This window comes from Syzygium oleosum, unplaced genomic scaffold (assembly GCF_021117445.2).
Source record: "Syzygium oleosum isolate NSW1041296 unplaced genomic scaffold, Sole_v2.1 Sole_v2.05, whole genome shotgun sequence".
Taxonomy (NCBI): Eukaryota; Viridiplantae; Streptophyta; class Magnoliopsida; order Myrtales; family Myrtaceae; genus Syzygium; species Syzygium oleosum.
This window is the reverse complement of record NW_026607489.1, coordinates 11054873-11158674: the sequence shown is the minus strand read 5'-3', so window position 1 is coordinate 11158674 and position 103802 is coordinate 11054873. Positions and strand designations below refer to the sequence as shown.

The window sequence follows — 103802 nt, the reverse complement described above, 5'->3', positions numbered from 1 at the left end:
GTAAACGCGATAGATTAAAGGCTATCCAGCAGTGGAAGCGAGGAAAATTGATTGTTCGTTCCCCACAGAACATGCCCCCAACAACCCTTTTCTGCTTTTTTGGCCATCTTTAGTTGATTAACAACCTATCGATGCGCCGTGGAATAGTGATGTCGATGTACGTTTTCTTCCTTTCCCTTTTTTTCACGTAAGAAACGGTATTATGAAGTACATATTGAAATATCCCACGTCACTTGACTATGGAGTTAATATACCCTTTATGTAAATGTAGTCTCCCTTCACTGACATCAATACGAGGTGATCCGCGAAATATTTTGCGAAATCATTTTCTAGTGGCTATGTGTCTTTTTCTCGAGGATCGCTTTGAATGGTAAGCGAAGGTCTGGGTTTAGAGCCATTAATGCAAGAAACATCCTCCATGCGCTCATCGATGTAATGTCAGTGTCGCTTCTCTTCCATTCAGAAGAACCCTATTTTTTCCCATTCGTTAGACTTGCGATTACGACGTTTGGCATGGCCCTTATTCTCCTCTCATCACTTGGCGACTCTTCTATTATCTCTCTACTTTCTCTTTTCAGTGACTATGGTGAAAGTGAAAGAGTAGCCCCTCAACTACTTCTGCAAGATGGGTTAGAGTAAAGCATGGATGGAGAGCAAGTGTTTGGTCGCATAGCTGTACTTCGGTTTTTTCTGCTATGAATACACACCGACACTGATGACAGCGAGAGAGTGACTAGAGCACACAAGAAGTCGATTCCAAAGTCCAGACAACTTTCAGAAATCGCAAAAACTCGAACAGTGGTTCGCTCGATCGCCTTATATGCGGTTTGATTCGAGGCTCATGCTGGGGAGGGAGAGCGGGCTGTCGAACCCGTAACGCATTTCGTTCTTTTCAGGCCGACAATATGACGAGAGTGAGAGCGCGCTTATAGTTATAGAGCCTGACCCGTAATCGGTTCCAAAAGCATAAGTGATGTTAATGACTGTAAAACCTAGGTGAAGAAGAGGACCTTGAATTCAATCACTTCTCCACTGCATTATTGATTTCTAATGTTACAACCGTAATGAGCATCTCTTCGTCCGATAAATTCAACATCGGTTTCTATTATAACCCTTCGTGTCCTGCCTGGCCTATACCGTATGGTTAGATGACCGCGTCGGTTGCCTCGGTATTCGATCCGGGGATGCGCCAATCACACGGGCGAGCGCGACCCCACTTGGCCTTACACAACTTCATTCGGCGAATACGCCATTCGTTTTCCTAGGTCTAGAGGGACTCCCGATTGTAATTATCTAACGCAATTCCTCGTGCGCGGCCGGAGGGAGCGCGAGAAATGTTTTGTTCGTAATAAGACAATTACATGGAGAGAACCGCAAAGACAAAATCTTCATGTGCCATTTCCAAGCTGACCCTTTCTTGATCTATTTTATTGCAAAACATTTCGAGTCAATCGATCCCAAGTCGAATGCATGTGAAAACGGGGCTAACGAATACAAGCGCTAATCACCAGGGAAGTGTGACAAAGTGCAGGATTCAGTGATGGACTCCAGCTCCTCAAGATTCTCTCTGCAATTTTGCTCTCCAAATCAACGGTCCGGCCCCCGTATATACCATCTAGAGGAAAATTCAAGATCCCAATATGCGATAAAACAAAAGGCATTTGGCTAGCTACATCGACCGGCCACGTGTCGGTCGCTCATTGGCAGCCAGCCCCTCTGGTTTTTTGTCCCCATGCACGGGCAGGCTCGTTTGCGCTCCCCAGTCCCCCCTCTCTTATAATTAGCTCATCACAGGTCTCCCATTTTGAGAGAGAGAGAGAAGAGAAGAGGAAGAGAGAGAGAGAGAGGGGTGGGGGGTCAGGGTCATTTAGCAAGAAGGAGAGGTCAGGAATGCTCACAAATCCACAAGAGGGTGAAAAAACCAACCCAAGGCCCCTTATCCTATCTTCTTCCAAAACCAGAAAGACTTTCACTAGATTTCCTTCCCTTTCTAGCTCCCTCTTAAAGCTCTCTTTTCTCTCTCCCCATCTCTCTCTCTCTCTCTCTCTCTTCACAGCTCGCTCCTCCTCCACTACTTTCTCATTGCTCCTCACAATCTTCTTCTCCTCCTCCTCGTTCTTCTTCCCGTTGGATTGATTTAAGTCATAAGTGGTCACCAATGAATCAATGATGCTCCCCCACATGGTCCACCATTTGAGCGCGGGCATCGGCAGTTCAATCTCGACATAACCGACGATACGGTAACCGGGTCATTAGTGTTTTTCTGAGAATTCGAGCTCTTTTCTTGTCGCCGGGGCGGACTTCTTGCAGCGAGAGAAATGGCTCCTAGATCAGGCAGAGGCAAGTCTGGCAAAGCCAAAGCAGAGAAGAAGAGGAAGGAAGAGAAAGGTTGGAATAGCAGTCCTAACTTTGAAAGAATCTGTAACTCTTGATTCCATATTCCCTTCTTGCAACTTTGGACTCTCTTGAAAAGTTGAGAACTTTGAGGAGGCACTGATGTTCTTGTTTTTTGACAGTTGTGCCTAGCGTTCTCGACATAGCCGTCATCACCCCATACGATACGCAAGTGACACTCAAGGTAAAGAAAATTGGATTTTTCCTCCTCTTTCTTCTTCCCAATAGCCAACTTTTGATTAAACAAATCCCAGTCCTTCCCTAGATTAATCACAATTCACATTGGTTGACATGATTTTTGCCTTTTGACTGTCTGAAGGGCATCTCCACCGACAAGCTACTCGATGTCCGAAGATTGCTGGCCAACCATGTCGAGACATGCCACCTTACGAACTACTCTCTGTCTCACGAGGCAAGGCCCTTCTTCTCAGGCTCCACAGCCTTCTCCCCAATCAATATTCACCCAACATATTTTGCCATTGAATTCGATCACATGCACAAATGCACAGCTTCTCGCCTCATCTTTTTGTCAACTCTTCTTAACCAAACTCTTCCCCACTTAATCTTCCTTTTTTCTTGGGGGGGAGCAGATCAAGGGGCTGCGATTGAATGACAAAGTCGAGGTTGCCACTTTGAAACCGTGCCTTCTGAAGATGGTTGAAGGTAGGTGAAGATCTTCTACCTGTCGTTCAGCCAATTTACAACCTCAACTAGCTCACATTTTCGTTTGCACGGCATTTATAATTCATACGTGAGGTCTTGGGATTTTTCACTTTTGATCAAATTTGGCGGAACCATTTTGCCTATTTTGGAGTTTCGATCTGCTCTCCGTGCCAACCACGAGCACTAGGGGACGACATTGCACATGGACAAATGCCTAAATCCGGCACAAAGGACATTGAACTTAGAGGAAACACTTTTGTTTTCGTCTTGGCATTACATTTCGATATGATGCTCTCGAGGGAAAAAAATTTGACAAATGAGAATTTGGGTGGGAGAAGAGCAAGTACATTGGTGCTGTGTGCATACCGGCCTTTCAAATCAATTTTGATTTGGATACATGTGAAAGTTCTAGACATGTCCGTTTGTTACTTTGTTAGATGAACCTTCCTCAATGTTTTTTTTAATGTTTTGGCCTTCAATTTTGTTCCTAATTGCAACTAACTTGTCCTGGCTCTTGGTGACAAACCTTTTCATGTCATTTGAAAATTTCTTACCCACCCTTCTTGTCCTCTTGCTTTGTGCGAAGTGATGGAATCTTGGTGCTAGGGTTCCCGGCATGGCGGCGAATGTTCAATAGCACCAAAAAAAATAATAATAAAACAAATAATTAAAGACTGTTTATTTAACTTACATTACAATGTTTAGCATCATCTATTTTTGTCCGAGTGTTGCATGTTGGGGAGTCAATAAATTTCATTAGGACATGCTACGTAGATGTAGGTCCCATGTCCTGCTAGAGGAGGATGCAATAAATAATCACCAGTCCTAAGTCCTAATCTATCGGGCGTGCTAAAGTTCAATTTGATGACCTCTTTTGCATGAACGGTCTAGAAAAGGAAAACGTACCCATCAATAAGTTATATTAAATAGTGAACGCAATAACTGAAAACGAAAATATCACGCGTGCCTGCTGACATATCCAGTTTAGTGAGAAAAATCAATTTTTGCCACGTTCGTACAATGTAAAATTAGATAAAAAATTTCAGTGGCATTATCATCGCTCAAGCTAAGAAAGATTAATGCAAAGTTCTTTTTTTTTATTATTTAATGTAATTTCTTATGTGAGGAATCTTTTGTGATCCTATGTAATGTTTTTGCGCAGAGGATTACGCGGAGGAAGACCAGGCCGTATCGCACGTGCGGAGGCTCCTGGACATCGTGGCGTGCACAGCAAGGTTCGCTAAGCCCAAGAGCACCCGATCCCCGCCCCCGCCTTCCCCGGACGCACGTGCCAGGAAGACCAGGGCCCACCAGGCGCGCCAGCCGCCGTCGCCGCCGTCGCCGTCGCCGTCGCCGTCCGATGGGAAGGCCGGAGGGAGCGAGAGCCCGTCGGAGCCGCCCGTGTCGGCGATCTCGCAGAGCCTCGACATGGCGGCGATCCACCCGACGCCGAAGCTCTCCGAGTTCTACGACTTCTTCTCTCTCTCCCACCTCACACCACCCATTCACAGTGAGTCCCACATTTTCTTTTGCTTCCGTATAAAGTGCACAGAAAAGGAAGGGACTTGAACAATACATCAAAGAATTCACCTTGTTTTCCATGATTCAATTGGGTTGTGGAGTTCATGATCCACTTGGAACCTGTCTGGTTGATGGGAAAATGCCGGTTCATCCTCAACTACTAATTTTGGACAGAAATAGAAGTTACGGTGACCGTAGGAATGATTCAGAGGCATTACTGGGAAATCCGGTGTCCCTTCCCCTGGAAAACTGTGGGTAACGATTGGAGCTTGTCAAATTGTAGTTTAAAATGGGTGATCCTAACTTCTATAACCATTGAAAAGAGGGGGTGAATGTTGGACTTGATGGGTACTACTTGTTTACTGTAAAATGGGAGAGATCATTCTTACAAAAAGATGGGGGAGATAGATTGCTGCAATTAAGATTTCAATGACATGTATTTGGAGCTCTTGAGATTGAATATCGAGGTAAAAGGTTCAGTTTTTATGTATAGTGAAGTGATTCTGCATAATTATAGTATGACAAAAGTGTCATAAGTGAAGTCACGTCAAACAAACTTCTTGGTGCCGAATATATACAAATACGGACGATAAGCTTTTATTAAATTCTCGAGGCTATAGACTCGGCGACCGAGTTTTAATTATTTCTGGGCCTGTTTCAGGTTTGAAGAGGTGCCCAAAAGATGATACGGGAGAGAGGTGTGATGGGGACTATTTTGAAATTCAGGTGCAAATATAGTACACTTCTTTTGCATTTTTATCCCTGTTCATGTCACAATGTAGTTGTTGGGCATTTGAACTCCTGATAATTGGCTGACTGGAGCTGGACAATTTGGTGGATTGCTGCAGATCAAGATATGCAATGGGAAGTTGGTAAATGTAGTTGCATCGGTAAAAGGATTCTACACTCAAGGCAAAGTGTTTCACCAAAGCCACTCTCTTGTGGATCTCCTGCAACAGCTCAGTCGAGGTTTTGCCAATGTCAGTAATTCGCTCTAATAGATTCATCTCACCTTTTAGTTAATCTTTTCTGTTTCCCCATTTCAGCTTGAGCTGCCAGATGAAGTTTATGGCCATTTCTCGCGTGTCCAATTTGGGGAGTCTTTAGTTGTGTCAAAGAAATTCTTTCAAAAGTCTTTCCTTGTCCTGGTTATCTACCATTAGAGTAGCGTTAATGATTACTTAGGGGCACACTTAAATAAAGAATTGTTCCATTACCAAAGCACCAATTGTACATATCTTGAGGAAAGTCAATGTCCTGTGAATGATAATTTTTTTCTTGGTTGGTTGGTTCACAAATGTCAAAGAGGCACTCTTCAATAAAGTCACAGAGTTGGTGACTCTACACAAATTACCCCCAGTGCATTTTGCTAGAACAGCTCTTGAGTCTTGTAGCATTAATGTCGCGGTTTAGAATGTTTCTGAAAGGAGAAGAGGGTAAAAAAACTGTTTCTGAGTGCAACTCAAAAATCAAATCTTGCTGATGGTTCTTATCTGGCAATTTTGAAATCGTTTCCAATGTATTTGCACTTGCAAAGAATGAAATAGTTTGGCTTCTCTTGTTTTTGACTGATAAACTTGGCTTAATTTTTCAGGGCTATGAGTCGTTGATGAAAGCATTCATAGAGCACAACAAGGTGACTCTTTTTGACTTGATAATGACGAATGCTTGTTTCTCAACATGATTTTTGTGCCGGGCATCTGATCTCTTTGTTTAATTTCCAGTTTGGTAATCTTCCTTACGGATTTCGAGCAAATTCATGGCTGGTTCCACCATCTGTTATGGAGTCTCCCACCAACTTCCCATCCCTGCCAGCTGAAGATGAGAACTGGGGAGGTAATGGCGGTGGTCAAGGAAGACATGGCGAGCATGATCTTCGCCCATGGGCCACGGATTTTGCAATACTGGCTAGTCTGCCATGCAAAACAGAAGAGGAGAGAGTAGTTCGTGACCGGAAGGCTTTTGTGCTTCATAGTCTCTTTGTTGATGTCTCGATCTTTAGAGTTGTTGAAGCAATACGCCGGCTGATAAATTCTGATTCGAATGCTAAGGATGCAAAACATCATGTGCCAGGATCAGTTGTGCTAGAGGATCGAGTGGGAGACTTGTACATTTCAGTAAAACGAGATGCAGCCGATGCAAACTCTAAGTATAAAGGAACCTTGAATGGAGACCAACATGCAGAGGAGATCGCACAGAGAAATCTGCTTAAAGGGATCACTGCAGATGAAAATGTTGTTATCCATGTAAGTTCTTGCTATCTCAATGATACCCTTTTGTAATTTCATCGGTTCCCTAGCGACTTGATCTTCAAAATTGTTTCAATGAGGTGAAAATTCAGAGCAGTGATATCAGACAATCAAAAGCATCTTCCACTTTGGTCTAGTAGTTCCCTTTTAATGTAGATGATATTCTGCAGGATACTATCTCATTGGGCAATGTCATTGTAAAACACTGTGGATACACTGCACAAGTAAGAGTTGTTGCCAAGAAGAAGATAGGGAAGATCGAGGCTCGTGATCTTGAAATTGATGATCAACCAAATGGAGGAGCTAATTCCCTCAACCTTAACAGGTAAAAAGAGTTAGCCAAATCTCTAACTCATACAAGTTAAGAGCTTCTGTGGATACCTGAACATGGGAAAAAGTGCATATGCATATATGATGTTTCGTTATCTCTCCTCCATGAGCCTTGGCTTTCATGAACGTTCAGAGCCAATCTTATTGGCAGGCAATTTAAAATAGACTATGTATTTGGTCTTTTCCTTTTCTTTTTTTTCCAAGAGCATGGCATCTAAAATGTGTATTCTTTTATCCCAAAGATTTATTCACCAAAGAGATTGATGCCTCATTGCAGTTTAAGAGTTTTACTACGGAACTCTGGTGATAGTGAATCACATGGAGGAGGGCAGTCGACCAAGCCTGCAGCTGATACGTTAGAAATTTCTGACCATCTAGTTCGAAAAATAACTGAACAAAGTTTGACCGAGTTAGAGGAGCCGATTCATTCTGAAAGATCTATTAGATGGGAACTTGGTTCTTGCTGGATACAGCATCTACAAAAGAAAGAAGCTCCTTCAGAAAACCTTTCTAAAAACCCTGACAATAATAATGAGGATGAGGAAGCAGTTAAAGGTCTTGGGAAGCAATTCAAACTGTTAAAGAAGAGGGAGAGAAAGCAGACCATAACGACTACTTCATCTGGTCTTGGAGAAAATGATTCCTCTCCATCGGCAGATTCCAGTTTGGTAGCACAAACCCATGATGAATCCACGAGCGAAGCTGAACTGAGGAAGTTAATAACTGAAGAAGCATTTGTGCGTCTTGAAGAAACGGGAACTGGTCTTCATTTAAAGGTCTCTAAAGTACCATGATATAAATTCTTACCAATTATTCACTCAGTTATCTGACGTGTTTGTTTTGATGCCGCCTGATCCTCCAACTTACATGGTGGCAGCTAATTAAATTGGTAGCAGAAGTATCTGTGCTATAGCTATAGTTGTGTCAGCGATTTTACAATTTAACATGTTTTCCAAATGCTAAAATTTGTTGGTTCACCTCCTACTACAGTCAGCAGAAGAGCTTCTCCAGATGGCACACAGATACTATGATGAAATTGCTTTACCAAAGCTGGTAATTTTCTCATGCTCATGTATCAATTTCCTCTAGCAAGAGAACTACAAGGGTTTTCTTTTAACGCAGTATTAACATTATCACTTAATTAGGTAACAGACTTTGGATCACTCGAACTTTCCCCGGTTGATGGCCACACACTGACCGACTTTATGCATTTGAGGGGACTAAAGATGTGTTCCCTAGGTCGTGTGGTAAGGATGCTCCCGCACTCCTCTCTCTCTCTCTCTCTCTCTCTCTCTCAGTGAGTGGATGTGATACAAGCAGATATATATTCGAAAAAAATGCTACGTGGAGTTATGTATCACCCCTTTAATATGATTCTATTTTTCATAAAGTTCGTCTTTTCTGAAGTACTTTTTGCCAATATCTCATTCTGCTACTGTAAGAATGTAGTTTTTGACAGGACCTGTTTTTATAAAATACCGTTCAGGTTGAACTGGCAGAGAAGCTCCCTCACATACAATCACTTTGTATTCATGAGATGGTCACTCGAGCTTTCAAGCACGTCCTCAAAGCAGTTGTTGCCTCGGTCGAAAATATTGAAGATTTATCTCTGGCAGTTGCATCAACTCTTAATTTCTTACTTGGAAATGGTGGGTTGGAAGACGATGAAACCTTGAATGAAGATCGTCTTCTCAGATTGCAGTGGCTAAGAACATTTTTATCTAGAAGGTTTGGTTGGACATTGAACGACGAGTTTCAACATATCAGAAAATTGTCCATTCTCCGAGGACTTTGCCATAAAGTAAATTTCCAGTCAACTGTACTTAATATGTTGACATCTTCATAAATAAGATACTAATGAGCTTTTTTCTTTTTTCGTGTCTTCAGGTTGGGCTGGAGTTGGTTCCTAGAGACTATGATATGGATAGTCGAAACCCCTTTATGAAATCTGACATCGTCAGCATGGTCCCTGTGTGCAAGGTAGATGTCTCTCTCTCTCTCTCTCTCGATGGTATATCACCAGTGACTTGACTTCCATGATAATCTGCAGCATGTAGTTTGCTCCTCAGCTGATGGACGGACATTGTTGGAGTCATCTAAAGTTGCTCTTGATAAAGGAAAACTGGAGGAAGCAGTTACCTATGGGACAAAGGTACATTCTGCTAATTTTTCAGATCGTGTGCAAGGGTCAACAGTTAACTTAACTCCATTATTTCCATTATGGGACAAAAAAAAATGTGTTATTACTTGAATGTGAAGGCACTAGCGAAGATGATTGCTGTTTGTGGTCCCTGTCATCGAACAACAGCAAGTGCATACAGTCTTCTAGCAGTTGTTCTTTACCATACTGGAGATTTTAACCAGGTACCATTACCTTCCACTTCGTATTCTAGGTTTAATTCTAAGAATACAATGGGAACTTAGATCCTGATAGATATAGGTGATGTTTATATTCTTTGTCAGAAACATTATTCCGACTAGTGTAAAATGGTCTGCGTGGCAATAAGCATGCATGAGAACTCACTTCATGGTCCAAGCACTAAAATAAGAGAATACAAACAATCAGAATACCAGGGGATGTATCTTTATTCTTCGATCAACCTTCCTAAATTAGATAGGAGTTGCTGGAAAGATCAGTACAGTTGCAGTTAGGGCAGAAAGTTTCTTCTCCGGCTTTTCCTTCCAATGTTTGAGTAATCATTTTAAGATGGTTTGGTGATCATGCTAATGATTGGAATATTTGATTTCCTTTTCTAGGCAACCATATATCAGCAAAAGGCTTTGGATATCAACGAAAGGGAGCTTGGGCTTGACCATCCGGATACGATGAAAAGCTATGGAGACCTTTCTGTGTTTTATTATCGCCTGCAGCACATTGAATTGGCTTTGAAGTGAGTGAGCGACTAGCTTCTGTTTATTTTCAGAATTCTCTTTCTTTTGATGATTTTCTAAATATCAACAAGTAGTTAATAGTTGTTTCTTGTCAAATGTGTATTTTTCCCTCTTTGATGTATTTTAATATACAGGTTCGTTATATTTGACTTGTGTTATTTTCTAAATTTTTTGTCAACATTATTATCCGCAGGTACGTCAACCGTGCTTTGTTTCTTCTTCATTTTACATGTGGGCTTTCTCATCCTAACACTGCTGCAACCTACATTAATGTGGCTATGATGGAAGAGGGCATGGGAAATGTCCATGTTGCTCTTAGATACCTGCATGAAGCTCTAAAGTGCAACCAAAGATTATTAGGAGCTGATCATATACAGGTCCCTTCTTTGAACCTGTTATGTCAATGTGTTGTTTTTTCCCCTTAACTGGACATCTGACGTGACTTTTTAATCTGGCAGACGGCAGCAAGCTTTCACGCAATAGCCATAGCACTTTCATTGATGGAAGCGTTTTCATTAAGTGTGCAGCATGAGCGAACCACACTTAAAATACTTGAAGCCAAGCTCGGGACCGAAGACCTTCGCACTCAGGTGAGAATTCTTGTTGAAAGTTGGGAGTCATTGAAACATGTGTTGACCTTTTTTGGCTAGTTGTGACGGTGTATCTCAAGAACTTGATCCTTCTGTAATAATGCTCGGTGGCAGCTGAAAACTTTTAGGAAGCATTAATGAGAAAATTCTCTGTAATTATAGTTGCAGAGGGATTTTGAACTATGAATCAATTTGAGAAAATAATGCAGCTAAATCCCTGTATCAGATCCTTGGCCTATGATTTCAAAAATTGTTCACCTGTCATATTCTTATAGGATGCTGCTGCATGGCTTGACTATTTTGAATCAAAGGCCCTAGAGCAGCAAGAAGCTGCCAGAAATGGAACTCCAAAACCAGATGCATCAATTGCAAGCAAAGGCCACCTTAGGTAGTGTTATGGTATCCCCAGATTACTTTGGTTTCACTTGCATGATTGTATCTCAGGAAACCAACTCTTTTGCCATTTTCTGCAGTGTATCTGATCTCTTGGATTATATTAGTTCCGATCAAGATTTCAAAAGGAGTGACGTGCACAAAAAGCAACGCCGTGCCAAGGTAAATTAAGTAGATTAATAATGGCTGTTTTGAACCTTCAGATATTTAATCAGCTAATTTTGGTATATATTATTTGCAGCTGATTCTGTCCCTTTTCACCTCATATTTTTCTCCTGTTTCCAGTCATAACAGTATTCATACTTCGATTTCTATTTTGGTTTTCTTTATTCTTGTTTATGAGGAATTATTTGGCCTTATATGTTCGGAATAGTTTTAGATAATCAAATTAGTCGGCAATATCTTGTCAAGATTATGTGGATGTGATCTAAGCAGCATGCCACTACTTTGAGTCCGTTAGTTATGCTACATGATTTGGCAAAAGATATTGAGGAAAGTCAGGTCATTGAGGTTTATACGTGACAGTCTGTCAACTTCCTTTCTCTGGTTGTCATTTACTTTTTCTACTGCTATTAGGCATCCAACTCCGTGCAAGCCCCTTGACATGATTCTTTCCTTTCGTCTGTACTTTATCAGGTGCTGCAGACTGGAGATAAGCCCACTCAAGCGCTTTCTGAGGCTACAGCTGATAATGCCTTGCTTCAAGATAGCGCAGAAAGCACCAAGGCTGCAGAAGACAGCATTACAGCTGAAGCAGGACCCGGCACGGTTGATATGGATGAACAAGATCAGGAAGGTGATGATGCAGTTAGACACGAAGCAGTGGTGTTGACTTTGAGCATGGAAGAAACAACTTCAGATGAAGGGTGGCAAGAAGCCAATCCAAAAGGGCGATCAGGCAATACCATCGGGCGGAAGTTCAACCAGAGGCGGCCAGTCCTTGCAAAACTAAACATAAGCAGTTCAGAATATACAAATGTTAGTACAAGTAGCTCGAGGAGAGAAATCATCTCGCCTGTCAAAAAGGTTGCTCCAAGGGCCCATGCAACAGAGATATCCCCGCTCAAGCAGTTGAAAGGTTCTAGCTTGAGCGCCGGAGAAGATTCAGTAAAAACGCAGGATAAAGCGCCTCTACCTAAAGTTTCTCCCTCCCCACCAAATCTTGCAACTATGGCTTCGAAATCTTTATCTTACAAGCAAGTTGCTTTGGCACCACCAGGTACAGTTCTGAAGCCATTACTGGAGAAGGTTGAGGAAAATAACGAGGGAAAACTTGAACCACAGGTACACGAAATGCCACCCGAGAAACCGGAGGAAGAAATCAAGAATAACTCTGCTGCTGAGGCAGCTCAAGATGATGGCGCGAAAAAAGATGAAGAACAGCATGGAAGCGAAGATAAACATGACGACGCTTCCCGTGAAGGAGAAGAGATGACATCTCCTAAGGAAAAGTCAATGGAAACAAATGGAAGTAAGCTTTCAGCTGCAGCCAAGCCATTCAATCCGGGAGTGCTCGCGATGGCTCATCCTATGAATGCCGTTGCCATCACCGGTGTTTATGATGTAAGAGCTACTCAAGGATTGTTGGTTGAATCAGTTGGAGTCCCTCCAGCTGCTGTAGGAGTTCCTTGTGGGCAGAGATCACCACTATACTACAGCACAAACCACTCTTTACGTGTGAAACACGGTTTTTGGAAATATCAAGCCCCCGTGACAGAAACAACTGGACTCGGTCCTCCCAGAATCATGAATCCACATGCCCCAGAATTCATCCCCAGGAAAAACTCTCCTACTGAGGCAGGCGATTCAAAAGTTTCATTGGCGTCACTTTCTTTGGATGAAATGTCTACAGAAGAGCATCAAAAGGTTGAAAAAGGAGCTGATGCTGAACTTGAAGACGATACTGCAAGAAAGACCAGTTCAAAGGCAGAGAAGTCAAAGCTCGCTGCCAGGCAGATCTTGCTCAGCCTCTTTGTAAAGTCGGTGCAGAATGGCATTGAACCGCCGAGTGACTCAGCAGTCAGTGAAAAGAAGATAAATCACACTGATAGTCCTTCGGAAGCGATAGCCAACGACAGTGCAATAATAAAAATTTTCTACGGAAATGGAGGGAAGACAGAGTTGGCTACTAATAAGGCACGGTCAAATAAAGTCGATGTAAATAATACAAATGGCGATGGCGAAGGTTTTATAGTCGTCACCAAACGGAGAAGAAACAGGCAGCAGCTATCGAACGGCGTAGCCGGGTTGCATAACCAGCAATCAATATGCGCTTCAGTTCGTTGAAGTGATGAAGCAAAAGATAGAGGCCACACATGAGCAAGAGGCTCTCTTTTGAATCTCTTCTGATAAAAGCACTTGAATCAGGCAGCATCTTATAATAAGAAAGTAGAGATGGTTGAAGAAAAAAGGGAACTTTTTTTGTTTTGATTATCATTTCCATTTCATTGATTTCTGGGTTATTGGACTTACCAGTTTGGGATTTTCTAATAATAAGGCTCTGTTTGGTTCACGAAAAATGAATGATTCGAAAAAATACATTCCTTAAAATAATCGTTTATATTGCTCGATATAATTAGTCACTATCGACAACCATCTATATCTTTAAACATCTATATGAACGATGAAAATATTTTTTATTTATTCATTTTTGTAAGTGATATAAGCAATCATTTATAGGAAATGTTTTTCAAATTATTTATTCTCCACGAAACAATCAAGATGCATTATTATTTAATCTCATTCCATAACATGTCGTATGGATAAAGCTATCAGGTCCATTGTTTCAGTTTAACGCCACAAATTTAGAAATTGATGGACTTTGATAGATCGGGGCTTGGGTGGAGATATTGCCCCATCTAAATTGTTATGGACCAACCTAAATGGACTTGGACAATAGTTGAATAACTCCCTAGAAATGGCTCGATCCTAGGAAGGCCCTCCATCAAGAATTTCTAAATATTGCATAGGAACAGGTTAGTATCCGAAGTATTTTTCCTTGCCAACATCTTGCCATCGGAGCATCTCTCGCATAATGATGCGAGAGCTCGTGCCGGACGCCAAATCACATGCTCGAGCACCTTATAGAATGACCCTGGCAAGGCCTCTTTCCTTCCTTATCTTTACCCTTTTCAATCTATTTCGGGCCTTCAATTGGTAATGCTTCAAAGCTATACTTTTCCTTTTTGTTCATCAAAGATGTTTCCAAGCTAATCTGTGCACATCAAGCTAGCTTTCATTCTTCAAAACTTTAGAACGCGGAGATTGGCGAAGAAGTTCATGTTCATGATTTGACTCTATACCGCGAGCAATGTTTAACTCAGTTGGTGATTGCTAGAGCATATTGTCCTTAAAAGTGTTCAATTCCTCCATTATCGGTGCTGTAGTGTTTAGAGGAACACACTTGCAGGATTTACAGAAGTACAGCCAGTTTAAGACAGCAACTTCTTATACTTCTTCTGGCCTCTCTAAAGGAAAAAAGATGAAGTGAAAGAGAACGTAGATTCTTAACAGGAAGAACAGAAGTGTTTCAGATGGTCACTTGTACAAAATAAATAGCAATTCTGAAAAACAGCGATACCAACGACAAGTCCATATGTTTTCTACTCAACCATAACTGACAAACTTAACTTTTCAGAATTTATTAGTTAACCGCGGATCGCCAAAAGTCACAAACCGATATCGAACATATCTCCTCGAAATTGTTTCTAGAAATTAACATAAATTATAGTAAACCCAAAAAAATATCTTCAGAATTTTGATCTCCAGAAATAAAAGAGAAATAAATATAAACCTGAAGATAAAATTCATTCTCTGAATTTGGTTTTCAATTTGCCTAATGTCAAGTGTTAATCGTTGACTTTCAATAATATAGTACTTTTCCTTCTTCCTCCATTCTTTTCCTAATCTACATTCATCAAATTAGGCCGTCTGTTTTGCCGTAAGAGTTGTTAGACCAGATACATATGTTTTGCAGTGCAACTAGAGAAGTGACCATGATGGCTCATCAGTGTAAGAGAACAAGCACTGTACAGCATGTCAACATCACGTCTTAATCTGCATGATTAGTGATGATATTATTAATTAATCTGCGGACCGAGGGAAGAATAATAAGGTAATGTTTCGCCAGCATGCATGTTTAGTTGTTCAACTTCGAGTAATAATGCTTCTCCAATAGTTGTTATGCATTCACAATCGTGAGTGATTACCCACAACTCAAAAGGGGAAATCTCAGCAAGAACTTGGACATAAGAAGTAGCAATATCAACGGAGACATGTCACATCTCTGTGGTTGTTAACACATGAAAATGGTGGAACTGCACAATTTTACTTAAAAAAATGAAAACCCACGTAGCAATCATTATGATAATAATTCTTCATCATTTGAACTTGGATTCTGGGCTAATTTGTTATCTGCCCAAGAAGATTGTTAGGGCAAAAGCTATGGTGGGAGATTGTCCACGACTGCATGCATTGATAGAAGGAGGATAAAGTTATGTCCTCTACATTATCAAGATTCATGCAAGGTTTTAAGTTTCAACCATCTTTCGAAAGCGAAAAGGGGGAGAGAAGTGTATAAGAAGCTAAAGGGAAAGTGCAACCAAGAGAATGTCAGCTTCATGATTGGGAGATGCAACACTGGGTGAAATGCAAGAATAGCTAATCAATTCGAAGAACATATATTTAATTATCATCTTAATGACTTTGCAGATGCTGAGCATCGTTCTTTTTTCCTGATTAAGTGCTTTATCAACATCAGATTAGAGATTCCATAAAAAAAGTCAACTGTACACAAAAAGAATGAGGGGGATTCTGCAAAGAAGACCGAGAAGACCGATATATATATATATATATATATATATATATATATATCTCTTGGCAAATTGATATCTAGGAATTGAACAAGTACTAAAATGTCGCTGTGAGGATGAAACATGAGAAAATTCAGCTCTATTCTTGCTAATTGTTATGTAGATCAATATTCATTCAATTGGAGAGCTGATTCTATCAAGGAATTCATTGATTTAATTCGGCAAGCGAGGAAAGCATAGATTTTGCGTCTAAACCAAAGGGATTGAGTTAAGACCTAAAGGCATATAACATGGTGAGTGATCTTATTGAAGGATTCATCCAAGTAAGGTTGCTTCAAATTGCAATATGTAATGCAATTCTAGAAACATATGGAGTTTTATTTTATTTTTTTTCTTTTTAATAGTTGAAGAGAGTTTGGAAATCGTTCTTGATCTTTCAGTAATCCTTTCGCCTCATTTACTCGCAATTTTGGTGATCAAGCTGATCCATCATAAAAATGAGTGTAGATCCATAATGCGTTCATTTTATATTATGAAAAATGAATACATTATTTCTTGGGAGAAAAGAGCACTTATAAGTGCCATAACTTTTGTATGGTATTTACTTTGGTATCAAAACTTTTATCCGGATCACTTAAGTGCTACTTTTGAAATAAAAAACGATCACTTAAGTGCCAATTCTGATTTGGGACGCTGGAAATCCGACGTGACAATATTTTATCATTTTTCCTATCCAACGTGGCCCCCCGACACTCTGACTCGAAATACTTAGCATAAACGACACCATTAAACACGTTGCAAAGCTTCGATAATGCTTGCAACAGAACGGGACATGAGTAGCGTTCAGAACAGAAAGAAAAGGATGATTATAGAAGAGAGGCTTGGGAAGAGAACAGGGAGTTCAGTGGCAAGTGAACTGAGCTAGAGAGAGGTTGTGCGAAGATAAAGCCACCATTGCCTAACACTCTCGAAGGAGAAACTTATCAATCGCAATTGCATTTTCCACAAAGCAGTGGGAGCGTCGGAAACTGAGACCAGAAGAAGAGGACGATGACGAAGAAGAGAGCGAATTAATGTATTTAGCGACCACTCACAGTCTATCTTGCAGTGGCAAGAGAAAATTACCCATACAAATCTAGCCAAGCTTCCAGATTTGGAGCCATGGCCATGAGTGACGATGGCTCCGGATTTGGAATTTGGATGGGCCTAATTTGGAGGCATCGGTCATGGACAACAAGGACAACGGAGGGGCGGCTCAACTTGGACCTACGGCAGTGTCGGCCAACGACTTCACCAATATAATGCGGCGACGGCTGGAGGAGGCGTGAAGGTTGGTGATGATGGCTACAAATGGAAGAGGAGAGAGAAAATAGGTTGAAAAAAGAGAGACCATCAATTCCACGTTAGAAATTCTTTTTATAGAAAAGCCACGTCAGAATAAAAATTTTATAAAAATAGCCACGTAATTTATAAAAGAATCCACATGGATATTAATATCTAATTATAAATACCACATATGCTTTTGGCTGTAATTTATCGTCGAATGTAATTAAATGATCGTTTTTTTTAATTTGGCACTTAAGTAACCAAGATAAAGTGAGCGCCGCACAAAAGTTATGGTATTTCTAATGTCATTTTTCCTTATTTCTTGATATAATTTCTTGAATTTACTAACAAATGTCTGTTGCTTAGGGACTCATTGCAAACTTGCTTTACAGAGCATTGCTCTATGCAATTAGTATTTGGGGTGGGATCCTAGGTTATTGTTGTTTGACTTTTGGAGAGCTTTGATTTGGTGAGTTTGAAGCAAGCTCGTCAAGGATGATCTGGCCAATTCGCTAACAATTTCTAGTGGATTTAGTTCTAGCCTGTGTCCTTCGAACACTCGGCAAGCTGTCATTGGCACATGACCTCCTTACGCATGGCAAATGGCCATTGATTCATTTCCTTGTCATGTGTTCTCATGACACGTGACAACTAGGAGTGAACAGTTTCAAATTTCATATAGGTTTCTTCTAAAACTTGGAACCTATATGTTGGAATAGGTTTTTAATTTTTTAGAACCCGGAACCTACCATGTATACCTTGAAACCTAGAACCTACCATGTCACAAGTTCTAGAGTCGGTTCTAAAGTTTACCTAAGTTCTACTTATATTATTAATTGAATGATTATAGTTTAAAATCACCATTTATGACCAATACTTGCTACTACAATCCACTGTCTACAATTTATATTTAAACACACGAAAAATATGAAATATTAATAAAGTAAAAGTCTCCATCATAAAATGGAAGCTCAGACTAGTAGTTCCAAATTATACACTCACTGTTGGACGCTATGTCATACTGTAGGATCACGCAAAGATATAGATCAAGAAAAACACAAAAACTTATTCCAGGTTCTAGGTTTTACTTACCTAAAACTTGGAACCTATCAATTAAAATATGTTTTTTAATTTTTGGAACCTGGAACTTACCCTGCATACCTTAAAACTTGGAATCGAACAAATTCTCATATGTCCGGTTCTCAGATTTCAAGTTCTACCTTGGAATCATCTTCATTCCTAGTGACAACCCATCAATTGCTAATTTCCCTACGCATGGCACCATCCTGTCTGCGAAGCATCCTAGTCCTCTATCTACAATACCCTATTAGTTCAATCATTTGGAGACTTTTGGCTGTTGGCTCTTCAATACTTTCTAAACTTTAGGATTCCTCAACTTTGGTATTTTCGGAATTCGGGAACTCGGTGCACAGACCAATTCATTACGATATGCTTTTCTTGACTTCAAGCGATTCCAAGTAACTCGACATTCTTCACCTACGACATGGCATTCGAATTCACGACAATCACCCACTCCCCCTCTAGTGCCCTATCTATTTCATGTCGCTTTTGGTATTACTTATGCCGCGACACTTACCCTTCCTCAACAATGAAAATTACTGCCTTTCCACTCTATCACGAAATCATATGAGTTTTTTGATATTTTGGGATTCTTTAGACATGTCGATTGTCATCTACTCAATTCGAAGGAAGAAAAGAAAGAAAAGCATACGACTTGTGACTCGTGACGTGTATAAAGCATCATATATTCTTCCATCTTCCATCCTCGTCAGCTTCTAGCTTTGATGCCCTTACTGTGCACCTATAACAAAATGCTCCTAGTCCCAAGTTTCTTGATTGCTAATAATATTTGAGCGACCAGATGCTCAAATCATGATCCTCCAGTGAGCTCAAAAGTGCAAAAGAGAACCAAACTCGCATTCGTCTCTTGCCATTTCGACATCACTTTATTGAAAAGTCTCTAACACGAAGTGGGATTTCATGTTCTTAAAGACCTGCAAATCATTGGGTTCAAATTGCATAAACGATGCCACGATTGGTAAAGAGAACATTGAAGTGCCAATTGCTGTTTGGACCTGGAAAATTGCCAACGAGATTCAAAATGAAAAGACAAGCATCAATACTTTTGGTTTCTAAAAACGTTGAAAAGGAATATAAGCATAAGGAACCGAAACTCTCAATAAGTGTCAATATTTTTTTGCAAAAAAAGAAGAAGAGAAAATTCCTAATATATGGCGATATTTTATTTAATGAAAAAAAAACGCAATTTTGCCATAATAATAAGAGAAAAGAGTGGATTTGCGTTATTAAAAGTTATTAAAAGCTGGATTTTGCATTCGTTATCTTTTTTTTAAAATTAAGTTGTCAAGGGAAAAAGCAAGTCATATTTTTCTAGGTTTCAGCACTGTCCATCTCGTGAAGGCTAATAAAACGATTGGAGTATGCAGCGTGTGAAATTCGTAAACAAGTGTTAGGAGTATCGAATTCGAGATCCTCGGAGTACAAGGCAAAAATGTCCCTTTCTTGCCTCATAAGATTGCGCACCATCTCTCTTGCCGCGCTACTTCAAGGCTACAAGCTTTCTACATGTCCTTTCCGGCAAAGCAAATCCTCCATCTCTCCTCCTTCAACAATCGAAAGTCAACAATACCCACTGTCTGAAAACACCATCGTCAGTACATCTTGCATCAGCAGACCACCCTCTTTTCTACTGTAGCGTGGATGCTTCCCTCGTTCAGATTAAGAAACATCCTGTATGTCGAAGGTCCATTCGAAGAGAAAGCTCCCTTCTTGTTCTTTTCGGTAATTGACAAAGGAAGGCTCGATCATATGTTAAAGCATCTTGGCTTGAACTTGCAAACCCCACAAATTCCACAAGTCACTGGAAGAGACGTAGCTGGATAACCAAGGTCTCTCTGTCAACTCAGCAATTCGGCCTAACAAATTGTGTCCCTTCATGTGATAACGTTTCAATCGAACGGGAGTTTTGTTGTAGGGTTCGTGAGTCGAACTCCAGTATTACCCCTCTCATATCCCATGTCCAAGGCCATTTGTAAACCAATGTAAGTTTGCCCTCTAGTTTTAACTTTTAGGGCTTTTCAGATTTCGCGACTTCTGTAATTTAATTTTTATGGGATTTGATCCATCGTGATTCGATTCCTTGGGTGTGGAGAGATTTCCGCCATAAAATAGAAAGCCTCGTAGACCTTATTCTGCATGTCAAAGAACTCATTCATTTGAAACAACATATTGTCACTATGACCCTCTTTGTGAGAAGGCACCCTTCTTCCAAAACTTCGAAAGAGTTGTCTCGCGCCTATATGTATTCTCTATCTACCAACTTGAAATCAAAATTTAAAACTAATATGATTTTGTCATAATTTCTCAAGTCTCAGAATATTACTTTTATTTTCAGTAATTGAAAGAAATAATTGAGAAACGAAATATACAACTTTCAAATATGATGTAGAGCAAAGATAAAAATTGACATTATCCATTCATGATTCAGCTGGAAATTAAAATTTTCAAAATTCGACATTACTCATTCCCAAAACCCTCCTTTAAAATGCTGTACAAATATTAATTTATTCATCTAAGAAGAAGTAAGTTTGCTACAATTAACCAAATATAAAGTCATCGAATATTAACTTTTTTTACACACACATTTGCCGGTCTTGCCGCTTGCCACTCGCGTCATTTTGCGGGCAAGAATGAAAAGTAAAAGCCATTCCAAACATCACAATCGCCTTGTAACGAATGTTCTTCAGCCTTTTTTTTCTGCTAAGCAATATTTAACTATCGCAGTATTTTCCGACTAGGAATGGGTAAGTATCAAGTTAAACAATTGAAGAAAGTAAATTTTTGACATTTTTGAACAAGAGATACAGCTACTTCCCATCACGCAGCCTGCTAAATTCCTGGCACACACTACCGAATTGACTCCCATAAATTTTCATAGTCCAGGCCAGTATGTCTAAAATCTAATACAGGAGGACAAAAACCCTAGGCGTTGTCTGGGCGCCAAGATTACTCAGTCCCGTTATTAATGGCCATTGAATCCAACAGCAACTCAGCCTCACTGTGTCCACATCCGCGACAACAGTATATCTCATGTTGAAGAAGCAATACATACGGAAATGCAACTTATGCATCATCATCACAGGCAATTTCAAAACGAAACTAAGCCCTCAAGTCAACTTGCTAGCTTCCCTTTAGTTGCGCTGTCTTAGCTGATTCAACCCGATTCTTGAGCCGGGAAGATTCAGTATATGTTTGCCCTTTTCTTTTTTTGTGCATGTTAATATATATTATAATCTCCACGTCCAGAAAATAACAAGAGGACGAAAGAGAAAAAGAATATGGTGCGCAGACGTCACGCCAAAAGGCACTGCGAGGGCGGAGAAAGAGATCGAGTTGTCACTTCCTCACTTTGATGGTGCTCAAGAAAATTCTGACGCCATTTGCTGCTGCAAAAGTCGCAGTTTCAGTTCTTCAATAATCTAAAACAATGAGCAAGAATTCGGAAAATGGGAAAATACGCAAAGTGGAGGAAAAGAACAAAGTACACAATCAATCAATAGCAACCAGTACAGTACAAATTAGTCACGCGACCGACGAAGCCAACCAACATCGGTCCTCATGAAACTCGCAAAACCAGATCAAAATTAATAAGCACCAGACGCATCAAGAACCAAAAGAGGACAAAAAAGAAGAAGAAGAAGAAGAAGAAGAAGAAAATATAAAAGATCTTGTTTCTTGTTAGCTAACTAAGATTTAAAATTATCAGGGACGCTCTTGACGATCTTGGTCTCTAGGAGAGTGCAGAGGGAAGAGGGGCAGCAGCTCGGGCTCGGCTTTTCTCGGAGTGCTCGGGTGCAGGTAAAACCCTTTCTCTGCAATCGCTCTCTCCTCGGCTTTTTCTTCTTCACGGGGCGACAACAATGCCGGGGTCGTCGGCGTTCTCGGGCTCGCCCTCCCGAACAGATCCAGCGGCGACACCGGCGACACCATCACCGCCTCGCCGCAGCCGCCGAATCCCACCAGCCCGCCTCTCTTCCCGTACTGCCTCAGCCACGTCGGGGAGAGCGAGGAGGAAGAAGGAAGTGGCGGAGAGGTGAGGACGTGCTTGTCCGCGTAGAACCCGACGTCCTTGTGGCTGAGCTGGATCATGTCAAGCTTCCTCTGCCTCCGCTCGTGGAGCTTGAAGGCGGGCCGCCGGAGCCCCACGTCGGAGCTGGACGTCGCGGCGGCCGCGGCCGGCGGCGGTTTGGGGGTGAGCCTCGAAGGGAGGGTGAGGGGGAGCTTGTGGGCGGAGGGGTCCTCGGGAGCGCCGGTCAGCTTCTGGACTATGGCCCGGAAGTTCGACGGGTCGGCCTGGACGAAGGTCGTGTGGGGCGACGCCGGGTCGGATCCGTAGCTCTGCATGTTGGTGTTCGAAGCCATGGGTGGAAGAGAGAGAGAGAGAAAGAGACCGGGAGGCAGATGTCGTCCTCTTTCTTGCGTTGAACTGTGGATGCCTTTTATTCTTGGGTTGAGAGAGAGAGAGAGAGAATTTCACACACTTAACAATAAGCCAAGGAGGTTGAAAAGAGCGAGGTCTGAAAAAGGGGGAGGTTTAAGGTATAAATAGTTTGGCTACTACCATGCTGTGTTGTTGTCTTTGGGCTACAAAATTATTTAAAATGTGTAGGGTTGGAGACGCCATGGAAGAAAATGAGCTGATCTTCTTGAGCTTGAAGCTTTTCCATGCCAACCCCTTTTTAGCTTTTGTCCTTCCATGATTGTGTAGTTAACCTATCAACACGACACTCATCTCCCTCACCTTTCGTGATGGATGATAGGGAGGGGGGGGCCCTCAATTTTCTATTATTTTTCTGTTAACTAAACCAAGCTTTTTTGGGATAAATCTTGTAGCTTTGGGGATGGCCAAGTTAGCTTAAGCTTGACAAGCCCCCCGCAACTTAACTAGAAGGATAATGGGAAGGACAGGAAGTTAATGATGATAAATAATATAATCTCAAAAAAGAAATGACAAGAAATATGGGGGAAGAGATGAGAGGATAGAGAGAACATCATGCGACAATGACATTAGAGTTGTATTCAATAAATTAATGTTAGCAAATATACCCTTTTTATTTTTTAATTTTATGGAGCTGAGCTTTTTTGCAGGCAGCGAAATTGAATGTTTGAATTTGAATGACAGGAAAGGGGTCTGATAAATGAAGGGATGAGCAAGCAATGAATGAAGGACGAGGGAGTTGCCGGGTCAGCGGGGCATCGAAATTGGAACAGAACCTGCAAGAAGACATCGTAGAGCATACAATGTTATTTCCTGTCGCGATCAATACATTAAAACCTCGAAAAACATGGTTTGTTTCTTGCATCTGCAGTATTTGCAATCGAATATAAAGTATAGTACGACGTGATTTTTTCAGTGATGATGACACTCGACTGTAAATTTCAAAGTATGGTATTGTTGAAAAATTGCACGGTATGTTCTTGGTTTTTTCTTTAGCGCTTTGTGTGCGACTCGTGTGGGAAAAGGGAGTAATGCGGTTGCCAGAGTTCTCTGGCCGGTCAGACACAGAGGGTCAGACTGTGCGCAGGTGGCTTTTACCTTGCGATTCCGTGTCTGCCTCCGCCTTTCTCCTGTACATGTGTTTGTAAGCCTGTTTGTAGCTTTTATTTCAGTCCCTACGTCTCTTCCAATTTCACATTTCACCCTTAAGACGACTGATCGGCTTCTTTCAAATGCACCCATTGCAAGAGTACTCTTTGGTGTGCCCTAGGAGTGTACTGAACAAGCAATACATGCCTCTAAAATCGACCCTTGATATCCTTATCGTCATGCAGTCGGATGACTAATCGGTTAGTCGGTGCCATTTTGCCTAGGAGATGACACGTGGCATTGATGTTGCGACAATCAAACCAAAATAGATAAGTATTGAGATCTTATACATATGACACGGATTGAGATATAATTAAAAAACGAAAGATTTCATTCCATAGATGATGGATAAAAAAATATTTTATTATTAAATGATATCTCTATTATTATCTCAACAAAAGCTGCAAGTATACATAATATGATGATGATAACGCTTATCAAAATAAGCCGCGTTCATATGGATGCACCATTAAGATGATGGAGACATAAACGGGAATAGAGAAGTTCCGTCCATGGATTCACGACTTTCTCGCATGGAAATTGAGGTTGGAATGTGGGGGCGAAATCGTTGTGCATGCGCCTTTTTCCCCCCTAAGTGTTTGCGTGCGGGATTGCACTTTGACTCGAGGGAGAAAGGTGTCTCAAGTCAAGACCTCTTTTAGGTCTTTCCTTTGGCACAGTTCGTTTACAGTTTCTTTTCTTCACTCTTCCTTTCCTTTTCCTGAGATTGCTTTGCTTGAAATGCTTCGGTTTCATTAGCCCTGTGTGAAGCTTATGGATTCTCTCCGTCTCTCGCTTGCTGGTTTCTTCCATATCTTCCATGTCATTGCTTGTTGTTTTCTTCCTCACAGACACGGTGTGGAGGGTCAAGCAAAAGGAATTTAATGTGATGGACCATGCGTGACGCTATCCCATCAATCATGGAGTGTGCAAAGCCGCCTTGCTTGCATCCATTAACTTGAAAACAACAGCTTTGTGTCTTTTACTCAAGAACATGATGAGTCAAATCCCTCGGGGCATGGCGGGGGATCATCTGAAGGAAATGCAGACAAAAGAGAGATCATTAAAGTCTTGTTTTTGTGCTCATTAAGTCAATGCGGTGATCATGGTCTCTCAGCTTTCATTATTGCCCTCTTTTACTATGGTCAAATTCAGCGTCATTTCCACCACAGGAGTCTTACACGGCAAACAAAAAAAAGAAAAAGAAAGAAAAAACTCGTCTTCTTCGAAGCCCTACTTAGAATGTTATATGTAAATTTTCGAACATGTTGATGAAAATTTGCTGCATCCAATAGTCATCATCAATCGAGGATGTGTTCACTTAGACTTATCCCAAGCATCTTTTTGTCATTTTCCGTCAAAATAAGAATATCTCGAAAATGAAGAAAGAATATCCCATGACTTTTCATCTTTAAACATTAAAAAATCATATGTCATGAGAGATTGGGATAAAACAACTTACAAATTGGATAGTATGTCTTGGCTGCAAATATGGAATTTTCTTGAGTACATAAACTTGCAGCGACATGCAAGTCTGTTTAGTTTTGATAACTTTGAAACGTTATTGGATGATGAGCAAATGATTGAGGCCATGTGATGGCAACTTTGCGAGAGAAAATTGGGGGGTAAGTTTAGTCGCTCTTACTTTATTGGGATGTCTATTTGTATTTGATAGGCCATCCCTTTGACTCTTCATACATAAAACATCAGGAGATAAATATCAATTTTCTCATTTCCTAATTCCAGATCAAGCTTCGGTGCCGTGTACCAGCGTTTAAATCACCTCTTTGATTAAGTTTTAGTCAAGGCATCAACATAGAGTCGTTGACATGTTATATTTTTCAAGATGCGAGATCAAATTGTCTCCAACTATTCTTCAGGATGATTGGGAGATACGCGTGACACTCGATTGACCTGCGAGACTTTTGAGAAAGACACTTATAGTTCTTGACCATAATTTCTCTTTCTATTTAGTCCCCCGCATCTTGGATTACTGATATGATAGTACAGTTTGCATAAAGCTATCAAGATATGAAAACTATGCAGACAAGAGCACTTTTACATCATACTTACCAATCCTATTTTCCAAGTACAAAAGGCATCAGATTAAATCAATGGCTAACACGATTCACGGCCTTATAATTAATCACTAAGTTTGCCCGCACTTGGAAGGAAAGTTACTTTCATATAATCTCTCTCTCTCTCTCTCTCTCTCTCTCTCTCAAGAGCAGGACAAATACCAAGAACGATCAAGTACCTTTCAGACATTGAAAGAACAAGGCAGGTCGAATATTAAAATGGGAACCGTTGATCTATGTTGCACCAAACATTACGGAACCAAAAGCGACCCAATCAAAGAAACATTATTTAGGCATTAATCTACACGACCCTCGTTGTAACGCACGGATCGCACGACAACATCGAGAGCCATTTGCTGCGTAGCTGAATCGCATGGTTCTCTCTCCTCTCCAAGAGTCAAAAGCGTGCGCAAGAACGTGTTCGCCAACTTTGTGATTCCGTGAGAACGAGGGGGGAAAGAAGGGCCAAAGGGAAACCACTCGATCGCGAGCGGTGTGTGGTGGAGGACAACATGATTGCGGATTGGACTGGTGCTTAGTGATGAGAATAGAAGAACTTTGGAGTGGGGGTTTAACTGACAAAGAGGCCTGATTAGTGCACTAATCTTTGATTAAAGAACTAGGCTAAGTATTGTTAAGCCCAATACATTTATGTATGACTAGACGTGCCTCGAATTCCGCCACGTTCTTTTTGATTTGTGGGTGACTTTTGCTACGAGACAATGGAAAGATACGTTTGATAGAATTTTGCACAAAAGGGTTTGATTCCCGAGTGGACTTGTAGAATTTTGTACAAAAGAGTTTGATTCCCGAGTGGACTTATACCTAAAAAGTGATGATTTTGCCTTTAAGATAAGGCAAAAAGAGAAAAGGAGCGGAAGAACTATTGCGATATACTTAATCCTTTTTCTTTGCCCCTTGAGAAAAGTGGGATGAAAAAGTAATGATTTCTTAGGAAATGCTCAGAGGAAATTGGGCACTTGCTTAGGATTCCGTGACGAGCATCGTCTCGTCACCTTCGTCACCTTCGGCGGCATTTCTCTTTTTCTATTCTTTATAATGCATTACTTTTCCTTTTACAATCAAGAGATATATAACGACGAGAATGGAGATATGATTACTTGGAGAATCATGTAGCATTCTACAAGTCTCGTAGAATCGATTAAACTCGGGCTTTTGACATGTGTAAATGGCTTAATCGTAAACAATTGACAACTAATTGGAGAGATTCAAATGAGTGATTTTTAATTCCTTAATTGTAAAGTTATCTTGAACTTTTGAGGTCCTCAATAATCATCGCTCGTATGATTTATTCTACACACGCTAGGTGGAGCATACAAGCCATGCTCGTCTTGGAGTGTCCTTTGATAAAACATGCAAATCTAATGATTCAAATCCACGCTTTCAACGAGGAAAGAGAACAGGGAATTTTATAGTACACAACCTTTTTTTTTTAAATTTTTTTAACGCAAGCCACCTTATATTTAAATATTTAATTAAATATCTACGAAATATAACTATTTGTATCCACGGTGAGATGTGACTTGTGTAAAACTAAAGTCACATAATTTGTTTACCAAAGATTAATCTAAATACGTTTACTTCTCCTTTATGTTAATGTGACAGAGGTTGCGACTTATCATGTGACAAAGATGTGACTTACTTTATGCTTCAAAGTAAGGTAACATGTGAGAATGAGACCTTAGAGGACACAGCCGCATGCATTGCTTTTACCTGAGACTTATCATGACCAGCTTGCAGAAACAAGAAAAAATTCACAGGCTTTGTTTAGGCCCTGCTGAATTTTGACCCCTAGAACCTCAGGCCCAGTCAAAATTGGTCATGGTCGGGTCAGGGAAATCTCCATGGAATGTCATCATCTTGTATCCCACCTTAATCGCAGTTCATTAATAATTTGGATCAGATGATTTCTGTTATCGATTTAATATACTAAGATTTTGATCGATTCATATCCTATTTGGAACAGGTTTTCTCTTCACGCGCAAAACCTATATTGCGTAATTAAAAGGAGAAAGAAATGGATCTTCCAACCATTAAGCACGTCGTAATAAGTCTTGATCACAACACACTGTATAGGAAAAGCCCAAATAATGCATAGGTGTGATGCCAATTATTCCCTCAAATTATGACTTCATAGCTTTTTGGTCCCTGAGCCTCATTTTCAGCATGTCTTGGACCAAGTCTTCCGTGGAGAAAGAAACGAATATTTACAAAGGTCAAAATTCATATTATTAAGTGCAGAGGAAACAAGAGAGCCCTTTGACTAGTAATAGATCAGGAAAAGAGAAGGATAAACACACAGTACACTTGGAAACAACTTCGCTCATAAGAGACACAGATCAGCCAAGTCAAATGTCCTAGAAACAGCCTTGCACCAAGAATCCACCTTCTTCTTCCTCAGGCCTTCATCCCACTTGGGGCGAAAGATCGTCACGTTCTCCGCCCTTTCTCCGGAGTCGAAGATGTCATTCTCTGTCCATATTCCGACTGCCAATCCGGCGGCATAAGCTGCTCCAAGCGCTGTTGTCTCTATGTCCGCAGGTCTCACCACCGGGTTTCCCAGCAGGTCCGCCTTCATAACAAGAACAGCTATTGATTACATCGTTATGTTTTAAAATAGCAACGAAAATTTTTACGTAATCAGGAAATTAACATTGTTTTCTTCTTTACTGAGGGTCTTGCCCTAAGTATTGTGTCAAGCACCTACAGCTTCCAATTATATATTAGCATATCATAACATCACTGTAGGTGGATTGCAGACTTCAGATGTTATCCTGTAAAAAACACCAGCCAAAACGATAAAAATTATGATCCTACACCTAACTAGTAATTGGTTGACATAGTTCAGTGCAGGGGAAGCTCCAAAACTTTCTTATGCAGTTTCTGGTTGAATAAAACATAAAGCATGGGATTGGGTATTAAATCTTGACAAAGAATGATTTCGATGTTTCTGACTTGATTCAGCACCAAATGAAGACATATAAGCACAATATGATATATTTCTTCCTGTATCTGACTGGTTTTTACCAAGACATTAGAGGGTAAAAAGAAACATTTGCACTTGGTTGTCTCCAGAGAAAGATGCATCCTCAGTCGGACAAGAAAAGGCAATACCAATAGTGGGTACGAAAATATCACCGCTTAAGGATTGCAAGCATAATGTATGCAGAAACAAATAGCGCACTATGAGGTCATTATAGTGTAAGAATGAACCTTAACATCAGTCAATAGTGGTATTACTTCAAAAAGTAATAAAAACTGAGGATGAGAGAAGCTCGTACCTGAATTTGCATCAAAAGGTTGTTGACAGTTGCACCCCCATCCACTCTAAGCAAAAACTCCCCCTTCTCATTCTTAGCCTCGCCCTTTTCTCCGGCATCTTTGTGCATTGAATCCAGCACGTCTTTGACTTGAAAGCACATGCTCTCAAGCACGGCTCGAGCAATATGAGACTTGTTTGTGAACCTCGTGATTCCAATACAAACCCCCCGTGCATCATCGCGCCACCACGGAGCAAATAGGCCATTAAAAGCAGGCACAAAGTAGACGCCGCCAGTGGACTCAACACTCGATGCCAAATCCTCGATCTCACTGGCACTACTGATTATACCAAGGCTGTCTCTGAGCCACTGAACAGCAGCTCCGGCAATAGCAATTGAACCCTCCAAGGCATAGTTTGTCGGAGCATCTGGCCCAAGCTTAAATGCCAGAGTACTTAACAGTCCATGTTTTGATTGAATCACCTCCTCACCCGTGTTCAGAAGTATGAAAGCACCAGTTCCATAAGTGCTTTTGGCCTCACCTTTCCGACAGGCTTGTCCAAGCATTGCAGCATGTTGGTCACCGAGACATCCAGAGATAGGAACTCCAGGAATTGGCCACCCTTTGGCAATTTCTCCTATCACCTCAGAATTGCTTATGATTTTAGGAAGACTTTCAGCAGGAATCCCCAATGTATCCAGCGTAGGCTGATCCCAGTCTAGTGTTTTAAGATTCATGAGCATTGTTCTCGATGCGTTTGAGACATCAGTGACGTGTAAGCCACCCCCATCTACGCCTCCAGTCAGATTCCATATTAACCAAGTGTCCACAGTTCCAAACAAAGCATCGCCTTTCTGCAACGCCTCTTTAACAGCATCAACATTTTCCTTCAACCACAGCAGCTTCACTGCACTGAAGTATGTGCTTATTGGTAAACCACAAGTCTCCACAAAATGGGTTCTTCCCCCTGGTAATTCTTGCTCCAATTTCCTGTCATTAATTTACAGTTCATACCAAACCCCAGATTTTCGACATGAATGTTATTGATCACCAAACAAAAAATGGATCAGACTATGAAGTAATTTCAATGAGGTCTACAACGGAAAAGACAGGTTAGCGACGTTACAACACGATGCCAAATCACTCAACAATAGAAGCCTCAAACTCCAAATTTGAAACATGTAAACATGAAGATCACAAGCAGCCCAACCTGCAGATGGAGCTGGTACGAGCATCCATCCAAACAATGGCATTATAGAGAGGACAACCGGTGGATTTGCTCCAAACAAGAGTGGTCTCTCTCTGATTGGTCAATCCGATGGCCTTCAATCCTCCATCCACGTTGTAGCCACTGGCTGTTGCCTTGTCGATCGCTTTGGCTATACACACTTTGACACTCTCCAGCATCTCCATCGGATCATGCTCCACCCATCTACCAACAGAAAAAACATTCAAACTAACACTTCCTCAATATTAAAAACACCACCTTGTAAAAGAAACCGTTGCTTCACTATTAAACTGGACGGAAAAAAAGACCATCTTGTTCTTTATCCGGTCATATCTCAAATCAGAGCCTAGACTTGTCGCGTGAGACCAAACCGATTACGTTCCAGAAACGGTGAGATCAAGCAACTTCGTACTAAGCGACCAGAAATCTCGCACATGGACAAGCCCAGAATTAGAAAGTGCCAAAAGCAATTAAAAAACACGTTCATGTGAACAAAGGACACTGCTTTATCATTGAACTCAACATGATCAAAGAACGAATTTTTATGGGATGACAGAGATTACCCGGCTTCTGGGTAGAACTGAGTGAACTCAACCTGGTGAGACGCGATCGCCCGAGCGCTGCGATCGTAGATGATAAACCTCGTACTGGTAGTCCCTTGGTCGACCGAACCGATGTACACCTCCTCGTCCGACATGTTCTCCGTTCTCTCCCGTTCTCCTTCTTCACCGAATCGTTGCGTTCGAGGGCGTTGATCGGAGATAGGACGAAACGGAGCAAGAGGCAGCGTATGAGTGAGACAGCGAAGGTGGGGACTCGCAGGAAGAGTCACGGGAAAATGGGTGACATCGCGCGGAAAGACCGAAGGAAATCTTATCGGGAGTTTGACAAGCGAAGGCGTTTCCTCGGCGGCCTGGTTCCGCCATACGGCTGGCCAACCACGAGGAACGACATTTATTGTTTTCTTTTCATGAAGGCGACGACGACGACGTTATATTATTTGGTGATTACTTGACAGGACATTCATTGACTAAGCATGATTCGAGCATCATATTCCGGATAAAAAAAAGTCTTGAATTGGATTTCACTTTTCCCTTTTCAAAACTCGATGCCAATTGCTAATGTAGGCAGACTAATATATGTTCGTTTCCCCTTTTCGAAAGGAAGAATAGGGAGGAGATATTATAGATTTGCTTGTTCTTGAAACCCATGTCAAATGTTTGATTGGAGATGGCAGAAGTACTTTATCGTCGCACGATAAATGGCATCCGGCCAATTCATGCTGAAGTCTCCTCTGTTATTAAAGGTTGGTTCTTGGTGTTGGCCTCACATGTTCCTGTTCTGGGGTGCTTCTTACCCATTTCGAGAGCTCGAAATCGGTCAGCTGTTGAACCCAAATGTGCCAAAGTTGTGGATGGCCATAACAAATTATTAACCTTTGGTAGGTTGAGTAAAAATGGGAATGTCTTGTGTTTTGTGCGGTTCTTCTCGAGAATCAGGACAACATTTGTTGTTTGAGTGCCCTTTCTCTAAGGAGATTTGGAGTCAGCTGTTGAACGTAAGTGGAATCAGAAATGCTGAACCACGTAAATTCTTGTATTGTGCGAATTTTCATTACTTTTCTTGCATCGTTGATAGGATCGAATTAGATATTCGACAATTGGTATCAGAGCTTGGTTCGGCAAGCTATCAAGATGGCAGGAAAGGGTTCGAGTGTCAAATACGACATCGAGAGGTTTAATGGAAAGAACAACTTCACTCTCTGGCGACGAAGAATGATGGATCTTCTGATTCAGCAGGGCCTGTCGAAAGTGCTGCTGGGGAAAGGGAAGAAACCAGAAACGAGTGATGAAGATTGGGGGGAGATGGAGGAAAGGGCGGTAAGCACCATTCGATTGAACCTATCTGATGAGGTTCTGCAGTATGTGGTGGATCTCAAGTCGGCTTCGCAGGTGTGATCGAAACTTGAGAGCATCTATATGACCAAGTCCCTAACGAACAAACTGTTTTTGAAAAAACAGTTATACTCTCTACAGATGGAGGAAGGCTCAGACCTGTTAGAACACATCAACACGTTCAATCAGATTCTGAGTAAACTTGCAAGTCTGGAGGTTTCAATGGAAGATGAAGACAAAGCCCTATTACTGCTATCGTCGCTACCAGCATCTTATGATCATCTGGTGACGACACTCTTGTATGGAAATGAGACGCTTGAGACAGATGAGGTCACTGCTGCCCTATTATCTAATGATACGAGAAAGAGGGTTAACAGTGCTACGGCACAGGGTGAGGGTCTCATCGGAAAAGTCAAGGAGCAGGAACGGGGAAGAACAATCCAGCGGGGATTCGGGAATAAGGGTCGATCGAAATCAAGAGGGGGTAAAACGAAACTCTCTTGTTATTATTGCAAGAAGGAAGGCCATCTGAAAAGAAATTGTTTTAAGAGAAAGGAAGACTTAAAGAAGCACGAGAAAACTTCTAATCAAGCAAGTGTGGCCGATAGCTCAGACGGTGATGATGGAGATCTTCTCTCTATATCATCAGGTAGGAATCAGTTCGTTGATTCATGGATTTTAGACTCTGGATGCTCTTATCACAGGTGCCCGAATAGGGATTGGTTTGATTCATACCGGTCATACAGTGGCGGATCTGTTCTAATGGGGAATAATGCGGTTTGCAAAACCATTGGAATAGGGACTATTAAAATCAGAATGTTTGATGGTATAGTCAGAACTTTGGTGGATGTAAGACACGTTCCAGATCTAAAGAAAAATTTGATATCTTTGGATGCGCTTGATGTGAATGGGTGCAAGTACGCAGCAGCAGGTGGAGTTCTCAAAGTCATCAAGGGAGCTATGGTTGTCATGAAAGGAGAGTTGACTGGAAGTTTATACAGGCTCATAGGGAGTATGAGTAACAGGTGGAGCATCTGTGACTACAGCTGCAGAGTCCGATACAGATGACACTCATCTGTGGCATATGCGGTTACGGCATATGGGTGAAAGGGGTATGATGGAGCTTCATAAAAGGAGGCTGTTAAAAGGTGTCAAAAGCTGCAAATTGAACTTCTGCAAATACTGCGTTTTCGAGAAACAGAGCAGGGTTAGTTTCAGAACTGCGAAGCATACGAGCAAGGATGTACTTGATTATGTACACAGCGATGTATGGGGTCCTGCACCGATCAAATCAAAAGGTGGAGCCGAATATTTTGTGACCTTCATTGATGATTACTCAAGGAAAGTCGGGGTCTACTTCATGAAGCAGAAGAACGAAGTCTTCTCCAAATTCAAAGAGTGGAAGGCTGAAGTAGAAAGGCAGACAGGAAAGAAGCTAAAGTGCTTGAGAACAGACAATAGAGGGGAATACAGGTACACACCATTCCTGGAACTATGTAAAGCTGAAGGGATCACACGTCACTTCACAACATCAGATACACCACAGCAAAACGGTGTAGCTGAGAGGATGAAGAGGACACTTTTGGAAAGGGCTCGGAGTATGAGGCTGAATGCAGGGCTGAGTAAAAGTTTCTGGGCAGAAGCAGTTAATATGGCATGCTATCTCATTAACAGGTCTCCATCTATAGCCATTGAATGCAGAGTTCCTGAGGAGGTATGGACAGGTAATCCAATTGACTATTCTAGTTTGAGAGTGTTTGGTTGTCCAGCCTATGTTCATGTACAAAGTGGACATCGTTCCAAGTTAGACTCAAAGTCTAAACAGTGTATCTTTCTTGGCTATGAGAAAGATGTGAAAGGATTCAAGCTATGGGATCCTAATGCACGGAAGACCGTGGTTAGCAGGGACGTTGTCTTTGATGAATCTGACATGGTGAAGGCAAATAACAGTTCACATGCAGATGGCAGAAGTGAAGAAGGATCTACTGTGCAGGTGGAGTCAGGTGAACCAGAAATAGCGGGAGGAAGGGAATCATCCAGTAACTCACCAGAATCACAGGAGACAGTAGAATATACCTACACCATTGCAGAAGGTAGTGGAAAACGTACTCACAAAGCACCTGTGAGATACGGGTTTGAGGATATGGTTGCTTATGCCCTCACAGTAGGTACAGGCGATCCATCTTCCTATCAGGATGTGATATCTGATGCTGATAGTGATAAATGGATGTCAGCTATGATGGAAGAAATGGAATCCTTACAGAAAAACAGGACTTGGAAGATTGTGGAGAAACCTAAAGGGCGAAAGATCATTGGGAGTAAATGGATCTTTCGCAAGAAAGAGGCAGTGTCTGAGAATGAGCAGGTAAGGTACAAGGCTAGACTTGTAGCTAAAGGGTATGCACATAAGGAAGGGGTGGATTATAATGAAATATTCTCTCCAGTAGTAGAGCACACTTCCATTCGGGTTCTACTTGCCTTGGTAGCCATGTTTGATTTTGAGCTGGAGCAACTTGATGTGAAGACGGCGTTTCTTCATGGAGACTTGGAGGAACAGATTTTCATGGAGCAACCTGACGGGTTCAAAGTGCCAGGAAAGGAAGACCACGTTTGTCTGCTTAAGAAATCACTTTATGGCCTTAAGCAATCTCCAAGACAGTGGTACAAGCGTTTTGACTCTTTTATGGTGCAAATTGGCTATTCGAGAAGTGGGTATGATTGCTGTGTTTATTTTAAAGTGTCAGATGATAATTCGATTATTCTTTTGATGCTTTATGTTGATGACATGCTCATTGCTGCTAAGGATATGCATAATATTGTCTCTTTAAAGTCCTTGTTGAATAATGAGTTTGAGATGAAGGATCTTGATGCTGCTAAGAGGATCCTTGGTATGGAAATTCATAGAGATAGAAGTGCAGGTAAATTCGGGGTATCTCAAAAGAGGTATGTTGAAAAGGTGCTTGAGCGTTTCAACATGAATAAGGCTAAACCAGTGAGGACACCATTAGCTAGCCACTTCAGGTTATCTGAACAGCAATGCCCCACAAAACATGAGGAGATTGAGGAGATGACTCGAGTTCCTTATGCTAGTGCAGTTGGGAGTCTCATGTATACTATGGTGTGTAGCAGGCCAGATTTATCTCATGCAGTCAGTGTTGTTAGTAGATACATGAGTAATCCAGGGAAGGAGCATTGGAATGCAGTCAAGTGGATCTTTAGATATCTGAGCGGGACTGCAGACTTGGGTATTATGTTCAGTCGCGACGGAGGTTCGAAGGAGTTAGCGGGATATGTTGATTCAGACTTTGCTGGTGACCTAGACAGGAGGAGGTCTACTACAGGATATGTCTTCACATTAGCTGGTGGACCTATCTCATGGAGGGCGATGCTCCAGTCCACAATTGCATTGTCTACTACAGAAGCAGAGTACATGGCAGTTATAGAAGCTGCTAAGGAAGGGCTCTGGTTGACTAGGTTGGTTCGTGAGTTGGGTTTAGAGCAAGGAGGTGCGGTGTTACATTGTGACAGTCAGAGTGCCATACATCTCGCCAAGAATCAAGTATTTCATGCAAGAACAAAGCATATAGATGTGAAGTTTCACAAAATCAGGGAGCTTGTGTCAGATGGCAGCATTCACTTGCGGAAGATTCACATGAATAGCAATCCTGCAGATTGTTTTACCAAGCCAGTCACTATTGAGAAGTTTGGGTCCTGTTTGGGCTCAATTAATATAACTCGCTGTTGAAGGTGAGGGACGCACTCAATAAGTGCGGGAGTGTACCTCTTATGGAGGTACGGGGATGAAGACATCTATATTTCATATTCTTTCACAGGTGGCTTTACAGAATCCAAGCCAAGGTGGAGATTGTTGAGGATGATGTCTTGTATTCTGTTATATGGAAAAGCTAAATATTTTAGGCTATGTGGGCAATTTTGTAATTTGTGCCATGTAGAGTTTCGCTATATATGTTTAGGGCGAACCACGTAAATTCTTGTGTTGTGCAAATTTCCATTACTTTTCTTGCATCGTTGATAGGATCGAATTAGATATTCGACAAGAAAGTATCTGTTGGTGACTGGCAAACAAATGGTTTGCTTGGGTTACTCCGTACTTAAAGAGTGGTTCTTTCTCCATATCTCTAGAATCATTGTTATTTTCATAATATAAGTCTTTTACGAATCAAAGCAATCATCTATGAGTTGAATGTACTTAGACGTGTATTCTAACCTGGCTTTAAGCAAATTTCACAGGACATGAAGACTACAATAACATAAAGATGGAAGAAAGTATGACCCTATTACAATAACATCACCACTGCTTAAAGCATATGGAGTGTGTAAACATCCTTCACTTGAACGAGATAAGAAAGCCACAGGAATGTTTAACTGATGAGCATGACACATATTGGAATACAGATTCACAAGCTATATACGAGCAAATTTGAACTGCGTGAATCAATTCAATGACAATTTTTCCTTGATCTCTGCTAAAAACTTGCAAAGAGAGAAGAGAACATAAGGGAGAAAAACAGTCTAATTTACCAAAGAACACAAGTTGCTTCTGTTAAGTCTCTCTTCCCCCCCTCTTTTCTGGGTTCGCCAGCTGGTCAAGAAGCCTGAGCTATTTAGAAGCAAGATGGGCAATGCGATATTGCAAAAGCCGAGTCTGCCCTCTTCATACTAGTGAAGCTGATAAGGGCCATCGAAATCACGTAGCATCCCGCAGGAATGAATAGTCACACGGCATGCTTCCTCATTTGCCACGGGAGGCAAATTCGCCAAAGATTTGCAACCAGAGAAATCCAATGTCATCAGGTTTGGTAAGTTCGACAGATCTGGTAACTCCCTTAAGGAGACACAACCATCTATATGCAAATCCTCCAGTGATCCCGACTGGCCAAGGCCTCGAATCTCAACTAACCGCGGGCAATTTGTAATCCACAAACGCCGGAGCTTTCTCAAGCTCGATATATTGGACAAGCTCTCGAGAAGTCGACAGTCCGTCACGTACAATTCAGTAAGGTTCTCAAATTGTCCAAGCCTATTCAGCGGGATGTCAGTTAAACTAGATCTGCAGAACTCGAAGCTGGACAAATTCTTGAAGTTGTGATCCCGTGACCATTCCACCGTGGACTCAAAACCGATGAGATTCAACCTCTGAAGATTGGATGGATACTGCGTGTGAGATAGAAAGGTGGACCAAGGTAAGTCGAGTCGTTGGAGCCCAGTAAGGGAATTAACCTCAGCAGGCAACATGGTCACATCAGAAAGTTCCAATTTCAACCTCTTTAACTTGCGTAGCCTCCCAATCCACCGCAAATCTGGTGTTTGACTAGCATCCGGTTCGTGATGTGGGCCGAACTCTTTTGAAGGTGCAACAAATCTAGGACGGCCATAATCAGATAAACTTAGAGCGACTAAATTGGTCAGGTTCGAGACGTTCGGAATCGTTCCCAGTGTTGCGGACTTAAAGTTTAATGTGTTCAAATTTGCAGGAAGCTCTGGCAGCTTTGGAAGCTCATGGCAAGGAAACAGATGCAGACTCTCAAGTTGATGAAGCTGATTGATAGATGTTGGCAATTTGCAAATACGAGTCCCTCCCAAGTCTAGGATTCTCAAAGATGACACTGCCCCGATTTCGCTCGGGACTTCTCCCTCCAAAAGTTCACAATCATAAGCGACCAACTCTTTAAGCTTCTCCAACATACCTATTGCCTTAGGAAGCTTCCTTAACTTACAACCTGGCATCAATAGTACCTCCAGTCTCTTGAGCTCTCCGATCGACTCGGGTAATTCTGTAACTTTCGTGTGAGACAAAGTCAACTCAACTAGAGACCTTAGTTTCCCAATTGAGCTTGGAAGATCAATAACAGAAGAGTGACTCAGAGACAAACATTGCAGACCTGTTAGATCTCCTATAGATTCTGGAAGCTCAAGAAGTTCCATATTTTCCATTCTTAGGGTCGATAGGTACTTCAGATTACCCAGTGAGTTTGGCAAAAATTGGGGTAACGAGCATAGATTTTGCTCGGTTGAAGCTCTTTCAAGCATCCTCAAACCGTTACACCCATTAATTTCCAAGTGTTTCAAGTTCTGCAGCATACCAATGGATGGGTCGATTTCTACCAAGCTTTCACAATCCTTCAAAATCAGTCTCTCCAAAGTCAGGCAAGTAGAGAAATCCGGGGTCTTGGTCAAGCTCCTGCAACATCTGAGATTCAGAACTTTTAACCTACTTTTTTCCTGTAGAAATACTTAATGTCAGAATGAGCAGAAACTAACAAATCACAAAACTAAAGAAACGAAGTAAATTTAATTAAGTCATGCTTGTTTTATGATCTTATGTACCATGATTTGGCTCCAACCACCCCAATCATTTGTGACGTCACTTCTTGAAATTTTGAGGACGACTAGATTGCTCGGAGAGAAGTTAGTTCCTTGAAACTCCAAAGGACAATGATGCCAAGAAAGCCATCTTATCTCCGAGAGGAGATCCTGGAAGTCCCCAACAAAGTTTCCTCCATCCAATTCGAGGAACCTTAACTTGACCAGCCTTAAAAGTTCTCCGCGTGTGATACAATGCAATTTTGAATCTCCTCCAAGTTTGAGTGCTACAATGTTTTCTGTTCCCTAACAATGGAAATCAAAGAGCAATCAGCGTAAAACTTTGAGGAGGATAAGAAAATGGCTCATGAAATGAGAGGGCTTTACTTGCAATTTACCTCGTTTCTTCGCATGACACTCGTAGCTACAGTGGGACACCACAACCTACTACGCTTTCCAGGATGTTGGATGCTCTCCCTCCGAACAATCTCCCTCCCTAAATCTCTGAGCTGATCATGCATCCATATTTTCTGATCATTTGTAATTTTTATCAATGACATTTCAACGAGGACAGGAATGGCGCTGTTGGGAAAAAACTCACAAGTTTTCCACATACAAACTGCGTCACTTCTTTCTTCACCGGCCATGTGACATGCGATATCCAGAAAAATTTCTCTCTGCTCATATTCTAACATGTCATAACTTATCATCAGTATGTCCTGAACTTCTTTGTGAGGCATTTTCTCTAGCTTTTCCAATGCATCGTCCCATACTTCTTCGCCTCTGCAGTAAAGAGAGGACCCAATAACCACAAGAGCCAAAGGAAGCCCGCCGGTGGTCTTCACAATATCTCTGGCTATTCGATCGTAGTCGCGTGGAGGAGCATCTCTTCTGAACGCATGCTTACTGAATAGCTGAACAGCATAATGAAACGGCATTTCCTCCATTTCATAGAGTTGAAACTCTTTGGGATGCATTGGGTCATTACCTTTCAGCCCTTCCCCATTATTTTGGAAAAAACTGATGTCCCTAGTTGTCACGATGATTCTACTTCCCGGGCCAAACCAATCTCGCTTTTCGGCTAATTTCAAGAGTTGGTCTCTCTTATCCACATCATCAAGAACAACCAAAACTTTTCTGCAGCAGAATTTTTCTCTAATCATGTTGATCCCGGTGTCGGTATCATTAATTTTCACAGCTTTAGACTTGAGAACGTCGGACAATAATCGTTTTTGCAATTTCACCATTTTACCACATCGCGAAAACTCTCGGATATCAGATAGAAAGCTGCAACTGTGAAATTGAGAAGAGATTTGGTTGAAAACTACTTTGGCAAGAGTTGTCTTGCCGATTCCACCCATTCCGTGGATTATGACAAACCGCACATCCAGAGAGTCTTCACCTAACAAGTCCATCACAGCTTCCACATGATTATCTATTCCCACCAGATGATTAGGCACAATTCGATCTCTTCCCAGTAGCTTGCTTGAAACCTCACTAGTAAAATGCTTTATGAGTTCACCTTGACTGCCACATTTCAAACAAAGAAAAGCTTAAATGTTGTGGCCAGGCATATACAATATATTAGTGCTTCCTGAAAATTGTAGATCATTCTTTTACAATTTCGTACACTAGTGGCCATTAAAATTTGATATGTCGAGATGTTTACTAGGCACAAATGATAACTGTTATCCACAAAAAAGTTCGTCAATACTGGAAAGTTACCAATTTGATGAAGCTTGTAAAAGTCACTAACTACAGTGGAATGTTGCTTATAGTGATTGATGATCTATTAGATAGAGAGTTAATTGTATGATAATTCGTGGGAAGTTATTTTTCTTACGAAAAGTTAGTAACCACGATATTGGAAGAGATACTTGTTCTAATTACTTGATAGATGATCTTTACTTTAATATCTAGAAGTGTCTGGCTATGTGAAGAGGATACTCACTGCTAATAAGTTGGAAGTCAATTTTGTTATGAAAAATTACTAATAATATAGAGACTACATTATGGAAATAGAAAAAAAAACCATAATTTAAATTAAATATACGGTTTCCTACATTTGTGGACCATATGGTGGATAATACTTATAGAGATCAGTTTCTTTTTTACCTTCTCATTCGATTACAAAAACAAAGGCAACATTTAGCTAAAAGTATTTAATTGAATATTTGGTTTTCTACTTTTTTGGGTCATACGATTGATGGATAGTACTTATAAAGATAGATTACTCTTGTGGCTAATGAAATAAGTTCATGCATGTAGAAATTGAATCTGAAATATCCTCTGATTCAGTAGCATAGCACTCTATGCGTTGTGCATATCGATTGTAAAAATGGCTTAGCACAATATTAAGAATCTTAGCATGAGTTCATATATAATAAATTAAACGACTAATGCTCAAACAAGTTTCCTTAATAGAAAGGAAGAACCTTAATGCAGCGCAATATAACGATCAATGGGATAGATAAAAACAGCATGTAGGTAATTTATCAAACTATATGGATTTGAATTACTACATCCCTTTCGACAAAAAAAAATTACTACATCCCTAAAATGGCTTGACATAATTGAAAAGTTAGTGATAATTTATTCTAAAACTAATATTAAAATTGACATAACCCATTATACCATTCATTCTATTTCATTAGTATGTAAGGAAAAAAATAAAATAAAATAAATTCTTTCGTACTCTTATGAATGAAAACAATATGGTACTATTATGTATAGCCTAATGAAATTCACTTTAAGTATGATATGAAATAAGGAATTTACATATATTTAAAAATATATTTTTTTGATCACATATCTATTGTTCATAGGTCATTTATACAAAAATTTATGATAAAATAAAAAGTCGGTACGGGGGAGAAGTTATTTGTGAAGTAGTTACTAATTATTGATCTTACTATGCCGTATGAAAATTTAGTAGCTACGGGGGAGAAAAGTTAGTTATCAAAAAAATATACTGAGAGTTGCAATTAAAAGAACTACCAATATATTGAAAGTTATTTATTCTTAGAAGACTTAATAACCAGATGGGAAAATTATTAATTACTTATGTATTGATTTATATATTTGTAACAATACGAAAGTTGCTAAAAAAATTACCAATTACTGATATCTAGGGTAAAAATTATATTCCTTATAACAATTACCAATCAATCACACAAAAAAAGTAACTTAGAAAGCAACTTAATATCAGCAACTTTCCGCGGGATTAGTACTTTTCCATACGAAGAGCAACTATTAATCTTAGTAATGATTACGGGTGTCCTCTTGATGTGATTAGATCGTATCCACAATTGAATAGCATCATATAAAGGAGTGGAATTGTTATTAATTTTGCATAAGGAAATAACTTCCGATTAGTAGATAATCAATAATGTCTACATGTGTGGATAATGATTTCCCTTGGAAAATCGACTTTCAAATATACGAGTGACCACCATAAGCAGCTATATTTTGGAAAAGTTATGAGCAGCCCCAGTGTCCTTTACAAGAAGAACGAAATTGGACATTTAAGAAAATTACTGTTAGAACTGTATGTGCATAATTAACAAGCTATCTTTTGGTAAACATGATGTTATTAAAAATAATTTTTTTGGTCGAAATTATTAAAAATAATTGGACAGTGGGGAATCACCATAAGATGGGTCCAATTATTCATGCCACAGTAGCAAAAGAAAAGGCCGCAATCATTATAAATATAGCGCGGCTCGGTTTAGGAATGAAAAAAAGAGATTGGAAGAAAACAAGTAGTTGTATAATTTCTTTTTACTAGTCGTAGCGATGACCCTAGAAACTGGAATCTTCAAAAGTTGCCGCATGGTCTACATATAATATGGACAAAGACCATTCGAATCATAAATCATGTGAGTCTAGTCAAAGGATTTAGATATCAACCGTTAAATAAACCTTGATCTATATGGTCTAAAGATCATGCAATATGTTTTCATGGATCGTACCCGCTATCTCTCAAGTCCCAACCATTAATGTTGGCGACCTCCGTTAGAGCCTCCTTCCAGCGTTGCACTTCGTCGTAGCCGAAACTAGCCTCGTGCCTTGTTAGGGCATCGATGTAGAGTCCAGTTCGGAGCTTGACATCAGAAGGTTCCACGTCATAGAAAATGGGCAAAATCACTTTGCCACTCGATTCCCTCTGGCACTTTACAATGCTTGCGAGTTCGCGGAGACACCATGCACTGGACGCATAGCTTCTAGAGAAGATGGGCACGTAAATCTTGGAGGTTTCAATTGCGCGTAGAAGCTCACCTCCAATTACTTCGCCCTTTCGGATCTCCTCGTTGTCCCTAAAGACACGAATCCCGGCTCCATCTAGGGAGTGATAGAGGCAATCGGTGAAATTGAGGCGAGTGTCAGGGCCTCTAAAATTCAAGAACACCTCGAATTCAGAACCCGACGACTCACCAACATTTGCAAGGAACGTCATTGTGGTGTCTGACGAGTCCCTTTTTCTCTTCATTGTCAGGAGCTCCATTTGCCAATGTTTAACTACGTGAGGTATGCAATTCTTCTGTCTTATTACTTAATCAGTGAAACCTCGCTAGGATTTATATAGAGAAGAGCCAAGAGAGCGTGGCGAGTTGCTTCCGCTTGACTTTAAGTCAAAGTATGTCGAGCAATTCATATTATGCTCCATCCGTGGTTGGGGCATCCCTCCTCCTCTAATTAATGGGTTATAGATTATGCGCATCCCATGCATGAAATTTTAACTAAACATAAATGCAGGTGGGGAGCATGATTGTAACCCATCAATTAAAAGAGTGATTTGAGCAATTTTCCTCCAACAAAAGATGGAGAAATATAGCTTATTCTATTGAGAACATGTCCCGAGTTTGAACCTGTAAAAGAAATCCGATTAAAGTAGGTTACCTAATATATGTAGTTATACTCGGTAATTTATATACTAAACCAAACAAGAGAAGTGTGAGGTTTTTTTTTTTTTCTATGGATTTTCTAAGTGAGTTGTTTTTAAGACATTATGACTTGTGGATTTGTTTTGGGTGTAATCTAGTGCTATAAAACGCTTGAGTGAATGAGCTATTATAAAGTCCGTATTCTCCACATTTATAGTGGGTTTCTTGATAACTGACTCTTGCCCAGGGTAGGTACTGATAATAAGATTAAACAACAAAAATCTCCAAAGTCATTATCATTGGTCGTTAATTTCTTTGGTGATCCCTTCTTCTCGCATTAGACTTGAATTGCAACATCAGCTAATCTTCCGCATTATTTTCACGACACACTCAATATAGCCCTGGAAAGTGGTAGACCAGTCATTCCAAGCTCTCCCACTTGTTCATGCTGAGGTAGAAGTCGACAGATTTGGACTTTTCTTCAGCAAACATATGATGGGCCATTATCATTCACGAGAAAAACGAATGGGAGTGGCGTGTCGTGGGGAGAAAGCTGGGAATATGCTTTTGAGGTCATCGTTCTTCTGGTTTGTCCCTTCCCCTTCCCCTAGTGTGTATGACCACGTCACCTCTCAACGTTTCCAAAACGTCTCTGCACGACAAACTGGGATTCTCCCTGGCAAAATAGTCTTGGCTTGAAACTGACGGAACAACAACGACTCTGTTGATGCAAACGCGGAAAAGCAAACATAGAACACGAGGATTTACGTGGTTCGATCACAACGTGATCTACGCCCACGGGCGAGGCAAGACAAGATTCCACTATAATCAAAGAGAGTACAGTTTTCAGAAGTTGAAACAACGACAAAAGCTCACGGCTTACAAAACTTTCTGAAAATAAAATTCTCTCTCTACATCAATGAGAAAACCTAGCCGCAGTATAAATAGTGCTCCCGAAATTTTTCCTCGGGGGCGTAGCCCCCGAACCCCCCAAGACATTGGTTCGCTTGCTCCAGCTCGGGCGGACCGCCATAGAGATTTGTTCACTTGCTACGAGTTGGGCCTATCGGCCCAACTCTCCGCGTCGCGAACTAAATCTCAATTTTCGGGTCGCACAAAAAATATGTCGGGTCGGGTGTTGAACCGGACCGAGAACATAAAATTCAAGACATATTTAACAGACTCCAAGTCGACAGCTCGTAAGCTACGTATAGAGGAAATTATCTCGTAAGATCAATATTAGGAATGATTATTTAAAAAAAGTCATAAATTTATTGTACTACTGTTAATTCAGTAATAAAATTTTTAATTATGTCAAATAGTTTTAAATCTTTTGACATTTTGCCAATGTAGTCCTTCTGACTAAAATTAATGACGTGAATAATTTTTTTCAAAATTTCTTATTTTTTCCTTTTTCTTTTTTTTTTCTCCTTCGGATTTTTGGGCAGCAGGGTCGTCGAAGCCCCAACGACAGCTGGTGACCCTTGTGCGGCCATGGGCGGGGGCGTTGCCGGCCATCGCCGGGGCCCCGCCGGTGGAAAATCCAATGAAGGAAAATAAAAAAAAGAAAAGAAAGAAAAAAAGGGAAAAATAGGAAAAAAGAAAATTCAGATTTTTTTTAATTTGAAAAAATTGTCTACGTCAGCATCAGCCATACCAAGTCGTCCATGCCAAGTAGGACAGCCAGCGTCCACATTAACGATTTTTTGTCAATTTTGGCCAAAAGAACTATATTGACAAATCGTTAAAAGGTTTAGAATTATATTGACAAAATTGAAAAATTTAGAAAATTTAAATGGTCATCGTACAATAGGTTTATGACTAAATTGGTTGCTTGTACATATATGACCACATCAAATCTCAAAGTTTCTAGAACGTTAGTGTGCAACAAACTGGGATTCTCTTCGGCTAAAAGGTCTCGACACGTCATTGACGGAACAACAATGACTCCAAGTCGATCGCGCATTAGCTACGTTTTGAGGAAACTATCTCGTAAGAGCCAATATTAAGGATAACTACTAAAAAAGTCCTAAATTTATTATACGGTAGCTAATTCAGTCATAAAACTTTTAATTTTGTCAATTTATTTTAAACCTTTTGATATTTTGCCAATGTAATTTTTCCAATCAAAATTACTGACGTGAACAATTTTGGAAAAATTGTCAACATCAGCGTCGGCCATACCAAGCCGGCCATGTCATGTAGGACAACCAGCATTCACATCAGCGATAATGAGCTAATTTTGGCTGGAAGAACTATATTGATAAATCGTCAAAGATTTATAATTATATTAGCAAAATTGAGAATTTGAGAGCTGAATTGTTCACTGTACAATAGATTTAGGACTGAATTGACAGCTTTTATATATATATATATATATATATATATATATATATATATATGATCACATCAAATTTTAAAGTTTCAAGGATGTTTATACACAACAAACTGGGATTCTCTCAGGCTAAAAGGTCTCGGCGCGTAATTGACGGAACAACAACGACTCCGTGTCGATGGCGCATTAGCCACGTTTTGGAGGGAGCTATCTCGGCCGATCAAAATCGGGCAGCGTGATAGGAAAGGCATCGGTTGCTACCAAGAGAAGTTTCCAAGTCAGATTCATGGGTTGTTGGGGTAGGGAAGCTAGTAAAGATAGGATCTTTTGACTAGCAAAACTAATGTATGGACTTAGTTTTTGCGTAACGTGATGGATACAAATAATCACGGTGCAAAATTGGTATGCGAGCTTGTGTTTATTTTTATGGGTCCATGCATTTTTTTTTTAAATGTGATTGGCTGGATCTCGTAGACTTAAAACTATGGAATACTTACTTTTTACCAACGTGTGCGTGGATTTGCTTCAAAGAGGATTTTGAAAAAAAATATTGCGTGGTCTACACACCATAAAGACCAAGCTCATCTTAATTATTAGGGATATGTTCACTACAAGTCCTATAACTTGTCACGAAAGTGTAATTGAGTTCTACAACTTGCAAAAAATGCAATCAAGTCATAAAACTTATTAAAATTGGTTCAATTGAGTTCTAAAGTTAACACTGTCAAACTTACTAATAGAAAACGCTGACGTGGTTTATTTTAATATTTTTTCTTAGTTATGTGGCTTATTTTAATTTTCAAATTTTATTTAAATTAAATTTTAAAAATAAACTAAATAATAATAAATTAAAAAAGAAGAAAAAGAAGGAGAAGACCCACGGTAGCTGTGGCCAAGCCCTCGCCGTCGCTGGTGGCCGCCACCATAACCGCTGGGAAGTGCCGGCGGAGGTCGCCTGGGCCTTCCTGAAGCCCGACGACCCTCGCCGGCCCCGGGCGAGGCCCCGGCAAGGGCCTGCAAGCCCCAATCTGGGGGAGGGCGTGACCCTCACGTTAGGCCGGCGAGGCCTCGCCCAGCATCACCCAACCCAAGCTAGGGCCGGCGACCCTCGCTCAAATATGGGGCGAGGGTCGCACCCTCCCCCATATCGGGGCTTGCAGGCCCTTACCAGGGCCTGGCCCGGGGCCAGCAAGGGTCGCCAGGCTTTGGGAAGGCCCAGGCGACCTTCGCTAGCCCTTCCTGGCTGTTGTGGCGGGGGCCACCGGCGACGGCGAGGGCTTGGCCATAGTCGCCAGTTGTGCCTCTTCAACTTTTTTTTTTGAACTTTTAGCTTTTTTATCTAATTTAATTTTTAGTTTTTAATTTTTTTCTGATGTGGCACTTGTTGGACACCACATCATTGCCACGTGTCTAAAAAAAAAATACACGTCAGCATTTTCCGATAGCCTAGTTTAACGGTGTTAACTTTAAGACTCGATCGAATCAACTTGACAAGTTTTAGGACTTGATTACACTTTTTGTAAGTTTTAGAACTCAATTGCACTTTCATGATAAGTTTTAGGACTTTTAGTGAACATATTTCTAATCATTATAAGCCTTACAGTGAGACCCACGTCATTAATACATTAGATGGTATGGGTCCGCATAAGCTATAGACCTACAATAATTTCTGGAAGACATTTAAAAAATTGGTATGAAATGTGTTCCATTAATTTATTGACATGTCCGCTTACGTATTTTTTTTTTTTTAATCTTGCCCTTTTCTCTTTCATTTCATTCCTTTTTCTTTGGAAAAAATATTCACACTTTGCTCTTCATTCTTGACGAATGTAAAGTGTCAATTTTCAATTAATTTCTCCAAAAAAACTTAAACGTAATTAAATTTAATATGAACTTTTTGGTTGTACAAAGTCTTTAGAAACTTTCAACCATAATTTCCTTTTTTCTTCATTATTCACTCCATATGAAGAAAAATTAATTTCTTAAATAATTTACGATTGAATTTTCTATACCCAAACTTTTAGTAGTTTATTTTGTTCTGTTAGTGCATGGCGAAGAAAGATTTATTATTTTCTTTCCTAACACCAATATGTTGGGATCAATGAAAAGCCTTGCACAATTTAAAAACATTCACGATTTATTTTCCTCTTTCCACATTACATCAAATATTAGAAGTAAAGCCCGAGGAAACTTGTTATTAACTAAAACTAAGCCAATATTTTAATAACCAACCCTTCCACAAATTGATAGTTTTGTTTTAATTTTTCATCTCTAGGAATTCTGAAATCGGTATTGCAATATTATATTTAAAACAGAGGAAATCTCATAAATTAATTGAAAAATAAAAAAAATTGACCGAACAAATTAAACTTAAGGAAAGCTCTGCGTTATAGACATTGATCTTTAGAAGATAATTTCATTTCGGTGATATTTCCAAAAGCAATAAAATACGTTGAATATTCAGCTATCGATTTTTTCGGTCAAATTTCATCGTTGGCATCATTCGCACCATCATCGAGAAATGGAAGTTCTCCTCGTTATCATCGTCGGCATTGTCCTCGTCAAAAAAGACAGAGAAAAGGAAGTCTTCATCATCTTCGTCGTCTTCGTTATTGTGATAATTGAAAAAAAAAGAAAGAAAAAAAACACAGAGAAGAGAGAATTGAGGCGATGCTAACCTGGTGGACATGTGGCTTCAGAAAAGAAAAATGAAAAGAGGGAACGATTGGATTAAAACATAAAGTTGAAGGAGAGAAAGAGAAAGAGAACGTAAGACAACAAAAAGAAGAAACGAAGAAGAAGAAAGGGGAAAAAAAAGATCATAGCAACTACACGCGTGTTCGGAATTCCTTGCCATATCCGATTAATTCTGTTTCGCAACGCCCAATAAAGATTCAAGCCTTTTGTTCATTTAATCGGAGTAATTTTCGAAATTAGCTTATAAATTCGGAAATATATGAATTTTGAATTGTGCGATCCGATTTAGGAGTTGTCAAGTTGTGAAATTTAATGGAAATAATAATTTAGGGCATTGGGGAGCTTGGTGGAAATCAATTTGGAATTACGGTTTAGTTAGAGCGAATTTTATAAAGTTTCGCGCTCAAATTTTGTGTAGCAGACAACTTTCAGTTAGCGTTTTGTTAATGCATAGTTTCGTTAGTGATTAAACTTAGTTTAATCAATTCATAGTTAAGATAGCAGTTTACTTGATTATGATATTTTTCTCGGTTATTTTAATAAGAGTGCAAGTTGATAGTTTGCTTCAAAGAGGATTTTGAAAAAATTATTGTTTGATCTATATACCATAAAAACCAAGTTCATCTTAATCATTATTTATATGGGCCTTATAGTGAGACCCACATAATTAATACATTAAATGGTCTTGGTCCACGTAATATATTGACGAAACAATATTTTCGGAAAGACATAAAAAAAGGCGGCATGGATATGTGTTCCATTGGTTTATTGACACGTCCACTTACCTATTTTTTTCCTGCCTTTTCCTCTTTCATTTCTTTCCTTTTCCTTTGGAAAAAAATTCACACTTTGCTCTTTATTCTTGACTTACTTAAGGTGTAAATTTTCAATTAATTTCTTAGAGAAAACTTAAATGTAATTGAATTTTTGCTTATAAGAATCTTTTGAAACTTTCAACCATAACTTCTTTTTTCTCTTTATTATTCACTCTATATGAAAATAAAATTTAATTTCTCAAAAAATTTGTGATTTTTTTTCTATATCCAAACTTTTAGTAGTTTATTTTATTCTGTTAGTGCATGACGAAGAAAGATTTAGGATTTGCTTTCCTAACAACGATATGTTGGGATCAACGAAAAACTATTTTAAAAACTTGCACGATTTGAAAACATTCACAATTTATTTTCCTTTTTCCAAGTCACACCAAATATTATAAGTAAAGCCCCATAAGACTCTTTATTTTTGTCAGAAAAGAGGTAGAGCTTGAAAATTACATCGTTACTCTAAATAAACATAATCCAATATGATTTCCTAACAATAAAGGAAGCAAACCTATTGGTAGCCTATCTAATACATGATTATCACCCGCATTGTTAAGTTAGATAACCCAAATTTTTTTTGGTCGAAAACAAATTTATTGAATGAAAAGTATTCAAACATGAGAGCTCACAAAGGGAGCATGCACGCAAAGCAAATCCCAAAGTGGTTCTATTAATTTATCCAAAATTAATGTTGTCGGCCTGGTACGGCAATTCAGCTGGAACAACATTTATTATTTCTTTTCATGAAGGTGACGGTTCTATGATTTGGTTATATATTGACAGGTTATTCATTGAATAAGCATGATTCGGGTATCATATTCCGGATAAAAAGTCTTGAATTGGATTTCATTTTTCCCTTTTTGAAACTCGATGCCAATTGCCAATGTATGCAGACTAAATGTGTTCTTTTTCCCTTTTCGAAAGGAAGAATATGAAGGAGATATTACAGATTTGCTTATTCTTAAAACCCACGTCAGATGTTCGATTGGGGATGGCAAAAGTGCGTCATTGCGGCACGATAACTGGCGTCCCGCCAATTCATGCTGAAGTCTCCTCTACCATCAAGGTTGACTCTTGGTCTTGGCCCCTGCTTTTAGGCTACTTTATGTGGTGGTTTAGTGCCATGTTCTTCATCTGCAGATTGTGTAATAGCAAATCACATAATGAGATTCCAGCTTTTAGGGAAAAGCGTAGAACATATGTTGTCTAGAAAAATGCATTATTGCATGCCTTAATACCCATTGCTATATGTCGTTAAGCGCACACACATGAAGATGGGATCTTGTATCACATAAAGAAAGAGTATGTCAGGCTGAGCATAAGATTGGCTTCTCATACAAGCGATCGCCTCTGGCACTTGGGTTGCGCGCAAAAATGAGACGTTTATTCTTAAACTTCTTCTATGATCATGGAGAGAGATTGAGTTTAGAGTCAACGTCACCTTGAGAAAAGATCAAGATCGGGTCATTCGCAATTTTCATGTAAAGTGACCAATATGGATTGACCACGATCCATATAGCAAGCCTGTTAGAAGCCATATTTGAGCTTTGGGAGAGACTGATAAAACATGAAGGGAGCCATAGTCTAAAAACTCAAGCTGAGGCATTTGATAGAGATTAGACTAATATTAGTATGGTGCTGAAATAATATTTGACATATGCCTTCTTGTATGAGTGTACTTTGATTGTCAACTCACTATGCATGAAAAAAAAGTAAATGTAAATTACTTATATTACATGATATCGTACCATAATTTGGCTCTACCCATCCCAATTATTTGTAAGGTCTGATTTTGAAATTTTGATGATAGCTAGATAACTTGGAGAGAAGTTAGTAGCTTGAAACTCAGAAGGGCAATTTTGTCAAGAGAGCTATCTTAGCTCCAAGAGAAGATTTTGGAAGTCCCCCAACAAAGTTTCTCCATCCAACTCAAAATACCTTCAAGTGTCTGCACGTGCAATGTTGCACACTTGACATTGTTTACTCGGTTTGAGTGCCACTATATTTTTTGGTTCCTTGATAAACAAGATCATAATTCAATATGCCTAAGCTTTGGTCACGACATGACTTGAACTTATTACCTTATAAAAGATAGTGTGACCTTTTCATCATTGAGTTACCACGCTCCTTGATAATTTAATACAGTACCGGCCTATTCTATTTTCTACACAAAGTGGAAAGTAGAACTTTAGTCAATATGTACCTCTTTTTTTTATAACATCCGTGGCTACTGTGGAACACCATATTCTACTTTGCTCTCCAGGATGTTTCATGCTCTCCTCGTGAACAAGTTTCCTTTCTGAATTTATGAGTTGGTCATGCTTCAAATGTTGTTATTCATAACTTTATTAGAAACATGCTTAATATCTTACCATGGTCACGACAACGCTTGGTGACAAGGCAACCCATATTCCTCCTTAACAAGGTCTCCATCTACAAAACTGGTGGCTCAACCTAGAAGGATATCTTAACTGGTATGCATACTTCAAAACCCCTACCCAAGTTCACAGCCATATTGAGTATTAAATAATCGTTCTTCAATACCAGAAATCCAATTCAAAATTAATCTCGTAAACCACAATATATTTTATAAACCGATATAGATAACCTTTTTGCAACACAGTCCATCCTCTAAAATACTTTTTGTAAAGCACTTATCATATCGATTCAGAACTTATTACATAAATCAATTTCACAAATCGATATGTATAACATTTTGTAACGTTTTTCATTAAACGTTTATTGATTCATTTTAGAATTCATTCCGTAAACTAGTTTATAACGTAACACATATATATCCGTTCGTAATATCTTTCTTAAAATCATTCTCAAATCGTTTTCAAATATTAAAGGTAATAATAGACCGATGTAAACTTTTATGCAACAAACATGTTTTAATAACTCAATACTCAAACCTAACACTTTCAAGACATGAGTTTACAAATCCATAGAAGAGATAGCACCACTTAGCTCGGAATGCCTACGATCAAACAACAACGATTATTCGAACCGTTGAACTCGCGATCCTATCAAATGAGTGAGAGACGTCTAAATTAAGTAAAACGCTACTTCAACTACGAATCGGCTAAATTAAGCTTAATCGCTAACAAACCGACTTCTATGCGAGAACAAAATGCTCATCCAAATTGATTATTTAAACATAAACACAACACGGAATTCGCACGCGAAACTCTAAAATTCTCGCTCAACCAAACCATTACTCCAAGTCGACTCCCATCAAACACACAACTCTCCAACGCCATAATACACAATTTTCAGGAAATCTCATAACTCAACAACTCAAAACTCGTCTACACGGCTCAAATTTCACAAAATTTCGAAAACTTCACCAATTGGAAGAACGAGGGTGCGAGCACTTACTGACGTTGTGATACGTAGTAAATTTGGCTTGATGAGGTGTCCGCAATGTGCATGCAAAACTCCTCTTTCTTTTCCCTCTCTTCTTCTCCTTCTTCTTTCTTTTTCTCCTTCTCTTTCCCTTTTTGCTCTTCTCCGCACATGCTCTCGATTTAAAATGAGCTGAAACATTCCTTTTTCTTTCTTTTGTTCACCATTTTCCTTTTTTAATGTGGGTCCCACCACCTTTTTGACTTGGTAAAAAATCCCAAATATTACAACAATCACCTATAAATATTATGTTTTAACTACATGCAAGTTTTAGAAGTATCCTTGAAACTATGACCTCCAACACTTATCTTGATCGAGGCAACAACATTCTAATTCCCAAAATTTCTATCAACTAGGCATAAAAAAAGACTTATTTCCAGATCTAAGCACCGTAATTACATTTTGAGAAGAGATGTGCTCAAGAATCCTTTCTTAGACCGCATAAGAGAAATAATGGCAATGCACAAGCTGAACTCATCCTATCAAGAGTTGACAGCCTATTTAAAATGACTAACTAAGATATAAAACCAAAACTAGGATCATTGGGAGAGAACCAAATCAATTTATGCCAATCGACTTTTGGTCCTCTATTCCTAACAATTTTCTCAATACAATAGCAGAAGAAATAGTGCAAAAAACTTGATCATCTACTGGAAAGTTTGGGAGAATAGTTTCACAAAGGTAGCTTAAATAGTCGCAGACTTATCTGATCTGTCAGGTAAATACATACATACATACTTTCTCTAAATCTAAGATGCAAATATAATTTTAAATTCAAATTTTTTTTTCGCCCCTTCCTCCGTATCCTCTTCAGTATCATCTATTCCAATCATTGCCTCTTCGTTGTTATACAACTCCATACTACGACACCATCGCCATTACCACCATCAACACCATCCCAACCACATAACATATTAAGGTAGGCAGCTCGTCGTCATCGTCGTCATCATTATTATCATTAGCAATATCTTTTTCAGCATCCTCACCCTTAACTTCATCAATATCGGCTTCTTCCTCCTCCTCTTCCTCAGCATTCTTACCATCAATTTCGTTGTGGTTCAAAAAACTCATTATACCTAGATATTCTTCATAAACATAACATCATCATTCTCACCATCGGTTTCATCATGATGAGGAGAATTCACAGTGCACAACATTTTTCATAAATAGTGACCTCTTCCTCCTCCTCTTCCTCAACAATATTACCAGTAGCTTCATCAACAGTGGTTTCTTCTTTTTTCCCTTCCTCAACATTCTCACCATCAGCTTCATCAACAGTGACATCTTCCTCATCATCCTCTTCCTCGGCATTCTCACCATTGGTCTCATCAACAACGGCCTCAACATTCTCACTATCAGCTTCATAAACCGATGTTTTTCTTTTTCTCTTTCTCAGTATATTCACTACCACTGTCAGCTCCATCAACATGGCTTCTTCCTCCCCCTCTTCATTAGCTTTATATCTATCAACTTTATTAACAGTGACTTCAGTATTATTTTCCTCATCATCCACAATATTCTTACTATAAGCTCCATCAATAGTGGTCTCATCATTCTTATTATTAACTTTATAAATAGTTGCTTTTTTTTCTTCCTCAACATTTTCATTATTGATTTCATCAATAGTGGATTTTCTTCCTCCTTTTCCTTAACATTCTCAGCATCATATTCATTATTTTCCTCATCTGGCCAACAAAAAAACTCATAATACCCATACCTTATATCATAATGAGGAAAACTCATAATGTTCAATATCTTAAAAAACAGTGGCTTCTTCCTTTTCCTCTTCCTCGACATTATTACTATTAGTTTCATCAACAGTAGCCTCTTCTTTTTTCTCTTTCTTGGCATTCTCACCATCAACTTCATTAATAGTGGCATCTTTCTCCTCTTTCTCGGCATTCTCACCATCAGTCTTATCAACAGTGACCTCAGCATTTTCACCATCAGCTTCATAAACAAATACGTCTTCCTTTTTCTCTTTCTCAACATTCTCACTATCACATAAACTTCATCAACATGGCTTCTTCCTTTTCCTCCTTCTCCTCACTATCAGCTTCATCAACAGTAACTTCAGCATTATTTTCCTCCTCTTCATCAACATTCTTACTATCAGTTTCATCAACAGTGACTTCAGTATTCTCACCATCAACTTCATAAATAGTGCCATATTCTTCCTCTTCTTACTTAACATTCTTAGCATCAGCTTCATCCTCCTCTTCTTCCTCGGCATTCTTACCATCAGCCTTATCAACAGTGATCTCAGCATTCTCATAATCAGCCTCAATAAAGGTGGCCTTAGCATTCTCCCCATCAGTTTTATCAACAGTGGCTTTAGCATTATTTTCCTCCTCTTCCTCAACATTCTTACTATCAGCTTGATTGCCTCAACATTTTCACCATCAATTTCATAAATAGCAGCATCTTCCTCTTCTTCAACATTTTCATTATTATCTTCATCAATAGTAACATTTTCTTCTTCCTTTTCCTTAACATTCTCAGCATCAGCTTCCTCCTCCTCCTTAGCATTATAGCCAACTTCAATACTCCTCCACATATGAAACACTGCTATCAAGCCAAGAGCAAGTGCAGTAACACCATCATCAGTGATAGCCACAACATCTCAACAAGACTCCCTACTTGAGCCGCTCCACCACCCTCTTCTTCATCCTTATCGCTGGTATTGTAATCGTCGTAATCGCCAGCATCACCCTCAGCAAGTTCTCCGGGATTCTTTTGTTCGTCGACATGTTCTTCATTCATCTCTGCATCATATTCATCTGGAAAAAAAAAGAAGAAACCATACAACACAACTCTATGACGTTACACCAAAACAGAGGAAATCACACATCACAACGCTAGGATTTTATACCAAAACAAATTAAACCACACATCACAATTCTATTACACCAAACTAGAATAAACCACAGAATTCTAAGATTTTACACAAGATAGACTAAACCACATAACACAATGCTAGGATTTTACACCATAACAGAGTAAATGAAGAATGGTTAACATTCGACCAAAGCAAAAGAAAGGGTTAACAGAGGTGAACCCCAAATGACTTATCGCAACAAGTCATCTTTAAGAAATCTTCTTCATCAAACAAAAAAGAAGAAGAAAATAAGTCCGATAACTCTAAGATTTTATGTCGGGTTTTAGAGTAAGCACATATACAACATACAACATAGAGTAAATGAAGAAGAGTTAACCATAGATGAAAATAAAATGAAAAGAAGCACGATAACTCTAGGAAAACTTGAGTTAACCATGGATGAAAATGAAATGAAAAGAAGCAGGAAAACTTGTTTTCATAAGATTTGTAATTGAGATCTATATATTTCTACTGATATAAAGACCATCGAATTTGAAGTTCATTTTTTTTGTCAAAAGTTCATCCAAAGTACCAAAAAAAAATTGTGACAGATATGTGCAAATTATTCCCTCGTTGACCAAACTTGTTTTTTAATTTAAAAATACTTTGAGGTATTTTTTGTAAAAACTTAGAAAGTGAAAGTTGTTGAGGTGGTCCTCAATTGCAAATCTACGAAATTTCATAATTTTTTAGTTAGTTTTATGTGAATTCAATGAGATTTGGATAACGTAAGAATTTGCCTTTAAAATCGTTTTAGATTGAGTCTTGGTGTTTAATGCAAGTTTTTTTAGTATTTGGATGGCTCTTTTGTGAAAACGTAAAACATGAAAGTTGAAGAGTGCATCCTAAGACATGTCCATAAAATTTTGCACCATTTTCAATTTGTTTGATATTTCTTCAGAATTTACAAATGTTGGGTCCAAATACAATCAAATCCTGAGTGAGCGGGTTAAATTGATTAAAAAGTGAGGGATTGAGAGAAAAAAATAAGGGTGTCCGAAGAGTGTATAACTGCTGGTATTCTGTTAAATCTCCAAATTTCTTACATGTGTAACGAACATCATTCGGATATTCTCCCCATTAACTTTTAAATAGTGGCATCTTCTTCCTCCTCCTCCTCAACATCACCTTCACCATCAACTTTCTCCTCCTCTACAGCATCAGCTTCAGCATCGGGTTCGTCCTCCTCAGCATCAGCTTTACCATCAGCTTTACCATCAGCTTTACCATCAACTTTCCCCTTCACCACAACATCAGCTTCGTCTTCCTAAACATCAGATTCAGCATCGGCTTCCTCCTCCTTAGCATCAGCTTTACTATCAACTTTCTCCTCCACCACAGCATCAACTTCAGCATCGGCTTCCTTCTCCTCAGCATCAACTTGACCATCAACTTTCTCCTCCACCACAACATCAGCTTCCTCCTCCTCAGCATCAACTTCACCATCAGCTTTCTCCTCTTCCACAGATGAAACACCGCTATCATTGCCAATAGTAGGTGCATCAGCATCATCAGCGATAATAGCAACAACATCTCAACAAGACTCCCTACATGAGCTCACTATCACCCTCCTCTTTATTTTCATTGCCGGAATCGCCATCGCCATCTTTGGTATTGTAATCGTCGTAATCACTAGCATTACCGTTATCGCCAGCATCAACGTCATCGTCAGCAAGTTCTCTAGGATTGTCTTGTTTGCCGACGTGTTCTTTGTTCATATATGCATCATATTCAATTGAAAAAAAAAGTAAACCATACAACACAATTCTAGGATTTTTACACCAAAACAAAGTAAACCACATAGACACCAAAACAGAGTAATCCACACATCATAATGCTAGAATTTTACACCAACACAGAGTAAATCACACATCACAATTCTATAATTTTATACCGAAACAGATTAAACCACACAACACAACGCTAGGATTTTACACCAAAACGGAATAAATGAAGAATGGTTAATCATTTGACCAAAAGAAAAAAAGGAAGGGTTAACCAGAGGTAATCCCAAATGACTTATGGCTACACAAAAAAAAGAAGAAAATAAGCACGATAACTCTAGAAATTTACGTCAAGTTTTAGAGTCAGCACACATACCACACACAACATAGGGTAAATGGAGAAGAGTTAACCATAGACAAAAATGAAAAGAAAATAAGAACGATAACATTAGGAAAATTTTTCAATTTTTTTGGAAAAATCCAAAATGAATTAGGAAAACTTGTCTCAATAAGATTTGTAGTTGAGACCTGTATCTTTCTACTGATATAAAGACCATCGAATTTGAAGTTAATTTTATTTCTCAAAAGTTCATCGAAATTACCGAACAAAAACTTTGACAGACCCGTGAAAACTGTTCCTGCTGACCAAACTTGTTTTACAATTTAAAAATACTTGGAGATATTTTTTGTAAAAACTTAGAGAATGAGAGTTGTTAAGGTGGTCCTAAATTGAAAATCTACAAATTTTCATAATTTTTTACTTAGTTTTAGGTGGTCATTTCAATTTTTTTCAGATAACGTAAAAATCGGCCTTCAATATTATTTTAGATTGAGTCTTGGGTGTTTAATGCAAGTTTTCTAGTATTTGGAGGGCTCTTTTATGAAAATGCAAAACATGAAAGTTGAAGAGTGCGTCCTAAGCCAGCTGTCCATAAAATTTGGCGCCATTTTCAATTAGTTTGATATTTTTCCAGAATTTACAAATATCGGGTCCAAACACGATCGGATCCTGAGTAGGCGAGTTAAATTGATTAAAAAGTGACAGATTGAGAGAAAAAAGTGAGAGTGTTTAAAGAGAAAAGAGACCGAGTGAATTGGATTGAAGCAGAGATTGAGAGAAAAATGTGAGGGTGTTCTTAAAGAAGAGTGAGTGAGTGATCTTTGTTAAAGTAGGGTTAATACTATGAAAAACCCCAAACTGGTATACTTGTGACAATTTTACCCCGAATTAATTTTTTGACTACAAAAAATCCTAAACTGGTACACCCGTAACAAATTTATCCCAAATTAATTTTTTGACCATAAAAACCCCAAATTAGTACACCTATGACAATTTTACCCCGAATTAATTTTTTGGCCGCCAAAAATCCAAAACTGGTACACTTGTGACAAATTTACCCCGAACTAATTTTTTTACCATAAAAAACCCCAAACTGGTACACTTGTGACAAATTTACCCTCCATTAAATTGGATTAATATCACAAAAAATCACAAATTCATAAATTTGTGACAAACAGATGGGTAAAACCCCAAACTGGTACACCGTTTAACTACCATGTATCATCAAACTCAACAATTTGATAGTAAAATTTAACAGAAACTAACAAAGGGTAAATTTGTCACATGTGTACCAGTTTGGGGTTTTTGATGGTCAAAAAATTAGTTCGGGGTAAAATTGTCACAGATATATCAGATTGGGGTTTTTCGTGATAAAAAAATTAGTTCGTGGTAAAATTGTCTTAAGTGTACCAATTTGGGATTTTCGTGGTAAAAAAATTAGTTGAGGGTAAAATTATCACAGGTGTACCAGTTTGGGGTTTTTCGTGGTATTAACCCTTAAAGTAGAGAGTGAAAATGTGTCTTGGAAAGAAAAAGGCGAGACTGTTTGCGGCGAGAGAGAGGGATATGGTACTAATGGACAGTGAAAAACTGTGTGCGAAAGAGAGGATTCTATATGAAGAGAAACAATGCGAAAAAAGTCGTTCCATATCACGGTGAAGCGAAAGTTATTCCATATTTGAGAAAATTGAGTATAAAATTTTACAAGCTGTCTGAATATTTTCTCCCTCTGCCCTCAAATGAAATTGCCTCGACATAGTCAAACGTGTTTATATACTACTTGCTCATGCATGCATTATTTACTACATTTTCGCGAAATGACATTCATACATTCTATTATATAATATGTATATGATGACTTAGGTAATTCTATTTTAGGTTAATACTACAGAAAACCTCAAACTGATATACTTGTGATAAATTTATCCCAAACTAATTTTTTGACCACCAAAAACCTCAAACCGGTACACATATGACAAATTTACCCCAAACTAATTTTGCAACCACCAAAAACCTCCAACTGGTACATTTGTGACAAATTTATCCTCCATTAATTTTCGTTATTTAGATTAGTACCATGAAAACCTCAAACTGGCATACTTGTGACAAAGGGATGGTAAAACTCTAATGGTATACCCATCAACTGCCATATGTCATCCAAATTAGCAATTTAACGATAAAATTTAATGGAAACTAACATAAGGTAAATTTGTCACAGGTGTACCAGTTTAGGTTTTTGGTGGTTAAAAAATTAGTCATGGATAAATTTGTCGCATATGTACTAATTTGGAGTTTTTCGCGGTATTAACCCTTCTATTTTTTTAAAGTTCATGCATAATTTCTTAAAGGGAAAGGTTTATTGTCATCCGAACATGTGGGGAAGCATTTATGATATTCTAGGATCTACGAGTGAAATTATACAACATGAATGATAAACTTCAACATCACACATGGACGTCGACGTACAATGGATTGACTCTAAAATTTCACGCTTTACTCTAAAATCACAAAATGAATATCTTATGCGTCAATCCCCCTCCCTCATTATGCCAAAGACTATTCCATGTTAATAAACACGCAATTAGACTTCATTGATGTAAATAAAATGGCTGGTTAAACAATCAAATTTCGAATATGTTTGATAGATAATACAACGATCATGTTAAAGGGATTTTAGGAGCTGCAATTGAGATGTTGTGGGTAAATCCTTATTCAGATTTCGTGGGCACTACGATTTATATCCATAAGTGGGGTTTATTTCAAGTTAAAGGTCGAGATAAATGTTGTAAATAACATGCCAAGCTTCAAAGTTAGGTACGTAATCTTATATTAGAATTTACAAACTAGAGACCATAAGAAACAGAAAAGGAAAAAAAAAGTGCAAGGAACTGAAATTGAAATCAAGAAAAACGCAAGAGTCATCTCGAAAGTCCGAAGTCTAAAAAAAAGAAAAAGAAAAGAGTAGAAAAGAAAAATAGCGAAATATAATTCCACGCCTATCATTCATTTTAATGAATGCGGAACTGAAATTGCAATGGTGAGGATCAAGGCTGTGTCATGTAACTCCGTCTTGAAATTCACAAACTCACATTGGCCATGTCACCTCATCCCTATAGCAAAATCAATTTATTTTATATATGTACAAAAGAAATATAGCATGCAAAGGCAGAAATCAACATCTAAAGTATAAAAGCAAATTTAGTCCTAAGGATACGTGGAGATGAATTTTCACTTCATAGCTGTGGACACCCGAATCAAAAACTTTGTGCCATTAGTTCAACCAAATATTTCCGAACGTAAAACTAGCAGACGATGAAATAGTTAAGAAGGTCCACGGCATATGAGAGGAGCTTTTGAACTCGCTTTTGAGACGTCCACCCAGTCTCGTCACATCCCTTAAGGGTAATACATCCCAAATCTTCAGGATGCTCTTCTTGGGTCTCCAGCCACCAGCAAGTTTTTCGACATCGGATGTCAGCCTCCGAAACCCAAAGATGTCGCCCAAGAAACCTGCGAAAGTCCAATGTTCTTTTGCAGCCGACAAGTATAGCGAAGAAAACCATCGCCTCGAGTTCCATACCCTCCGCCGAGCATTTCTAAATAGGAAATTATTTCCATCAAGCGGATCATCGAGCCAAACATTGTCCTTCTTCCATCCCAAAATCGCTTTAACTTCACCAGTATTGGAGGAACATTCCCGGCTTTCAGCATCATGAAAAGCACTTTGCCCTCCACCTTTTGCGCCGAAATGCACAAATGTATAATTATTTGGGCCCCTCTACATACTTCAGAACAAATGGAAAGCAAATTTTGAGAGGGTTCATATGATGTTTGCACACCTGTGGGAATATATGGTAATTTTAGCCAGAAGATTTTACTTTAAAAATTTCGAGGGATACATGGGGTCATCATCTCCGCCAAGTGAAAAAGGAGACCGAGGGGATTGAGGCACGAGCCCGGGTGGAGGGCGCGTATGTGGGGACTCTCCTGAATAAGTATGGTAGCTTCCCAATCCACACAAGAACAGAACCAATAATATGAGTCCGACATAGGAAAAACATTGCCCAATTAAGTTTACATAAAATGAAGAAATGGTAAGAATATATTAATCAAAATCCTATAACAAAGAAGACGAAACATTGTGATTGATTGGAGTGAGGACAATTTCAATGCCTATCTAGAATAATGCACGTGATTAAACGAACTGCGCTGACGACAATATCGAGTTAATGACAATGAGTCATGCAAGGAAATTTGGGAAGTGCAATCGCTTATGGGATGAGCAAAACAGACCCCAATCAAGTAGAAAATGATTTGATCATGTTGACAGCTGCAATGAAACCAATCTCCTCACCCTTTTGATCGGTTCTAAAACCCCTTGGTTTCCCAAAATATATTCCAGTTCATTCAAAGGAAATAACACACAATCATCGACCTCGTACTGAAAAAAATTCAAGCACGAAAGAACAAATATATGTTGGAAACTAACCGCCTGTGAGCTCCCTCACAACCTTTAGGTCAACCTCTTTCTCCAAAGTAGAAGCGTCAACTAACTGAGAAGGTAGATCCGTATAAAAGAGGGAGACGATCTCTTCAGCGATTATGGTAATTCTAGAACATATGCATTCATAGATATACGAAGAAATCAAATGTAGTTAAGGAAGATTTACCCCTAAAAGAAGAAGCATAGGAAACTGACCAATTACAAGCTATCTACTGCCCCATAAAAGAAAAACAGGCAGCTTGTCACGTGATATCTAGTCCATAAAACATAAAAAGAATCATGAAATCGGGCAATTTAGAAAGTGTTTTAAAAACAACCTGAGGTAATCCAGTTGTTGGCCGTAAGTTTGCAAACATGTTAAGACCTTCTCTTAATTGCAGTGGCCCAGTTTCTGGCTTCGAATGTTTTTCATTATCGTCCCACTTAGAGCTTAGTAAAGAAAAGGCAGGAATAGTAGTTATGAGGGAAAGATTGCAGGGAAGAAAATTACCCTCCAATTGCTCCAAGAAGAACTGCATCAGATTGTGCGACTTGGGAAAAACTCACAAGACTTCCACGTAGTGATGATTTTGATCTGTTTCTATTGACTTTGTCTTTTGGTAGTTTTGTTCTATAAATATTGTTGTATGATGTAGGATTGGGCTTGGGTTCGTGGCTGTCAAATTAGGCCAGGGACATGATTTGTAGAGCTTTTGGGCTTGTGAGGCATTTCGGTCTACCCTCTCTCTTTGGCAGCCATAATGGTCGCCGAATCACCAGATAAAAACAAAGTATTGCTCGCGGAGGTATCTCTCCCACATCAGAAATACGGCAAAAACACTATAAGTGACATAAGTTGTGTACGGAGATCACTTTTGTGCCATAACTTTTTTTCGGATCACTTTGGTGCCAACTTTTTTGAAAAAACGATCACTTTAGTGCCAATGCTGACATGGCCGCCAGAAATCTGACGTGACTCTTTTTTTATTAACTTCCGATGCTGACGTGGCTCGCTGGAAATCTGACGTGGCTCGCTGGAAATCTGACGTGACTCTTTTTTTGGCCGGAATTTTGGCCGGAGTCACTAAAGTGATCTCTTTTCCTTCGATTTGGCACCAAAGTGATCCGAAAAAAAGTTATGGTACCAAAGTGATCTTCGTACACAACTTATGGCACTTATAGTGTCCTTTTGCCTCAGAAATACTCTTTAGCTTAACTAGAACAAAATAAGTGAACCCATACTCCATTATCCTGCTTTCTCTAATATAAGCATGGAGAATATATAATTATTACTTCATAATTGAATACTTATTTGATTTTGCTTGTACTGGTCATGTATGGATTATAATATGATGTTTCTATTCATTATTAAATAAGAGTCTTACTAATCATGAAAGGTTAATTCCACTTTTCTCGAGTTGTCAATTTATCTGAAATATATATTGTATGCACGTTACAGAAAAACCGGTATCTATTCTACAATTGTTCTTTACCCATGTTGAATTTTTTAAGGGAGTCGCAAGACTAATACATGTTGTTGTTATCTATAAATGCAGATGAAGCCGATAATTCTCTGTATCATATTGATGTAACGAAGCGTTAGCACTGTTAAATCTAAAGTCTGGAATATTTTGACAAGTATTACTTTTGTTTGCCCACTGACTGACTGAGACAATTACTTGGTTGACTCCACTACTTGTTTTCACAAGTAGATAAAATCCTATAGTTTAGAGAGATGTTTGCATCAATTGGTTTCAGTTGTTGTGTCCTATGGTGCATGTATTGTGTCTGACTGGAAGTTTCCTTAGTACTAGTCTATAAATAGGCTTCGTGTAGTGGTTCCCCAAACCACATATTAATCTCTTTGTCAAGCAATGGTATATTTCTTATTCTTGCACCTTTACTTTCTTAGTAACTTGCTTCAATGTAGTCAAAACCAAACTTCTTCTGTGAGATCTCCTGCCATCAACAACCAGAGCCTGCAATTGAGTATTCGAGTCTGTTCTAGACCTCGATGTGAAGACCTAAGATCGAGTTCTTTTCTTCATCGTCATTCGCTTGTTTAATGCGTAAGGACTGCAATTGCGCCGAAGTTTCTGATCTGTAGAAGTTGAGCCACAATTGACCTGGCACGACTTGCATTTTTCAGGCTCGTGTAATTTTAGAGCGAACACGAAGAGGTGGGAAAAAAGCACATTGGAGAAAGGCGAAGTTCAAAGTCCGTCAAGGTAATTGTGGCAGCCACCAACTTACAGGCGAAGGAGCTCTTTCATTTCTTCATTGCTGAGGACGTGGAGACCTTCGCAGGTCGGTTTAGAAATTTTTTGTGGCAAATGACCCAAATAACTAACAGGGAAAAGATTGTGTCTTCAAGCTTCTCCAATGTCCCTATCGCCTCATGTAGCTTCTAAGCTCTCCAATCGCACTAGGTGATTCTGTAATTTTCATGTGGTGTAGTGACAACTCAACCAGTGATTTTTAAGTCTTCCGGTGCGTTTCAATGCGTAACTTACTGAACAATTATGTGCATGCAAGCATTGAAGACTCGCCAGCTCTCCGATAGAATCTAGAAATAGTTGAGGTTCAACGCAGAGATTGAGCTGGGTTGAAGCTCCTTCAAGCATCCTCAAACCGTTACCACCTGTTAAATTTCAAGTGCTTGAAGTGTAGTAGCATTACCGATGGATGGGTCAATTTCAACCAAGCTCAAACCGTCCTTTAAAACAAGTCTCTCCATAGTCAGACATGTAGAGAAGTCGGGCGTCTTGATCAAGCTTGTACAAATTGTGAGTCGTAGAATTCTCAACTTACTTTTTCCCTGCGAAATTACTCAATATAAGAATGCAATTGCATCTCTAGAAAAAACAGGGCAAAGAAAATTGCATGTAACGTATCATATCATACCAGGATTTGACTCCATCCACCCCAATCATTTATAATGCCACTTCCTGCAATTTTAACTAGATTCCTTGGAGAGAAGTTACTAGCTTGGGAATTCTGACGAACAATGATGAAAAGAAAGCCATCTTAGCTCAAAGTCTCCAACGGAACTTTCTTCCATCTTAACTCAAGGAACCTTAGGTTTTCTAGCTTCGAGAATTCTTCGGGTGTAAAATTGCAGGCTTCAAAAAATCCATCAAGTTTGAGCGCTGCTATTTCTTCGTTCCCCGGTAATAGAAATTGATGGTAAACGAGCACGGGCTTTGACGAGCAAAAGATAGTGCAAAATGAACTCTTAACACATGATATATGCATTCTGTTTTTAGTTCTGCACAAAAGTAGGAGTCTAAATTTCGTCCTCACCCTCTTTTTGTGTACGATGTCCGTCCGCAGCCAACTTTGCACGCCACCGCTCGCTACACTTGCCAGGAAACCAGATGGCAGATGGCCTTTCGACAAATGATTCCTCTTCCAAGGTCTCTGAGTTGGTCGTGTATCCATAGTTTCTCCTGGTCCTTGATCCTTGTAAAAGACATGTCGATGAGGGCATAATTGTGCGACTTGGAAAATCCTCCCAAGACTCAGAAGTATTGGGCTTAGGTTTGGGGCTGTTGAATTGGGCTAGGAATATGATTTGTACGAAGTAGAGTTTTTGGGCTTGTGAGAGATTTGGTCTGTTCCTTCTCTTTGGTAGCAATAAAGTTCATCGTATCTTGGCTTTCTCTCACATCAGAAATACTCTCTACCTTAAATAGAACGAAAAAAAAGAGAAACTATCTCCATTATCCCGCTTACTCTAATATTAGTATAGACGATATATTTAAAATAAATTAATGATTGAAAATTCATTTGATTTTGCGTTAACTGTTCATGTATAAATTGAAATATAATGTTTCTATTGATAATTCAATAAGAGTCTTACTGTTTATTTAAGGTTGGTTTTACTTTTTATTCGAGTTGTCAATTAATCAAGATATGTAAATTGTATGCATGCTGCAGAACAAGAATTAGGATAAAGCGCTTCTTTATCTATGTTGAATTTTTAATGAGAGTCACAAGACTTAACACATAATAATTATCTGTAAATATAGATAAAACCAAGATTTTGTTATATCATATTGACGTAACAAACAAGTCCTAAGTCTGGGATTTTCTCACTTGCATAGTATACGTTTGTCGCCCCGCTGACCGAGACAATTACTTCGGTAGCTACATTGTTTCATGTAAAAGCGTCCAATGTTTTCACGAATTCAGAGTTAGCGCTAGGTGGAGATTGGCTGGATTGAAGAGGGAAGTCGTAAGTTATTCTATTCGAAACGTGTAACAGTTACTCCTTGTTTGTCTGACTTGAATTTGTTTTTTTTTTTGGTACTTGTCTATTATAAATAGGTTCTATGCAGTCTGAAACAAGGGTTTCCTGAACCCCGTTTACTTTCTTGTGGTATAGATCCAACGTAGTTAAAACCAAAAATCTCTCTGAGATCTCTCTTGCCATCAACTACGAGAGCCCCGGTTATCGTGTGTAGAGACAATTGAGGTTCTCTCCTTCGTGTATCGTGTCCAATGCGCCCAAAGCGACGCGAAAACTGACGATGTTATGAGCTCTCTCCAGCTCAGCATTCTGGAACCCTCGAGAAGCGCCATGGCGATGAGTTGCTTGGCTCAGTACCTCGCGCAGATTCTGGAAGACGTCGGTAGAGAGAAATGGAGAATGGGACGAGTCATTCTTGATGGGCTACCCTTTGTTTTGATGGGCTGCCTAAAGAAATGGGTGGGCTTAATGAAGTCTTAAGGGTGGGCTCTGAGCATGGGTTAATGGATCTTCGGAAAAACGAAGCAAAATGGGTCCTCCGGTTTAGATCTGATTCATCCGAATCGCGGATTGGGGCGACACGAGCTGGGCCGGACTCTTTTTCTTTCTTCTCTTTCATTTATTTATTTACTTATTTGTTCATTTCTGTTCCTTTTTATTTTATTTATTATCATTAATTTTTTTTATTTACAAAAAGAGATGCAAATTTCGCCTATCGACAAAAACTCAGGTGCCAACAATAACTAGAGGCAAAAAGATTGAATCTCATCACGTCTTATGTAAAAGAATTTAAAGAGAGCAAAGTGTAGCTACTTTTCAATCTCTGTACAAAATAAGAACGTTATTTATACACAACCCATACATAGAGGAAATGATGCGTGAACGAAGTTGATCAGAAAGCAAAGTTCCCAGTGACGATACGCCTACTGAGAACGATATGCTCAGCATACCATTCAAATTTTGGACTTGAATGGTGAGGCAGCATCTTGCATCTACAAACATTCAAACGACATGTTTCCTTATTCACATCAGGCAAACGTTCCAACGAGTTGCAATCAAATAATAGCAAGTCGCTCAGGTTCTGTAAGCTGGAAAGATCCGGTAGCTCTTTTAAGGACGGGCAACAACCAATACGTAATTCTTCCAATGATTCTGATTGTTCGAGATCTTGAATCTCAACTAGCCGTGGGCACTTATCAACACGCAAATACGCTAGCTTTCTTAAGCTTGGTAAATGGGAAAGTCTCTCAAGAAATTGACACTCCGATACAGCCAACCAGCGAAGTTTCTCCAGCTGTCCAAGTGCATCCAGTGGAATTTCGGTTAAGCGCGACCTGCATATTTCAAAACAGAACAAATATTTGAAGGTGTGGAGGTTTGACCATCCATCTGTGGACTCAAGATCAATGAAACACAACCTCCCAACTTTGGGTGGAATCCGTTCGAGAGATTGAAAGGTGGAGCTTGGTAACCTAAGTTCCCTGAGTTCAGTAAGGGTACTTGTAAAGTCAGCGGGCAACGCGGTCATGTCTAAAAGGTCCAATGTCAACATTGACAACCTAGTTAACCTCCCAATACACTGCAAATCTTGAGCTTGGCATGCGTTTAGTGGTGCATGAGTCATATCAGCATATCTACGACGACCATAATCAGACAAATGAAGACCACGTAAGTCTGTCAGGTTTGACAGATCCGGAATCCTCTGTAATGCTGAAGACGAAATGTTCAAATGTGCCAAACTTGTAGGAAGCTCTGGCAGTTGTTGAAGCTCCTCACAACAATACAAAAACAATCCCGTAAGTTGAGAAAGCCGACTAATACTTGGTGGCACTTCAGAAATACGGGTTCCCACTAAGTTTAACTCTTTCAAAGATGATAGTGCCCCAATTTCCATCGGAATTTCTCCCTCCAAAAATATGCAAAATGTAGCATCTAATTCTTCAAGCTTCTCCAACATCCCTATTGTCTTAGGGAGCTTTCTTAATTTACATCCTTGCATGTCCAAAATCTCCAATCTCTTAAGCTCTCCGATTGAATCTGGCAGCTCAATAATGTTCGTGGAAGATAAAATCAACTTGACTAGAGATTTCAGTTTCCTAATCGACTCCGGAAGTTTCTCCACAGATGACTTATGTAAAGACAACACTTGAAGACCAGGTATCTCTCCTATTGAATCCGGAAGTTCAAGGAGTTCCAGATTTTCCATCCTTAGCGTTGACAGATGCTTTAGATTACCCAATGAGTCAGGCCATGATTGACATACCATGCCTAGATTGAGCATGGTTGGAGCTCCTTTAAGCACCCTCAAACCAATACACCCCTTAAATTCCAAGTGCTTCAAATGCTGCAGCATAGTAATGGAAGGGTCAATTTCAACCAGCCTATCACAATCCTTCACGATGAGTCTCTCCAAAGTCAAGCATGTAGAGAAGTTAGGCGTCTTGATCAACCTTCTACAACTCACGAGATGCAGAACTTTTAACCTGCATTTCCCCTGTAAAGTTACTCATGCAAGAATGTATAAAGATCGTCAAATTCACTATGCACAGAGAAAAAGAGTAAATGTAAATTGCTTGTATTACATGATATCGTACCATGATTTGGCTCCATCCACCCCAATCATTTGTAATGTCAGATTTTGAAATTTTGAGGACAACTAGATTGCTTGGAGAGAAGTTAATAGCTTGAAACTCTGAAGGACAATTTTGCCAAGAGAGCCATCTTAGCTCCAGAAGGAGATTTCGGAAGTCCCCTACAAAGTTTCCTCCAGCCAACTCAAGGAACCTTAATTTTACCAGCCTTGAAATGTCTTCACTTGTAATATTGCATCCTCGAGATTGTCCCCCTAGTTTGAGTGCTACTATTTTTTTGGTTCCCTAGTAAAGGAAATTAGAGCTCAATTAGCCTAAGCTTCGGTGAACATAAGAAAAAGGCCCATGAATTTAACATAAAATATTTCTTTTTCTTAGTAAAAGGCTGGGGAGAGGCAATGGTGTAGCTACCTTTCTGCGCATTAACATGAGGGTCTGACATCTTCTATGTAATGTTTGTTTGAGTCATAGTTATTCAGTCCACTCGTAGGTGTACGAGCCCATCAAGGTAGCCAATGCCTAATGCACAAGTTGACAGAGGTTCGATCACGACATGGCTTGAACTTGTAACCTTATGGAAGATAGTGTGACCTCTTTACTACTGAGCTACCATGCTCCATGTAATCTAACACAATACTGACCAACTCTATTTTTTACACAAAGTGAAAAGTAGAACTTTGATCGATACGTACCTCTTTGTTTCGAATAACATCCATGGCTATGGTGGTACACCATATTCTACTACGTTCTCCAGGATGTTTGATGCTCTCACTACGAACAAGATCCCTTCCTAAATCTCTGAGTTGGTCATGCATCCAAATGCGGCCGAGTTGGTCATTCTTTATTTTTATCAGAGACTTGTTAATAAGAACTGGGATGGCTTCATTGGGATAAAATTTACAAGCACTCCACATATAAATTGCGTCGCTTCTTCGTTCATCGGCCATGTGACATGCAATGTCAAGGAAAATTTCTTTCTGCTCATATTCCAACATGTCATAACTTACCTTCAATACCTCCTGAACTTCTTTGTGAGGCATTTCCTTCAGCTTGGCCAATACATCGTCCCACACTTCTTCACTCACCCAGCAAAGTGAGGATCCGATGACCACAAGAGCTAGCGGAAGTCTACCAGTTATATTCACAATTTCTCTTGTTATTCTATCATATTCATGTGGAGGAGCATCGCTCTCAAATGCATGTCTACAGAAAAGTTGAATAGCATCAGAATAACGCATCTCCTCCATTTCGTAGAAGTGGTACACTTTATGATGCATTGAGGCATGATTCTTGTAAGCTTTGAAAATACCGATGTCTCTAGTTGTCACAATAATTCTACTTCCTGGACCGAACCAATTGCACTTTTCTGCTAGCATCACAAGCTGGTCCCTTTTATCCAAATTATCAAGAACAATCAGAACTTTCTTGTGGCGACATCTCCCTCTAATCATATTGATCCCGTAGTTGGTATCATGAACCTTTATGGATTTAGACTTGAGGATGTCGGACAATAATCTTTTTTGCAATTTCGCAATTTTACCCTGCTGTGAAAATTCTCGAATGTCTGACAGGAAGCTGCAACCATCAAATTGAGAAGCGATTTGGTTGAAAACAACATTGGCAAGAGTTGTCTTACCGACTCCACCTATTCCGTGTACAACGACAAACCGTACATCATGAGAGTCTTTGCCTAACAAATGTATGATTGTTTGCATATGACGATCAATTCCAACCAAATGATCAGGCACTAGTCGTCGAACTCTTCTCGCCAATCTCATTGTGACCTCATCGGTAATAAGTTTTATAAGTTCCCCTTGGCTGCATACGAGTAATTGAGATTGAGTAACAACATAAAGGACATCAGGTTCCAGGTCTGAATGTGAAGTCGGAGTTCACAGCAATGGCGGAAATAGAAAATTTTAGTAAGCGGCCGAAGCAAATTAAGGCCACGATATTTATTTTAAACACACACATGTATCATATCTTTTTACAATGAGAAAGGAACAAAAATCACGCAAACAGAAAGAGAGTACAAGATTGCTAGCAAAATAACCACACTGAAATACACTGTCATCCTTGACTAATGCAAGCATCACGTTTATGTTGTGAACACAACAAATTCCTGAAAATTTAATCCACCTAAAATAATTATCAAATTAGTCATAATACTACCCTTTCGTTGCATATTCGAAACGAAATATAAAATTGTCTTCGATGAACGCATTTGTTTCGTAGAAAATCATTAATTGAAAAATATTATTTCCTCAAGATACTCTTTAGTACGTGTACTTAGAAAGAGTAGTCGGCGAATAATATTGTCATTCCCCACAACTATCTATGTCTGAAAATTCCTTGGTTGATTATAAAAGTATTTTCAATTGATTCATGTCCATTAGCCATTTTAACAATTAAATTTAGAGTTAATACTACGAAAAATCCCAAACTGGTACATCTATAATAAATTTACCCCCAATTATTTTTTTGATCACAAAAAACCACAAACTGGTATACCCGTGATAATTTTATCCCGAACTAATTTTTTGACCACCAAAATCCCCAAACTGGTACTCCTGTGATAAATTTACCCGCCGTTAGTTTCCGTTAAATTTTACTGTCAAATTGCTAAGTTTGATGATTGTGGTAGTTGACGGATGTACCAGTTTGAGGTTTTACCCCTATGTTTGTCACAAGTTTATCAATTTGTAGTTTTTTGTTATATTAATCCAACTTGACGGACAGTAACGGAGGGTAAATTTGTCACAAAAGTACAAGTTTGGGATAAAAAATTAGTTTCGGGTAAAATTGTCATAAGTGTACTAGTTTGGGATTTTTGGTGGTCAAAAAATTAGTTCAAGATAAAATTATCACAAGTGTACCAGTTTGGGGTTTTTTGTGGTCAAAAAATTAGTTCGGGGTAAAAGTGTCATAGATGTACCAGTTTGGGATTTTTGATGGTCAAAAAATTAGTTCGGAGTAAAATTATCACAGGTATACCAGTTTGAGGTTTTGCGTGATATTAAACCTTAAATTTAAGAGAATATTTTCTAAATGATGATAAACATACAAGCATCTCCTAGATATTTGAAAACCGTGCTAATCATAGTCGCCGTCACAGTTATAGATCACTTTGTAGCTATAGCTGTACATGAATATCAACTCCAGGAAATCAGAAATAATTTTTACTCTTTTTCCTTTGTGAAGATATGCAAGAGGAGTGCAGTATATAGTCTTACTGAAAAGCCCTCGAAACTCTCTTACCGTCTATCTTTGCAGTCCCATCCATCGATAGAAGCGACCTCTGTTAGAGCCTCCTTCCATGATTGTACTTCATAGTAGCCGAACCTGTCCTCATGCCGTTTCAAGGCATCAGCGTATAATCTTGTTCTAAGCTTAACATCAGAAGGATCGACGTCGAAGAAAATGGGAAGAAGCACTTTGTCCGTTAATCTTCTCGAGCATTCCACCATGTGGGCGAGTTCACGAAGACACCATGGACTAGATGCATAGTCTCGGGAGAAGATGGGCACATAAATTTTAGAATCTTTGATCGCACGCAAAAGCTCTTCTCCAATCTTTTCACCTTTTCGGATCTCTTCATTGTCTATGAAGACGCGAATCCCAGCTCCATCTAGGGAGTGATAGAGGTGATCAGTGAAATTAAGACGAGTGTCTGGCCCTCTGAAACTCAAAAACACCTCAAATTCAGCTCCCAGTGACTCAATACCTCCACTCGTCAACGAGGACATTGCTGTGACCGAGTCCCTTTTTCTCTTCATCGTCACCAACGCCATTTGCTGAGTTGAACTTCTTTGGGTGTTTACGATTCTTCCTCGTCTGATCAGTGGTGTCTGGAGAGGACGTTGCTTGTGAAAGAGTTAAATAGTAGTAAATTACGCGTGCTAACAGTACTTCAGAGTAAGACTTTGAATTTTGGTGGGACAAGAATCCCAAAGAATATAATAGCAATCACGTGCTGACAAAGAAGATAACAAATTTTTAACAAAAAAAGACATTTAGACTGCATTTATTTTACGAAAAATAAATGATTCAAAAAATATTTTTCTAAAAATAATCGTTTGTATTGCTTACAAAAATAAATAAACAAATAAATATTTTCATAGTACACGAAAATATTTAGATATAAAGTGATGTTGGTTATGAAATATTTTCATTGACTAATAATTTTAAGTGATACAAATAGTCATTTTTAGGAAAATATTATTCAAATCATTCATTTTACACGAAACAAACAGAGCCAATGAAAAGGAAAGCTGAGTAATGCCTACACAGGATGTTTGACAGATCGTAACAATAATTAATTATTTGTGATTTTTCATAAGTATTTTTTTCAGCAAATTTTGAAGTGAATATTCTTTCATGAATCTGCAAAAAGCCCGGGAATGCAAATTCATTATGTATATTAAAGTGAGTTTGTAACATTGATGATGATGATGATGATATATATATATATATATATATATAATTGCACCATCTGAATGTTATAAAAAGGCTTTTGCAACAAAAGAAAAAGGAAATAAAAGGCAAATAAGGAAAGTCTTTTGGGTATATCAATGATGATTGAAATGTAACTTCTATTACTATTGGGATGTGATATATGTTAAAAGGAAATAAGGAGAATCTTAAACAAAAAAAGAAGGAGAATATTTGTAGGTAAAAAATCCATGTGCCGTAATAATCTATGTAAAAGTGAATTTTGGGCATTACTGATAGCTGATTTTTTTGGCCATTGTATCCGAATATGATGGGATAATAACACAAATAGTCCATAAAATTTGACCCAATATGCAATGTGATTTCTGAACTTTTAATTTGTTTAATGTGGTCCATGAACTTTTGATAATGTTCAAACTTGTCCCTGGACTATATGAAATTAACTTAATAAAAAGGACAATACTGAATTTTTTCATATAGTCAAGAGATTAGTTTGAACATATACCAAACATTCAAGGACTACATTGCACACTGGGCTACAGTTCCAGGACCACTTTGAACATACTAAAACTTCAGGGATCATATTGCATATTGAGTCAAAGTTCGATAATCATTTGTCAATTTTCAAAAAATAATCAATCTTTGCATATTTTATTAGGATTAATATTACAGAAAACCTCAAACTGATACTTTTATGATAAATTTACCCTAAACTAATTTTTGAGTCACCAAAAATCCCAAAGTGGTATACGTGTGACACATTTACCCTCCGTTAGCTTTTGTCAAATTTAAATTAACTTTTAAGAAAATAAACTTTTGAGTACATTTCTAAATGGCTAAATTAAATTTAAAATATTGAGATTTTATTCATCCTACTCTGCTCACCGATGCTTAAATAACAGTTAGAAAATCACCGAATTATAGTAATCAAACTACCAAGACAAAACCTTTTATTTAGAGATCATAGGGGAAAATATTTAAGGTAATTATTCATCTGCATAAACTGAGAAGAGTAGGATGAATATAAGATTGATGTTTTAAAATGTTTTAAAGTTAATTTATCCATTTAGAAATGTACTCAACAGTTCATTTTTTTAAAGTTAATTTAAAGGTAAAATTTAACTGAAGCTAATGGAGGGTAAATGTGCATCGCATGTACCAGTTTAGGATTTTTATTGACCCAAAAATTAGTTTAGTGTAAATTTGTTATAAATGTACCAATTTGGAATTTTCGTATTAACCTGTCAAGTACACATGGCATCTAAGTCACTGATTTAATGGCAATATTTGATAGAAGTTAATAAAGGGTAAATATGTCAGATGTGTATCATCTTGTGATTTTTGGTGATTAAAAAATTAGTTTGTGATGAATTTGTCACTGGTGTATCAGTTTAGAGTTTTTCGTGATATTAACTCATTTTATTATTATTTAAAAATTGATTAAAAATTGATAGGGAGGAATTGGGATGTCATAACGTCAATTGAACATTAAAGTTAAAACTTGTGGTCAATAACCTAATCATCTCCAGCTAAAATAAAGAGAGACAAACTGATATTTGTCTCATAATGCATTCTCCGATTTCTGTTATCCCCAGCCATTTGTTCATGTCTGTAATTAAGATAATCTTTTTCTTTTCTTTTCTTTTACTTTTGTAATCCCCATCCGGCTAAAGTAAAGAGACATTTTATACTTGAAACAGCAACAAAAAAATGTAAAATATAAATCCCCAATTTTCTCTCATCTTACATTTAGCATTCTCTAACTTTTATTTTTCCCTTTTTCTATTTTGCATGTCAAGACTTTGTGAAACCTTCGCTTCGTATCTTGGGAGTCGAGCAATTGTAGAAAGGGGAAAAAGAGCTGACATCACATTGCTGTTCTATGAGGGTCCTTCCTCCACCACAAATTTCAAAATGCAAAATGGAGAAACTCTAGCAAACGGTTATCTGATGTACTCAGAAAGTTTGGCATTAGTGTCATAGACGGACTACAGGCAAAAGAAAGGAATCCCTATAACTTGCTCTTACAAGAAGGTGCTGCAGGATATATAGTGGAGATTCCTTGATTTACATGAGTCGATCACCACTCAAATGATTTTTCTTTTACTTATTATGTATAAAATCTTTTGATTGGTTAGTTTGACATATTAAACTCATTAAATTAAATTCTGATAAATTTGACCATAGTTTTATGAATGAACAGAGAGGCCCAAAGTTAAACACATGCCCAGCTCTTTAAGTCTAAAATTGGATAAGTATATCAAATAAAAGAGAAAATGCACGTCAGTTTGGTTAGTATATATGAGGAAAGTTAGAAAATGAACCTCAGCTTGGATAGTTTGAGCAAAGTTAGAACTAACTACAGATTAGATTTTCTTATTTTTCCCTTCAAGAAGTAGAGGTTAAGAAGAGACAAAGAACTTGTCAAGTTGTAAACCAAGAAAACTCGTGTAGAAGAACCCGCTGCTTTATTAGTTTTGTCCGTTTAAATCATTTTTTAAATTTTTTTCTAGATGATTTTACAAGTTACGATTAAGTAATTTGTTTATCCTTAATTTGTTACATCCATAGATGATAGTATCAGTTCGTTTATTTCTTAAATGGACTTATTTGATTTAGTTGAGTCTGAATAATATTTTCTTGTTTCTTTGATAAACTAATTATATACTTTTTCATAATTTACTTTTCAATTATTCAAAAAGGGACGGATTAAATGTTACGCCATTCAATTTTTCCCCCTTTTCTTGTTTAGTCATTTGTTTCTCCATTTAGCTTTTCTTTTCCTTTCTTATTTAGTGATGGCCTTAACTTACTCAATTGGTTGCCTTCTCTTGGTGTAAGATTATTGTGATTCAAAGGCCACCGTCATTCCTAGTAAAGACAGTGGCTGTGATGCCATCGCTCTTTCCAGGCAAAACTCAAGAATACCTTATCCAAAACTTTCACCAGGTCATCGGATCAACCACTCTTGGACGTTCTGTGAGTTTTAATTTTACCTTGGAAACAAAAGTTAGGCCCACAAAAGAAAGAAGAACAAAGAAAGAGCAACCACTAAGCATTTCAATATTGACAATAGATTTTAGCTCAACCCATCCAGCCAAGCTACATCGTCATCATTGTAGTAGAGTTCGTCTCTGTTTATCTGTCTATGCATGGGTTGTGATTTCGTATGCTCCACTCGATTTTGGTTGTCACTATCCCAACTAACCGGTGGCTTCTCTGTGATTAAGATGAGTCACTCTTTTTAACTCCTAAACCCCACATTGATGTCCCTCTTATTATCTAATAATTAATACGTCTTTTTTGGGCAAAATAACCTAGACATTTCCTAGAAACTTAGAAGACACGGAGAACATTTGTCTTCTCTTGATAACCTATGCGTCCTTAATCCTTTTTAAAGCTCTTTTCTCACTGACTAATTTAGTTTGTTAATTTTATGACGACGACGGCCAAATGGATGCTGACTAGATGACAAAAATTGCAACAGCGACAACACTAATCTCATGGAATGCTGCCGGTGATATCCTGCCAAAGATTGAGTTCAATTGTTTATTTCAAAATGATATAATATATATTACGTCATATGATAAATCAACTCATAGAAGAATACATAAAATGATACGTGAGTCGTAACGCATTCTCCTCTCGTCTTTTCTCTCGCTATCATCCGAACACTAGGAGTGTCTTCCAATAGAGTTTCTTGGTAATGCTATCAAGCCTCATTTGTTTCTACCATCATATCAACGGTTGCGCTTAAACCGCGGTAATCATCTTTTTTCGTTCCTTCTCACGTGCAGTCCCCTTGAAATCGCATCAAGCGTGTCTTGTACTGGTAATAATAAACTAACCAGTTTCCACTCCGGACGAATTCATCCGGCTTTTGTTGCAAAGCGATGTGGTATTACATTGGCAAATTCCGGGTTCGGTTCTACCGAGGAAATGACTTGAACGAGCACAGGGTTCAAGGTGATCCCCTGAACCGGTTCATGAAAATCTGCGTGTGAATTTATTAGGGAAAAGGAAGAGAGAAATGTCGGTTTGAAATGTCGACCGAAACTAACTTAAGGCAGAGGGCATTCGCTTTCTCTTTGGTGTTATCTTAAAAAATAGACTGGCGTGTGCTATTCTTCTTAGGAGTGGATGTCATCTGTAGTGTAGTAAATCACTTCTGCTTTTCTTTTTCGTGGCATTGTTGTTTGTTCATTGGGCTTAATCTTCTTGGATTTCCTGGACAGCGTCACCCATATTGGCGCCGCGCGTATTTGCAATCTGATTCTGTCTTTGTAAATCCCGAGACTCTTTTTGCAGTCCGATTCACAACGTTATCCGGCAAGATGCTTTCGGGATGTCGTCAATTTGAGAAATACTTTCGGAACTCGATCGTCCTTTCACCGGGTCATCGGGTCAAACCTCTTGGACGTTCTGCGAGTTTTCCTTTTACCTCATAAACAAAAGCAGGCTCACAAAAGAAGAACGAAGAAAGAACAGCCACCAAGCATTTCAGTATTGACAACAGATTTTAAGCTCAACCAATCCGGCCAAGCCACATTGTCATCATTGTAATATAGTTCGTCTTCGTTTATTTGTCTATACATGGATTGTGATGTTGTGTGTTCCACTAAATTTTGGTTGTCACTATCCCACCTGTCCACTAGTCTCGCTGTGATTAAGATGGATCACCTAATGTTTAACTCCTGAACCCCACATTGATGTCCCTCTTATTCACAAATAATGCGTCTTTTTAGGCAAAATAACCTAGACAGTTCCTAGAAACTTAGAAGACACTGCAATCATCTGTCTTCTTTTATAAAGCTATGCGTCCTTAGTCCTTTGTTTAACCTTCTTTTCACCGACTAATTAGTTTGTTAATTTTTAGGTGATGTCCAGCCAAAGAATGAGTTCAATTGTTTATTTCTATATGATATAGAATATTTTATGTCATATGATATATCAATTCATAGTAAAATACATAAATTGATATGTGAGTCATAACGCATTCTCCTCTTTGTCTTTTCGCTCGCCAGCATCTAAGCACTAGGAGTGTCCTCCAATAGAGGTTCTTGGTAGTGCTTTCAAGCCTAATTTGTTTCTACCATCATATCAACGGTTGCGCTTAAAACACGGCAATCATCTTCTTTTCGTTTCTTCTCACGTGCATTCCACTTGAAATCATATCAAGCGAGTTGAGTACTAGTAGTATATTAACCCAGTTCTTGTTATGGACAAATTCGTCCAATTTATGTTGCAAAGTGATGTGGATTTATGTAAGGCGTACTTCAGGTTCGGTTATACTGTGGGAATAACTTGAATGATCGCAGTGTTCAAGGAGTTCCCTGAACCGGTTCACGAAATTTTGAGTGTCAATTTCCTAGTGAAAGGACGAGAAAATGTCAGTTTGAAATCTCGATTGAAATTAACTTAAGGCAGAGGGCATTTGCTTTCTCTTTGGTGCTGTCTAAGAAATTGCTCGCAGGTTGTTTCCGAGGATGGACGGCAAAGTCTGAAATTGACACCTGAATTCTTTTTCCAGGTCAAGTTGACATCTTTTTTGCGGGCGGTGCGGATGATGCCATAGTTTCTTTCCGCTACGATAGACTTGTGCTTGAGACGACAATCTGACTAGGAAAACGCGTTCCCGGGATTATTTTAAGACCGTGGATCTTGACATCGATGCCCATCACCTGAAGCTTATAATAGACTAATTAGAACTAAAATGCCGTATTACTAACCCCCCACAAAACCATGCAAGCTAAATTAGAAAGTCATCAAGGAGCTGAGAATGAGTGTCCTTTTGATTTATGTCTTTGTAATGTCACCATGCTAGAGTGTCTTATTTTATGGTGCATAAGTATGTACTAATCAATCATCTTTCTTTTTAAATTATTTAGAAAAGTTAGCATATATATATATAATATACATTGGACGGTAGACAAGGCAAGCTGCAAATTCCTCGTTCATGCAGAATAGCTCGGGACTGTAAAACAGGCCTTATGTACAAGGTAATCTACATTATCTGGAAGTTGTTTATGAGGAGAACTGGAAGTTGTATATGAGGAGAAAAAGTGATCACTTTGACTCTAAGTTAGGCGGAATAAAGTGTAATTAAGATTTTAAAGTACAGGGCTTAATGTACAGGAGGGTCAGAGTTAGGGGGGTACACTGGAATGATTTAGAGGATAGGGTCTTATGTGTGAAAGAGTGAGAATTCATGGGATCCAACGTAAAAATATTTAAAATTTAGAATTTAACGTGTAAGACAATTAGATTTCAGGGGGTCAAAGTGAAAATTTCTATAAACTTCATTTTCCAAGCTTAACGAAGAATATTATGGAGTAGACTTTGAGAACAGGCTCAGCTCGTGTTTGGTGGGTTGTGAAAAAGCAAGCGAGGAAATGAATGGCTATGTTGTTTTTCATCTTAAGTAATTTTATGCATCTTCTTCTGTAGTATCCAAAATTTTGACATGGTATCAAAAGCCTTGTTAAGTGATATATCAGATAGCACCTAGTCCGAATTATTACCACCTGATGTGGTCACTTAGAGAATTCATTTTGTGGTCGGAATCACTATAAATAAATGGTTTCAAAGCAGTATCTCCTTCAATAAGTAATGTGTGGTTCATGAAAATGATTTGATCATGTTTACAGCTGTAATGAAACCAATCTCCTCACCATTTTGATCGGTACTAAAACCCCTTGGTTTCCCAAAGTATACTCTAGTTCATACAAGGAAATAACACACGATCATCGATTTCATACAGATAAAAATTCAAGCACGAAAGATGATATATATATATATATTGGAAATTAACCGCCTGTGAGCTCCCTTGCAACCATTAGGTCAGCTTCTTTGGCCAAAGTAGAAGCATCAACTAACTGAGAAGGAACCACGAAGGCCAGAACTGCTTTATGAACGAACTACCCTTCTCAGATCCAAAGGACTAACAATTTTAAGAAAATCCTACTTCCATCTTGTAGCTTTCACGGATCTTGTTTGTTAATTACGGTCGCATGAGAAGACAATGTCTTTGAGGTTGGGAGTGTTTCATAAGCATAATCTCCGCAAAATTTTCTCTCCATGAATTCACGGTGTGCATTTACTTTACTGTATGGGACGTGTTCGTTTACTTGCATATACAATCTATGCGAACGCCTCTCGATATGTTCAGATGATTTCCTCGGTCGTTGAGTGACATGGGTCATTCTAGAATCATTAGAGGGAAAGACGAAGGATCTTTTCTGAAATGCACCTTAAAAGATGCGAAGACTCAGTTCTTTGCTCTTCTTCTTCACGATTTAGGATGGCAATAGTGTAATGGCACTTCTAATTCGTTATATTGATGCAATAAGCAGCAAACATATCTCAGCCTAGTCATATGATGGTGCCCGTTAACGGCACTTTTCCCTCAGCCATCAAAAATCACATTTTGAATAAACACATTTCTGTTCCTTTCTCTGGTTAAATGACTGGCACACACCTTACTGCTTAGTTACTGATCTTTTGGACAGTGTTGCAAGAAGACATGTTTTCCTATAGGTTAGATAATAAATGTTTATACTTCATCTTACGGCGCAATCTTCCTTTAGGGTGGTTCTTATTGCTGCTCCTCTGTGAAGATCATTAAATGTTTGTTTGAATTGGACTCTGATTGGGATTGAATAGGCCCCATCAAGACCAAACCGCATTACATTTATTACTCCGATCGATTCTTCACAGTATACGGCCGATGCTCATGAGATGCACAACTTTGGCATTCAGTTCAGTTTTCCAAACATCAGACCAGCCATGGTCTGTATGGCAATTCAAATTAAGAAGGAATTGAAGGGAACAGAAGAGAATTTTTTGTTTGTGTTTTTGGTATGTGCGTGGAAGTCAAAAAGAAATGAAGGGAACAGAAATTGGTAAAAAGAGCTTATGTCGCATTTCCCTCCGTTTCCTCCTATCGTGGGCGCAGTGGGAAATTCGTCTCTTCCATCGTTTTCCACTCAATCTAACCAAACAAGAAGCATTTCTCTAGGTTTCTATTTCCCTTATTTTCCACCATTCCATCAACCCAAACACACACAAATGACTAAGATTCTCAAACTGTCCGAAGACCATCCAATGGAACTTCTGTTAGCCAAGCAGTACAATTTTTCTAAGTTGCAATGGTGTGACAATTCTCCTCTGCCCCTAAAGATTGGACAAAGGTCGCATGAGACCAATAAGGGAATTAAACTCAGCAGCCAACACGATTGAGATTTGTCGTGGAAAAGAAAAAAATATAATCCTGTATATTGCCAAAAGAAGAGTGTGTGTCTATATATATAGTGAGAGTACAATTAGACTCAAGTATATTTAATGTAAATTACAATTAACTTAACCCTAAATAGTAATCCTAATATCATTTTAGGCTGCGTTTGGTCGTCCGTATAAAACTCGGGATATGATATGTTTTATCCTATCCCGTGTTTGGTAGGTGTCCCGGATAGTATAATGTCGGATATAGAGGGGATATAACCCGGATAAAAAAATCCGAGGGGAGGGGGTAGGATAAGGTCGGGTAGGATTTCTCCTATCCGTCGTATAAAAGCAAATTTTTAGAAACCCTACCCTTCATTCACGCACTCTTCACCCACGCGGCTGGTCGAAATGCTGAACTGGAAGGACCTGCAGGAGGAGGAGATCAGGTGGTCGTCCGCGGAAATACTGTTGAAGCTTGCCGGGAAGAAGCGCTTTTCCGCACCTCGCCGGTGACATCAGAGAAGCTCCGACCCTCTTCGTCGCTTCTTCTTCTTCTTCTTCTTCTTCTTCTTCTAGGCGCGGCCGCTCATTCGCTCATTTCACTCAGCTCGGTATTATTCTTGTCCTCTCCCGGTTTCGCACCGTCGTCAATGGCGTTCGTCGTGTTCGTCGAATGGTATCTAGTTCGCGGTAGAGCAAGGAATCGGTGGCCCTTCTTCCTTGCAATTGCTGATTCAGTTTTGTTCGATTTGTCTGTTTCGAAAAACAACGCGATTGCGGACGATGAAGGAACCCACCATCTCCCTGTTTCGATTGTTTGTTTTGTGCTTGCGACGCTCTGTGGTTCGGTGGAGTTGAGGTTTGGTAACTTGGAGCTTGTCTCTTCGCTCTTCGCGGCTTCAGTTGATGTCGAAAGATGGCTTTTTTATTTCACATTCGAGTTCCATCTTTGTTATCCCATTTAAGATGTTCTTCCGACGTTGTTATGTGTAAACCCTGGTATTTGATGCTTTTGCAGATCAATGGGTGGCCTGGCTGTTAATAAGAAGAAGAAGGGTGCGGGTGCGGTGAAGCCTTCGCCTAAGAAGAAGCTGAAGAATGATTTGTTTGCGGAAAAGCGCTCGAAGAAAGACGATGATGACAATTTTCTTGTCTCATTTGTTTCTATTTTCATTTTTTTTTGCAAAGAAATTTGAAAATCTAATAAAATGTCATATTTTCAAGTTTATTTGTGTATGAGAATGTTATTTTTATAGTAATAAGATCGAAATATTTCATGAGCATCACGTAGGGGTATATATGTCCTTTATATTGATATACAGTTTCTACCAAATGCAGGATAGGATAGGATATGAGAATATCCGACTTTAAATCCGTACTTCACCAAACAGTGGATAGGATATGGCCAAATCCCTAGATTTCCTATCCTATCCTATCCAATCTTATCCTGACCAGAAATACGGACGACCAAACGCAGCCTAAGAGTCTTATTTGAAAGGTTCAAGTACAGTGCCCTCAACACGACGCAAATCTGGAGCTTGACTTTCATTGGCTAAACCCTTATAGACTCATTTGGGCAAGTTTGAGAAATCCCGGAATCATCTCTAGTGTCGTAGACAAAAACTCTTTGGTTATAAAATTTCTGGGAAAGTGTACAAGCATAGAGTTTCGAGTTTGGAAAGCTGATTGATTGATTTTGGCACCGTACAGATTTTTGTCCTGACTAATTATAGGATTCTCAAGATTAGAGTGCCGCAAGTTGGATTTTCTCCCTCCAAAAGCAGTTAACTCTTCAAGCTTCTTCAATGTCCATATCGCCTCATGTAGAGCTCTCCAATTACACTAGGTGATTCTATAATTTTCATGTGATGTAGTGACAACTCAACTGGTGATTTTTAAGTCCCCGGTGCATTTCAAAGTGTAACTTACTGAACAATCATGTGAATGCAAGCATTGAAGAGTCGCCAGCTCTCCGATAGAATCTAGCAATAATTGAGGTTCTACGCAGAGGTTGAGTTGGGTTGAAGCTCCTTCAAGCATCCTCAGACCGTTACCACTTGTTAAATTTCAAGTGCTTCAATTGTTGTAGCATCACCAATGGATAGGTCAATTTCAACCAAGCTCAAACCATCCTTTAAAACAAGTCTCTCCATAGTCAGACATGCAGAGAAGTCGGGCGTCTTGATCAAGCTTGTACAACTTGTGAGTTGCAGAATTTTCAACTTACCTTTTCCCCGTGAAATTACTCAATATAAGAATGCAATTGCATCTCTAGGAAAAACAGGGCAAAGAAAATTGCATGTAGTGTATCATATCATACCATGATTTGACTCCATCCACCCCACTCATTTATAATGTCACTTCCTGCAATTTTAACTAGATTGCTTGGAGAGAAGTTAGTAGCTTGGGAATTCTGTCGAACAATGATGAAAAGAAAGCCATCTTAGCTTGAAGTCTCCAACGAAAGTTTCTTCCATCTTAACTCAAGGAACCTTAGGTTTTCTAGCTTCGAGAATTCATGGTAAACAAGCACGAGCTTTGACGAGCAAAAGATAGTGCAAAATGAACTCTTAACACATGATATATGCATTCCGTGTTTTAGTTCTGCATAAAAGTAGGAGTCCAAATTTCGTCCTCACCCTCCTTTTCGTGTACCCCGTGTCACGCCCCGAAACCCAACGAGCTCGCGACATCCCCTGCTCCGGCCGAAATATTGCGACGTCCCAGGAACGTCGCCGACCCAACCTAAACATCAGAGCCACATGCGGAAGCGAATAACAAAACCCCGGACAAATAATGACAACAACGGGGTAGAACAACAGAACAATCCAGCAACCACATATTCATACAACACCAAATATACAAACATCATATTACAGACATAAATACAGACTAACATCCTCAGTCACCGTTTAAACAAAAGTTCAGGGGTTTGGTTATCTTAACTTCACTATCGGATAACCCAAGTTATACAACCCCTAAAACAACCTAGGGAAAAACCTAAGGGTCACCCTCTTCCATTCTGCTTCTGAATTTCTGGCTTGAATCTCTGGAACTCACCTGCAGCTCCACTGGGCACCAACAGTAGCTCCCCGGACTTCCAAAAAGAAAAGGCGCTCTTCCTGGGTTTAGAGCCGGGGGTTTGAAAGTGGTGGTTATACAACCGTGAGACGAATCTCAATAAGTGTACAACCCCAAATCCCACGTAGGCACTCACGTACCGCCAGACGAAAACACACATAACACACAACGATCGGCCAAACTAACAATCACATGCGACCCTACCTGGAATCCATCACGCACGTTCCTGCACGTTAGTCAACCACACAGCCAGTATGCCACAAAAATACATCACAGCCGCGCGCGTGCCCCGATTATAGAGCAAAACCCACTTGGGCACGTCCCATACCATGCCTAGCAGTTTTTACCCCATAATCGAGCATCACATCACGCGATACAAACACATTCGCACGCTACTCACACCATGCGTCACTTTCCACAATCCTCTCGCTTGTCTTGCCAAATCCCACTCATTCTCAACCTTTCCACCACTACCGCGCCCGCGTAAAACGCATCAGGCCAACGGTCTTCTGACCACGTCAGGCATCGTCACCCCGTCGGGCCGGGCATCGTCACCTCGTCAGGGACGGCATCGTCCCGCGTAAACGTACACGCCTCAGGACGGAATCCTACACACACTTTCCTTCTACCGCGCCCGCGTAAAACGCATCAGGCCAACGGTCTTCTGACCACGTCAGGCATCAACACCTCGTCAGGCCGGGCATCGTCACCTCGTCAGGGATGGCATCGTCCCGCGTAAACGAACACGCCTCAGGACGGATCCTTTCCAACCAATCCCACATTTCCAAACCTTCGTTCCACACTCTCCACACGTACCACGCCACCACACAAACACACTGCCAAACATACACACTTCACACACATTCCATAATTTCGCATTCTCGTCACACGAACACGCACCATTTAACCACACGCTCTCGGCACGCGAATTCAATGCACATTCACATCACCATATCACCACACTTCACGGCTACATAAACACGGCACGCCACCACACCACATTCAGCCCAATGCACAAACCAAATCAGCCCACAACGATTTCCAAGCCAACCAACAAGCACAATCACACAACCACGCACAAATTTCCATTCAAGGCACAATCCCATTAATTAATCGCACAAATTAATTCCGATCAAACCCCAACATCACAGCCCTAATCCAAGCTCCCTAAACCTCAAAATTCTTCGCCTAATCAGTCCGCAACCACCAAATAATCAGTCACTCAAATCAGTCCCGAACAGCCCCTAAAACAGTCACAAATCGCCTAAACCGGGTCCTAAACGAGTCTAGAAATACCCGAGCTCCTAGGTAGTTTTTGGGGGAGACACTTACCCAAAAAGGCGAGACAGAACGGGGCTGGAACGGGCCGGGACAGCGGCAGCAGCATCGCCGGCGATGTACGGACGGCGTGAACAGTGATCCCCCGTACGACGGTGAACAGTACTTCCGTACGGACACCGTACGGACAGGGCTGGGACGGGGCTGGCGAGGTGCCGATGACAGCCGCGGCGTCCGACGGTCCGGCGTGAACAGTGATCCGTACGGACGGTGAACAGTACCCCCGTACGGACACCGTGCATGCACCGTGGCCGGATGGCGACGTCTGGCGAGGCCGGGACGGCTAGGTGTCGACGGAACAGCGATCGAGCTCGGCGAAGCTCCCGTGCATGTCTGTTTGCGAGATAGGAAAGAGAAAAAGAGAGAAACAAGGCTGTTTTGGACAAAAACCGGGGCTGTGATGGTTGAACAGGTGAGGGGAGGTCCAAGGGTCTTTGTGGCGACGAGGCGGTGGGCGGGCGGCGGCTCCATTGATGCTGTTCGGCGTGAACAGATCTGATTTGAGCGTAAACGTGCAAAACAGACGTAAACGGAAAAGAAGAGAAACCCGAGGGAAATGGCCGAATGGTCTGCTGGAGAGAGAGAGGGTCTGATCAAACGGGTCAAAGGTGGTGTGAGTGGATTCCATGTGTCTCAATCTAAGCCCATTGGACAATTTTGCCCTTGATCCAAGGGCCCACATTTGATCTAATCCAATAATTTAGGGGTGAAATGGTCTTTTGTCCCTAACCATGGTTGACCTGACCTGGTTTAGCCTTAACTCACCTTGGTTAATCCCAAAATTAAATCCAAATTTCGGAATTAATTAAAAATGGCCTAGGGGTATTTTCGTAATTTTCCGATCCCGAACCGAAATTCCAATTTTTGGCCAAAACGACTCCTGGTATGCGTGGCCACCCCAAAATGACACTAGCCTCGAAAAATAACCTCAAACGACTTCAGAATCGCCATCAGTGACCAGAGGGGCAAAATCGTCATTTTCCGGGTCCCGGACCGAAATCCATTCTTTTGCAGAAATGGGTGGCCCCAAGGTTGGCCAAGCCAAAAACGTCATCGGCTGTCCAAAATTGTCACTTTCAAAATTCTTGATTCCCGGGCTCGAATTCCAAGAAATGACTAAAATCGAGCAATCGCAACTTTAGCTTATCTCTGGCTAACGGGTGGCTCATTGGGATTATGCGCTCTCGACCCGTGATCGACACTAAGTCAAATCATGTTTAAGTTTACTTCACCCGAGACGACCTCGATTGTCATATAATTGCGAGGGTCTGTCACTAGTGCCCTTTGGACACGATCAATCAAATAGATCGGTCTCGGTTGGCTCAAAACATTCCCTCGTCAATCGATATGGTCGAATATCGAACCTAGGTCGAGTTCTTTGGTCGTGCGAACTCAATCCCGTAATAGCCCTACCCCTAAGGTTAGCATCCCGTGAATGCGCATTTCCGGATGAGATCTCACTATAAGTGCATTGATCAAATTCATTTCCTAAATCCCTGGAAAAGGATCGAAAATTCAGACTGTTACACCCCGTCCAACCGTTGCCAACTTTGCACACCACTGCTTGCTACACTTGCTAGGAAACCAGATGGCAGATAGTCTTTCGACAAATGATTCATCTTCCAAGGTCTCTAAGTTGGTCGTGTGTCCATAGTCTCTCTTGGTCCTCGATCTCTGTAAATGACATGTCAATGAGGGCGCAATTGTGCGACTTGGAAAATCCACCCAAGACTTAAGACATGATGGGCTTAGGTTTGTGGCTGTTGAATTGGGCTAGGCACATGATTAGAACGAAAATACTCTCTACCTTAATCAGAATGAAAAAAGAGAAACTATCTCCATTATCCCGCCTACTCTAATATCAGTATAGACGATATATCATATTAAATTCATGATTGGATATTCATTTGCTTTTGCATTTATTGTTCATGTATAAATTGAAACATGATGTTTCTATTCATCATTCAATAAGAGTCTTGCTAATTATTTAAATTGGTTCTACTTTTTAGTCGAGTTGCCAATTAATCAAGATATGTATATTATTGTGTATCGTGTCCAATGCGCATATATTGATGCAAAAAATGATTCTGTTACGAGCGTCTCCAGCTCGGCATTCTGGAATCCTCCAAAAGCTCCATGGCGCTGAGTTGCTTCGCTCAGAACCTTTTTTTTTTTTTTGGTCAAAAAGTAAAATGTTTCATTAATTAACTAACAAAAGGATAATCGAATCCAACTTCGAAAATATGAAGCAAAATGGGTCCCTGCTTTATTAGATCTGAATCGCTGATTTTGGGCGACACGAGCTAGGCCGGATTCTTTTTCTTTCTTCTCTTTCATATATTTATTTGCTTATTACTGTTCCCTTTTCTTTTATTTATTTTTTTATTGTCGCGAAAAAAGATTCATAGTTCTCCTATCGACAAAAATTTGAGTGTAAAACAATAACTAGCTGCGGAAAGATCGAGTCTCATCACGTCTTATGTACAAGAATTAAAAAAGAGCTAAAGTGTAGATACTTTTCAATCTCGGTACAAAAGGGCAAGAACGTTATGTATGCACAGCCTATAAATAGATGAGATGATGCATGAACGAAGTTGATCAAAAACTAAAGTTCCTACCGACAATATACCTACTAAAAGCGAGTAACTTAGCAACCCATTCAAATTATGGATTTGACACGTGAGGCAGAATCTTTCATCTAATAATATGCAAACTACATGTTTCCTTATTAACAATAGGAAAACTTTCCAACGAGTCGCAAGAGTATAAACTCAAATCTGTCAAGTTCTGCAAGCTCGAAAGATCCGGTAGCTCTTTTAAGGATGGGCAGCGAAAAATAGATAATTTTTCCAGCGATTCTGATTGTTCGAGACCTTGTATCTCAACTAGCCATGGGCATCGATTAACACTCAAACCCCATGGCTTTCTTAAGCTCGGTAAACGGGATAGCCTCTCAAGGAATTGGCACTCCACTACATTTAAATGGCAAAGGTTCTTTAGCTGTCCAAGCACATCTAATGGAATTTCGGTTAAGCAAGACCTATATATTCCAAAACTGGACAAAATTTTGAAGGTGTGAAGGTATGACAATCCATCGGTGGATTCAAGATCAAAGAACGTCGACCCATGAATTTCGGGTGGGATCCACTGGAGAGACTGAAAGGTGGAGACTAGCAAGTGGAGATATTTGAGCTCGGTAAGGGTATTTGACAAGTCAGCAGGCAACGTGGTCATGCCTGAAAGGTCCAATTGCAACGACCGGAATTTAGTTAACCTCCCAATCCACTGCAAATCTAGAGCTTGGCATGCGTTTGGTGGTGCATGAGGCATATTATGATATCTAGGATGATCATAATCAGATAAAGACAGATATTCTAAGTTGGTCAGGTTTGAGACATTCGGAATCTCCAGTGATGCTGAAGACGAAATATTCAAAATTTCCTAACTTGTAGGAAGCCTTGGCAGTTGTCCAAGCTCCTCACAACGATGCAAACCAAACTCGTAAATCAAGTAAGCTGACTAATATTTGGTGGCACTTCAGAAATACGGCCTCCACCTAAAGTTAGATCTTTCAAAGATGATAATGCCCCAATTTCCATCGGAATTTCCTCCAAAAATATGCTACCGCTAGCTATCAAATATTCGAGCTTCTCCAACATCCCTATCGCCTTAGGTAGCTTTCTTAATTTACTACCATGCATGAATAGAATCTCCAATCTCTTAAGCTCTCCGATCAAATTAGGCTACTCTATAATGTTCGTATAAGATATATTCAATTTGACTAGAGATTTTAATTTCCCAATTGACTCCGGAGGTTTATTTACCAAAGACTTCCTTAAAGACAATACTTGAAGACCAGCTGTCTCTCCTATTGAATCCGGAAGTTCAAGGAGTTCCAGATTTTCTAACCTCAGCGTGGATAGATGCTTTAGATTACCCAATGAGTTTGGCAATGACTGACGTGCCATGCCTAGATTGGGCATTGTTGGAGCTCCCTTCAAGCACCCTCAAATCACTGCCCCCCTTAATTTTCAAGTGCTTCAAATGCTGCAGCATAGTAATGGATGGGTCAATTTCAACCCGCCTATCACAATCCTTCATGACGAGTCTCTCCAAAGTCAAGCATGTAGAGAAGTTAGGCGTCTTGGTCAACCTTCTACAACGCACGAGATGCAGAACTTTTATTGTACTTTCTCCCTGTAAAATTACTCATACAAGGATAGTTATAAAGATGGTCAAATTTAATGTGCACACAGGAAAATAGTAGATGTAAATTGCTTTTATTACAAGATATCGTACCATGATTTGGGTCCATCCACCCCAATCATCTGTAATGTCAGATTCTGAAATTTTGAGGACAACTAGATTGCTTGGAGAGAAGTTAGTAGCTTGAAACTACGAAGGACAATTTTTCCAAGAGAGCCATCTTAGCTCCAAGAGGAGATTTTGGAAGTCCTCTACAAAGTTTCCTCCATCCAATTCAAGGAACGTTAACTCTACCAGCCTTGAAATGTCTTCGCTTGTGAGGTTACACACTTGAGATTGACCCCCTAGTTTGAGGGCTACCATGTTTTTGGTTCCCTAGTAAAGGAAATTATAGCTCAATTAGCCTGAGCTTTGGTGAACATAAGAAAAAGGCCCATGAATTCAACAAAAAATATTTCTTTTTCTTTGGTAAAAGGCAGGGAGGAACATTCCCGGCTCTCAGCATCATGAAAAGCACTTTGCCCTCCACCTTTTGCGCCGAAATGCACAAATGTATAATTATTTGGGCCCCTCTACATACTTCAGAACAAATGGAAAGAGAATTTTGAGAGGGTTCATATGATTTTTGCACACTTGTGGGAATATATGGTAATTTTAGCCAGAAGATTTTACTTTAAAAATTTCATGGGGATACATGGGATCATCATCTCCGCCAAGTGAAAAAGGAGACCGAGGGGATTGAGGCACTAGCCCGGGTGGAGGGCGCATATGTGGGGACTCTCCTGAATAAGTATGGTAGCTTCCCAATCCACACAAGAACAGAACCAATAATATGAGTCCGACATAGGAAAAACATTGCCCAACTAAGTTTACATAAAATAAAGAAATGGTAAGAATATATTAATCAAAATCCTATAACAAAGAGGACGAAACATTGTGATTGATTGGAGTGAAGACAATTTCAATGCCTATCTAGAATAATGCACGTGATTAAACGAACTGTGCTGATAACAATATCAAGTTAATGACAATGAGTCATGCAAGGAAATTTGGGAGGTGTAATCGCTTATAGGATGAGCAAAAGAGACCCCAATCAAGTAGAAAATGATTTGATCATGTTTACAGCTGCAATGAAACCAATCTCCTCACCCTTTTGATCGGTTCTAAAGCCCCTTGGTTTCCCAAAGTATATTCCAGTTCATTCAAAGGAAATAACACACAATCATCGACCTCATACTGAAAAAAATTCAAGCACGAAGGAACAAATATATGTTAGAAACTAACCGCCTGTGAGCTCCCTTGCAACCATTAGGTCAACCTCTTTCTCCAAAGTAGAAGCGTCAACTAATTGAGAAGGAAGATCCGTATAAAAGAGGGAGACCATCTCTTCAGCGATTATGGTAATTCTAGAACATATGCATTCATAGATATACGAAATCAAATGTAGTTAAGGAAGATTTACCCCTAAAAGAAGAAGCATAGGAAACTGACCAATTACAAGCTGTCTGCTGCCCCATAAAAAAAACACAGGCAGCTTGTCACGTGATATCTAGTCCATAAAACATAAAAGAATCATGAAATCGGGCAATTTGGAAAGCGATTTAAAAACAACCTGAGGTAATCCAGTTGTTGGCCGTAAGTTTGCAAACATGTTAATACCTTCTCTTAATTGCAGTAGCCCAGTTTCTGGCTTCGAATGTTTTTCATTATCGTCCCACTTATAGCTTAGTAATGAAAAAGGCAGGAACAGTATAGTTATGAGGGAAAGATTGCAGGGAAGAAAATTACCCTCCAATTGATCCAAGAAGAACTGGATCAGATTGTGCGACTTGGGAAAAACTCACAAGACTTCCACGTAGTGATGATTTTGATCTGTTTCTATTAACTTGTCTTTTGGTAGTTTTGTTCTGTAAATATTGTTGTATGATGTAGGATTGGGCTTGGGTTCGTGGCTGTCAAATTAGGCCAGGGACATGATTTGTAGAGCTTTTGGGCTAGTGAGGCATTTCGGTCTACCCTCTCTCTTTGGCAGCCATAATGTTCGCCGAATCACCAGATAAAAACAAAGTATTGCTCGCGGAGGTATCTCTCCCACATCAGAAATACTCTTTACCTTAATCAGAACAAAATAAGTGAACCCATACTCCATTATCCTGCTTTCTCTAATATAAGCATGGAGAATATATAATTATTAATTCATAATTGAATACTTATTTGATTTTGCTTGTACTGGTCATGTAAGATTATAATATGATGTTTCTATTCATTATTAAATAAGAGTCTTACTAATCATGAAAGGTTAATTCCACTTTTCTCGAGTTGTCAATTTATCTGGAAATATATATTGTATGCGCCTTACAGAAAAACCGGTATGTATTCTACGATGCTTCTTTACCTATGTTGAATTTTTTAAGAGAGTCGCAAGACTAATACATGTTGTTGTTATCCATAAATGCAGATGAAGCCGATAATTCTCTGTATCATATTGATGTAACGAAGCATTAGCACTGTTAAATCCAAAGTCTGGAATATTTTGACTATTGTTACTTTTGTTTGCCCACTGACTGACTGAGACAATTACTTGGTTGACTCCATTACTTCTTTTCACAAGTAGATAAAATCTTACAGTTTAGAGAGATGTCTACATCAATTGCTTTCAGTTGTTGTGTCCTTTGGTTCATGTATTGTGTCTCACTGGAAGTTTCCTTCGTACTAGTCTATAAATAGGCTTCGTATAGTGGTTCCCCAAACCACATATTAATCTCTCTGTCAAGCAATGGCATATTTCTTATTCTTGCACCTTTACTTTCTTACTAACTTGCTTCAATGTAGTCAAAACCAAACTTCTTCTGTGAGATCTCCTGCCATCAACTACCAGAGCCCGCAATTGAGTATTCCAGTCTGTTCTAGACCTCAACGTTAAGACCCAAGATCGAGTTCTTTTCTTCATCGTCATTCGCTTGTTTAATGCATAAAGACTGCAATTGCACCGAAGTTTCTGATCTGTAGAAGTCAAGCCACAATCAACCTGGCACGACTTGCATTTTTCAGGCTCATGTAATTTTAGAGTGAACACGAAGAGATGGGAAAAAAACACATTGGAGAAAGACGAAGTTCAAAGTCCGTCAAGGTAATTGTGGCAGCCACCAACTTTACAGGCGGAGGAGCTCTTTCATTTCTTCATTGCTGAGGACGTGGAAACCTTCGCAAGGCGGTTTAGAAATTTTTGGTGGCAAATGACCCAAATAACTAGCAGGGAAACGGTTGAGGGTCATCACGTCTTACGTACAAGAATTAAAAAAACAGCTAGGTGTAGCTACTTTTCAATCTCAGTATAAGGGCAAGAACGTTATGTATACACAACCTATAAATATAAAAGATGACGATTAATCTGAGCAAGGCATTCAAATACCGCCACTTCTGGTTGTGGACTGTAAGCTGCCCATCATAGCCTTCCTGATCCAAAAGCTGAGAAGGGACATATAACGCGAGGCAGCATCCTGCATGAGACAACAGTCAAACGACATGTTTCCGTATTCGCTACAACAGGCAAACTTTCCAACAAGTCACAACGAGATAAATGCAGCGTTTCCAGGTTCTGCAAGCTAGAAAGATTAGGTAGCTCTTTTAAAGATGGACAGGCACAAATAGATATATGCTCCACCAATTCTGATTGTTCAAGACCTTGAAACTCAACTAACCCCGGGCAATTAGTAACCCCCAAAAACCATAGCTTTCTTAAGCTTTGTATGTGAGATAGTCTCTCAAGGAATTGGCAGTCCAATATATACAATTTGCGAAGGTTCTCCAACTGTCCAAGCACATCCAGTGGAATTTCAGTCAAGTATGACCTGCATACTTCTATTTTGGACAAATATTTGAAGGTGCGAAGGCATGACCATCCATCTGTGGACTCAAGATCAAAGAACCTCAACCCCTCAATATTAGGTGGAATCGACTCGAGAGATTGAAAGGTGGAGCCTGGTAATTCAAGATTTTGGAGTTCGGTCAGGGTGCTAAAGTCAGCAGGCAACAGGGTCATGCCTAGAAGGTCCAATCTCAAAGACGTCAACTTAGTTAACCTCCCAACCCACTGCAAATCTTGAGCTTGGCATGCGTTTGGTGGTGCATGAGGCATATTACCACAATCAGATAAATACAGATATTCTAAGTTGGTCAAGTTTGACAGATCCGGAATCCTCTGTAAAGCTGAAGATGAAATTTCCAAAGATTCCAAACTTGGAGGAAGCTCTGGCAATTGTTGAAGCTCATGACAAGCACGCAAACCCAAATCACGAAGTTGAGAAAGCTGACTAATAGTTGGTGGCACTTCAGAAATACGGGTATGTTCTAAGTTTAGGATTTTCAAAGATGATAGTGCCCCAATGTCCATTGGAATTTCTCCCTCCAAAAATTTGCAATTGCTAGCTTCTAAATATTCAAGCTTCTCCAACATCCCTATTGCCTTAGGTAGCTTTCTCAAATTACAGCTTTCCATGAGTAATACCTCCAATCTCTTAAGCTCTCCAATCGAATCCGGCAGCTCTATAACATTCGTGCGAGATAGATTCAACTCGACTAGAGATTTCAGTTTCCCAATTGACTTCGGAAGTTTCTCCACAGATGAATCACTCAAAGACAACTCTTGAAGACCAGGTATCTCTCCTATTGAATCCGGAAGTTCAAGTAGTTCCAACTCTTCCATCCTTAGTGTCGACAGACACTTTAGACAACCCAATGAGTCTAGCCATGACTGACGTACCGTGCCTAGTTCAAGCGTGGTTGGAGCTCCTTGAAGTATCTTCAAACCATTACACCCATTAATTTCCAAGTGCTTCAAATGCAGCAGCATACAAATGGATGGGTCAATTTCAACCAGCCTTCCACAATCCTTCACAACGAGTCTCTCCAAAGTCAAGCACGTAGAGAAGTCAGGCGTCTTGATCAACCTTCTACAACTCACAAGATGCAGGACTTTTAACCTACAATTTCCCTGTAAAATTATTCATACAAGAATGTACAAAGACCGTCATATTCACTATGTACAAAGAAAAAGAGTAATTGTAATTTGCTCATAATACAATGTATCGTACCATGATCTGGCTCCATCCACCCCAATCAGTTGTCACATCAGATTCTGAAATTTTGAGGACAACCAAATTGCTTGGAGAGAAGTTAGTAGCTTGAAACTCTGACGGACAATTTTGCCAAGAGAGCCATCTTAGCTCCGAAAGGAGATTTTGGAAGTCCCCAACAAAGTTTCCTCCATCGAATTCAAGGAACCTTAACTTTACCAGCCCTAAAATGTCTTCACGTGTAATATTGCATACTTGAGATTGTCCCCCTAGATTGAGTGCCACTATATTTTTTGTTCCCTAGTAAAGGAAATTATAGCAAAATTAGCCCTCTGCTTTGGCGGACATAAAAAAAGGCCCATGATTTTAAAACAGTATTCGACCAAAAAATATTAAAACAGTATATTTTCTTTTTGTTGGTAAAAGAACGGAAAAGGGCGATTATCGTAACTCTCTCTTTGACTCACGAGCCATAATCACACAATCCACCCACAAGTATACGAGCCTATTACCACAACCCAACTAGGCAGAAGGCAAGGAATCTCTCACATGACCTAGCAAATGCCCAAGGACTTTGCTAGCATAACAGTCTTTAGGCTACCGTTAGAATAACAGTATGTTGTGAGCCACAAATTTTTAAAAGAATGGACCCACAACAATTTTCAATTAATTGTTATTTATTTTTTTGGGAGCCCAAAATAGGTTGTTATTCTCATAGTAAATTAAGGACACTGACATGAGCACTCAATGCCCAAAGCACAAGCTGGCCAGAGGTTTGCTTACGACATAGCCGTATGACCCCTTTACCAACGAGCTACCACACTCAGTTGTAAATTAACATAGTACCAACCTATTCTATTTTCTAAACAAAGTGAAAAGTAGAACTTTAGTCAATACGTACCTCGTTTCTTTGTATAACATCCATGGCTACGGTGGAACTCCATATTCTACTACGCTCTCCAGGATGTTGGATACTCTCCTTGCGAACAAGTTCCCTCCCTAAATCTCTGAGTTGATCATGCATCCAAATGTCGTCATCCATAATTTTTATCAGAGACATTTTTACAAGAACTGAGATGGCTTCGTAGGGAAAAAAATCACAAGCTCTCCACATAGAAATTGCATCGCTTCTGTTTTCACCAGCCATGTGACATGCAATGTCAAGGAAAATTTCTTTCTGCTCATATTCCAGCATGTCATAACTTACCTTCAATATTTCCCGAACGTCTTTGTGTGGCATTTTCTTCAACTTGGCTAATACATCATCCCATACTTCTTTGCTCTCACAGCAAAGTGAGGATCCGATAACCACAAGGGCCAGTGGAAGTCCACCGGTGATTTTCACAATTTCTCTTGTTATTCTATCATATTCAAGTGGAGGAGTATCGCTCTCAAATGCATATCTATTGAAAAGTCGAATGGCAAAAAACTCATGCATCTCCTCCATTTCGTAGAAGTGATACACTTTAGGATGTATTGAGGCATTATTCTTGTTAATTTTCAAAAAACCAATGTCCCTAGTTGTCACAATAATTCTACTTCCCGGGCCGAACCAATCACATTTTTCTGCTAGCTTCACAAGCTGGTTCCTTTTATCCAAATTATCAAGAACAATCAAAACTTTTTTGTGGCGACATCTTTCTCTAATCATGTTGATCCCAAAGTCAGTATCACGAACCTTTATGGATTGAGACTTGAGGATGTCAGACAATAATCTGTTTTGCAATTTCACAATTTTACCCTGCTGTGCAAATTCTCGAACGTCTGACAAGAAGCTGCAACCTTGAAACTGAGAAGTGATTTGGTTAAAAACAACTTTGGCAAGAGTTGTCTTACCGACTCCGCTCATTCCATGTATTATGACAAACCGTACATCGAGAGAGTCTTTGCCTAATAAATCCATCACGGCTTGCACATGATCATCGATTCCAATTAAATGATCAGGCACTACTCGAATTCCTCTTGACAGTTTCCTTGAAACCTCATCGGTAAGAAGTTTTATAAGTTCCCCTTGGCTGCCGGACACGAAATTCAGATTGAGTAACAACATAAAGAACATCAAATTCCATGATTTTTAAAATGTGAATTTGGCATTCACATCAGTGGCGGAAATTGAAAATTTTATTTAGCAGCCAAAGCAAATTAAGGCCAAGATATCTATTTTAAACACACACATGTATCACATCTTTTTACAATGAGAAAGGAACAAAGTTACGCAAACAGAAAGAGAGAAGAAGATTTGTAGCAAAACTACCAAGTAAAAAACACAACAATCAGAAGTTAACGCTCATGGCGTGGAACGTTGAACCCGAGAAAGACAACAAATTCACGGCAAAATAACCACAGAGATATACACTGTCATCCTCAAATTATGCAAGCATCCCGTTTATACTTTGAAAGAACTAATTCCGGGAAATTTAAACCAGCTAAAAGTTAATACCTTATTAGTCATAACACTACTCTTTTGTTGATACTCGGAATAAGATATAACTTCGTCTTGCATGCGATGCATTTACTTTGCAGAAAATCACTCATTGGTAGATATTGTTTCCTATAAATAATCGTAAGTATGTATCACCTAGAAAGATCGGTGGATTGATAATATTTTCATCATCTACAGCAATATATGCTTAAACATTTCCATTGATGATAAAAGCATTTTGCGTTGATTCATTGTCATAAACTATACTAACAATTATATTTTAGGGAAATATTTTCTATATCATCATTGACTTTCAGCGAGGAAAATGCGCCGGCTAAATCAATTCTCTTACCAAATTTTAGTGAGAGCCTCCACAAACAGCTAAACATTCTTTCCTTAAATATGCGACTGGCTAAATCAATTTGCTCTCCATTTGATCTTGGTAAACATAACAAACATCCAAGCATCTCTAAGATATTTGAAAAACCGTACTAATCATAGTCCCTGACACAATTATTAATCACTTGTAGCTAATATCAATACATGAACATCAACTCCAGCAATCCAAAAAACATTTGTTTTCCTTTCTTAAAGTCTCATAAATTACACTCTAACCCCCTTAACACTGAGTGTTGTCATCCCCAAGATCTGCTAAACATCGACCCTCAAAAAAATTTCGATGTATCGGATTATCACTTCAGAAACTATACTCTGACATCACTTTCTAACACCTCATAGAGAGGGGGGTCTAGAATGTTAAGTAACTACAATTTACCAGAAAATGAACATAAAAATTTAAAAAGGTTTCTTATCCTCGAATCACATAAGATTTATTATTAGCACAAAAAAAGGAAAAAAAACAGTAAGAAATCGGCTGATCTGAGTTGATCACCCCAAAAAGTCACCACTGAAGCAAATTACACCAATCACAGCAAAATCCATAAGGATAACCTCACATTAATTTGTTGCGAAGAAGCACAAATTCTTTCTTTAATTATGCAGCAGTATAAATTAATCTCTTGATTCATATAGCAGTTATCAAATTCCTTCAACCATATGCATCTCGCAACCATATAAACCAATAATCTTTATTTGTCGCTCTAGGGTTATTGTATTCATATTTGAAGACATGAAAAAGAGTGAAGAAAAGCACCCGAAACTCTCTTACCCTCTATCTCTGCAGTGCCATCCATTGATAGAAGCGACCACTGTTAGAGCCTCCTTCCACTGTTGCACTTGATCGGAGCTGAACCTGTCCTCATGCCTTTTCAAGGCATCATCATATAATCCAGTTCTGAGCTTAACATCGTCAGGATCGACATCGAAGAAGATGGGAAGAATCACTTTGTCCATCGATCTTCTCGAACATTCCACCACGTGGGCAAGCTCGCGAAGACACCATGCACTAGATGCATAGTCTCTGGAGAAGATGGGCACGTAAATTCTGGAGACGTTGATCGCATGTAGAAGCTCGCCCCCAATCTTTTCACCTTTTCGGATCTCTGCATCGTCTAAGAAGACGCGAATCCCAGCTCCATCCAGGGAGTGATAGAGGTGATCGGTAAAGCTGAGGCGAGTGTCCGGCCCTCTGAAATTCAAGAACACGTCAAATTCAGCTCCCAGTGACTCACTACCTCCACCCGTAGAGGAAGATGTTGCTGTGTCCGAGTCCCTCTTTCTCTTCATCGTCACTAACGCCATCTGCTGAGCTGAGTTACTTCTGGTGTGTACGATTCCAGGAGAGGATGTCGTTCGTGAAAGAGCTAAACAGCGAAGTAAACCACTTTGGCTTTTCTTTTACGCGGCATTAGTATTCCATTTTCTTGGCACTTTTTACATTTCCCAAAGGAAATGATAGCAGTCACGCGTGCTAGCAGTACCTCAGAGAAAGACTTTGAATCATGGGGGGACAAGCAGCCCAACTTTCCAAGGAGAAGTTTCAGAAAGGAAAAACTGTGTCAAAGACGTACCATCACGGACCTGAATTTTGTGGTGAGCGTTTTTCACACGCCAAAGATATTTTCTCGTGTTAACTATCAGCCACACGGAGATTCTTGACAGCCACAAAGCGAAAAACTCTAAGGTGAGTGGATATGCAAGATCGACCGTGCTTTATAAATTGGGGAAAGAATATTAGAAACGTCAAAATTTATGCACAGCACTCATTTTAGTGTAAAAAATTTTTGCTCACTTATTTAAATGTCAAATCGAAGGAAAAATGATCACTTAAATATCAACGGTAAGAAATTTCGATCAAATTAATACGTGACTTTTATAATTAAAATTTTAATCTGAATTGGATTTTTTTTTAAAAAAATCGGTCTACGTGGCATTTCCATGTATATATTTAGATTTTTTAAATATTTTTTCCGATTTTTTTCTTTATTTCTTATTCTTCTACCTTTGGCCGGTGTCGGCCAGCCGCTTGGCCTCGCCTGGATGAGGCCGTCGTCGCCCGCCACAGACAAGGCTAGCCTGACCCTCGCCTAGGCGAGGGTGGGCGAGCCCCGGCGAGGCCAGCCCTCGCCCAGGCCACGGCGGCCTCGCCGAGCGTTGCCTGAGGGAAGGCAACGCCCGGCGAGGCCACCGTGGCTTAGGCAAGGGCCGGCCTTGCCAAATCTGGTGAGGGGAGCCCTCGCCGGGGCTGGCCCTTGCCCAGGCGAGGCGAGGCCAACCCTCGCTTGCCCTCGCCCGGGCGAGGGTCGGCCGAGCCTCACCTGTGGCAGGCGACGGCGGCCTCGTCCATGCGAGGCCAGGCCGCCGGCTAAAGGTAGAAGAAGAAGAAAGAAAAGAAAAAAAGAAAAAAAGGAAAAAAAATATTGGAAAAAATGTTTAAAAAATCGAAAAAATATTAAAATATTATTAAATATTGTCTCCGTCAGCGCTGACGTGCCACGTAGGACTGAGAAATTAATAAAATATGGCCACGTCAGATTTCCGGCGACCCAAATCGGAATTAATACTTAAGTGATCGTTTTTTTAAAAAAATGGCACTTAAATGATCCGAAAAAAACTTTTGGTACAAAAATGAGCACCGTATATAAATTTTGGTACTTCTAGCGTTCTTCCCCCTTATAAATGCCATCACACGTTCGCAGCTTTCTCGTGTGAGCTTGTAAGCAGTAGACTCTCTCATGTACAATGGTCTAGCTAATTCTCAACAAATGCTAATTCAACCAATTTCACCCAGCACGCTCTCTCACTTGACAAAGAGCTACCTTTCAACTAGACCACAGACTACAGTATACTAAACATACAAATACCAATAACCAACAAAAATTTTTTTTGAATGCACACTTAAAGGAGAGAGCTTTGGCATTATTTGACTTTGGTGCTCAAATAGCTTCGATTGAATCGAATACGAGACAAACAAATCACAGTAATAGTAAGCATTCAAAATTTTGATATTTTGCAAGGTTGCATTTCAATACTAGCGGCAATCTTCTTATCAATCCGGATAATTATCTTGAGATCGAATAAAAATCCTACTTTAGATTAGCTTTCACACTTCATGGAAGTGAGGATGAGATTCACATTCGGCTAAAACATCATTTGTCTCGATATTGCTAAAATTCTGTATTTTTTATTTCTTGATAGGCAAGTTAGGGCCTGTTTGGTAATCATCCTGTTTTTCTTTTTTTTGTTCCACCGGAACGAAAAAAGAATAGAAATCCATTTGGTAATATCAGTTAAATTTCTATTCCCTGGAATAAAAAAGTGGCCAGGGAATAGATTTGGAACAGAAATAATAAATAAAAAAAATCTACTTCTTTGTTCCTGGGAACAGTTTCAGATACAAGGTCATTTTCTTTTGGGATATGTTCACTAGAAGTTATAAAACTTATCACCAAAGTGTAATTGAGTCCTAAAATTTGCAAAAGGTGCAATTGAGTTATAAAACTTATCAAATTGGTTCAATCGAGTTCTAAAGTTAACACCGTCCAATTTGACTAACTGAAAATGCTGATGTGGATTTTTTATTATTTTTTTATATCCTATGTGGCAATGACATGACTTTTTTTATCATTATTTTAATATTAATTTTATTTAAATTAAATTTAAAAATAAGCTAAAATTATTTTTAAAAAAAAGAAAAAAAAAGATAGGAGGAGGACAGTCAGGGAGAGAGGGCTTGCCCTCCCCGCCGCCGCCCCACCATCGCCAGGAGGGGCTGGCGAGGGTGGGGGAACGGCAAGCGGGGGTCGTCAAGCCTCAGCCAGGGGCCGGCGACCCTCGCCGACGATAGGCGAGGGCTTGTGGGCCCTCCCCCAGATCAGGCGAGGGATCGCAGGCCTTTGCCTACCATGGGTAAGGGTTGCCGGCCCCTAGCCGGGGCCCGACAACCCCCGCCTGCCGTCCTCCCACCCTCGCCGACCCCTCCCGGCGATGGTGGGGTGGTGGCGGTGGCGGGGAGGGAAAGCCCTCCCTCCCCAACTGTCCTCTTCCTTTTTTTTTTAAATTTAATCTAAATAAAAATAGTATTAAAAATCAAATTTTAGCTAAAACGACATCGTTTTAGCTACGTCATCGCCACGTAGGAGAGAGAAAATATTAAAATAAGTCACGTCAGTGTCACGTCAACATTTTCCATTAGTAAGTTTGACGGTGTTAACTTTATGACTCATTTGAATCAATTTGATAAGTTTTAGAACTTGTCTGTACTTTTGTAAGTTTTAGGACTCAATTGCACTTTGGTAATAAATTTTAGGACTTCTAGTGAACATGTCCCTTTTCTTTTTTTCTTTTGTTCTTCTTCCTCCTTTAGTTGATTACCGGGCCTCGACGATGGCCAGCAAGGTCGAGCCTCACAAAATTCAAAATATTAGAAAAATCTCATAAAATTATTAAAAAATTCCATGTCACAAATTTTTTTTAGGATCATACCAAGCGCTTTTTTGTTCTTTTTCTATTTCGAGAATAGAAATTTTGTGCAGTTACCAAACGTATTCTTCTACTCAGAAACTTGTTCAGGGAATAGAAATAGAAAAAAACTAAAGAAATTATTCCTGGGAATAGAAATGTTACCAAACGCACCCTTAGCTTTTTATTTCAACAAGAAGAATAAAGTAGATCCCATTACAGGCCCATATCAACTTGAACATATCAATCCCTCATCAAAATGAAAGCACTGGTATAAGACTGCAACATAGCAGACCTCAATTGCAAAAAAAAAAAAAAAGAAAGAAAGAACAACAACAATAGCAACATTCAGCTATGCAACTAAAAGCAGCACTCAACTGCACATAACAGTGATTATTACAATGGTTATTGCAATTCAGACAAGAAAAGCCTGAGCTCAAGCCACCTTATGCCTAAGAGAACATTTCCCTTCCAAGCTGCATTTGACTGCAAATTTAATCAAATTAGATCAATATTTTGAGCACAATGTGAATGCATATGCTCATTCCTAGCTCTCCATACATGATAAAGGCAGGCATTCCAAGCAATTTTTGGAAGTATAGCCTTAAAACTACAATCCCTAGCACTCATCTTGATCCAGGTAACAATATCCCAGATCCCAGGAAATCTATCAACAAGGCACAACAAAAGACCCTTCTCGAGATCCAAGCAGTGTAATTACATTCAGAGAAGAGATGTGCTCAAGAATCCTTTCCTTGATTGCATAAGAGACATAATGGTGGGGCAGAAGTAGAACTCCATCTCAAGATCCTATTAAGAGTTGGCAGCCTATATAAAATGACAAACCGAGATATGAAACCAAATCGAGGATCATTGGGAGAGAATCAAATTAATCGATGTCAATCCAGCTTTGGTCCTCTATTCCTAACAATTTCCTGAGGAACAGAAGAATTCAATGCAATAGCAAAAGAAGCAGTGCAAAGAACTTTGTCATCCACTAGAGAGTTTAGGAGAATAGTTCCACAAAGGGTAGCTTGAATTGTAACGTCCTCACTTTATGGTTATTAAT

The 103802-nt window shown here is 39.4% G+C and overlaps 9 protein-coding genes and 1 pseudogene across 10 annotated transcripts; 1 reads left to right on the top strand and 9 right to left on the bottom strand.

The window, feature by feature from the left end:
* Positions 1-1833: 1833 nt before the first annotated feature.
* LOC115678429 (protein REDUCED CHLOROPLAST COVERAGE 3) lies at positions 1834-13551 on the top strand. 2 transcript variants are annotated; one of them, XM_030601825.2, is made up of 24 exons: positions 1834-2388; positions 2517-2578; positions 2714-2806; positions 2985-3057; positions 4220-4567; positions 5240-5304; positions 5427-5558; positions 6173-6214; positions 6303-6824; positions 6998-7152; positions 7435-7933; positions 8148-8210; positions 8303-8404; positions 8644-8958; positions 9045-9137; positions 9208-9309; positions 9417-9521; positions 9915-10048; positions 10243-10426; positions 10508-10639; positions 10915-11027; positions 11113-11194; positions 11669-12251; positions 12317-12409. In XM_030601825.2, the coding sequence occupies exons 1-24, from the start codon at positions 2319-2321 to the stop codon at positions 12361-12363; spliced, it is 4116 nt and encodes a 1371-aa protein (XP_030457685.1). In that variant the 5' UTR covers positions 1834-2318; the 3' UTR covers positions 12364-12409. The 2 variants fall into 2 exon arrangements, with proteins under 2 accessions (XP_030457685.1, XP_030457684.1); XM_030601824.2 differs by having other exon boundaries at positions 1839-2388; positions 11669-13551.
* An 8183-nt stretch (positions 13552-21734) lies between these two features.
* On the bottom strand, positions 21735-22954 carry LOC115678439 (VQ motif-containing protein 11-like). Its single transcript, XM_030601845.2, has one exon. The coding sequence runs from the start codon at positions 22630-22632 to the stop codon at positions 21973-21975; it is 660 nt and encodes a 219-aa protein (XP_030457705.1). The 5' UTR covers positions 22633-22954; the 3' UTR covers positions 21735-21972.
* Positions 22955-28162: 5208 nt separating this feature from the next.
* On the bottom strand, positions 28163-31398 carry LOC115678435 (glycerol kinase-like). Its single transcript, XM_030601833.2, has 4 exons — positions 31009-31398; positions 30428-30649; positions 29238-30207; positions 28163-28528 (listed from the first exon to the last, which is right to left on the bottom strand). Exons 1-4 carry the CDS (start codon positions 31140-31142, stop codon positions 28280-28282), a joined length of 1575 nt encoding a protein of 524 aa, XP_030457693.1. The 5' UTR covers positions 31143-31398; the 3' UTR covers positions 28163-28279.
* A 5622-nt stretch (positions 31399-37020) lies between these two features.
* Positions 37021-39077, bottom strand: LOC115678506 (disease resistance protein RPV1-like). The gene is made up of 3 exons (XM_030601903.2): positions 39063-39077; positions 38689-38970; positions 37021-38583 (listed from the first exon to the last, which is right to left on the bottom strand). The coding sequence occupies exons 1-3, from the start codon at positions 39075-39077 to the stop codon at positions 37021-37023; spliced, it is 1860 nt and encodes a 619-aa protein (XP_030457763.2).
* A 34-nt stretch (positions 39078-39111) lies between these two features.
* Positions 39112-43153, bottom strand: LOC130138266 (disease resistance protein L6-like). The gene is made up of 3 exons (XM_056311846.1): positions 42636-43153; positions 39368-40191; positions 39112-39173 (listed from the first exon to the last, which is right to left on the bottom strand). The coding sequence occupies exons 1-3, from the start codon at positions 43151-43153 to the stop codon at positions 39112-39114; spliced, it is 1404 nt and encodes a 467-aa protein (XP_056167821.1).
* Positions 43154-53669: 10516 nt separating this feature from the next.
* On the bottom strand, positions 53670-57404 carry LOC115678507 (uncharacterized). Its single transcript, XM_056311648.1, has 10 exons — positions 57238-57404; positions 57011-57164; positions 56815-56953; positions 55466-55588; positions 55180-55373; positions 54996-55105; positions 54859-54917; positions 54612-54788; positions 53983-54455; positions 53670-53843 (listed from the first exon to the last, which is right to left on the bottom strand). The coding sequence occupies exons 1-10, from the start codon at positions 57402-57404 to the stop codon at positions 53670-53672; spliced, it is 1770 nt and encodes a 589-aa protein (XP_056167623.1).
* A 9973-nt stretch (positions 57405-67377) lies between these two features.
* Positions 67378-69792, bottom strand: LOC115678509 (disease resistance protein RUN1-like). The gene is made up of 2 exons (XM_056311647.1): positions 69769-69792; positions 67378-68979 (listed from the first exon to the last, which is right to left on the bottom strand). Exons 1-2 carry the CDS (start codon positions 69790-69792, stop codon positions 67378-67380), a joined length of 1626 nt encoding a protein of 541 aa, XP_056167622.1.
* Positions 69793-69847: 55 nt separating this feature from the next.
* LOC115678436 (disease resistance protein L6-like) lies at positions 69848-72852 on the bottom strand. The gene is made up of 3 exons (XM_056311847.1): positions 72335-72852; positions 70084-70894; positions 69848-69874 (listed from the first exon to the last, which is right to left on the bottom strand). Exons 1-3 carry the CDS (start codon positions 72850-72852, stop codon positions 69848-69850), a joined length of 1356 nt encoding a protein of 451 aa, XP_056167822.1.
* A 15916-nt stretch (positions 72853-88768) lies between these two features.
* Positions 88769-90138, bottom strand: LOC115678510 (uncharacterized; annotated as a pseudogene).
* Positions 90139-93490: 3352 nt separating this feature from the next.
* LOC115678431 (disease resistance protein RPV1-like) lies at positions 93491-99824 on the bottom strand. The gene is made up of 4 exons (XM_030601826.2): positions 99042-99824; positions 96353-97466; positions 95470-95751; positions 93491-95369 (listed from the first exon to the last, which is right to left on the bottom strand). Exons 1-4 carry the CDS (start codon positions 99572-99574, stop codon positions 93822-93824), a joined length of 3477 nt encoding a protein of 1158 aa, XP_030457686.1. The 5' UTR covers positions 99575-99824; the 3' UTR covers positions 93491-93821.
* Between the last annotated feature and the right edge of the window lie 3978 nt (positions 99825-103802).

Excerpts from the sequence above, each read along its gene's own strand:
- LOC115678435 (XM_030601833.2), bottom strand. The coding sequence starts at position 31,142 with ATGTCGGACGAGGAGGTGTACATCGGTTCGGTCGACCAAGGGACTACC. Across the intron at positions 30,208-30,427 it reads CGTACCAGCTCCATCTGCAG|GAAATTGGAGCAAGAATTAC; the intron begins GTTGGGCTGCTT and ends AATTAATGACAG. Across the intron at positions 28,529-29,237 it reads ACCTTTTGATGCAAATTCAG|GCGGACCTGCTGGGAAACCC; the intron begins GTACGAGCTTCT and ends CTTGTTATGAAG.
- LOC115678429 (XM_030601824.2), top strand. The coding sequence starts at position 2,319 with ATGGCTCCTAGATCAGGCAGAGGCAAGTCTGGCAAAGCCAAAGCAGAG. Across the intron at positions 8,211-8,302 it reads AAATTGCTTTACCAAAGCTG|GTAACAGACTTTGGATCACT; the intron begins GTAATTTTCTCA and ends TCACTTAATTAG. Across the intron at positions 10,640-10,914 it reads CCGAAGACCTTCGCACTCAG|GATGCTGCTGCATGGCTTGA; the intron begins GTGAGAATTCTT and ends ATATTCTTATAG.
- LOC115678509 (XM_056311647.1), bottom strand. The coding sequence starts at position 69,792 with ATGGATGTTATTCGAAACAAAGAG. Across the intron at positions 68,980-69,768 it reads ATGTTATTCGAAACAAAGAG|GGGAAATGCAGGTTAAAAGT; the intron begins GTACGTATCGAT and ends GTAACTTTACAG.
- LOC115678506 (XM_030601903.2), bottom strand. Across the intron at positions 38,584-38,688 it reads GTGGTTGGAGCCAAATCATG|GAAAAAAGTAGGTTAAAAGT; the intron begins GTACATAAGATC and ends GTATTTCTACAG.
- LOC115678436 (XM_056311847.1), bottom strand. The coding sequence starts at position 72,852 with ATGAAGAGAAAAAGGGACTCGGTCACAGCAATGTCCTCGTTGACGAGT. Across the intron at positions 70,895-72,334 it reads TGGGACTGCAAAGATAGACG|CCAAGGGGAACTTATAAAAC; the intron begins GTAAGAGAGTTT and ends ACTCGTATGCAG. Across the intron at positions 69,875-70,083 it reads AAGTTCAGGAGGTATTGAAG|AGATTTAGGAAGGGATCTTG; the intron begins GTAAGTTATGAC and ends TGACCAACTCAG.
- LOC115678431 (XM_030601826.2), bottom strand. The coding sequence starts at position 99,574 with ATGGCGTTAGTGACGATGAAGAGAAAGAGGGACTCGGACACAGCAACA. Across the intron at positions 97,467-99,041 it reads TGGCACTGCAGAGATAGAGG|CCAAGGGGAACTTATAAAAC; the intron begins GTAAGAGAGTTT and ends CGTGTCCGGCAG. Across the intron at positions 95,370-95,469 it reads GTGGATGGAGCCAGATCATG|GGAAATTGTAGGTTAAAAGT; the intron begins GTACGATACATT and ends ATAATTTTACAG.
- LOC130138266 (XM_056311846.1), bottom strand. The coding sequence starts at position 43,153 with ATGAAGAGAAAAAGGGACTCGTCAGACACCACAATGACGTTCCTTGCA. Across the intron at positions 40,192-42,635 it reads TGGGACTTGAGAGATAGCGG|TCAAGGTGAACTCATAAAGC; the intron begins GTACGATCCATG and ends GAAATGTGGCAG. Across the intron at positions 39,174-39,367 it reads TCAGGACATACTGATGATAA|CTCAGAGATTTAGGGAGGGA; the intron begins GTTATGACATGT and ends ATGCATGATCAG.
- LOC115678507 (XM_056311648.1), bottom strand. The coding sequence starts at position 57,404 with ATGAACAAAGAACACGTCGGCAAACAAGACAATCCTAGAGAACTTGCT. Across the intron at positions 55,589-56,814 it reads GGAGAAAGTTGATGGTGAAG|ATGAATATGATGCAGAGATG; the intron begins GTGATGTTGAGG and ends TTTTTTTTCCAG. Across the intron at positions 55,374-55,465 it reads CGATAAGGATGAAGAAGAGG|TGTTTCATATGTGGAGGAGT; the intron begins GTGGTGGAGCGG and ends GCTTGATAGCAG.
- LOC115678439 (XM_030601845.2), bottom strand. The coding sequence starts at position 22,632 with ATGGCTTCGAACACCAACATGCAGAGCTACGGATCCGACCCGGCGTCG.